Consider the following 125,740-nt stretch of genomic DNA (forward strand, 5'->3'; position numbering starts at 1 on the left):
TGCTGGGCTAAGAAAAGCTGCACATCCTGGTTGTGCATGTCTAAGTATGCCCACACATTAGTCCCTAAAAGAGTAGTAGTAAATACTATTGCACTGGAAAAGATGATGCATTGTCACTCCACCATGATCCAATTCAGCTGATATTACATAGGATAGCAGACCTGGTGGTGCAGTGATTAGAATGTAGTATTGCAGGCTAACTCTGCCCAGTCTGGAGTTCGATCCTGATAGATCCTCAAGACTGATTCAGCCTCCCAGCCTTCCAAGATCAGTAAAATGAGAATCCAGATTATTGCAGGCAACATGCTGACTTTGTAAACCACCCAGGGAGTGCTGTAAAGCAGGAGTCCCAAACCCATGGCCTGCTACCGGGCTGCAGCCCATTCAAAATTGGGCCACAGAAGCAGTGGGTGAGTGTATACTCATGTGCAACTCCACTTGCACAAGAGGCGGGCATGTGTGTGCATGCCAAAACTCCATTTGTGCAAGCGGCATGCGTGCACAGCCACTGCTTGCACAATTGGAGCTGCAGCCATGTGCATGTGATTGGCCACTGCTCATGCAGAACTATCCCCTCTCCTCCCACCTCCACTATCAGTGCTGCCAGTCAGTAAAGCTGGAAAGATTGGGAACTGCTGCTGTAAAACCCTAGGAGCGATATATAAATCTAAGTGCTATTGCTATATTGTAATAGGACACATCTTGGTTAAGTATAAATATTATCTGTTTGGAAATTCTTACCAGGTTCCATCTTCATTATGCTCAAGTGATCAGGAAAAGAAACATGGGTCCAAGCTGGATTTTGATAAAAGGAGTTAAAAAGGCTGCCATTGTTCGCTGAAAGAGCCAAAAGTTCTCCCCCTAGAAAAGTAAATGAAATACACTTGCAGTAAATGGTGAACATGGAGCACTATTTCAGGTTGCAGATTTATTTGGTGCAGAACTCAGACATGCATCTTGTCCGCTAGCAGTTACCTATTCATGCATATGACTCCTTTCTTCCAGCTATTCTCTTGACTAACCAATAGGACAGGTTTTATCCAACCTCGTGCTCTCTTGATATATTAGATAAAAATCTTATTTATGCACAGTAATCAGCAGTGTCAGTAGAAATTATAATCCAAGAGTTGCTTCTTTATATAGACAAATTCTACTCATGATAGAAAAGCTTTTTATGTTTATTCTGTATTGCTCTGTGTGAGTAAGAGTGTATGCATATGTACACATATTGTATATACCAATTTCTTCTATTCAAATAACTTACAAGTGTTTTAAAAGAGCAGGGTTTATTTATTTATTTATTTATTTATTTATTTATTTATTTATTTATTTATTTATTTATTTATTTATTAGTTCGATTTATATGCCACCTTTTTCCGGAGACTCAGGGCAGCTTACAATGCGTTAAGCAATAGCCTTCATACTTTTGTATATACCTACTTAGTAGGGCTTTTGCCCCGCCCCTCAAGCAGTGTTCTTTTTTATACAAAGTCAGCTTATTGCCCCCACAAACTGGGTCCTCATTTTACCTACCTCAAAAGGATGGAAGGCTGAGTCAACCTTGAGCCTGGTGAGATTTGAACTTTCAGTAATTGCAGGCAGCTGGTGTTACTTAACAGTGCATTAGTCTGCTGTGCCACCAAGGCTCTTCCATAAACTTGCTTAAGTTTGTCTTCAACATGAGTTTCACACAGTAACTTTCGTTTGCAGCTATTTTTAAAAAGAGAAAACAAAAACTCCATCCTTTTTAAATTTAGAAAATAAATTGGGGTATTTATTCTGAAGAACATGAGAAAGCAAACTAAGGCAAGTCTTAGTCCGAAGTTTGTGGTTTGACAGCGAAATGAATTGTCTGCGGGAGTCCTAGAATTGCTTTAGCCGAAGATGCTAATAAGAGGTTGTGTAAGCATTAGTTCCAGATGTTTTAGGTTAAAAGAATGCTTGCCACACTGGGAAAGGCCTGGAATGCATTACCTTTGATAAAAGCAGGGCTTTGGGGCATTCTGATACTTTCTCTTAGATTCTCAGCTGTAACCTCATTCCCCTTGGGTTTTCTAGCTGAGTCCTGTGCTTCTTATTACTTTAGATGATTACAAGAAATTGCTGCAGTTGTTAGACAAACACTGAAAAAAAAGAAAGAGGCCAAAGTAACTTTCTGACCAAAGTTACAAAACAGCTGAGGAGATTCCACAGGAAACTATATACTTGAGTTAAAAAAAGACATTTGACAATGTCCTTAACCAAAACCTCCTGGGCCACAATAATAGAAATAGGACAAGAAGATGGAGCTTCTAATAGGTCAATAATAGGTTAAGGGACAAGAAACAAACTGTAGTAATGAATTATCAATGACCACATGACCAGAAGGAAGTAAGAACTAGGGTTTCTCTAAGATTTGCAGTGATGGCTGGTTATTAACAGTTCATAAAGCTCAAGTTAGAAGAGAATGCTGAGATTTGCAGATGATACTCGATTAAACACTATTGGTGAAAAGAATAACGTAAGAGATATACATTATTGAAAGAGATATTTTCAAAGTAGATCAATTAGAACAGTAGAAGTCAAGTCAAACTCTATTTCATTGAGGGCCACATCAGAGTTGTATTTGACCTTGAAGGGGGGTGGGGGGGCATGGCCAGGGTGGGTGTGGCCAGCTCAGCGTTGGGGGCGCCTGTGGTGGCCTGCGTGCTCTACCAGCAAAAATAGGCTCCTGAGCACCGTTTCCGGCTGCGACGGCCTCCTGCAACCCTCTTCCAGCGAAAACGGAGCTTGGGAGCACTGCCCGCAGCCCTCACGAGCTCTGTTTTTGGCTGCAGTGGCCTCCTGCAATCATCTGCCAGTGAAAATGGACCTCGGGAGGGCCGCATGCAGCCCTCCAAAGCTCTGTTTTTACTGGCAGAGGCACCGCCGGCCGGTCTTTCGCTGTTTCCAGGGTGGCCCTGCAGGCCAGATCTAAGGACCCCGTGGAAGGAATCCGGGCCCTGGACCTTGAGTTTGACACCCCTGAGTTAGAATGAAAAAGACACTGTAAGGTGATGCACTCTGAAGCACCATATGCCAATATGCCAATTTTGACCCTGAGTAACCAAGAAACCAATTCTCGGCTTGTCGTTCGTTCAGAACTCCTTCGTCTCCCACACCCACCATCGATGGCGAGCTCCAGTAGGACTCGACACCAATCTTGGAATTATGGCAGACAGTGCAATGAAAGTATCAATCCACTGTAAGGCAGTTGTTACAAAGTCAAAGTCTGTTTCAGGGTTTTTAAGAAAATATATCAATAATAAAATGTCTATTCATATGAATGCAGCCACCCTTAATATACAGTGCATAATGCTGGATTCTACACTTCAAAAGGGATATTATCAATCAGGAAGAGTATCGAAAAGGACATTAAAATGACTGGAGAAGGGGTAGAACAAGTTGAATAAAGTTACAACTTTTAGAGGTTTACAATGTAAATAAAAGATGAGAAAGAAGAGATATGCTAGAGATGTATAAAATTAGCCTGGGGTAGAGAACAAGATAACAGTACAAGAATAGGTGGCTCAGGACAAACCAAGGAATTGCATATTTCACTGAGCTTTATAATTAAACTAGAGGATTTGTTGTCATTAGATATAGTGATTCCTAGTTATCCAGCAATAAGGGCGCATTTAAAGAAAATCAGGTCAGTTTATGGGAATCTGTATGTAATATAAAGTGTTGTTTCTCATGTCTTCTCCCTCACATTAAGTCTGAAACGGTAAAGAATTAACATAATTAAAACTGGTTGCACATGCCAGGTGAATTGCTAGACCATGAATTCCAGCAAAAATAAATGAGATTCCCATACCCAACATTCGAGGGTTACTAGCTAGCATCTAACTAGCAGCCTTGTGCCAAAACATTTGTGCATTTAGCCAGATTTGTCTGCAGGAAATCTACACAATCTCCTTTCTTTTCTCCTTACATGTGACAATGTAATGATTCCATAGATGCCAAAGGCTAAGAATGGGATCTCTTATTGTTAAGAGTATTTTTTTTTTTTTTACAAATGAGTTAGTACTTGTCAGAGTTAGTAAGTGTTAGTAGATACAAGGGTCACTATGGTGAGCTATGTAAATAGAAAATAGGCTCATTTACTAATACAAGGCCATTACAATTAATATTTACAGGGCTTCCGTGGGATTTTAAAACCTCAAAATATCAAGCCCATGACTGATTTGAAGAAAAAGCCAATATCACTATCATGCCACAGTGGATATCTACTACTATGTTGCACAAATAGAAAAGAATTAAACACAAAACCACATGTAACTTGCTGAGATGTGCAACATCCTGGACAAAGCATACTTAATATCCCGACAAAGAACATTTTTTATCACAAATATTTCTTTTAACCTCCCGCACATGAATCTTTAAATCATGTAGTTGAAGAGCAAATAAATTGGAAGATCCAGGCTTTTGACAGATATAGCTTGAATAAGGCTAGGAGTTCCTGGCTGTAAGCAGAGATTGCGTGTTCTACAATCCATCTCTTCTTGCCAACATCATAATCAATTTAATTTCATGGTCTCAACTTCGCTGAGTTGTCAGTCCACCTGCTGTTAAGTGATGGTGCATGACCCATAACTATAAGTCAGCATTGCAAACCCACATTTCTTATTCTTGCTAACCACAGGAAGTACCTTGTTCAGTTTTTTTTTTTCCCATGAATCAATAATGTGTTTTCCTGCAATGAGTAATTATCTCTGTGGGTGAGTGAAGTTTGTAAAGAGGATTATGATGGCTTCGGACATCACACTACTAGGAGAGGGAACTGTGTTGGAAGTAGTCATTAGAAACCCAAAATGGAGAAATTGCTTATTGTTTATAAACAAATATGTTCCAGTTGTTGCACAATGGGGAAAGAAAGAAGACAGAGAGATGGGGGGAGAAAGAATGAACAAACCAACTCTGGATAAAAAATGAAAACTGTTTTAGAAGTGTATGTCTAATTAAGAACATAAAGGATATCCAGCTGAAATAGTTAACCCTGCACTTTCTTTCAGAGGAAAATGATTATATTTGTCAATTACTCTCACAGCATATTGTTGTCCATACCTGTACACAAGTTTGCACTGAAGAAATATAGCTCAGGAATCATATGCTTATTGATAAAAATTAGCAAGAGATTACTGTAAGAGAGATAAGTGAGAAACGTGACCAAGATGGATCATTGTAAAAATGTGTATAATGAATTTTAGTGTCATAATATCACTGGATATTTCTGCAGTAAATCACTGTCATTTTAGACTTGGTTCCAAGTTACACTCACATCCTGCTATACTTACACTTAAAGAGCATCCATGAGCAGGGGTGGGTTCTACTTACCTTTACTACTGGTTTGCAACAGGATCACACACACATGCTCGCTTCGCTCATGCACGGGCCAAGCTTCTGCGCATGCGCAGATTACCTATGACGACCTCCGGGGCAGTGGGCGGAGCCTCCCGCCGGTTTTACTACTGGTTCTTACAAACCAGTCCAAACCGGGGGCAACCCACCACTGTCCATGAGGAAACAGAGAAGAGGACAAATAGGCACAGATTATGCAAATGATGTGATTTATGTCCTTGCATCAGGCATTGTCATATTATTACATTATCATATGATTACATCACAATGTCCATGTTATCATTTCAGTGTCGTCATGGTTTGTTACAGACTGCTATGTACACTCATTAATTTCCTTTTCACTGCTAGTGAGGGAAGAAAGATTGCTCATCTTCACCGCCACTATCTTCTTGGGCCATTTCATTATTCTAAGTCCTTTTGAAGCCGAAGAACTGAGTAAGAGATTTTGTTACCTGAGCCATAAAAAAGACGCTACCTCCCTACTACCATCTCCACTGCAAATTCCATATCCAGAGATTGATTATGACTAAATATATTAGTCTTGAGTGCATTGGAAAACAGTATAGTCCTCAAACAGGGAACTGTTGGCCCTAATATGTAAATCACCTGAATAATTGGTTCAGTCTATAGCTGTTGAAACACAGGAATGGATCCATTGTCAAATTTTAAGAGGTGTCATCACTGGACATAAACTTTATATTCAGATCATCTCATAACAATGCTATGAAAATTAGAGGAGTAAATGAGAGAGTGAAAAATCCTTGAATTCTTCATGACGTCTGTCCTCACTCCCTACACATTGGAGTTTTTGGATTGTAGTGTTCTTTGTTATTGTAATGTAATGATTCCATTAAAGAAAATCAGCATACTGTTCTTTTAGTAGAGGAAAGCAATATTTTCACTCGAAAAGAAAACAAATGTATCTGGAGATGTATAACTATTCCATTTGGAATTTTCTCACTCATTCTCTCACTATAAATTTCTTGGGAATAGGATCCTGCCTTATTTTCTTCTTTTTTCTTTTCTTCTTTTTTTTATTTTGATTTATATGCCGCCCTTCTCCGGAGACTCAGGGCGGCTTACAATGCGTTAAGCAATAGCCTTCATACTTTTGTATATTTATACAAAGTCAGCTTATTGCCCCCACAAACTGGGTCCTCATTTTACCTACCTTAGAAAGGATGGAAGGCTGAGTCAACCTTGAGCTTGGTGAGATTTGAAATTGCAGTAATTGCAGGCAGCTGGTGCACTGTAACAGTGCTTAATCAGCTACGCCACCAGGCTCCTTATGATTCTCTATAGAACATAATCCATACTGATTATATTGTAGTCAGTGGTGGGTTTCAAATTGTTTTACTACTGGTTCTGTGGGTGTGGCTTGGTGGGCGTGGCATGGCTTGTTGGGCTTGGCTTGGTGGGTATGGCAGGGGAAAGATACTGTAAAATCTCCATTCCCACCCCACTCCAAGGGAAGGATACTGTAAAATCTCCATTCCCTTCCCAATCCAGGGGAAGGTTACTGCAAAATTCCCATTTTCTCCCAATCAGCTGGGACTTGGGAGGCAGAGAATAGATGGGGGTGGGGCCAGTCAGAATTTTTACTACTGGTTCTCCGAACTACTCAAAATTTCCACCACCGGTTCTCCAGAACTGGTCAGAACCTGCTGAAACCCACCTCTGGTTGTAGTACCAAGGTTTTACATAATTTGCAGGACAGTGTAAACAAAAGAAGGAAGGCTGTAGTAGAATAAAGCTAAGTGAATGAACTCTGTCAGAGGTTTTCATGTAGTGGGCAGTCTGTCAGAGTCATTAAATGGACCCTTGCATTGGCAAGTACCCCCTATATTGGAAAGATTGGGCACTGAATTTAAGCAAGAGATGAAAAGGAACTGAGTGGTCTACTGAATGGAACTCAATTAGGTTGCTGACAACTTGATTTTTTTAAAAAAAATCTTCAGTATTGTATTAACGGCGGTTGTATATAAGGTTGCTGCTGGTGTGCAGTTCTTCTTTTGGGATTGAGTGCTTTCAATCTTCCTGGTCTCAGCCTGGTTCCAATAGGTAATTATGAGTTTATTCTTTTTTTTTTAATTCATATTTCTATGCCGCCCACTCTCCGAGGACTCTGGGCGGCTTACACCATAGACAGTATACTAAATAGCATAGTCATAGTCCAGGTGGTCTTGGTCCCAACACATTTAAGTGGGGCCTTATTAGACTTCCCTTTTGTCTGTTCAAAACAGAAAGGCAGTAATCTAAAGAGGGCAGGTAGGAATTTTCAATATTCTTCCCACTTCCTACTCTGGAGAAATTTGTACAGGCAAGCAAATAGACCTGACCCTTGTGAATCTGGACAATCTCCAGCAGGTATTTGGGGGGTTTCCCAGTGAACTTGCAGGCAATTTGGCACTCAGTGGTGACATGGGAACTTGATGTCATTGTTCCTAAGCAGCTTTCCTGTTGACAAGCCTCTGACAGTTCTTTGGTTACTGGAGAACCTCTGAGAAAACAAGGAGCAAAGAGATAAATGCAGTCTTGGAAGCTCAGGTTTGAGCACCCTCTTTAGCAATTTGGGAAGCAAAATATATTTAGCTCTCCTCCTAATTCCTTTGACAAACTGTTTGTCATGCTACTTGTAGATTACCTGTAGATCTGCCTGATGTGAGCATTTCACACAGCATTTTGCAGACAAAATCAGTCAAATTTGCATAAGTTTCAACTATTCATGGCCAGAGTCCATTGGGGTGACTGGGACAAGGCCTAGCTTTGTTATCTGGGCCCAGTCCTGGCCTATGAACTCAGATGAATTGGATATGGTGTTCACTTGCTTGTTCCTGGCCACTTGTTCCTGGCGCTTGATCCTTGGCTCCTGGCTTCTGAAGTTAGAGGAGTGATGATAGATTGGTTCCAACAGGTGGTCAGTGACTGTCTATGGGAAGAAGTGTTGCCAGCGCATTTGAAAGAAGCAGTAGTCTACCCACTTTCTCCCTGAACTCATCCACATTCTCTGCATTTAACCTTGCTTTTTTGAGGATGATTGTTGAGACCACGGAGACTACCCAGCTTCAAGACATACTAGAGGAAATAGATGAACTGAAACTTTTTAATTTAGCATTCAGACATTAGGCCTGAGATGGAGATGGCATTGTTTTTCTGATTTGATCATTTTTACTGTAACCTTTGTTGTTAACTGCATCCCCTCTTGTAATTCTGGGTGACCCAGCAGCTTTTGATACCTTTGATCATGGAATTCTTCTTGATCAAACGCAGTGGCTAAAGATTGGGAAAACTGTTTTGCAATGCTTCCACTCCTTTTCAATGACGGGTTTCACTCAGTAATAATGGAGGAGAAAAGATCAGTCAGGTGGCTGCCTTTCTTTGCAGTGTGACACAAAGCTTGGGTCTCTTTCTCCTACTTTTTAACAGCTACATTATATAAAGCTACTGGAAGAGGTCATTTGACAGTTTGGAATTTGGTATGAACAGTATGTCGATGATTCTCAACTGTACATCACTACAATGGGTCATAGCATAGATCAGGGATGTCAAACTCACGGCCCACAGGCCAGGTGAGTCATGCACTGGCCATGCCCACCCCCATTTTAGCGAAGGGGGGGAAGTCATGATACATCACGTGACAACAACATGACATCACAAGTTTGACACCCCTGGCATAGATAATCTTGACCCAAAGTCTGGAGGGCCTAGGTGGTGAGGAAACAGGATGAAAGTGAACTCTAACTTAGCTGTCTGTCTATTGTGGGTCGCTGATGTCTACAGATGTATCTTGATAGATGGCACTGCCCATGAAGAAGCAAGTTTATGACTTGAGTGTCGTCCTGGAATCATGGATGGATGATTGCAATATTCTTGTCCAACTTCCACATACAACCTTCCTGAATGGAAGAATTTCTCAGCAGTGACACTGGTATAGATAACTGCAACGTACTCTATGTAGGGCTGTTTTAAAACTACCTAGAAGCTTCAAATAGTCCAGAATTCGTCTCCTGTTTATTGGTGTATATGATATGCTGACATGCACACATGACTGAACACTCCAGGTTCTGCACTGGCTGGGTATTAGCATCTTGGTGTAAGTCAAAAGGTTGATTTTGACCTTTCAAACCCTATTTAGCTTTACTGTATCAATAAAGCTGATAATGGAAAATCTAATCCATAGAAATGCATGCTATTTCCCAACCCGACTCCCTTCACCTGTGCTGGATTACAACCCATATATATGTGAACCTCTCTCTCTATGTGTGTGTGTGTGTGTGTGTGTGTGTGTGAACCTATAATCCACAGACCCTATAGTACAATCTTTGCTAGTATAATCTGGGGATTATAAAGATACAGTTTTTCATTCTTACAGGTCCTTAGCTTGATGAAGATGGACCCACTTCATAATGCATTTGTCAATTTTTAAGACACAATGAAGCCCCTACCATTATTGTCATGCTGTTTCCCTCAGGCGTCTTATTATTTCCCATCAGAAATGATAACATGGGCAGCAGCTTTGAAACAACTACACCAAAGGTCATACACGCCTACTGTAATTTTCTACTCCTCTTCGCTTTGTGGTTTTTGCACCTATTATGAGGCTATTTCAACTTCAACATGGCCGATACCCCCTTTCTTGAGCTATTGTGGTGAGAAAAACTGTGGGCTGTTTTTCATCTTTCCAGGAAAATCCCCTACCCTAACAATTGCCAGAAGAAGAGGCATAAATGCTGCAAGTCTTAAAGGAGGTGGGTTAAGTAGATCACTGGGGCTGTGCCTTCAGTGCTGTTCTCCTCCCTGTCTGCTGTTTGGAAAAGTCATAGTACGTCCTGCCCAGAAGAGCACTGGGCAGGTGTCAGCAAGGGGCAGGGTCTATAAAGGGAAATGGCTCCATCTACTGTACCTAATTTGTACTGACTTTGTAAGCGGTAGTGCTGGCTTGAAGCTGTAAAGCTTTTTTTTTCCAGTTTTAAAATATAGATTTAAGATTTCTACTATCAAATCTTCTCTCCACATTCTCTTTCTCTTGCAGGCACTCTTGTATGTATGGTTTAAATTTATGCTGTGCCAAGATCCGCTTTGTAACATTCTTTAAAGTTTTCTACTATTTAGGACTTTGAACTATGCTGGAGAAGACTCCTACGAGTCCCTTGGACTGCAAAGCAATCAAACCGGTCAGTCCTAGAGGAGATCAACCCTGACTGCTCTTTAGAAGGCCAGATCCTGAAGATAAAACTCAAATACTTTGGCCACCTAATGAGAAGGAAGGACTCACTGGAGAAGAACCTAATGCTGGGAAAGATGGAGGGCAAAAGAAGAAGGGGATGACAGAGAACGAGATAGCTGGATGGAGTCACTGAAACAGTAGGCATGAGCTTAAATGGACTCCAGAGGATGGTGGAGGACAGGAAGGCCTAGAGGAATGTTGTCCATGGGGTCATGATGGATCGGACATGACTTCGCAACTAACAACAATGACAACTATTTAGGAAATGAACTTTTTCTCAAGGGACCTGAGAAATTGGAAGGGGCAGAGAATTCTCTTGTTGGTATTACTGTGTTTTGTCACAAAGGCCTCTGAAATGTCTTAGGTTGTCCTAAGCCCCATGACATATTTCCACTTGGGATTTAACTGGAGCATGGGAAGCCAAAGCAGGGAGGGTTTCTGAACAGATAAATGGTTGTACAATGAAAGACATCTGCACCCATCCTATTTTATAGCTAAGACCAAGAATACCACGCTCAGGAGAATTTCACTTACGTTTTCTTCTCCTTTGAAAGAAACTTAGGAAGCAAATTCCTTGTTATCAAACTGAAAGAGAACTAAATGGGAAACAATGCAACTTGTTTTGCTGCACTGCATTAGCTGAAAAGGCCTAATGAAGAAAGTTATGTTTCCATCATTCACAGAGTTGTAGAAGACCTAAAGACTTGCTGAGAAAAAGCATTTTGATAAATTTACTCTACTTGCTAGAAATATTTCAACATATTTTCATTATGTTGAAATATTTCATTATTCATTATTCAATTCAATAAATTCACTATTCAATTCAAATAATAATAATAATAATAGTAATAACAACATTTTGATTATTTCAGCATAATACAAGAATCTATAAACTCAACATAATTCAGCTCACCTATAGCTTGTATAAATTATTCCTCCATGCACTGGCTGCCATTCTTTACATCTATACTTGAGAAAGTAGTATTCCCAGTTTTTTCTTAGCAATGGCTTTTGTATAAGAACAGTGCCTTTTCCTCCATAGCAAAGCTGGATTTACTGATGGCCTCTTAAAGGGACAAATACTGCTTTCAAGGACACCAAATTGGTGGCACTAATAGCAAGAGATAAGCTTTGCCAATGCACAGCTGCTTGCAAAACTTTCTGATAATCACACTGTTACTGGTTTCAGCAGAATCCTGAGTAGAGATAGCATTTGATATACAGCTGTTCAGGTGAATGATTTTTTTAATCATTCCATCTACGTTTTCCTTAAATCATAAAATGGCTACATCTATAATCCTGAAAACCAAGTCTAGGATTCTTCCTAACAAAATATTTGTCTGGGAAAAAAACCTCAAACCCTGGAAGCTGCTTTAATCCCACTGAGTTATACCCTCAATTTTTTATCTATACTTATGATAAACTTTTCATTTTTATGTTCTTTTTAAATGAAATGCTATATTAATTAATGTGGTTTCTGGTACAATCTCAAAAGGACTGGGTTTTTTCCCCCTGCTGCTTCTGGTCTAAATGTGAGATGTGAGATAGGGTGGTGATTGCATTACACTTAGGACAAAAGCTTAAATTTAAGAGACCTTTAGAAAGAGGGGCATGATGGCTTAGCAGTTGAAGACACTGAGCTTGTCAGCTGGCAAGCTGATAGCCCAGGTTTGAGACCCGAGCGCCATGGGATGAGGTCAGCTCCCTTACTTGCACCAGCTTCTGCCCACCTAGCAATTTGAAAGCATGCAAATGCAAATAGATAAATAGGGCTTCGAGGAAGTAGGTTGAGGGGGAAAGAAAATGGAAATAATAGTGGCAAATAAGAAATATATTTTCCATGAATGGGTTGGAAATGTACACCAGAGGGAGAGAATGAAGAGCAATATAACATATCCGTCTTCATTTCCATAAAAGAGCATTTATTTATTAAATTTCTATACCACCCAAGCTCACTTTTACAATGACTCTGGGCAACTTACAATGTAATAAAAAGTTTTTAAAAAAGAATTAGAAAACAATTAAAATTAGAAAAATTGAATAGACAAGCTAAAAACCAAGATTTTGGATGGCCTGGGGTGGGGCTCTTCTCTATCTACTCCCAATATAGCAGGCTCCTGTCAGGCTCTTCTTGAAGGCCAGGAGTGTAGGAGAAGATCTCACCTCCAACAGAATATTCCAGAGGGCAGGGGCCACAGCAGAAAAGGTTCTTCTCCCGGAGTCTGCAAGCCAAAATTCTTTGGCCAACAGGATCCAAAGTAGGCCCTTTTCACTGGAACAAGTGGGGTGAGCTAGTCCCATCAGGATGAGATGGTTCTTCAGATACACTGGATCCATGCCAAAAAGGGCTTTAAAGCTGATGACCAAAATATGGTACTTTAAGGCATGCTTGTAGAAAAAAACAAGACAAAAAGTCTTACAATTTTCAGAATGAGAGCTTCAAAACAATAAGGTGAGCAAGTAATTTAACTTTCCCAAGTTCTTTCTAGCACTTCTTCTTTTAACTCCCCAACAGATATTTTAAAATGCCAGGAAGCACCATAACATTTTATTTTAAGGGTATCAGCATAAAAATAGAGCAATTGCACTCTAAGTTCCTAAACAGTTATCACTTTAGGGAAGAACTCTGAATCTGGAATAGAGCAAGTCAATGGCAGGCATCCTGCTTCTGAGTAAACCTAAACAAATATCTAGCCAAAATCATTCAGATTCTCTCTAAATTCAAGATTTGTTCCAGGACTGGGCAGAGACTAATTAAAGATATAGGACAAGTTATTTGGCATCTACTTAAAACTGAAAGTAAATCCTTCTCAAAGAAGATTTATCCACAGTACACAGTTGCCATGTCACCAGAATTGGTAGGCAACTATTTCTGGAGGAGAGACAGACCTTGTCCCTTTCTATTAATCACTCCCATGCTGTCAAAGCAACTCCAGGGCATGTTTTTCTGCTCTATTTCCAAAGTATACTTTTTGATGTGCAAACTTCACAATAAAGAATTCTGTATAATGTGAAGGTTCATGAATATCAATGAAACCCAGTTCACACAGTAGCAGTTCACCCATATGTCATCCCAAATTGCCCACAGCAACACTGCCTACACTGAAAGTCACACTTACTGAACTGTATAAGGTGTTCAGAGTGATGCTTACTGGGCCATGAATTAAAATACTTTACCTACTCTTACATTTATTTGTCTTGATTGTTGTCCTTTTTCATGCCATTATTATTTTTGTTTTCCATCTTCATTCACAATATCCTAAAGATAGAAATCTTTAAGAATTTAAGAATTAAAATAAGGTAAAACTAAGATTTTGTTGTTCAACATTGTTCATACAGGAGTGTCTTGCTACTGCAAATTTTGTTAACTGAGCACTGTAGCATGGTGGCTGAACATAAATTGCTACTAGATTCTGTAAAAAGAAGAAAAGTTTGGCAGTAATATAAAAATCTAAAAATCCTTTTTTGGAGTAATTTTTTCCATCTGACAATTCCTATGATTAATATATTTAGAAAATGTTTCCAAATGACATGAAAACATGAGACAAAAATAAAGTTCCTTAGAATTATTATGTTGGAAATGACCTGAAATGTCATCTACTCCAACTTTCTGCTCAGAGCCAGATTTCTTAAATAATTTCATATAGAAGGGTATCCAGCTTCCGTCTGAAGAGAACATAATACTTTATAACTCAGCCTATTCCACTGATAGATATCTCTTATTGTCAGGAGATTCCTTTTAATATCTAACCTGAATCCACTTCTGTGTAGTGTCAACTCAATGCTGGTCTTGTCCTCTGGAGTGATAGAGAGTAGGTTTACTATCTCCTCTATATAGTGTTATCTCTCTCCCCTCAGTCTTCTCTTCTATAGGCTAAAGATACCCAATTCTTTAGTTATTCTTACTGTGCTTGATTTCCAATTATCTTGCTCATCTTGGTTAACCCTTGTCAGGCCCCAAGAATAAAGAACTATACATGGAGTTACTTTATAGTAGTTTTCTTAATTGTTCTTCATCTATAGACAGAATCTTGCCAGACTAGAATATCTATCTGCATAAGAATAGATATACTCTATGAACTGCTAGAGAGGCACTGTCTTGACCCTCTTCCTGGGTACCAAACTTTTCAACCTTCACTGCCACATTGTCCTCTAGAAAGTAGCCCCGCTCCCTGGGAATCCAGATTACATTCCACCACAGCCTTCCTCTGAATTTGTTTCAGTTTGTTGATATCCCTCCAAACTGCTGGAGCAGCTGTTGGACAATTTCATTTTTATTTCCCATCCCCCAATCTCATCTCCTTTCAGGGCAGCTTCCAGAACTAACAGCTAGGCAGGCATGCCAAAAGGCAATCCCAGCTGCCTGCAGATCAACAGAGATCCTTCAAAGTGATTTTGTTTGGATGCATCACCAGCTGCAGGGCTTAGGCCAATAACATATGTATTCCTTGGCATGGCTGTGTTTCCATTGCCTGGATCTCTCACTGCCACACTTCTGTCTGTCTACGGAACCTTGGTCTACATTTTTGGAATATGAAACTATTGTACAGTAATCTGTTTGGTGAGTTGTCTCTTGCTCATCCGGTTGGCACATCTTTCATCCTGGACCATTTTTGCTCTGGTTTGTATATATTTCCTGTTGGATCATTTCTAGTTTTCTATTTATTTGAATGCTGTAATTGAAATTTGGAAATATCAGTCTTATCTGAACAGGTGTTTTGACTCCGACCCCCGAGCCTGTCCTCATGGAGGAAGAGGACTCAGAAGGTGAGGGGGAGGAACTGACAAGGCCTCCCTCTCCAGGACCCTCCTCTCTGGCAATGCCTCAGGCTCCATCCGAAGGCCAGGAGGAACAGCCTGGGATGGGCCAGGAGGAAGGCATTTCCGAGCACCCATTGATAGAGAGTGATAATGATGAATCCTGGCTTGATCCCAGGCAGCGTCGGAGGGAGAAGCGTGGCAGCAAAGGAAGAGGCGTGGGAGGGCCAGGGATTGAGCTGAGTCACTGAACCACGCCCCACAAGGGATAAAAGGGTTGCTCGGCAGGCTTTGTGATGGACAAAAGTTTAAACTCTAAAGAGTCACATCGTGAATCCTGCACTTTGGCTCAGATATATTTTGGATTAAACTCTTGTGGATAATTTGTCGCTCTGGAAACGGACTGCAGATAAGGCGTCTCCTGCTTTTTGGGAATACTAATTGGACTTTTCAGGCATTTTACAGTTAACTGCCAGAACTCTCATCTGTTTATACAATAAATTATTGGCAGGCGTGTTTGATATTGCATTTGTCTGTGTGAGGACGGGGGACAGAACAACAGGTTGGATGGAAAATCAAATCATACTAGGAAACAATCAGTATAAATCATAAGGATACAGCAACAAAGTTACAGTCATACAGTCATAAGGGGGAGGAGATGGGTGATAGGAACAATGAGAAGATTAATAGTAATAGTAATGCAGACTTAGTGAATAGTTGATAGTGTTGAGAGAATTATTTGTTTAGCAGAGTGATGGTGTTCGGGGAAAAACTGTTCTTGTGTGTAGTTATTCTGGTGTGCAGTGCTCTATAGCATAGTTTTGAGGGTACGAGTTGAAACAATTTATGTCCAGGATGCGAGGGGTCTGTAAATATTTTCACAGCCCTCTTTTTGACTCATGCAGTATACAGGTCCTCAATGGAAGGCAAGTTGGTAGTAATTGTTTTTTCTGCATTTCTAATTATCCTCTGAAGTCTGTGTCTGTCTTGTTGGGTTGCAGAACCAAACCAGACAGTTATAGAGCTGTGGTGGGTTTCAAAATTTTTTACTACCGGTTCTGCGGCGTGGCTTGGTGGGCATGGCAGGAGAAGGATACTATAAAATCTACATTCCCACCTCACTCCAGGGGAAGGATACTGCAAAATCCCCATTTCCTCCCAATCAAATGGGACTTGGGAGGCAGAGAATAGATGGGGGCAGGGCCAGTCAGAGGTGGTATTTACCGGTTCTCCGAAGTACTCAGAATTTCCGCTACTGGTTCTCCAGAACTGGTCAGAACATGCTGAAACCCACCTCTGTTATAGAGGTGCTGTACAGTACTGTACAGTAAACAAGTTAGTGAAACTACAGATACAGATAATTGCAGAATTAGTCTGCAATTATCTGAATAAGCACTAAGTGACAGCAATGAGAGAAAATTATTTTTTGCCATCTGGTGGTCAGGAATATTTTTGTGTGCCCAATCTGGTAGCACTAGTGAAAGCCCATTGGCAAATAGCTTTAGCTTCAGACAATTTCTTTTTCCCTGACGAGAGCTATTAACTTTAATTCCTAAATGATAAGCAGAAATTCAACAGGTTTAGTGCATTAGTGATGCAAACCTATTCCTTTCATGAAACTGGTGTATGCTCTCTGCAGTTTTCCTTTTATATTTTAACTATTTGGGACAAGTTCATATAGTGTTTTTTCTCAGCAGTTGACAATTTCTGCCTGGGTTTGGAAGCTAAACATGGTCACATTTGAATGGAGGGGCACCAGGGAATTCCAGGGCCATAGATTAAACTAGAAAGTAAAAAAAAAAAAAAAAGAATAAAATGATGCCAAATCATTTTCCATACTATCATCAGGAACCAAGTTCAACTTGAAGTAAATTTTACTTTCTAACTAGAAGTATCATGCCCTAGTGTGTTTTTAAGGGTAGATATAATGATTATGGAAAAATCTTTGGAACAAATAAGGAGGGTTGAGAAATTTACAGCTGTTTTCTTAACACTCTAGGTCCCTTCAAATCCTTACAAGTGATAAATATAAGCTGACAAGCAAGCCAACCATAACTCTTTTCTGCCTTAAATTCTGGGAGTCTAGTTCACTTTATTGGCCTTGTGTCGATCAAGATGTGTCATAATGACCTGAAGCCATTCAGAATAAGAACAGGGGACGTCTGTGGGGTGACCACACTGTTCCATCTTCTGCTGTGATAAGATTGACTAAAACCACTCAGTTTTTATAGACACAGGACAAAAATAATGTGGTAACATCCAAAGAAAAGAGAAAACAGTACTAAAATTTAATCAACTCCCTTTTTCATCATTTCCTCAAAATATATACTGTGACTTTTTGTCCCTGACAAAATGGATACCTTGTTGCACTGCTCTAAGGTAGCTGTACGTCTCTTTGTCCAATTTATTTAACCTCATGCCATCATTTGTGTTGTCTATTTCAGGGGTCTTCAGTCTTTAAGACTTGTGGACTTCAACTCCCAGTATTCCTCAGCCAGCAAAGCTGGTCTATTTTATTCATCACTTGTTTTCTGATTGAGTTGTAGAGTTGTTGTTGTTGTTCGTTGTGAAGTCATGTCCGATCCATCGTGACCCCATGGACAACATTCCTCCAGACCTTCCTGTCCTCTACCATCCTCTGGAGTCCATTTAAGCTCACGCCGACTGCTTCGGTGACTCCATCCAGCCACCTCATTCTCTGTCATCCCCTTCTTCTTTTGCCCTCAATCTTTCCCAACATTAGGTTCATCTCCAGTAAGTCCTTTCTTCTCATTATGTGGCCAAAGTATTTTTGAGTTGTAGAGTACTTTGTCTCAATATGAGCAACTTTAAGATGTGTGGGTTTCAACTCCCATAATTCCCCAGCCAGCATGCTTCTGGGAGTTGAAGTCCACACATTTTAAAGTTGGTTGAGAAACACTGCTGTAGAGCATTCAGAATTCCCCAAAAGGGGATATTTTAATTCACAACCTGAAATGCCACTGATTTTGTGTGCAGGGCATTTTCCCACACTTACTGTTAGCTGCCCTAGCAGAATTTTATGCCAACATGATATTTTCAACACAGGCTATTAAAAAGGCAATGAGGGAACAGTAGTGTTGACACTGCATCTCCTCTAACCCTAACCCAATCCCTTACCCACCCAAAATGGAATAAAGAAATGGATGGAATACCAGGACACTGACAAGAATGTTGTTCTTTGTGCAATTAAAAGGAAGAATTGTACCATGTTGTTCTATATGCATTTTGAGAGTGGTAACTATGAAAATAATTTATCTCCAAACTGCTTTTGAAAAATCAGGGAGCAGAAACAGTGGCAGAGTCAGGTGTCCTAAATGTACTCCTATGAAATCTTCACTGTAATCACTTTTCTTCTGTCATAATTGCATTTGGGATCATTCCTTGCTGCTGTTTATTCTTAATACACCCTGGAAATATGGATCCAGTATTCCCTTGTGATTTGTCTGTAAAGAGTTGTACTAGATAGTTACAGGTAATAATGATGTGCATCTTAGAACTTTTAATTTGGCGTAAGTATCATGTGCCATTTGATACTGTGTAAAAAAACCCAACCCCATTCTTAAAATGAGAAAAATCAGACACAGGACCCCAATCTGGAATATGCTACCAATATAGAGTGGGAGTAGCACAAGGTAATTTCCTGTTGCAAATTTGCTACATGCCCACAAAGTATAAAATGGAAGTATTTACCATAAGTACTAGCAAAAGATGGGATGGGGGAAAGAAAAATAGAAAATGTAAGATACAAAAATAATAGAATGGCTTCCTGCAAGTCTTCATCTGAGGAATACAAATTGTTTCAGCTACAGCTATTGTTTATTGTTCTACTCCTCTACTGTTCTTACACCAGCTTGTTGCAAAGTTTAATAAATGAATTAGTTCTCCTTCAATTAGCCCCAGCTTCACTGACCTCTATTTCTATATATCATAGAGCTGGTAATGTTGTATAAAGTAGAACAGTTATTTAAAAAACAGTGGTCCCCTTACTTACACTGTTCAGAATGTATATCCCATCATTTCTAGTGAGCATTTGTGATGACAGAATTTGTTAGTTAGTTAGTTTATTATATTTGTATACAACCCTTCTCCTGAGGGACTCAGGGCGGTGAACAGCCATGGTAAAAACAATGTACAACAAAAATTAAAAGCTTATTAAAATAATTCAATCATTTGGCCAAATTTAAAACATCCAACTAAGATCATTTTAAAACCCCTATCAAAACCCAATTTAAAAAACCTTTATCCTGTCAGTCCAGCTTGCTGGAATAATAGGGTCTTCAGAGCGCGACGGAAGGCACGGAGGTCGGGGATCCTTTGTATGTCCGGGGGCCCCCACAGAGAAGGCTCTCCCCAATTTGTAATGGTCTCTCTGGAAAAAGTCTTCATCTGAGAGGAAGGCTGGACTAAGCCCATCAAATCTGATAACAGCAGGACATGCCCCTGAAGCCTTGATAAACTCATCCTTCCATACAGTCCTAACTCTCAAGGCCTGACTGTAGCAGAGAGGGTGTCCAAGCCCTGAGAATGACAAAGGGCGGGGAGGTAAAGTAATACCAGATTGCTCTGAGGAATACCTTGTAAATAATGGCCTCTTGGGGAATAAAGGTCAACTCTGGCCCACCACAAAGCTAGACTAATTATTTTATGTGGATTTTGGCTATGGAGGAACTTGGTGGGAAATGCTGACAGGGACAGAATGGGAAACAGGAAGCTGTCAAGGTTAGTGGTGGGAAATACACTGGCTTAACTGCTGCCATACCACAAATAACAAACCATCAAGTTCATGTCCTTGGTTCCCACAGTTTAGCGGCAATGCATTCCTGTGCAAAATTACACGGATTGGAAAGCACCGATGGAAGTGAAGTAATAATCCTATCTTCCACCTGACTGAAAGAAAATATCACCTATCAGAGAAGACCGGCACAAGCCTATAGATTTTCTTTTATCTCATTTTCTGCCTTGATTTACAGTCATTCTAGCTGGGCATTACTGAAGTTGAAGTTCAACAAAAATGAAGGTTATCAGATTTTCTGGGCTTAGTCCTGCCTTCCTCTCAGATGAAGACTTTCATTACTCCTTTTAAAAATGTACAAAGCGGCCTTCTGCTCTCTTTTTACTATATGAAAAGGATGGAGAACATCTAGCTGGGGAGGGCTAAACATCCAACTGATAAATACGGAAATAACCCTCCCAAACAGTAACAGGAGAACATTTTTTTTTATTTTATTTTTTGGTAAATATTTCTATTCAAATGACTGCAAGAAGTTCTACTTCACTTATTTTCTGTTTCAATTCTTCATCAAGTAATAGTGGCAATGAGCAAAACAGCCCCACATTTTCAATTTTGCAGTTATATCAAGTTTGGTTTGGTTGTCTTTTTAATATTTGGAATTACATTTTCAGTACTTTTTAACTTTGGACCAAAGATTTTTTGCACTAGACTAGTACATTTTTGCTTATAATTTTGCCTACTTGTTACATTTCCTTCTATTTTCATGCATTTGAGCATTTTGTACAGGCAACTCTACTCTGCAAAATTGCAATGCAAAATTCAAAGAACATTTGTACATTTCTAATAATAGCTAGATTTTGATTCAGATGTATTGGTTTGAAAATGCAAAATGAAGCAAGTTCAAATTTAGACCTAAACTAAACAAATTTTTCATCCCCACCTAACAGCATATCTCAAGAAGGAACTACTCAAAAAGGGTTACTAATCTAGTGATGGGACTAGAGGATCCAGTAATTTGAATTTCTGCCCTTTTCCTAATAACACTACCAGTTTTGTAAGGGTGGACCGGTGAAAGGAAACCCCGCCTGAAGCCATGTTCTTCTCCAATCTTTGCTTTAGGACTCCAGTACATATTCCTTTTCTCCTAGAATTCATCTACAATATGTGTGTGTGTATATATGTATATATATATATATATATATATATATATATATATATATATATATATATATATATATATATATATATATATATATATTTGTTTTCTCAGGTTTTCGCGGGTGTTTGTATGTAGGTCTTTGGTTATTCGGGTCTTCTCCCACGTAAAATTGGAAGTGTCTTGGCGACGTTTCGACGAAGTCTCATTCGTCATCTTCAGGCTGGTGTTCTCGGCTTCATGCTTCCAGGAGCAATGTGAGATCGCCGCTGTCTCTTCCTTTTAACTGCTAGTGGAGGTGTGAGCTGATTGGGTGGGAACTTGGCTGTGTTCTGATTGGGTGGAGGTGTGTTCTGATTGGTTAGGGGCTTGGCTGTGCTCTGATTGGCTGGGGTTGTGTTCTGTTTGGGTGGGGGCTTGGTTGTGCTCAGCTTAGTCTGAGTTGCAGGGGGATTTGAGCTGGTGAGCTGCGTTGTTGTTGTTTGGCTTCGTGTTTGTGGCCGTGCGAGCTCTTCATGGTGGGTGTCAGTCTGCTTCATGTATGGATTGGAGGGGTTTAAACAGAACACAACCCCAGCCAATCAGAGCACAGCCAAGCCCCTAACCAATCAGAACACACCTCCACCCAATCAGAACACAGCCAAGTTCCCACCCAATCAGCTCACACCTCCACTAGCAGTTAAAAGGAAGAGACAGCTGCGATCTCACATTGCTCCTGGAAGCACGAAGCCGAGAACACCAGCCTGAAGATGACGAATGAGACTTCGTCAAAACGTCGCCAAGACACTTCCAATTTTACGTGGGAGAAGACCCGAATAACCAAAGACCTACATATATATATATATATATATATACACACACACACACACACACACACACACACACACACACACACACACACACATATATATATATATATATATATATATATATATATATATATATATATGTAGGTCTTTGGTTATTCGGGTCTTCTCCCACGTAAAATTGGAAGTGTCTTGGCGACGTATTTTACGTGGGAGAATTTTACATGGGAGAAGACCCAATTCTTCCAAGACTTCCAATTTTACGTGGGAGAAGACCCGAATAACCAAAGACCTACATACAAACACCCGCGAAAACCTGAGAAAACATATATAAGGACTCAGGGCGGTGAACAGCCACAGATTAAAACACATAAATACAAAAATTTAAAATAGAATAAAAACTAATTAAATAATTTGGCTGAGACAAATTTAAAATACCCAATAATTTAAAACAAATTAAAATTTACATTTAAAAGGGGAGAAGATTTAGGCTAGGCCAGCTTGATGAAATAAGAAAGTCTTGAGCACGCGACGGAAGATGCGCAGATCCGGGATCCTCTGTATCTCCGGGGGGAGCTCGTTCCACATTGTAGGTGCCCCCACAGAGAAGGCTCTCCCCCTAGGGGCTGCCAGTCAACATTGTTTGGCCGACGGCACCCAGAGGAGCCCCTCTCTATGGGAGCATACTGGCCAGTGGGAGGCTATTGGTGGTAGCAGGCGGTCCTGTAGATAACCAGGTCCTAAGCCATGGAGTGCTTTAAAGGTGATAACCAAAACCTTGAAGCGCACCCAGAAGACCACCGGGAGCCAGTGCAGCTCACGCAGAAGAGGTGTTACATGGGAACTCCATGTCGCTCCCACCCGCGCGGCCACACTCTGCGCCAGTTGGAGCCTCCGAGTGCACCTCAAGGGGAGCCCCATGTAGAGAGCGTTACAATAGTCCAGACGAGAGGTGACGAGGGCATGAGTGACTGTGCGTAGGTAGGTATTAAATGAACAAGCCTGATCCTTTTGTTAAATAGTGGCCTTTTGGCTCAGAATGAAACTTGTAAGAGAGTACAATGAAAATATTCCCCTGGAAGGTACTGGCAGCAGTTACAGCAAGGCTGGGGGTTGTTTGCCCAGAAGAGAGTTTGACCACTGATTGACCCTCTGAACTCAGACAGAATGGCCAAAAATATTCAATTGCATACTATCAATGGAAGAGAACATTTGTGGCTCACGGTTAAATGTGGAGTCCTTGGTGTTGTCTGACCTTGGTTGTTGGGCTTGCAAACTTCCGTTTTCTAACTAGATAACATAATCAGGTGCTAGTGAATGTGGAGTTTGTTCCCAGTTTATATACATTTGCCCTACCAGGATTGTAGCTGTCATCTTGGTGGTTCTTTGATTAGAGTTTTGTTTTCTTGTTTGATTGATGTCTGATGTTAATCTAGGGGAAACAATATGAGATTAAGAGGAGGAATTTGCTTGCTGCATTAGAGAGAAGTGGAATGGAAGGGTATTCTGGATAATAAAGGAATATGGCAGGGAGAAACACTGAGGAGGAATTCTCCAAATCCAAGTCAGTTCAGCTATTAGCTGAAAACCTTTATTTGTATTCAAACGTTCTATTGGACTGTAAAGCCTCATTTTCGCCTAATTCATTATAGGTAGCCCTCAAGTTACAACCACAATTGAGCCTAAAATTTAGGTTGCTAAGTGAAACATTTGTTAACTGAGTTTTGCCCCCATTTTACGACCTTCCTTACCAAAGTTGTTAAGTGAATCACTGCAGCTGTTAAGTTAGTAACATGGTTGTTAAGTGAATCTGGCTTCCCCATTGACTTTGCTTGTCAGAAGGTCACAAACGCTGATCACACGACCCCAGGACAATTGCAACCGTCATAAATATGAATCAGTTGCCAAGCATCTGAATTTTGATCATGTCACCATGAGGATGCTGCAACAGTCACAAGTGCGAAAAACAGTCACAACTCACTTTTTTTTAGCACCGTGGTAACTTTGAATGGTCACTAAATGAACTGTTATAAGTTGAGGACTACCTGTATGTGAACACCACCTATATGGTTAGATTCAGCATGTTATAAAAGTTTGGGATATCATGGGAATCCAGAAAACCGTTTGATGGTAAGTGTATATGCTATGTATATAAAAGTCCTACGAAATAGTATTTCATGTATTTTGAGGTTTTCTAAGAACTGGAAAGAGACCCTGCAACAAAGACGATAATTACTCTCGATAGCGTTGTATATCTGTGTTATAAATTTTAATGTTAAAATAACTGAGGAAACAAAAGCGTCCCAATTTTGTCCCCCACTCAAGAACAGCGAAAATCTTAATTCAGAATTTATTTAGGCACTTTCCTCCCTTAATTCCCAAATAGAAAAATTATGAAACTGGCTGCTGCTGTTGAAACACCACTCACCCATTTCCTAGAAACTGAAAAAGTTCTGCTAAACTCTCTGAATCTGCAGATCTGGGACAATGGAATAAACTGAATAGAACAAAAATTGGGTGTTTTGCTTTCACTTTTGCAACTACTATTGAGCCCGTTCCAACAGAATGGCAGTACTGTTTATGCCCTCCAAATGTTCCAGAGGCCAATTGTTTGTGGCTGCAGAAAAGCTCTTCTGACTGCATTTTCCCAGCCCACATTTTGGCTTAGAGGGACAAAGAGAGTGGAAGTGTGTGTGTGTGTTCTGATGACTGATACTTGTATAATATTCTTCATGGCCGGTTGAAACTGTACAGAAATTTTGTTTGATTAAAATGATAGACTGTGTCATCAATTTCCTGATGGGCCCTCAAAAACCACTAGTCCAAAACAGATGGCTTGGAATAGTTTGCATGATAAGTGACTTGATAAGGTCTACTTTTTCCATGCCATCAAAGAAACAACCCACATTAGCTCAGTGGAACTATATCCTGAACTGGGGATTTCCAGCCAAACAAAGTTATTAGAAACATATGTGTGTGTGCCAAGATGCAGATGTGTTCTTGCAAAAGAGTACAATTGAAATGTTGCTCTCCCATAAAGAAATCACCTTGGTCTCTGATATCTGCCTATACCATCTCCTTGCATAGCATTCATATGATTTGGAAGGTTTTATCATGACTTCTTGGATTATGATTATAATTAAACGCCTTAAGCACCCAAGGGCCACCTTCTTTTTTTTTTTTAATTTGATTTATATGCCGCCCTTCTCCGGAGACTCAGGGTGGCTTACAATGTGCTCAGCAATAGCCTTCATCCTTTTGTATATTTATACAAAGTCAGCTTATTGCCCCCACAACTGGTTCCTCAATTTACCTACCTTAGAAAGGATGGAAGGCTGAGTCAACCTTGAGCCTTGGCAAGATTCGAACCTGCAGTAATTGCAGGCAGCTGGTCTTAATAACCAGCTTTATAACAGGGTGCCTTAGACCACTGTACTACCAAGGCTCTTCTTCATGGCTCAGTTAAAATGCTCTCCCTCTATCTAAGCCATCAGAAAACTAAACTGGCATAGATTTTGCTTTTCCCAGCCAGTCCAGATTGCTTCTCTTCTAGCTTGCAGCTGGAAGATGGAATCCTAAACAGTTAGACTGTTTAAAAATATGAGCTTAGCACTCTTTTCAAATGAGGAAGATCATTTTCAAACAGTTGGATTAGTATAGCAATAGCAATAGCACTTAGACTTATGTACTGCTCCATAGTGCTTTACAGCCCCCTTGAAGCGGTTTACACAGACAGCATATTGCCCCCAACAATCTGGGTCCTCATTTTACCCACCTCGGAAGGATGGAAGGCTGAGTCAACCTTGAGCCTGGTAAGATTCGATCTGCCAAACTGCTGGCAGCCAGCAGTCAGCAGAAGTAACCTGTAGTACTGCACTCTAACCACTGTGCCACCACGGCTCATGTGGCACGTATTGGGGCCGTGTTGTGCCACTGAGTAGCAGAGAAAGTTCTTTTTCTTCAGCTTCATGGTGCAGTTCATGTCTCCTTCCATTACTGGTCAGCTGCTGCAGGGGTGAAACCCAGCAGGTTCTAACAGGTTCTGGAGAACCAGTAGCAGAAATTTTGAGTAGTTCAGAGAACCGGCAAATACCACCTCTGGCTGGCCCCAGAGTGGGGTGGGAACGGAGATTTTGCAACATCCTTCCCCAGTCACGCCCACCAAGCCACGCTCATATAACCGATAGGGAAAAATTTTGAATTTCACCCCTGAGCTGCTGCTTGGGTGATTCTACTCTCCAAACTAATGTGGATATAGAAGGAAAGATCAATTTGAAAAGTAAGCAGAAGGGTTCCGGAGGTTAACTATATCACAGAAGGGAGGGGAGTGGGCATGGTTGCACCAGGGGTGGGTTCTACTTACCTTTACTATCGGTTTGCAGTGGGGCTGCGTGCGTGCGCTCGCTTTGCTTGCGCGCACTTCTGCGCATGCACAGAAACGTTTTGGTGACGTCGGGGTCGGTGAGCAGGGCCTCCCTCCGGTTTTACTACCGGTTCTATAGAACCAGTGCAAACCGGGGGCAACCCACCACTGGGTTGCACTAGCAATAACATTAGCACTTAGACATATATATTGCTTCATAGTTCTTTACAGCCCTCTCTAAGCTGTTTAGAGAGTCAGCATATTGCCCCCAACAATCTGGGTCCTCATTTTACCAACCCTGAAAGGATGGAAAGCTGAGTCAACCTTGAGCTGGTGAGAATCAAACTCCTGGCAATCAGCAGAATTAGCCTGCAATACTGCATTCTAACCACTGTGCCATCACTAGTCTAAGGCGGTCAAAAGTTGCTGGAAAATGCCATATCCTACGAGTCACTTGACCATGCCAGTGGTCAGTGAAGTGTATCAAATTGTATCTACAGTAAAATTATAGTGGCTTGTTCTTTGCTTGTGGGGGAAATGCTACTTTAACACCTGAATAGTTAAGGATGACTTCAGGTATGGAGAGAAGAGAGAAAGGGTGACTGAAAAGATTACGAGTAGATATAATTCATATTCTAAAAATCAATTATTGCAAAAGCAAAGTTTTTTTAAAAAAAAAATACTAGAATGTTTCATAGGATTCGGAATAGTACTTTCTAGATGCAGAGGATTCCAATATTTAGAAAGGCTTTTATTCAAAACAGACACATTATGAATATGGTAGTTAATTATGGACTGGAGCAGGGGTCCCCAATCCCCAAAATGTGGCCCACTACTGGGCCTTGACCCATTTGGAACTGGCCTGCAGAAGCAGCGTGTGTGCAGCTCCATTTACACGAGCAGTGGGCACGCTCGTGTGCAGCTCCATTTGTGTGAGTGGGCAGGCATGTGTGCCCGCCACGTGCACAAATGGAGCTGCGCCAGTGGTGGGATTCAGCCAGTTCGCACCACTTCGGGAGAACCAGTTGTTAACTTTCTGAGCAGTTTGGTGAACTGGTTGTTGGAAGAAATCATTAGGGCAGAGAACCGGTTGTTAAATTATTTGAATCCTACCACTGAGCTGCGCATGCATGCTTATCCAGTGCTCACACTTAATCATTACCTCTTCCTCCCCCTCCCCCACACCAGTCTACAAAGCCGGAAAGATTGGGGATTGCTGGACTGGAGAATAACTGATCACAATTGGAAGATGTTATGTAAATGGGTTTGTTTGGCGGGCAGTTTGAATTAACTGACCCTCAACTGATTGGCTGACCACCACAGCTGCAAGGTATATAAAGGGAGCTGTTTCCCTAGATCAGTTGCTGGGTTCTCACCCTAATAAACAGAGCTGTTGTCACTCACTGCCTGGCTTGCTGCGTCCTCATTCACCCAACTTAACAGAAGACATACTAAACAATGGATACCAATGGCCTGCAACAAGAAGCAATGCAGACCACTGGAAACCAACCTGGCTTCTTCTGGCTTCAGATACAACTCTGTTCACTTCAGTGATTAAAACCTGACAGATAGGCAAAAACTCTGTATGCAGACACTGGGCTTTTAGAGTTTGTGGCTTTGTCTAGTTTCCTTTAGCAAAAAAAAAAAAGAATGGTTGTAGAAACAACAGTGAAGACAATAACTGGACTTGTATATATAATTGTTCAGATAGAGGGCAACACTGGTTAATGATTGTACCATCCTGTTATTAGTAGAGTGGAAGGAAGGAATTTGGAAGAAGTATCATAGCCAAGGACGCAATTATTTGCATTCAGCAGATCCTCAACCAACCCACCCTGCTATGCTTCCTTTGTCACTTTTCTGAGGTCAATCTCAGAATAAACTGACCTTGGAGGAAGCAAAGTTTCCTCCTGATGTCAACAGTCTTTGTCCAGCTACATATGGACAAAGAGAAATATCTTATGCCACTTGAGTCCCTGTCATGTAAGTTCCTGACTTAGATTTTTAGTGTAGAAGCAGCAACCACATCCATGTTCAGCTGAGCTTGAAAATTTTGGGTTTATTTTCCAAGTTTGGCAATCATCCATTTCGGATAAATAAGAGGGAAAAATATTTCTGTTACAATTAGATGCAAGTGGGGTAAAAGGTTTGCCTATTTCTCTCACGTGCAGAATTTAAGACAGTAGGTTAAATACATCTTTCTAAGAATGAGAAAAGGCCATTTCCAGAGTAAACAAATGTTCCACCCAAAAAATAAAAGCTCCGTTTTCAAGCAATAGCCTGAGAAAACTTTCCCTCTTCTTTTAGATTTTGCTTCTCTGCCAGTAAGGAAGTTTACACAAGGAATAAAGAATGGTTAAAAGCAAAGCAAAACTTGAACAACTGGTTTTATGAGATGAAAAGGGTGGAGAATGGTGTCATTCATCACAAATTGGATGACAAAGGTGCTTGTTTGGAGCATGTAATTTTTTTTAATGAAGGAGAGAAGGCATTATCTAGAAGAAATACAACTTTTCTACCTCATCTAAAAAAGGAGTGTGCTTTGACTGCTTTAAAAGAGCCTTGGTGGTGCAGCGGACTAAGTGCTGTTATGTAGCGCTTAGCTGCCAGCTGCCTGCAATTAGTGCGAGTTCAAATCTTACCAGGCTCAAGGTTGACTCAGCCTTCCATCCTTCCGAGGTAGGTAAATTGAGGACCCGGATTGTGGGGGCAATAAGCTGATTTTGTAGAAACACCGCTTATGGGGGGCCAAAAGCCCTAATAAGTAGGTATATACAAAAGAATGAAGGCGATTGCTATAAGTGCATTGTAAACCGCCCTGAGTCTTTGGAGGAGGGCAGCATATAAATTGAACTAATAAATAATAAATAATAAATAAATAAAAATGTGGTCTTTGCCAAGTTACAACAGAAGTCCTACCTTGCTCACTTCTAGTAGCAGTGGAGCTGCAACCATGCATTTATTTTGGAGCCCTGCACTCACACTTGGAGGTACGTTTGTTCTCTTACTCAAGCTAACAGTGTCTGGTTGCATAGTGGTGAGCTTGTCCCTACGTTTCATATCAGGGAGTCTGCTGGGGCTATTTATACTGATTAAAATTTAGATTAATAGCAATAGCACTTAGACTTATATACTGCTTCACAGTTCTTTACAGCCCTCTAAGTGGTTTACAGAGTCATCTTATTGCCCCCAACAAACTGGGTCTTCATTTTACCCACCTCGGAAGGATGGAAGGCTGAGTCAACCTTGAGCTTGGTGAGATTTGATCTGCCAAACTGCTGGCAGCCAGTGATCAGCAGAAGTAGCCTGCAGTACTGCACTCTAACCACTGCGCCACCGCAGCTAATCATAATAAATGTTCAAAAGAACCAAATGAACAGAGCACTAGTTCCATAGCTTTGTAAAGATGATTTGCCAAACCCCATATAAGAAATTATTGTAGCTTAGGTTCAAGGGAAACTAGGGGTGGTACTGTGATCTTCTGAATTTCAATTCTAATAACCTTAACTGTCAGCCACACACAAGCTCCCCATCCATTTTCACTGCAATCTTGATGGTCCTTAAAATTAGGTGTCCCCCTCCGACAAGGGTAATTAGATTCCTTCATTATGCTACTTATTTGATATTCCTCCCTTTTAATCTCTATTCAGTTTTTATTTATTTCCCTGTCTTGTTCATAATATTTGCCCAGAGGTGTCTTCAGGGAGGAGCAAAAAAACAAGATGGAGGCTGCAACCATTTCACTGAAGGGCTTCCTCTACCTTGTATGTAACCAGCATTTTGACTTTTTGACACTCCATCTCCCTCAAAATGTCCCTATTAACAGTATTGAAGCTATAGAATAGAACAAATGAATGTGAACAAGATTGTAATATTATTAAGGTGACCAATTGTTCTCCTTTAGGGAGAACAGTCCTTCTTTTGTAAATTCTGTCCTCTCTCGAAAAGTGTCCTCCTACATCAGTGGTGAAATCCAATTTTTTTTACTACTGGTTCTGTGGGCGTGGCTTGCTGGGCGTGGCAGGGAAGAATACTGCAAAATCTCCATTCCCTCCCCACTCCGGGGGAAAGGATATTGCAAAATCTTCATTCCCATCCCACTCTGGGGCCAGCCAGAGGTGGTATTTGCCAGTTCTCTGAACTACTCAAAATTTCTGCTACCAGTTCTCCAAACTGCTCAAAATTTCCACTACCGGTTCTCCAGAACCTGTCAGAACCTGCTGGATTTCACCCCTGTCCTACATGTCCTCCTTTTCGATATCTGAAGACTAATGTGTAAATCTCCATATTCAATCGATGCTGAGATGATCCATTGCGTGTGATGTGACGTATTTGTATTTGACACGATGATTCATCAAGGCTTGGTACAGTGCGGCGAGACACAATTATGAGACGCATGCGCTCCGCACAGGAGAATTGTTTTGAGAGAGTGCGCCGTGCGCAAGTGGCTTTGTTTACTTCTTACCGAAACACGACATGGCACATACGCACACATTAGACTCACTTCTTTCTCAGTGAATATTCAATCATACACAGGTGAGCACAATAATTCACGTTTTATTAATTCATTATCTATATAATAATTTCCAAATATGTATAATTTTATTTACAAGTTTATTTGCTTATGTTATTGTTTTCAGTTTTAATAATTAATTTTATTTATTCATAATGAATGTGCCTGCATCGTTCGTGTAGCTCTATATTTTATTTTTAATTTTAAATTTCATTTAGGGATGGCAAAATCAAAAAAGAGGAAATGCCAGTTCAACGATAAATTGAATAAGGAAAATTTTTTTTCTTCAATTTATTTGTGTCCTCCTTCTCATTGTAAAAAAGTTGGTCACCTTAATATTATGAAAGTTCTTATGTTATGAATGCTGAGATATATTGATGGAGAAAATGACTCAGATGACCTTGTTTTTAAATGAAATGTTTACTGAGGCTGCAGACCTAATCAGAACAGAACCTCTCTCTGATTATTATCTTTTACGGGAGACCAAAAAAACCGAACAAACCAGGAAAGTCAATCACTTTATCATTTGTACTACTGAAGCTCTGATTCTTGATGCAGCTACATAAAATTGCTGGTAACATTCCTTCTTTTACCCTGACTCCCTAATTAACATTTGCTGAAGGAAAGAGAATTAGTGATTTAGAGCATATAAGGAAATAAACAGCATTTGGATTTTATCCAAAGTAAAAATAAATAAATAAATAAAAACCAGATCTAATTTCATGCATTTTGAAAGCAAGAGAAAGCCTTGGTGCTTGTAAGTAAGTTTTCCTCCTCACATGACATTTAAAACAAATGATCCAAGAAGCGTTCTTCAATGGTCACTTTTGTAATGACTGTTTCAAAACACAACCCAGCATAGCAAACACCACTGAATCTCTTGGTCATTTCACTGAATACTTGAAAGCAGGAAATGTGTTCAGAGTAAGAGATCCCAGAACAGAAGCAGGGATTGAAGAAATGTACTGAGGGAGCTCTGGAGGAGCAAAAAGCGTGAAAGGGAGGTCAAGATATGACTCATAGGTTAAGGGTAACAATTAAATTCCTCAAGACAAAAAAACTCTAAGTTCCCAGTCTGGACTTCCCCCAGAAACAGGAGAGGAGGGACCCTTTCAGGGCATCAACATTGCTAATCAATCTTAGTAATCAACCTAAAACATTTATTGATACAATCTGCATTTTTTATTGCTATACCCAACTGTGAATGAAGAAGCTAAATACTATTATGCTTATTAACTTTGCTATTTGAATCCATAATTAAGATTGATAACATGTCTTCTATCAAATATCCTATGGCTTAAATTAGTTAACGCATGGGTTCTCCCTTGGTTTGGATCCAATACACATGCCATTGTAGCTAAGTGCAAAGGTCAAACCTCTGCCTTTTTCTTAGTCACAGACTCTTATTATACAAGGGTGTTCAAGAGCTACCAGACAGAGATCCTAAAGGATGGGAGAAGAAGAGAAAGACAAAGAAAGTAGACATGCAGGATCCAATATGAGTCAGTCACCGAGACCAAAGATTTGTTCTTCCAAGCTTTGGGGCTCATGCTGGAACTCATCGTCAGAATATGACACATTCTGGAAAGAGAGAAGTTCCCTAATGATAAGCTCCAGCACTTAGAAAAGAAAGAACTTTTATTCTCAGAATGGATCCTGCAACATTATCCCGGGACAAGCATATTTACCATCGTTCACAAAAGTAGACATATATGATTAGATCTTGAAATCTGAGTAGGAGAAAAATAAATAGGTCTCCCTCCCTACAATCTACTGCATCCCTTTTTCTTGGTTTTGTTTCTTTATGTAAACAGTAACGGTAGGCTTGAATTTCACAGGAGACGGTTGCAGAGAGGTATCTGGTTTATAAAAATATGCCCCCCTACCCGGTCTCCCCCCTCCATTCCTGATTGTGAAACGGTGAATTGTCAGAAATGAGCCATCTCACAGTCCTTAGGAGTCACTGTTTTCACTGGAGGTTTCCAGACCTTAGCAATTAGACTGCAGGTTTGGGTAACCACAGCCTCACACTTCACCTCATTGACGTGAGGGCGGATATTGGCTTTGCTGACAGAGAGTCTGCGGGACACTATGGGACATGCCAGTGGTTAAGCTTAACTGGATGTGGCCCAGCTACTTCCTTAATGCAAAGGTCTGGGATGTGGCGACAGCATCTGTTTCTGATCAAATGTCACCTCTTCAGCATTGCCTGGGCTCCTCAGGTGGAGAAATCCCTGTGAAGTGGTATCCAGAACCAGTTTTTACGAGCACAGCAACACAGGGAAGGCTACTGGTCATCTAAAAAGCTATTCTGGATGCTGTAAATGAGATGAATTTGCATAAAAGAGCCTCAATGCCTGTGGTTAAGAGTCAACAATGGCAGTATGTATGACTAGAGATGAGATTATATAATACACACCAGTGTTTGATGTAATTTACAGGGACAGACAGTGAGAGTGTCCTTTACATCGAAAACAAACCTGTCCATAGTTTGCTGTTAAAGAAGCTTTCCCACCTGATCCAGATAATGCTGAAAAGATATGTATTTTTTTTTGTTTTTTGGGGGGGGGGTTTGCTTTAAATTATATGCCGCCCTTCTCCGGAGACTCGGGGCGGCTTACAATGCGTTAAGCAATAGCCTTCATACTTTTGTATATTTATACAAAGTCATCTTATTGCCCCCATAATCTGGGTCCTCATTTCACCTACCTTTGAAAGGATGGAAGGCTGAGTCAACCTTGAGCCTGGAGCCTGGTGAGATTTGAACTTGCAGTAATTGCAAGCAGCAGATGTTAATAACAGTGCTTAATCCACTGTACTACAGGCTCTTAATTTTCTATTTTTTATCCTGCCTTTATTATTTTTGATAACTCAAGGCAGCAGACATACCTAATATGCTTTCATCCTCCTATATTCCCAGCATCAACGACCCTGTGACTGGCCCCCAAGGTCACTCTGCTGGCTTTTATCAAAAGCCTGACAAACTTCCCAGTTAAAAGAAAGATCCTGTAGTGGGTCTGAGAAAATGCACCAGTTTCTGCAAGTTCCTAAATATTTCTGTTGAAACTATTGTTCCCCAAGGAAAAGGCAATGGGTGGAATGAGAGACAAAATCTCATACTAAAATTCAAAAATCATATTCTTGAATGTATGCAAAATTAGACTGACAGCAATACTTTTAAAAAAATATAGTGCAGCAATTCTGTAACTGGAATAATTTGTCTTGAAAAATGAAAAAAAAGAAAGAAATGGATTTGAAATACTGAGGTGGTAGAAGAACTGATCTTCGAATCTTCCTTCTCAATGGCATTGTTGGAAAAGGTATGCGGTACAGAAAGTCTGAGTCAGTGCATAAGATGGAAGCTAAGTGTGCAGGTTCAAACACATTCAGGATCTACATTTTGATCTGACAGCCAATGGATTATTTTAGATTTGTTTTTCACTCTCTTCCACATCTATAAGTAAATGTTTTTAACAGAGGGTAAACCACAGAAGAAAATCATGTTTATTTTTGCATCTATGTTCCAATCACTGCAAATTTATAATGTGAGCTAATGCAAGCAACGCAAAGGGAAGAAAAAAAACAAACGAAGCACCAACAAATTAATATAATTCTCACGAGGATTCTGATTTTTTGGATTTGCCAGATGCCTCATTTATGGCCAAGGACGTGTTCAAACAGCTGTTCTCTTTCTTATAAATTGCCACCAAGAATGTGAGAAGGATTCTGGAAGCTTTTGTTCGGGGTGGGGGGGGGAGTACATTTCCCCATCCTGAAACATCCCTGCCTTAAAAATTACAAGTATGGATGATCCACTAATGTTTCATTTCCATTTGAATTGCATGGGCTCAAACATTTGTGTTTCAATGCATTGGCACATTTGACACAAAAGTGGGCAGTCAGAGAGAACCTAAGGTTGGCCTTGTCAATTTTAAGCTTATGGAAGCAGGCCTGGAGACCCAGGGGCCGTTGAACTAGTGAGGTGGTTCCACTATTTTTAAATCCCTTCATCTGTTTCTCTTTGTTTTGGTTTTTATATTTCTTAATGTATTTATTAACTGTTTTAAGTTCTGTTCTACATTGCCCAGAGTCGCTTGTTTGTGTGATGGGGAGGGATGGGAGGCTATATAAATTGGTTAAATAAATAAATAAATAAATAAATAAATAAATAAATAAATAAATAAATAAACCAAACTATTGTTCCAGTCATACCTTACACTTTATTATAGATAATGCAAATGCAGTTAGGCCTGTAATAATCTAGCTTTCTTTTCTGTATCCCCAGTGCCAGCAAAACTTGGCGAGTATATCTGTGGTTTGTAGAACTCAAGTATATGTAAAAGATTTCACTGTGATGGAATGGAAAAACGATCTTGGTTGCATGTCAGTGGGGACCACTTCAGAAACATTTCATTGCTGTATTACTTACCTTATGTGGTCAAATCTTGACAACAATTTTTCTTTAAGAGATTTATTGATTTGAAGATGGAGCGAGAATGCATTATCCATTAATAGCTCTTATGTGTGCACGCACAATACTGTAGACTTATTTATACAGCAAACTCTTACTGAATTGGTATTTGCTGTGTCTGTTTTTGTTTTATTGTTTTCAGTTAACAGTGTTATGACTTTGATTAATTGCCTTGAATTATGAAAATTCATTGGAAGGGTAGAATATGAATCTCATCAGAAATGTTTATCTGTCTGTCTGTCTATCTATCTTTCCACCAGAAATCTTTCCGTGGGCCTGAGCAATAATTTTTCTATTTTTTTGGAAACTGGCCAATATCCTCTATAAATTAGGATATGATTAACTGTTCATAAATTCTAGTTTATGATGTGTACGTTTATATACTATTGTGAATATAAAGCCAATTATTGCTCCATTCAGAGTTCTTTTCCTGATATGTCACCCAACTGTTAACTAGTGGCAGGCGTATGTATGTATGTATGTATGTATGTATGTATGTATGTATGTATGCATGTATATATATATATATATATATATATATATGTAGGTCTTTGGTTATTCGGGTCTTCTCCCACGTAAAATTGGAAGTGTCTTGGCGACGTTTCGACGAAGTCTCATTCGTCATCTTCAGGCTGGTGTTCTCGGCTTTGTGCTTCCAGGAGCATACAAACACCTGCGAAAACCTGAGAAAACAAATACACACACACACACACACACACACACACACACACACACACATAAGTGTGTTCTTGATCACGAAAACACACATGACTCAACTCTTTCTAAGTTAGGAATAGTTTAGGGAGTTTACTGTGACTTGTTAATGGTACTAATATTGTATATATGGATATGGATATGGATCTGATATGGGTATGTATATATTTATAGAATCATAGAGTTAGAAGGGTTTGCAGAAATTCAAATAAACATGTCTCCATATTTAATTGTAACTGAATATATCATTACTGAATGTTGGCCTTTTTACAGGGAAGAGATAAAAAGATACAGAGAAAATTAGTAATAAACTTCTATATAACATACAACTCATCTTCCATTTAATTTTTCTTTGATCTTTACCAATTTGATCACCAAGTGGAGCTGTCCAGCACAAGATCCCCAGTTTTATAAACATTCTATATTTCGTTTGTAAGTATCATACACCTCAGTAGTGTGGGATGTAAAATGGTGACAATCAGGCTAATATTTTACAAATTGCTTAAAGGACTGGGTAGATTATGTATGGCTGTAAAAGTTACTGTTTTGCAAAAACTTCCTATAAGTTTTGGTTCATAAGACCTGTTTCGTCTTTGGCTACTAGTTCTTGGATTTGAATGGCAAAGGAGCTTTTTTTTATTTGCCTCTGGAATTGACTAACATACAAACTGGCAGAAGCATAATATGACAAAAGTAGGCCTGACTCATTAAGAGAAAAACAATTGCATTCTGTACCAGTTGAAGTTTCCAGATGGTCTGCATGAACAACTCCATGTAGAGAGGATTATAGTACTCCAATTGAGGGCTGAAAAGAGCATCAGTGAATATTACCGTATTTTTTGGAGTATACGAAGCACCTGTTTCCCCCCTAAAAGAGAGTGAAAATTTAGGTATGTCTTATACACCGAATGTAGCCCCGCTCACCCACTGCCCCCCACCCTTTGGCTTCTGCCTCCCACCAGTTTACCTCCTTGCAGCAAGCAGCAAGAAGAAACAGCTGGTTTCAGCTTCAGCACAGCCTAATTAGCACAAGTTGATTGGATCAGCTTCCCGACTCTCAGCTGTTTTGCATGGGCCTCTGCTGCTTGCTGCAAGGAGGTAAATTGCTGGGAGCAGGGTTTTTTTTCTTGTGCTAATCAAGCTATGCTGAAAACGAAAATGAAAGTAAAGCAGGCTGTTTGCTGTTTGCTGCAACGAGGTAAAATTGCTGGGAGACAGAGGCAGATTTCTTTTTCTTGTTTTCTTCACCAAAAAAGGTAGGTGCATCTGATAATCTGGAGCATTTTATATGCCGAAAAATACAGTATACTGATAGAAATGGCAAAGATGTTCTTAGTTATAGCCTCTTTCAACAAGAGCTGTGAGTCCAATAAATGCCTTTCAGAGAAAGTACAACCCCATCCAGAATCAAACTAAGTTTTATCCTAGAATCACTCGGGTTGTGAATTCTCAGCCATTCTGTCTTGCTCAGATTGAATCTGAGCCTGTTTCTCCCTATCCAATCTTTCATAGTGTCCAAAGAACAGATCAGGAATTCCACTGCATCTACCCTCTACCTCAGCATGGAGATTAGTGGTGGGTTGCCCCCGGTTCGGACCAGTTCGCAAGAACTGGTAGTAAAACCGGTGGGAGGCTCCGCCCACTGACCCGAACATCATCAAAGTTGATCTGCGCGGGCATGATGCAAATCGGTAGTAAAGGTAAGTAGAACCCACCCCTGATGGAGATACATAGTTGGATATCGTCTACATATTGATGATAATTTCAAGTAGCCGTGAGGGACAGGATTGATCACCCCAAACGGAATACCTGGTGGTCTGACCTCTTCTTCCACATAATTACTATCTGGAATCACCTGCTCAGGAAAGAGTGGAACCGTTCAACATGGTGCCCCTGACTCCCATCTCTCACAAATGACCTTGAAGGACAGTGTGAGTGATGGCATCGAAGTCCCCTGAAAATGCAGTAGGACAAGAACGGTAGTCTTCCTCTCATCCAGATCTCACCACATCTATCAATGCTGTTTCTCTCCCATGTTTTAAAAGAAAAAATATTATTGCTAGCTCTAATTGTGTGTGTGTGTGTGTTGTGTGTGTAGAATAAAAATATGGTTATATAAAGGCATGTGCACAATTATCCCCAACATTAAGAAATAAATGCATAATCTGGATTAAATAGCTTCAGTAAGGAAGCCTACAATTCTATCATAGTCTCAAGTGATTGAATCACTGACTATCTTTTAAAGGGGTTAGAGAAAACTTCAGCAGCCTGGGATTCATTAAGAAAAGCCAAATCTTCAAATAGGATGAGTGTCTAGAAACTAAAGTAGTGCAAATACTCAGAGTTAGCCTGTAAGTGTCCTCACATGAGTCATTATAAAGCATCTCAACCAGGCAGAGTTTCTAATTGCAGCATACCAAAGAGTTCTACAATGATAATTGTTCATATTTACTAAACATATGTGTGACTTGTGGACAGGCAAAGGGCCAAACCTTAGAATTTGGAATACTTTGGAGAAATGATGTGACTCACATAAACTGTGACTCACATAAATTGACTATGAGCAACTACTCAAAATTCACTACCTCTCTGTTCTGTTATAAGGGGGTTAAGATTACTGAAACCATGATTTTTCTAGAATGAAAATTAAAGTAGATTGTATAACTGATGATCAAGCATTGAGCGTGCTACATCTTAACACTGGTGTGTATAAGTGTTTTATGTGTATAAAACATCTCTCACAATTGAAATACTAAGATGTTCATGTAGCAGGGCTTTACATTTAATTTCAAGAGTAATGTATGTACCATGTATGAACAATGTATGTACCTATATAAAGACCTCCTCATCTGTTCTGAAAATCTCTACCTCCAGTTCCTGATGATTTAGAGCATGAGAAAGACTCTCCGTGTTTGAAGGTGGTGGCTCCATTTTTTTAATCCTGATATTCTCTTAGAATAATAGAATAATACTAACATTGAAATGTAATTTTGAATCTAAGCCTGTCTTAAAACCTATCCTGGTTATCCTGGTATTTTTGCTTATTTTGGCTTTTAAAAGTCCTTATTCCAGCTATAAGAAATAGCCACCTGCCTCGGGATAAAATGAGTAGGACCTCATTTTTTTCTAAGTTAGTTGAGATGATCTAAATAGGGTAGGATGAACAGTCTATCTGTCATCTACAGTATAGCACCTGTATAGATAATAATCATACTACTAAAAGCTAAACAAAAAAGTCTGACTCATATCAATAATTACTTATTCTCAGACCTTGACTGCAATCTCATAATCAGGTCTTGTAATCAAAGATCTAGAAACCTCCAGTTTCTTTTCCCGAACTAGAAGTATTTATCTCTCAATTTTTGGTTATTTCTCTTCATCCTCTCCTAAGAATGAGGTTTCCATTCCATGAATGCTCAGTGATACGGTCTCTAATAAAATATGCTCCCTCTCTGCTTCCCTGATTTGATTGCATTGTGGGGACCAGCAATCGCCACATGTCTAAAAGTCAACAGATGAGGAAGCCTGGTCTCAGATGCAAGTGATCAGATCCACACGTGTAAAGTTCAAGGCTAATTCCCCGCTTGATCCCTCCTCCCTATCTGCCTGGATCTTTCTCAAAACCTGAGTTAAAATATCAAGGTGAAATTTCACTCTTTTATCAGTATACGTATTAATGTCCACAGAACGAGCAAGCCATTCCTTTGACCCAATATTCTACTCAAGAATATACATATAACTTTTTGTGTTGACCATAGCGTTTTCCCCATAGAAAAGGAGTTCCCCATAGGAGTTTTCCCCACTCCTAGAAAAATATAATGATAGAACCTTCATGTAATGGCCAAGAGCACATACATGCACACCTTGGCTGGGTGATATGCATTGCTCCTGTTGATCTCAGAACACCAAAAACCAGCGGGGAGTACCACAAGCAAAATAAAAAAGCTGTTATTCAGCCATCACTTCGGAGCTTTTCCCAAAAATCGTAGCCAGAGTGGTAGGTTGCACTATAGCCTCTCTTGACACATAAAAAAAGAAAGAATATACATGGAAAATCCAGCTGGGAGGCTTTTATGAGGATTGTAAACTAACCAGTAGTACTAAAAGTAGATTAATAGATACATTTGTCTGTCAGCTCCAGCAGAAAGCTCCAAAGATATCAGCTGCTAAATGGAGCACAATGGGATGGAACTGACAACAGATTGGCACAAATGCCATATATGCCCTAAAATGCCCAAAAGCTCATAAGTGTTTCATATTTTTTATAGCCCCCATGGAACCTCAGCCACATTTTTATACAGTAACCACTCTGAATACTCAACCCATAGGCTCATAACATTAGAAGGAGTCCAGTTAATCACATAACTCAGCCTAGTGACTTCTGGTAAAACTTTGTGTACTAGGCACCATGCCTGTTGCAATACTCGGCTTACTGAAAACTTTCTCAAAAGGATATTTCACAACTTTTCAGTGTGCCATGGGGTGCAAGTGGTAAACTGAAGTCAACACTGATACTGAATATTATAGATTTTACAGTTTGAAGTAATATTGCAGGATGCTGTTTCTTCATACTTCATACCTTTCTTGTTTTATACTTTAGTGGCAACCTTATAATCTTCTTGCCATTTCCTGCTGGGTCAGAGCAAGATATTTCCCAAACCCATAACCCACTGTGGTTGTGATTCTTGGCAGCTGGCCTGAGCCCAGTCAGCATTCAAAGAGGAAGGTAGTCAAATCCAGATGGGGTAGAAGTGTTGACGTCCTCCACCTTTCCCTGACAGATATCTAGTCAGGCTTTAGTGTAACAATCATCCATGTCTCAATTTTGTGACCGACATAATCAGAAAAGTCTTTTTTGAGGCAATACAGTCATTCCACTAGTAAGGCAGATCTTTCGTTGGGTTCACTCACCATAGTAAGCAATGTTTTGTTTAATTATGGTTTATGTTTTACATACCACAATAGCTGCATTTACACAAATTGGAACCAAACTATACCTAAGTGAATAGTACAAATTTAGTTTTGATCTCAAAAAAGGGAAAGTGACAGTATGATTTAACAATAATAAAATTGGATTAAGTATTAACATAGATCAGATGTATAATTCAGAACCAAATTAGGTATATACTAACACTTAGTAATGGAACTGACTCGCAAGAGAAGGTAAGTTCAGAAAAGATATAAAATCCTATTTTTTCCCCTGGGCCAGGAAAACCTAGGAAATTATTCCTGGTAAATAGCTAGCTAGCTAGCCACACAGTATGTTTCTAATCAGCAACAGAAATTGCAGGCTTATTCAGTTTCTCAAATTGAAAATTTAGAAAATAATTGCAATACTTTGCAGTACAAAATTTAGAAGAGGAGAAGAGGAAAGAAAGAGAGAATGCAACTGTTATTCACACCAAGAGACAAACAAATGATTTATCTTGTGTTTCCTTCCTCCAAAATGATTAGGCTAGGAAAGGCTGAAGGACCTTTTGTAGCGGGAGCGGGAGGAGGGAAAAATAAAGTGTGGGGGGAGATATATTAGAGTAATCATATATTATCAGGTCAGTATTGCATTGTGACGATCAGTCTGATGAACTTCTCTTCTGTGAATTTTTTTTTAATTCTTTCTATTTTTGGAAGTAAAATCAGTAGCTGGATGCTGCTGAGCAGTGATCATGAGCTTATTCGATACCCATTCATTAGCCTTTGACTGGTTCCTCACAGTATCCCAACTGTCAGTCAAGTTAAAGTAAAAGATTACATGCTCTATTGTTTCTGCAGTTGTAAAACCACAGTCATCCCAAATATTTATGAAGGCGTCAGATACATGATTAAGGCAAAGTAATTTCATGAATCAAAAGTAACCATTAAATTTAAAAAATGTAAATGAGGGCCAAATTAAACATCTTTTTTGGAATTCATGATCAGAATGAATGATTTTTTGTAGTCAAACACAATAATGCAGGGGAAGAGATGGGTTAGTTGAGAGTGCCAGAAAATCTTCCCTTCTCCTCTTTCTCTAATTAAATGTATTTTCTTGCAAGTTGGCACTAACCATTGAGAGGAACCTCCTTGAGACTTGGCTTATTTCCAACTGTATTATTTCCAAATCAAATTGACTAAGAATACAGATTACCAAATATCCATTTTATCAATGCTTTCACAGGCTGATTTCTGTACTGTTTGTTGATTATTTGTCTAGTTTGTTGGTTATTTGTCGGCCTCTACTCTCAGAATATCAGCACTAGAGTTGGTCTACTCCACAGCTGAATACTGTGCCCCTGTTTGATTTAATAGCTGCCACACTAGCAAGATCGATGCTAGACTAAATGATACAATGAGGATCATAAGCAGCTGCATAAAATCTACTCCTACTTGCTGGCTCCCACTCTTGAGTCACATTGCACCATCAGGTATACGAAGGCAGGAAGTCTTAGTGAAGGAATACAACAAAATTATGAGACATCCACTTCTTCCTATGCACACTGAACTTCCTCATCTATCAATTGGCAGGCTTAAATCCAGGAAGCCCTCTCTGGCACTCGCTCAACATCTGTCTTAACAACTTGACATCAACACACAGTGGAAAGCCAAATGGGCTGCTGAACGTCCAGATACAAGCAGTTACATAGATGATCCTACACAAAAGGTGCCAGGTTTTGACCTTCCTTGCCAGCATTGGTCAACTCTGAACAGGATCCGTACCCAACATGGTGTCTGCCAGGTCTCATTGTTTAAGTGGGGTCTTGTCTCTATCCCTCAGTGTGACTGTGGTGCTCTTCAACAAAATATCCATCACATTGTGTCCAAATGTCCATCAAGAGCTTACACCGGCCCAATGTCTGATTTTTTCAACATAGACAACCCTGTCCTTGAATGGCTGGGTGGACTGGACATTAACATTTGAACCATTATAAGTCCATGTATTTGCCATACACTAAATAAATAAAATAAATTTGCCTAGTTATTATTGTTATTGTATTATTGTAACTAATTAATAGTTACATGTGCAGTACATATAACAGAATTCACAAAATACTGATTTTTATTTCGTTTTAAATGTGGATTCCAACCGACACTGATGCAAGCCAGTTTTATAGGGTTGGCATTCCTTTAAGCTATTTGCCAGTTAAGATCAAACTAAAGAGCTGAAAACCCCTAATTTTTGTTCCTTCAGTCTTCTGCTGGTTTTAACCTGGTGTATAAATTAGTTAGAAATAAAGGCTGCTTTTAAAACATCTCTTTTCTGATTTTCATCTCTCTTGTTTTGCTTTGATCACAGCAATGGATTGATCATTTATTTGGGTTGTAAACATTGTAGGAAGACAATGTCTTTGGCAGCCAAAAATCTGGAGTCTGATAGCACCTTTTCAGACTAACAAGTTTTATTAGGAGCTATAAGCTTTTGTAAGATACAGCTCACTTCATCAGATATGATGGACTGCCTTTAATAGAATGAGTTGTTCTGTAGCTCACAAAAGCTTATGCCTTTGAATAAAACTTGTTAATCTGAAAAGATGCTATCAGACGTCTGATTATTGTTTAGTTGTGTTTAACCATGGCTCCTGCTAGATGGATTTTCCTCTCCAGCACAAATTTTAATATTTTTTTAAAAAAATAGCTTTACCATTTTTTTCCCTGTCGTTTGGGCAAGAAGGAGAAAAGAGGCAAAATTCTGGTCAACTTCAAATGTTTTTGTTATGTCCTTATAAGGACATCCATCCGGATTGGCTGCCAGCCATCGGGCGGGAAAGTTTGAATCTCTGTCAGGGGCGGTGCGACTGCCGGAGCGAATATAAGGAGAGCTCCGGCAGCGCGCAGGCAGTCTTGTCTTGTCTTGTCACTGTAGCTAATAAAGTTACTAAATGTATCGAGCTGGTCACGTCTTCATTTCCTGCGCCTGATCTAACAGTTTTAAAAAAACAAACCACATAGAGGCCCACCAATTTATTCTTCTATCAATGAACTTAATAGTAGCTCAATAGTAGTAACTGAGAGGGATCTTGGAGTCCTAGTGGACAACCATTTAGATATGAGCCAGCAGTGTGCAGCAGCTGCCAAAAACGCCTGCACAGTTCTGGAGTGCATAAACAGAGGGATAGAATCAAGATTACGTGAAGTATTAATACCACTTGGTAAGGCCACACTTGGAATATTGCATTCAGTTTTGGTCGCCACGATGTAAAAAAGATGTTGAGACTCTAGAAAGAGTGCAGAGAAGAGCAACAAAGATGATTAGGGGACTGGAAGCTAAAACATATGAGGAATGGTTGCAGGAATTGGGTATGTCTAGTTTGATGAGAAGGACTAGGGGAGACATGATAGCAGTGTGCCAATATCTCAGGGGTTGCCACAAAGAAGGGAGAGTCAAACTATTCTTCAAAGCACCTGAGGATAGAACAAGAAGCATTGGGTGGAAACTAATCAAGGAGAGAAGCAATTTAGAACTAAGGAGAAATTTCCTGACAGTTAGAACAATTAATAAGTGGAACAACTTGCCTGCAGAAGTTGTGAATGCTCCAACACTGGAAATTTTTAGGAAGATGTTGGATAACCATTTGTCTGAAGTGGTGTAGGGTTTCCTGCCTGGGCAGGGGGTTGGACTAGAAGACCTCCAAGGTCCCTTCCAACTCTGTTATTCTATTCTATTCTATTCTATTCTATTCTATTCTATTCTATTCTATTCTATTCTATTCTATTCTATTCTATTCTATTCTATTCTATTCTAATTTATTTTGGGAAGAGGGGTGTCCAGATTTTCACTGTACTTCCAATGAACTTGTACAACAGCTAAATATTTACTGTGACCAAATTTCAGCATAAAACAAAACAGTATAAAAAGATCACTGAAGAATAAAACTACAATTTGAAATGCAAAGGATTATACAGTGAGGGAGAAACACACAAGACCCAACACAAGGAATTCAGGTCTAAGCAAGAATAAGTATTAAAATATACATTTTAATAATATGTAAAACATTATTAAAATGTATATTTTACAAAAACAATCCCTATATATACACTGTATAAATGAATAAGAAAAGAAATAATAAGGAAAGCAAATATAAATTCCAGTGGCCGAAGGGAGGAGGAAATAAACATATAAGGAAATGAAGAACAAAAACAGAGCAGAGAAATTATGTTATTATCTCGTTTTGGCCAAGGTGAACTTGTAATAAAAGCAGGAGAGCAGACTTCCTGGCCAGAGGGGAATACCCAGTGCACAGCACCCAGCTGGAGTGGAGATGTTTGCCTCCCATGAAGTGAAGTGCAGCAAATGAACTCGACAGCCTCTGACTTGAGGCAGCACAAGTCAGAAAACAGCACTTTCGATGTGCAGCAGGAAAGGGCGAGTGGAGGTGACCTTCCCAGTGAAATGGTAATTAGATGATGATGATATGGTGCCTTCTATCTTCAAGAAAGAGTTAATGCCCTGTACTGTGCTGGAGCAACCTGATTTTGCAGCTTTCTCCTTAAACACACAAATGTGTGATTAGTTTTTTGTTAATCTGAGTAGAGGATTCAGACAGTGGAATGGGACAACTCACTATGGAGCAATTCAATAATTCAATTTAATTATTTAAAATGATTTTTAAAATGATTTTAATTTTTGTCATTCACATTTCATTTTGTCCCTCCTTTGGCATCCTTTCTTTAATGATTCTATTCCACCATTTCTTCAATATTAGTGTAACTCTTGTCCTGCAATCAATTGTCCTGTGGCAAGTTGGCCATAACAAGTTGGCCTTGGTGAGTTGGCTGTGGTGAGTTGGCTATAGTGAGTTGTCCTATCTAAACCCTTCAGGGAGAAGTCCATAGTATGGTAACCCCATGACAATTAGTAAATGATGCTTGAACCCAGTAGAACATGTTTAAATCTGGCTTAAGTGGGACTGAACATCTCATGATAGTATCAGGAGTTAGGTATGGCCATCATTCATTGACTCCAAGGAGGTATTATTAAAGCATCATGTCATTGCTATTTTATTCCAATCATTTTGAAGTAATACACTGTTGTATTATGTGCCATCTGATTATGTGCCATCAAGTCATTTTTGACCACATGCGTAGATTTTACCCATGATGATCTATCTCTATTTCAGCATAAAAGAGCTCAAAGAATTATTTCAGAATAATACCTCTTCCAATGATTTTGGAAAGGCTTTATTTTGCACCAGTGGTGAAATGTAAAATTTGTTACTACCGGTTCTGTGGGCGTGGCTTGGTAGTGGGGGTAATGTGACTGGGTGGGTGTGGCCAACTTTTTTTTTTAATTTTTAAAAGCATTTTTTTACAACCTATTTGGGTGAATAGGTTGTAAAAAATGCTTTTAAAAGGTTAAAAAAAAGGCTCTGACGATCACAGCTGTGGCGCACGATCGTCAGCGCCTTCTTTTAACCTTTTAAAAGCAGGAAGTAACAACATCCGGGTGGGTGGGCGGAGCCTCATGCTGCCATCGCTACCGGTTCTCTGAACCACCTGCCAAAATCGCTACTGGATCACCTGATCCGGTCTGAACCGGGAGTATTTCACCCCTGTTTTGCACCATTCGTGCACAATATTTGATCTAATCTTATGAAGGACAAAGCAAATAGCTTTAACCTTCCCTGAAAAATATTTCCGCATTCCTTTTAGCCTAGATTTACCAGTTATCCCAGCCTTGCCTAGATGTGATCAGCAAAAGTACTTAGCTAAAGAGGAAGCCCAGAATATTTTTGGCATCTAAATAAGTGCCTAAATGATATATATTTAGACAGGACCATCAGATTGGCTCCTTAAAGCCAGCCTTGACATTTGACAAAAACTGGAAGCCCTTTCTGAAAGGGAAGGGAAGCCCAGGAGCAGCAGATACTTCTCCTTACTCTGATGGAGCCATGGAAGGCAGTGCCTATGTCTGGTCAGGAAACATGGGAAATAATTTGTATAGTGCTCATCGAGAAAAATAGGGGAAGAAAGATAGGAGAAAAGATAAGAAGAGACAAGAGACCTGATTGTATTGTATGAGATCAGAAGAGCTGCTCAATCATTCTTGCAACCTTTCAGCTGGATGTGAAACATCCTGTCTAACTATGGTCATAGTGTGCTCAGTCCATCTCACAAGCTTGTTGTGATGGGAAAAAAGAGGAGGAGGAGGAGGAGGAGTGGGAGTGGGAGGACGTGATGGAGGAGATCTAAAAAGTTAGAAATGAGCTGAGTTTTGCGTAACTAAATTACTTCCAGTCATCTATTCCATTACTATTTTTAAGATGTTGATTGGAAGTACCAGAACGAGACTTTTAGGAAAGTGGAGCATTTTAGATTTGTTCCTTTCTCTTTAAATCATCAAAGTCTTTTTTTACTCCCACATATAGTGCTACTTTATAACTAAAGAGAGTTTTGGTAGCTGGTACTTAATTTTGTCTACTGCTAGATATAATCCATTCCATTTAGTAGCCTTAAAAGCTAAGCTAAAGAAGACACAATTCAAACAACTAGAGATGTAATGAAATCTCTAGTTGTATATGTGTGTGTGGGGGAGATTGTGTATATATTTACGTAAATAGAAGTACTGTGAGGAGAGCAATCTGGCTTTAATCCATTGTCTCCCACTAAGGTCACAATATAACCAGGAATTTGGTACAGAAAATACATTTGATATTTTCTTTTTAAAAAAATATTTACATTAATAAAAGCATTTTTCTTGTGCAACTAGCAAGTGCAGGATCTTCAGTCTGAAACAGGACCACAATTAAGAGCTGGTGGTTAAGTCCTCCATACCACAATCCCCCATTCCTCAGATTTTGACTCACACTAAGTGGTGTTCATCAGTTTTTTCACATTTGGGGAAATGTTTCCAGCCAGGCCATTCTATTGCTGGCACTAAAGCAGCTAGTTGGGGCAAAAAACACCAAGGCGGAATCCAATCTGAAAGTGTTGGATAATTTTCATTTCATTTTTCATTTCATTTCATTTATTTAAATTTATATACCGCCATTCTCCCAAAGGACTCAGGGCGGTGTACAGCCAAAGATAAGAACATAAAAATATAAAATTTAAAACAATTTAAAAGTAAATTAAACAGATTTGGCCTATATTTAATTTTAAAAACCCTTTTTTAAAAGATGAATTAAAAACAATTAAAAGAGCTACACCAGCCCGGCTTGCTGGAATAGAAAAGTTTTGAGGGCACGGCGGAAGGTGCGTAGATCCGGGATCCTTCGTATCTCTGGGGGCAGTTCGTTCCAAAGGGCAGGTGCCCCCACAGAGAAGGCTCTCCCCCTGGGGGCTGCCAGACGACATTGTCGTGCTGGCCTGGATACTTGGAAATGAGGCACACAATTAACAGCATACTGATAGCAGCATTAATGCAGTATGCTTCATTTCTATGCATTTTTCTAGTAATCTGTCACAAAGAATTTGCCCAGATGTCTTCCTGATAACAATGTCTTCCACAACACTGTCAAACTATTTACTAAGACTGTATTACTATTATTCTTCTCATCCTTCCTATTACCTATTATTTCCTTTTCTATTTATGACTACAATATAACTTTATTGCTTGTATCTTTACGATTTATATTGTTTATTAGTTCCTGGTATGATTTATGTTAATTGCTTATTAGTATCCTATGACTATCATTAAGTGTTGTATCTTATGATTCATGATGAATGTATTTATGATGACTATGATCATGATTTATCACTTATATCTTTTATGTACACTGAGACTTATGCACCGAAGACAAATTCCTTGTGTGTCCAATCACACTTGGCCAATAAAGAATTCTATGTATTCTTTTCTATGTGAATTGTGTATACCTACAGTATAGCAGCTGTTCCTAGACTCCAAGGAAGGACAGCCTAGTACAGTAAGTGGAATTTGTTAGTAATTCATTTGAGTGCAAACTGGCAAATAGGGCCCCCTGCTGGCTGTTTGTAGAAAAGACGGGTTCTCCTGCTTTTCCTTTTGAGCAGAGACTTGGTTTGACTTTACTTTTGACCTTAAATCTCATCTTTCATTCATCATGGAAGCTATTAAATTAACATTCGGTGGGTTTAGACAGTGTGCTAAGAAAGACATAAGGTACCTTGGTTGGGAGTTGGCATGTTATCCAAATAAATCCTGATCCAGTATGGTATGAGGATTCTATGGCTGCTGGTTTAGTATTTAAAAAGTTATTTCTGATCCCTTTTGAAAAATCCCTTTGCAAAGTATAGTGCTTTGCAAGCATGTTTACATGGAGCTACATTATTGAACAATCCCAACCTTGACAAAATAAACTGTACAGGGATTAAGATGTCAGAGTTTCTAAATCCTAATTACTGTATAGTAGAAGCAGGAATAAATAGTGTTTGTATGCCAGGTCTGACTTGAGGAAATAATTAAATTCCATTAGTAAATAAATGTCCAGAATAAACCAGAATCCAAGTAACAAAATTCTATGTGTCTCGTACCCTAAGGCAGTGATGGCTAACCTTTTCAGGAGCGAATGCCCAAAGCGTGTGCATGCGTGCGCACCCAACCCCCCAAAATGCAATGTGTACACGGCGCCCGTGCATGCGCCCTGCCACCCCATGCATGTCTGCACGCCCCCTGCATGCCCCACGCCCCCGCACATGTGCGTGTGACCCCCGCATGCACCCCACCCCCACGCATTCACACACGCACCCCTCACATCCCCCAATCACCCCCACGCATGCGCGCATGGGGCCCCGCGCATGCATGGCAGAGACCTGAAGATCAGCTGGCCGGCGGGAGGCATGCGCACATGCTGAACTGGGGCAACGGCTCACGTGCCATCAGAGAGGGCGCTGCGTGCCACCTCTGGAACCCATGCCATAGGATCGCCATCACGGCCCTAAGGTATTGTTGTTATCAATAACTTTGAGTACTTTTTAAGTAGAAAAGAGAATAAATAAAATAAATATACAACAACACCCCAAGGTGTTAAACAGTGGATTACTTCTATCAAACAAATTATAATTTATTCATATACCTTATTTTTAGACTGTAAGGAGAAATGAAACAACTAGTGGGATAAGCATTTTTCTAGCAAAAGAGCTTGCAGGTAGGGAAGACGAAAGGCTCTATTTTATATCCTTGCCAAATTTAAGAATATCTCTGAGTCAGTTTTGCAGTTTACTAAAATTATATTGTAAACTCTAACTCTAATACTCTGTTGTGGAACAGCAAGGATAGTGTTTCAGGGTCATTGCATTATGCATGTTCACCACGTCATATCTGTAAACTTTTTATATTGTAAATAACCTATTATAGATCCAATACCATAAACTAGGCTTTCACATCTCTGGCATACAGAGTTACATGAAAAGACTATATTCAAAGTTCAAGATTAAGTCATATATGCCTTGTTATATATAAATATATAAATAATCGCTTGCTCTTGATGTTGCTGGGATATGCTTCAGGGGTGGGTTGCTCCCGGTTCTGTCCGGTTCTTGCGAACTGGTAGTAAAAGTGGTAGGAGGCTCCGCCCACCCACCTGGACGTCATGAGGCACGATCTGCCCATGCGCAGAAGCTTTTGCACATGAGCAAAAGCAGGCACGTGCTTGTGCTTCACTCGCACAAGCGCACACTCCCATTGCAAACTGGTAGTAAAGGTAAATAGAATCTACCCCTGATCTGCTTCTGTAAGGAATGTATCTCTCAGCAGTCAGGAGCCCATGACAAAAGCTGTGAGAATGTCAAAATGATGGCATGTGTTTCATGACCACATCATGCAAAGGATGCATCTTGACTCCAAGTATGTCAGTCAGGTATAGGTTTGTCCCGTAATGTCATATTGTATTTGCATAAAATCTTTATTTGCCTCCTCACCAGTCCTGTATATAGGATTTAGATGTTAATTGGTGGCTTTCATGCACAGCTAATCTGATGGCAACTTCTTGTGATTTTGATGAACATGGCAACATACTTGGCAAAGCATAATGGGATTACATGGTTTGTGGCCGAGGATACTGTGTGAGGATAACGTCAAATCTTTGTGCATTTTTGTGCATTACATAATTTGTGAATACAGGGAATATGTTTTGTTATCCTTCCCACTGAATATCTGTCAGGATTGCTGTGTTATCTTTTAACTTCTACAGACTGGCTGGAGTCAGGCAACTTCCAGAATGAATAAAATATGGACAGCAAGATGCACAGCACATAAATATAAAGAAATAAATAAATACAGTAGTACAGTGGTCCCCAACCTTTTTATCGCCGCGGACCAATCAGCCTTTGATAATTTTACCGTGGCCCGCTGAGCGCGCGCAGGGGTGGGGGCTTTGGGCCACACGTGCGTACCTGCGCGGGGCTCTCTTCCCTGGAGCCTTTGTGCACGGCCCAGGAGCTTTTGCGCACGGCCCAGGAGCTTTTGCGCACGGCCCAGGAGCCTTTGCGCTGCAGCGTTCATGTCCCCCGGCCGCTGCGCGGCCCAGTGCCAGGTACTCCACGGCCCGGCACCGGTCCGCGGACCGGGGGTTGGGGACCACTGCAGTAGTATATACTGCATAGCTCTTGTTTCTTGTGCTTTTTGCTGCCTTACTAGGAAATTCAGAGTATTCTGGAAGGAAGAATTAGGTGTGAAAATAGTGTAAAATTGATTAAAATTGCATTCACTCCTGGAAAAATCAAGGGGCTAAAATGCACTGATTCTAATCATACTGGTTTCTTGTAAAAAAAAAAAAAAAGTCTATTCAGTATTTCCAGGATACCCCTTTAAGTTGCTCATTAATTTTATGTGTCAGCGTTCCAGAAAAAAAAATCCCAACTCCAAGTAAAGACGTGGAAGCCAGCATTGTCCAAAGTTCTCTTTACTAGAATAGGCAAACTGGCACATCTGGGGAAACCTGAATCTGAAAAGCCCGGGTTTTCCTTCAGCAAGTCAAAGCTCCCAAAACCGTCCTCTTTTCCACCCAGTCGGTCACATGCTCCAATCAACATCTGCTCCATCTTGATCCAGCCCCCTGACCACTCCTTCTCCAGATGCTGGATCGCCCTGACCTTGACCGACAGGAAGAATGCTATTATGTCTACTAACCCCCTCTCCTAAATCCCCCCTCCTACTTTCCCACACATAGAGAAGGTGGCAGCATTGGAGCTTCCGGCCAAATATGGCTTCCAAATGGCTGACATTATGCTTTGTAAACAGTACCAAACATTCTTCCTACCATAATAAGGCATCTTGAAACAGGCCAATTAAAATGAAATATTGTAACTGGAACCAAATAACAAAACCTTTGTTGATCTCTAAAGCATCAAGAGAAAAGATTTTTCAGGGCAATACATTATCTGACTTTTGAAATGAAAGATGATAAGAGGATCTATGACAAATCTTTATAGAGTAAATGAGAATTAGCAAGATTCTGCACACTAACCAATCCTAGCACAGGGCAATTGTAACTGAAGCGTTATAATGGAAAGGGTGTAACAAATAGGGGAAAACCCTATTAATTTATTTAATTTATACTTTATCCTTCCTCCAGAAAGGTGACTACTCAGAAGAAAAGCGAAGCAACAAAAAAACCCACCACCTATCCAAGGCTATAATTGAATTAAACATAAGTCCATTAAGTCAAGCAGAAAATTAGCTCCAAAGAGTGAAATTGGGAATTGAATAGTCTTTACTGATGTTTTTGGGTGGAAACAGAAGCTAAGACCTGTTACTTGTCCAAATGTTGCAAAATAAATGCAATAATTATTATTTTTAAGAATCACTAGTTATGATGGTCTGTGTCTTGATTAAAGCATCCAAAGGGATTGTAGGAATGAGTATCCATAGTTACTGTGCAGGCATACTTCTCTTCCTAGAAGGCACCATGGCAACACTACACTCTCAGCCACAAAAATGGTTGTACCATCAAACAAGGAGTAATAATAAGAGCTATTTCCAGAAATTAATCTATTATTATTTTCAGTGAAGATGAACTGTTCCAGCTGATTTCCAACTTTTCCTTTTTCAGGGAAGGTTGCTGAGAAGGTAGTTGGAGTGCCATTATAGACAATCCAGGAGGCCAGTTCCATTTGTTATTGGTGGGTGAGGAGAGATCAAGATTTGCCCACTGCAAGATTTAGTCTTGTGTTCTGTTAGAATATTCATGACTGGGAAGACATGGTAACAAGCTCAGCCAATGAATAGACATAGCAACTAAATCAGCCAATTGGGAGCTGAGGCAGACTGGAGTCAGGGCGTGTCTTAGTCTGCAGCTTCTGATTCTGTGCAGAGAACAGAAACTGAAACCAAGCAGTCTGTGCATGCTATCTGCTCTGCTGAAATGAAACTGTGAATCTGCTATTGGTATTTAAACTTACTTCATATATTATTGTGTATATAAAGAAGTTAATGAATCCAGCTGAATCAGTTATCTGTGTGTGCTTCTGAATTTGATTTTTGCAAGAAACTCTGACATCTTCCTTATTGTTTAATTGCTCCATGAAGTGGAGAGGTTATTCATCAGCACAAGAAGATAATATGCAAATGATATATTTCTCTACTCTGCGTCAGACGAGAAATGGAGTGGAGGTCATGACACAGTTTTTGGAGGCTCTGAGGGTCAGAAGGAGGAAAACAGCTATAAATTGAATGCTACACAGAGAATGTGTATTTGGATTCTGTGGCAATTGAGACCAAGATAGACTATATTTGACTCTAAATGGAATATCTCTTTTCCAGACAAAACTGGACTGCAGTTTGCTGGTCTCACTGCTCCTGGAGATTCTGGTAATGAAAGCCTTTGCACAACTACTTGTGCACAAGCTGTTGCTTTTCCTGGAGTGGGAAACTTTACTCACAGTCATTATTGCCCTTGTCAACTTCTACCCGTCTATAAAATCTAAAGGAGAAAATTTGCTGAATTTTTTGCACTACAGGAATTGTCCTCCAGGTGGATCTACATAAAAGGAAATGTATATCAATTCCATCCTATCCTGATAGGCAGGCTGTCCAAGCAGAGACATGTTTTTCCCCCTTAGGCTTTCTCTTCTTGGAAAGCATCTGACTTTCTGCTTAGAGGGATAGTAAAGAGGGTTTTGTTTTTTTAACTTCAGGAGCTGCCAAGCATTTTTTTTATGTTTTACATTCTCATATTGGTCAACAGGAGCACTGATTGCCTCATTGTATTCCTTTCTTCTTCTCAGCATTCTGAGATCAGAAAGAGTGAAAGTAGTAAATTTCCAGATGTGTTGCTAGAGTTGAGAAATGAAAACGGATACTGTGTGAAAGCGTTCTACAGGTAATTCTCAACGTACGACCACAATTGAGCCCGAAATTTCTGTTGTTAAGTGAGACATTTATTAAGTGAGTTTTGCCTCATTTTATGATCTTTCTTGCCACAGTTTATTAAGTGAATCACTGCAGTTGATAAGTCACTAAACGAACTGTTGTAAGTCAAAGTCTACCTGTGTTTGTAGATAGCTATAGCTACTAAGACTTCTTTCTCACAATTGAGTCTAAAGGCCTCCCAGTCTTTCATCCTACAATCAATTCTATCAGCATAATATTTGCTGAGTTCTGATGATCCTTATCCTGCCAGAAGCTTGATGCCAGCAAATGGCGCCATCCTTATTTACTGTGCACAGCTGGGGTGTTAAACTCGATTTCATTGAGGGCCATATCAGGAATGTGTTCAGGGGTGAAATCCAGCAGGTTCTGACAGGTTCTGGAGAACGGGATTTTGAGCAGTTCGGAGAACCAGCAAATATCACTTCTGGCTGGCCTCAGAGTGGGGAGAGAATGGAGATTTTGCAGTATCTTTCCCCTGGAGTAGGGTGGGAATGGAGATTTTGCAGTATCCTTCCCCTGGAATGGGGTGGGAATGGAGATTTTGCAGTATCCTTCCCCTGGAGTAGGATGGGAATGGAGATTTTGCAGTATCGTTCCCCTGGAGTGGGGTGGGAATGGAGATTTTGCAGTATCCTTCCCCAGAATAGGTTGGGAATGGAGATTTTGCAGTATCCTACCCCTGGAGTAGGGTGGGAATGGAGATTTTGCAGTTTCCTTCCCCTGCCACGCCCACCAAGCCATACCACCCCCACCAAGCCACGCCCACAGAACCGGTAGTAAAAAAAATTGGATTTCACTACTGGTTGTGTTTGACCTCAGGGGCCGGGTGGGTGTGGTCAGGGTGGGCATGGCCAACTCAATATCACTCGGGTTGGGGGCACCAGCATAATCTGAGCTCGGGAGGGCCATAGAGCTCCATTTTCGCTGGCAGAGGGTTGCAGGAGGCCATCACAGACGAAAATGGAACTTGAGAGGGCCGCATACAGCCCTCCCAAGATGTGTTTTTGCTGGCAGAGGGACTGCAGGCAAGTTCTTCACTGTTTCCCAGGGTAGCCCCACTGGCCAGATCTAAGCACCCCACAGGCCAGATCCAGCCCACAGGCCTTGAGTTTGACACCCCTGGTGTACAGGATACATTAAAAATGAGGATTGAGGATACTCCCAAACTTATTTTTCTCTCTCCATGTATCATCAGATTATAGGAAAACTCCAGCTGGGGCCCAAAGGGATGGGTGTACCAGCAGGTTTAGGCATCTGTCAAAAGTTTTTCTGGTTTTGCACAAGTGTCACACATATCTGCATTTAACGATAAAACACTTCCACAAAACCAGAGCAAATTTTAACAGTTGGTTAAATCCATCACTCTAGCCCAGGGGTAGAGTTTAAGATTGCAGGGGTCTGCAATCTTAAAACACTCAAAGAGCCATTTGGACCAGTTTCCCACAGAAAAGAAAACACCAGGAGCCACAAAATCATTCCTGTGCCTGACTATTTCTTGAGCAGCCACAAAACTAGCATATGTAGTTCAGTTAAATGTTCTGTTTTCTTCTGAAACTTTTCTTTTTTGGGATTTATCCATGGTTGGCCTACCAGGGGTTGAAAAGCTCAATATATCGCATCCTGGCAGGTGTTGCACATTGGCGGTTGTGATGCATATTTGAGTGACAGGGAGCCGCAGCAGAGGGGTGAAAGAGCCACACGCAGCTCCAGAGCCACAGATTGCTGATCTCTGCTCTAGCCATTTATTAAATCAGCCACTGCTCCTTGGAGCTGATTGTCAGATTCTTGTTAGAAACAGGCTAAGCTGTGCTTAGTAGCTGCTCAAGTAACAGCTGAGTTGCACCATGCAGTCCCCCTCTCAAAACAGCCCATTACCATTACCAGTCAATTTCTGTTTGGACTGATCCAGGACATCTTGGAGTCATACAGAATTAGGACCTTCTTGCTACCTAATCCTGTGCATCTCCAGTAACCTTGACTCACACATATATTTTACTTTGTCCTACATAGTCTCTGGTGGGAAACCTGTGTAAGTAGGATGATCTTTCTCATCTTCAATCCCAATTAACCTCGAGAAACAGATGCTCCTCAACTTTGAGGTGGCCCATTGCCACCGGTAATCAACTGAGATTAAACCATTAAAAAGCAACTGGGCTTAATAAAATAATCAGAAATCCCCCTGGGATTAGATGTAGACCTAACTGAATGAGTGCTGCACATTTGCTGCCTTTGAAAGAATCCACCTGCCGTCACCTCTTTAGGGTCCCCTGTCTGTCAGAAAGGATATAAAGTCTTCTTGACTTACTGTATTTTAAAATATGCTTAATTGGTATCTTGTTTTAATATTCTTTAATTGCTGTCTCATGTTATATGGTTATTTTTTTTACCACTTTAGAATAAAAGCTTAAGTACTTCTACTGTTGTGGAATACAGTATGACCCAGTCATCACTGAAAAATATAAAGCTTATCCTCACACCTGTTATTTTTCACATAACAAGGCAGGGGTGAAATGCTCCCGGTTCAGACCAGATCACTTGATCCGGTAGCGATGGCAGTGGGTGGTTCAGAGCAAAAATCCCTGCGCCCCCACCCCCCATGTCCAGCTGAGCCGTGCGATCATTGGAGGCTTTTTTTAAATTATTTTTAAAAGCATTTTTTCTACAACCTCTTCGGCTGAAAAAATGCTTTTAAAAGTAAAAAAAAAAAGTCTTTGATGATCGCGCGGGTCAGCTGGGATCCTCAGAGCCTTTTAAAAGCATTTTTTTACAACCTCTTTGGCCAAAGAGGTTGTAGAAAAAATGCTTTTAAAAGGTTAAAAAAAGCCTCTAACGATCCCAGCTGAGCAGCATCAGAAGCTTTTTTTTTACTTTTAAAAGCAATGCTTTTAAAAGTAAAAAAAAAATATTGTGCGCCACAGCTGATCACCCCCCCTCGCATGCTGTTCTATTTACCGCATGCCTCCTTTTGGCGTGCACTGCGCATACGCAGCCAGCAAACCAGTAGTAAACCGGTTCAGATTTCACCACTATAACAAGGATTGGCTAATTCTGGGAAAAATTATTGGCTCATATTTGAATCCTCTTTTAACTGCAGCACAAACATGCAGTGATAAGTTTTTATTTGACACATCCCAATGACATTGCCTACATCTCATATTCAGCCCGCAGTTAAAAAAGCTTAAAGCTGTGCTTAACTGTTCCAGTTTCCTGGAACAGTTCTCCTTCAGGTGACACAATTTTTGCCATAAGTTTATCATGACATGGCATGCTTAATTGACAATGTACTCGTAAGAAGTAGCTAGAGGCCAAGCCATATGGTGCTTTATAACTTAGGCTAATAGTTTGAGCCCAACAGCAATCAATAAAGGATCTGCAAGACAGGTGCAATATGCTCACAGTGATTTATGGTTGTCAGCCAATAAGCCATTGCAGGTGTAATGGTTAACCACAAATCAGGATACTCCCACACCAGTCCAAGGATCAGATCAAAGGAGTTCAGGGAGAAATTCATTTGAACGGCATCTTAACCCCACAACTCAGCTTAACATGAGGACTCAAACCCCACTGCCTCAAGAAAAGTGCCCATCGTAGCAAGATGGTTTTATGCACAAAAAGGGGGAAATTCAACATTACCCACAATGGAAGAATGGTTGATGAAAAGGATGGAACTTGCTAAAATGGCTAAATTGACCTCTTTGACGAGAGACAAAAGAATATTTATGTTTATTGCTGACAGGAAACCCCTTATAGATATTGTGCATGAATTAGAAAAATATGAATTTATGATTTATGGTTTTGGTGATTAAACAGGATGGATTATAGAAAGACAAGAGTATATGGTAATCATAGAGTAAAAGGGAAATTTATAATTGCACGTATAACTGCTGTAAAAAAGATAGGAAGCTACTTCTTTGTATCGTTCTTCTTTTCTATTTTTCTTCTACTTTTCCCTTTCTTGTGCTTTTGGCTGTCTCTTTGACTTTTTTTCTTTTCTTTTTCTTACTTTTGTCAGTTTGTATACATTTTTACCTCCTTTTTAAGCCATGCTGCTCTCCAGTAGCTCTGGTAGGTTCAGCACACAAGGAGATGGATGATTTATCTGTGCAGAGAAGAGACCAAAGGGCAGGGTGTGACTCCTGCGTCATGCAGCACTGAAACTTCAATGCCTATTATTTGCCCTCTCGCTCTCTGAATACTTCTCTTTATTCTGTGTATTAATCTTCCTTTGAGCAGAGGGGCAAAGTCTGAACTTGAAACCATATTCCAGGCACAGATACAACTCTTTCTGTGGTCTTTTTCCTGATTCTGTGCTTAGCAGAGGGAAATCCTGTGTTTGTTCTATCAAACCACCTGTTACCACAACAATTCAGAAGGTAAGCTGCTTTATTAAATCCTACTCCCCTCCCCTCTTGATGGAATAAGAGCACTGATTTCTCAAGTTCACTTCTTCGTAAGTAGAGCCAAACCCAACCTCAAAGAATGTTGGTCTTTTCAATAACCTTTAATGGATCTTGGCTAATCTTGGTTAAGGCAGGTTGCTTAGATTAATAATTGGAAGGAGAGACCACCTGGGAATTCCAGGTCTATTGACCAGATTAGGAATTTTTTAAAGCATTTTAAAAGTCCTACAAGAAGGCTCTACAGAACACAGAGAAGAAAGCCAACTACTCAACTGGAGGGTGTCTTTATCTTACACTAATTTTATTCTTTACAGTAATTTAAGAAGGGTGAAAGATCTCAGGTAGAAAGGAAAAATGTAATAACATTGATGGCCATGGAAAGAGATGCACCAGTACTAAAGTACGTACAAGGAAAAAGGCTTTAAAATTATTTGCAGGTAAAACAAATTATGTGATGGGTTTTTCCCCCCCTATTAAAGGGAATGACTATCTTGTGTTTTTTAGTTTGGTAGGAATAACAGGTTTCGCACACAGGAAGTTCTGGAATCAGTCTCTGGCATCTCCAATTAAAATTCAGGCTGTATGCCCGAAAGTTTGGTAACATGAATCCTGCTACCAGTCAGATTAATGATCAAGACTAGGTCAGATGAATTGACCGTGCTACCAAATTTCCTGAAAAAGTACTATTTTTTTAGAGTTAGAATTAAATTTAGATTAAGGTCTGGCTATTTAGAATGTTGAGAAGAAATATAATGCTTCAGTCACAATAGCAGAAATGATTTCTAAAATGCAGGTCTTGAATATTTACTTATTAATCCAATTTATATGGCTATCCATCTCTGCTAGAAACTTTGGCTGGTGAACAAGACTGTAAAATCTGAATTCAAAATGGAAGATCGCTTCAGCTATAGGAATGGTGCTAACTACGAGTAAGTCTATATATTTAAATCTTTCTTTTAACATGTTTATTAGTTTATAATATAGCATACAAAGAAAATACAAAAGTAAATAGTTGGGGAAATAGGGAAGGGAAAAGGGAAAGAGCAAGAAAAAGGGGAAATAGAGCCTTGGTGGTGCAGCAGACTAAAGTGCTGTTAAGTAGCACTTAGCTGCCAGCTGCCTGCAATTACTGCAAGTTCAAATCTCACTAGGCTCAAGGTTGACTCAGCCTTCCATCCTTCTGAGGTAGGTAAAATGAGGACTCGGATTGTGGGGGCAATAAGCTGACTTTGTATAAAAAAAGAACACCGCTGGGGGGGGGTGGGGGGGGCGAAAGCCCTACTAAGCAGGTATATACAAAAGTATGAAGGCTATTGCTTAAAATGCATTGTAAGCCACCCTGAGTCTCCGGAGAAGGGTGGCATATAAATCGAACCAATAAAATAGATAGATAGATAGATAGATAGATAGATAGATAGATAGATAGATAGATAGATAGATAGAAAAAAAAGTATTGACTTCAGGCTCTCTTTGGTGCAGTAGAACAAGGCATTAACATCAAACCTCAACTTTTTACTTTTACATAATTGTATTAACTAGCCATTTCTATAACAACAAATCTATCTAATCGGTAAAACCTAAAATCAAAGTTTCATTTTTTCTCCACCTCAAGCACAAAGTCCAGAAATGGTTTCCAAGTAGAAATAAAAATGTACTTTTTTTCTTGATCAAAACAATCAATGTAGCCACCTCTGCTATCTCCATCCGTTTTTGCAGCCATCCATCCATTGTGGGGATCGAGGTGACCTTCCATTTCTGTGCATAAAGAAACCTTGCTTCCATCAACATATATAACATCAAAGTTCCGAATTTTTTCCCTGGGTCTTTTTTCATTAAAGCAGAAAAAAAAGTTTCTGGTTTTCTCTTTATATTCCCTTTAAGAATTTTCTGTATTAAAATATGAATCCTACTCCAATATTTCTTTGCTTTATCACACGAAAACCATAAATGATAAAAAGTCCCTTCTTTACATTTACATTTCCAACATTCATTTGAAATGTCTTTATACATTCTTGGCAACTTATCTGGAGTTAAATACCAGCGATATATCATTTTATAGAAATTTTCTTTTAAGTTATAGACCAGTGATGGCTAACCTTTTTGCCGTCGCATGCCAAAAGAGGGGGGAATGTGGGGGGGGGGTCACGTGCGTGCGTGCGTGCCCACACACGATTCAATGCGCCCCACCCACCCCGCTTATGAACACAGGACCCCCCACGCTCCCCCAGCTTTTGGCCCAGTGGGCCCAGTAGACCCGTTTTTTCACCCTCCCCAGGCTCTAGAGCCATTCTAGGAGCCTGGGGAGGGTGAAAATGGCCTTCCCCCCCCAGGAGGCCCTCCGGAGAGACTGAAAAAAGCCAGTTTCCCGACTTCCAGTGGGCCCAGAAGGCCTGAAAATCAGCTGGCGAGCATGCGCATGCTGCCAGAGCTGAGCTAGGGCAATGCTTGCGTGCCTACCGATATGGCTCCGCGTGCTACCTGTGGCATGTGTGCCATAGGTTCGCCATCACGGTTATAGACTAATGTAAATTTTAAACCTTTATTCCTATATATTTCAATTTTATTGAGAATTTGCCACAACAAAATAGTCTCTAATCTAGACACAGATTCTAGAAAGTCTTTGTCAAAAGTCTTTATCAAAAAGATTTGGATTCTGAACATTTTAAGTGAAATTTAGCTCACACTGCATCTCAAAGAGCAGATCATTTCATTTTGTCCAGAATCATGAATTTTTATTATTGGAACTTACTAAAATTCCTGATTCAGTAGTAACAGACGGGGTGGGGAAGAATAACTGAGATATAAGGGAATAGAAGTGAATAGAAGACCTTTAAAAAAAAATTAAATCCATGTGCCTTGTTTTCTTTTCTCCACAGTGACACTGGGATGGATTTCAGCAGAGCCAACAGCATGTCCAGGCCAAGTGGCAAAGCCATTTACCGTAAGGATAGCCTGCTCTCCTCTTTCCAGATCATTCAAATGGAATCCTATCCCAGGGGCCTAAAATAACTTTTTTTTATCAGAGGAGCAAAAATGCAGTTGTAGCTACCATCTACACATTGTTTACTTTCTTATGTAGGAGTGTATTTCTTTTATGCCAAGAAATAGCCTAGAGCAGTGATGGCAAACCTTTTCGGCACTGAGTGCCCAAACTGGAACATGGGTGCATGTGTGTATACATGCGCCCGCCAGAGTACCAGAAACACAAAGACTAGTTGGCTGGCTCGTGCATGCCTTTTGGGGGGCTGTTTTTCAGGCCGTTTTCAAGCCATTTTTCAGCCTGTTTTCAGGCTGTTTTTCAGTGTGAAAAACGACCTGAAAATGGCCCAAAATCTGGCCCGAAACCAGCTGAAAACTGGCCCCAAAACAGCTTGGAAACAGCCCAAAAAATGGCCTGGAAATGGCCTGGAAAAAGGCATGAAAACGGCCCAAAAACTGGCCCCAAAATGGCTGAAAACAGCCCCAAAACAGCCTGAAAATGGCCCAGAAAAAGGCCTGAAAACAGCCCAAAAAACGCCCTGTTTTTTGGCCGTTTTCCGGCGCTCCAGCACTCGCGAAGACCATCTGGCCAGCGGCCATGTGTGCACCAGAAACCAGAAAAGCAGCTGGCGATGGCCCGCGTGCCCACAGAGAGGGCTGTGCATGCCACCTCTGGCACGCGTGCCACAGGTTCGCCATCACGGACCTAGAGGGAACCAGATGATGATGATGATTGATTGATGATGATGATGATGATTATCACACTGTCAAGCAGTTGTTTAGATGGGATCTGGTATTTTTATCCACCTATCAAATCCTTCCCTAGGACCTGGGATAGGCAGATATTGCTTGATTATTAAAGGTATTGTCACAGGATGTAAGCTGTTCCAAGGAAAGCTGCCTTTTGAAATTGACTAAGGATGATTTGTCAATGCTGATGGTGTTCATGTCTTGCCCCAGATTGCACCCAATGCTTCTATTACTATTTTTGCTATATTTTGCCACTGTTGTTCCACTTCTATTTGCATATCTTTGTATGTCATGATTTTCTCCAGTTCTTTCTCTTCTCTTCTACTGTCTCCAGGTACTGCAACATTCACTATCCAGATGGGTTCCCCTCCCCCTTTTTTTTATGAACCATTGTTAAGTTTGGGTATTATGTGGCAGGTACTTGTCTGCTTGAATTCTAAAGTCACATTTTGTACTACTTTATCTATTTTGTGGTCCCACCAGTTCTTGCTTGCAGGCAAATGGTATTTCTTGCAGATATTCCACTGTTTCATTGTTGCTACTCGATCATGGCATTGTTTGTAGTCAGTCTATGTGATCTTCTTGCAGCAGCTAACTAGGTGGCTCACTATTTCTTCAGCTTCTTTACAGAGGCAGCATTTGCTGCCTGTTGCTGTCTTCACTATTCTGCCTTTATATGTTTATCTTCTTAAGGCCTGGTCTTGTGCAGCCAGAATTAGTCCCTCTGTCTCTTTCTTCAACTTTCTTGCTCTTAGCCATTGTCAGGTCTTGTTGTTATCTGCTTTGTCTGCTATTTTTAATAATACTTTGCCTTGCCATGTCTCTTTTCTATTCTTTATTTGGTATTTCTTGTAGGCCAGTTTTATCTATCCAGTACTCGGTAACCCTCTATTGTATGCTAACTTCGGTGCATCATCTTCACTGTCCATCAGATATTCTTCCAATGTCCTTTTTATTTCTTCAATCCTCTGATACCATCTGGACAATATTCCATGCCCACTTATGCTCCTTGGTAAATAAAGTCTGTCAACATTGCTTCATGGATGAAGGGCATGATTCATTGTCATTATTTTTCTGGTGTGGCTATCCCAGACTTTTAGTTCTGCTTGAGTCTAGTCTACTATTCCAGCTGTGTATCTAATGACTTGCTCAGGTGTTTTTTTTAATTATTATTGATATGCTGCCCAACTACAAAATCTGATTTTGGATGGTTTGCAAATTGTTGAAAACATTTAAAAATAAGGAAAGATCACAAAAATAACACAACACAAAAAGGAAGAAATGTGGCAGAGAAAGCAAACCCAAATAGGGACAAAGAAATGAAAAAAAAGAGATGCCAGTCTTCGTCAAAGGTGTGGGAAAATAGGTCTTTGAAACACCACTATTGAGGGTGGGTGGGAACATTTGAATCTCTCAGGGCAACCTCCCTCCACAGAGCAGGTGCTGCATCAGAGAAGCTGTGCTTCTGAGTTCCCAATAGATGGCATTGTTTAATCAAAGGTACCCAAAGCATGCCAACCTAGTCAAATCAGAGCTGCCAGGAAAATAATATGGGAGATAGGTGATCCGTCAAGTATAAGGCCCTATGCCATGTGCTTTCTCACTCTGTATCAGAGAGAGGAATATCAGCTGACCCTTAGGCATAAAATAGTTTAGAGAAGTGTAGGCTTCCCTTCCTTCTGTTATCTTCTCTGATATAAAGAGAAACAACCCCCTCCCCTTATTAATTCCCTCTAATTGGCACATAAAGCAGTCCTGGACAATCCAAGATCAGTGGAGCCAACTCCTGCCTTCCCCTGCCCTCCAGGACATAAACTTTCTCTGAGGTTTTGGGTTATCATTTGTGCGGTACTAAGGTGATCAACTTTTTTACAATGAGAAGGAGGACACATGGGTGTGTGCCGTGTCGTGTTTTGGTAAGAAGTAAACAAAGCCACTTGCGCATGGGGCACTCTCTCAAAACAATTCTCCTGTGTGGAGCACATGTATCTCATAATCGTGTCTCAACACACTGCCTTGATGAATCATCATGTCAAATACAAATACGTCACATCACATGCAACGGATCGGATTGGCATTGATCGAATACGATGTAGGAGGACACTTTTAGAGAGAGGACAGAACTTACAAAAGAAGGACTGTCCTCCCTAAAGGAGGACGATTGGTCACCTTAGTGGTACCCACTACAAACTGCGATCTGATTGCCATCCTAATGAATACTTAAAGCAAAAACTGGAGTCGAATTCTGCCTTTTTTTCCCCTCACAGATCAAAGGAAGGAGTACAGTAGCACTATAATGAAGGCTGAGTGTGACTTCCGGCATCGGGTGGAGGTAGGAAAAATCTTTGGAAGCCCAGAAAGGTCCCTGCCATTCTTCTCAGTTGCAGAAGATGGGTGCACTTATCAGTTTTGCTCTACGTCAGGGGTGTCAAACTTAAGGCCCGGGGGCCAGATCCGGCCCGTAGGGTGCTTAGATCTGGCCCACGAGGCTGCCCTGGAAACAGCAAAGAACCGGCCTGTGGTGCCTGTATCAAGGAAAACGGAACTTGGGAGGGCTGCACGCAGGTCCTCCTGAGCTCTGTTTTCACTGGCAGAGGTTTACAGGAGGCCGTCGCAGCCAAAAACAGAGCTCAAGAGCCCGTTTTCTCTGGCAGAGTGCTTGGACCACCACAGGTGGCCTTGACACAAGTGACGTTGAGCTGGCCACGTCCATCCCGGCCACACCCACTCTTCCCCTGATCTGGCCCTCAATGAAATCAAGTTTGACACCCCTGCTCTACGTAAACCTCATCCATTGCTCAATGAAAGAATTTTGGGTCCTTTTGTATTGATCTTCCTGAAGAGGAGATTACCTGGCCATTGGTTCAAAATGCTCTGATTCTAGACTTCCTGCATTGCACATAGAGTTAAATATGATGCTTGACAAGATTTTGTCTTATTCCATAATCCTGTGCTTCTCATGCAGGATGACTTTATCTTTACCAGTTCTTTGGTCCTAACCTCTTAAAGGCGTTCAAATGGTTTTACAAAGTGGGGAAGAACAGAAACTCAGCATTAAATAACATCCTTAATTTTTACATTTTTAATTTACCATTCATTCATAAATTAGTAAGTTTACAACCTTCATTATATAGGTAGTCGTCAACTTACAACCCCAATTGAGACAGAAACTTCTGTTGCAAACGTTAAGTGAGTTGGGCCCTATTTTATGACCTTTTAGGCCACAGTCATTAAGCAAATCTCAATGGTTGTTAAGTAAATCATGTGGTTGTTAAGTGAATCCATCTTTTCCCATTGACTTTGCCTGTTGGAAGTCCCTGGGAATGTTGTGAATGGTGATCACATGATCCCAGGACACTGCAACTTTTGTAAATACATGGTGATCACCAAGCAGCCAAATTCTGATCATGTGACTGCAGGGACACTGCGATGATCATAAGTGTGAAAACTGACTGTATGTCACTTTTTTGAGTCCTATCGTAACTTCAGTTACTAAACAAATAGTTAGAAGTGAAGGACTCAGTGGTGGGTTCCTCCCAGTTCGGTCCGGTTCGGCCGACCCAGTAGCGGTGACGATATGACATCACCGAACCGGTTCTCCCCCCCCGCCCTCCCCCCCCACCCACCCACGTTATTCTTACCTTTTATTTGGTCCCACCCCCAATCTATTGCTGCCTCCTGAGTCCCAGCTGATGACTAGAGGGAAAAAAACTGTTTAAACTCTTGCCATGGGGCTTCAAAGGGCTGTCCTAGAGCTGTTCAGTGTTAAAAGCAAACAAATGAGTCGGGTCGTAAGTGTGAGGACTGGTCGTAAATGCGAGGACCTTCCAGAAATGACTCTGTCCAGCTAGCCACGCCCACCTAGTCACATGACCTCTAAGCCACACCCACAAAATAAGCCACGCCCACAGAACCAGTAGTAAAAAAATTTAGAACCCACCCCTGGAAGGACTGTATACTCAGAGGTTGCCTTCTAACATCCAGATGAAAATAAATTAGAGCAAAGCCTATTATTGGCTGTATTCACACAACAAGCTTAATTTGATGACTGAACTATTCTATTTTCTTTGAATAATGTACTGAATCCCAAACTAACCAAACAGTCTTGGTTTTCACACCATGCTATTCAATCCCACCCACCCCCATTTGAGCTTCATGTTGGATGAATGCAGCTACATGTAATTAGCCTGACTAAGCATGTTGCATGCATACAGCCACAGGTGGGAACTCATTTCTCCTTGCACACATTTGTCTGAATATCTGCAAGAGACTGGGGTCTATTCTTCTGACAGAAAGTTATTCCGAATTTCAGCATTAGAAGCCTATATCAGTTAATATTTAACTGATTGATCACCTGAATTTTAATCAGATAAATTTAGAAGTGTTTTTCTGTAGATGACATATTAATTTCCCTACCTTTAATGTTTAATCTTTTGTCATTCTTTCTTACAGTAATATAACATTACTGTATTACTTGTAAATATTAAATGATTATGTAATCAATGATTGTCTACCTAGTTTAATGAGTTATACATTGCCTCTGTTGAACAAAATTCCCACCATAAATTAATCATTTGAAAAATGTTGCTGTTTATTATACTGAACCAACTGAAGTTAATAGCATATGCTCTACATGCAGCACTTCCTAGTACTGTAGGCCCTTCCCTACAGTACTTCCTAGTGCAGTGATGGCCTTACCTTTTTGCCGTCACATACCAAAACTAGGGGGGAGCATGGGGCTTGCACCCAAACGTGCATAATTAATTCAATGCCCCCCACCCCCTGTGCATGCGTGCACGACCCCTCTTTTGGCACGCAATGGCAAAAAGGTTACCAGTAGGCCTGTTTTTTGCCCTCCCCAGGCTCCAGAGGCTTTCTTGGAGCCTGGAGAAGGCAAAAATGGCCTTCCCCACACACCCCGGAGGCCCTCCAGAGGCTGAAAACGGCCCATTTCCTGAATTCTGATGGGCCCAAAAGGCCCAAAAATCAGCTGCGCAGCATACGCTGGAGCTAAGCTAGGGCAACGCTCGCGTGCCCACAGATATGGCTCCGTGTGCCACCTGTGGCATATGTGCCATAGGTTCACCATCACGGTCCTAGTTTCTCTTATACACTGATCTTTTCACAACAGTTATATGTACGCTCAGATTATGCACTAAAGAACCAAAGTCCATATTTTATCCACAGCACCTTTTGACTTGTACTATTGATGGCAAAGAAATCAACAATGTAGAGAATTGTATTGAGCGACTCAAAATGATGGATGCCCAAAGCCAAGTGTGGGGCCAAGACATGCTTTTGCAGATCAAGGAGAACAAATTGTTGCTGACGGACATAGAGGCTGAGGTAAATGGAGCTTCTGTATACTTTATTTCACACCCAATTTGCATTGCCATATTTTCTTACAAGCTGGGATGGGTACCTGGGACAACTGAGACTAAATATCTGAACAGTAGCCATGATACTGCTATTAAATAAGACATTTAAAATGCCAAGGAATGGCAAAGAACTACTGTATACTTATGTTCCTCATGGATTGTTGGCATAGAAAGTTGTGTCCTTTTCTTTGGACCTGGAAGGCGGCAACATGGTCTTTTCTGCTACATCCTGTGTGTTTGGTTTTTCTGCCTACAGGAAGAGCTGGACTGCTATCCCTTGGAAGATATCCAGGATTGGGTCTCCATCCTTAACTGTTGTATTTACAACTCCATCTTGGCTATTTCTGTGAAAGAACTGAACCAGCAGAAAACTAGTATCTTGCTCTTTCAATGCGAGCAGATTGGGGTAAATACAGCATCTTTTTAATTTGGAGGGGACAGATTTGAAGATGGCCTAGAGACAAACTGCAGGTTCCTCTGAAATCCATAATCACATGTAATATATCTGAAATTGACATCTTTGCTTAAAATATAGGAGTCCTAACAAATCTCATTTGGACCTATGGCACTAGGAGAGTTAGGAAATTGTTCTCGTCTGGCAGCAAGACACTGATTGTCAGATTTTAATAAACATGTGGGTAACCTTCCATAGTCCAAATCCTACTGCATACTCTCTTCCTAGTGTTTAACATAAGGTGAATAGCAAAAAGATATTAGTTCCTTATTATCTTATAGGAGTGGGAAATAATTTGCTCCAGTATGAGTCCTACTTCCCACATAATTATCAAAAGGTTAGCCAAAGGAAACATTCTGCAGTGCTTCTATTGTCATAGGATAGTACAGAATAACAGAATAATAGAGTTGGAAGAGACCTTGGAGGTTTTCTAGTACAACCCTCTGCTCATTTCTGTGAAAGAAATGGTATAGGAAAACATTCAGACAAATGGTTGTCCAATCTCTTCTTAAAAACTTCCAGTGTTGGAGTATCCACAACTTCTGAAGGCAAGTTGTTCCACTGGTTAATTGTTCTCTCAGGAAATTTCTCCTTAGTTCTAGGTTGCTTTTCTCCTTGATTAGCTTCCATCCATTGCTTCTTGTCCTGCTTTCAGGTGCTTTGGGGAATAGGTTGACTACTCCCTCTTCTTTGTGGCAACCCCTTTAGTTATTGGAACACTTAGTCCTTTCTTTCATTAAACTAGACATACCCAATTCTAGCAAACCTTTCTTTATATGTTTTAGCCTTCCGTCCCCTAATCATCTTTTTTGCTCTTCTCTTTATGTTTTCTAGAGTCTCAGCATCTTTTTTGCACTCATAGTGGCGGACAACAATTTGTAACAGACAATAACAGTAGCCATTCCAGTTTAAAGCTGGAAGGTCTGAATCCAGAGAAACCTGAAAACTGCTTCTTCTTTCTTTTAGGCTGACTTGTTGAAAACCAAAATACAGAAAGCTATTGAGGAGTGGAGAACCGAATGTCAGAATCATGATATGCTCAGGTAACAGAAAAGTTGGACATCTGCAATATTATATTTCGATTGCAGATGCTTTATTGGTTACCTCAAGACATGATGATGGTGATGTAGGTTTATTATTATAATTTAGAGTGAACTTGGAGAACATGTTGAATCGGCAAAACAGAGCACCTCACATTGGCAACACCAAACTAATTCCTCATGATTCTCCTTGGGACATGGAGCCACGCTACACGGAATTCAATGGTAATTCCTTTTTGCTGGAATGTTGGCTACTAATGGAAGACATGCATGCTAAATAAAATAAAAAGATGGAGGGAGGGAGTGTTTATTGCCATAATATACAGCACATGGAAATGACCAAAGGAGAGAATTAGATTATTTACATGGGATAGGTGTATAATAGGCTTGAATTATTCTTGGTCTGTTTCCAATTTTGGATGCTCTGAGTGGTGAACACAGTAGAACTGTAGTCTATTGCTTCAAGTTTCGGAATTCTTGCTCAACAACTATTTGCTTGTAGTTTTCCTCAATATTCTATCTTATCTCCCACTGCTTTTCAATATATGCATGGAAATATTGGGATAACTGTTCTGGAAAGATCAGATTTAGTGTCACCAGTAAACTGATAGCTTCCGGTAATGTATTTCCTTTAAAAAAAAAAAAAAAAAACACCAGGGAAGCTGTTGAAACCCATTGTCAGTTATGGGTAAGATAAGGACAATTAGATTCAAGCTTAATGCAGAAAAAGATGCTTCTATTCAGTCAAAAAGCAAGTCAGGGAATGGAAATTTAGATAAAAAAACATTCAAGAGTGCAATCTGGGTATGTTTCTAGATTGAGCCTAGGATCTAGAAGCCAAAATTTAGTAGCAGTGGCTAGGAATGGATTTTCACAGCTTCTATTATAAGACAGCCAGGGTTAAGTGATATACATTCATTATATGATAACAGCTGTCTCTTTTACCCCTTGGTATCCTTTTTAGAAGCAACTGGAGTACACACATTTGGGGCAGTGATGAAATCCAAATTTTTTTACTACTGGTTCTGTGGGTGTGGCTTGGTGGGCGTGGCGTGGCTTGGTGGGCGTGGCAGGGGAAGGATACTGAAAAATCTCCATTCCCACCCCACTCCAGGGGAAGGATACTGCAAAATCCCCATTCCCTCCCTATTCCTGGGGGAAGGATATTGCAAAATCTCCATTCCCACCCCACTCTGGGGCCAGCCAGAGGTGGTATTTGCTGGTTCTCCGAACTGCTCAAAGTTTCCGCTACCGGTTCTCCAGAACCTGTCAGAACCTGCTGGATTTCACCCCTGATTTGGGGCAAGGAGTTGAAATAGAAAGTTAGCTAGCCGGGGCATTATTGACACATTGTAGACACATTGATTATTGAACATTATAGAAGCTGAACAGCAATTTGACCAGCAGCAGAAGTATGAAACACATCAAGAGGATCCTAGACTCTCCCCGATGTCGCAGGATAAATCTATAGAAATTGTAAGTACTCCATTCTTTCCTGGATACCTTATCTCTGTTGGCCCCACACTAAAAGATATTTCCCTGTCGTGTCTCTAGAGGGTAGGAACTGGACAGCAGGATATTGTTATCTAAACAGGTAGGGCAAGAAAACTGCATACCCTAGTTTGTACAGTGTATAAGAGAAGATATTTTCCAATTTATTTGGGATTAGAAATACCCAACTCCTTAGGTTAACCATATTGTCTGGAGAGTATGTGAATTTTAGTTCAACCCCAATTAGAAATCGCCTGTTTGAGTATAAGAACTATTGTTGTTGGTACAAAGTCTGAGTTTAAATAATTTTATGAACAGAGATTGTAATCATGAAGCACCACTTCTATGAAAGTGTGCCAAGAGATTCTAGAAATTGTCTGGAAGGATAGAAAAGAACAGTGGTGGGTTCCTCCCGGTTCCGCCCGGTTCCACCGAGCCAGTAGTGGTTATGATATGATGTCATAACCGGTTCTGCCCCCCCGCCCCCCTGCGTTATTCTTACCTTTTATTTGGCCCCACCCCCAATCTATTGCTGCCTCCTGAGTCCCAGCTGATTGGCTAGAAGAAAAAAAACTGTTTAAACTCTTGCCGCGGGGCTTCAAAGGGCCGCCCTACAGCTCATCAGTGTTAAAAGGCAGTGTGGTGGTAGACTGGTGCCTCCAAAAACAAATGAATAGACTGGTACAGCTCTGCAACCAGTTAAAAGCCTAGTAGACCAGTACCGCTGCTAAATCCTAAAGAATTGTCACATGACCATCAAGCCATGACCACAAAATAAGCCACGCCCACAGAACCGGTAGTAAAAAAATGTAGAACCCACCCCTGATAAAGAACTATAGTAAAGGAAGATATTTAGCTAGAAGCTAGGATTATAAACCAGAATAAGAGATACCTTATTGATCTGGAGGTCAATAACATGTAAATGAGAGAAGATGTCTTTGTACAGCTAATTAATTTCACTTCTTAATTAGTGTTTTTTCCCAGATCTAGACCAGGAACCAAGTGAAGTAAATTAAACCATTATCAAATTGAAAGCATGACCTAACTGCTAAATCTCTGAATCAGGGCTGGGTTTCAAAATCCGTCGCTACCAGTTCACTCGTGGGCACACGCGTGCTTGCCCATGCACATGACACTTCTGCACATGTGCAACACTTCTGTGCATGCGCAAAAGCATCAGGGCGGGTGGGCGGAGCCTCCCGCCACCGCCACTACCGGTTTGCCCAATTCGGAGTGAACCGCTAGCAACCCACCACTGCTCTGAATGGCAGGAAAAATGTACACTGTTAGTGGTTTTCCCCAAAAAGCTTTCAATAATACAGTATTGGATTTGGATTCTTGTTCCTCTGTTGCGAGCAGGAGATCCTGAACCATGTTCTGGATGATATAGAATCATTTGCAGGAAAAGTACAAAAGAACGGCACCCTGAGTGACAAGAAGAAAAAGAAAAAGAAAAAAGGAAAGGAAAGTGATAACGATCAAGGTAACACCGCCAAAGCAGCAGAGCAAGTAGGCAATTGTAAACTTCTAAATTTCCATGGTCTCATGGAAAATAGAGGCGGGGGGGGAACATAAACTGATTCTAATTCAAACTTTCTTTGACTCAAGTCTCTGAACTGAACTGCCTTAACAAACAGTCTCTTTTCAGAGTATTCTGAACAAGAGAAAAACGATACAAAGGAACAAGCAATATGAGACATGCTAAAAACTCTCTACTCTGAAGTTCACAATGGGCGTTGAACATTTGAATAGGATATACATTTAGTCAGGAACAATTCTACTGCCAATCATTTTTACTGAATTACCTAACTCCTAGGACAATGATAGCTAACCTTTTCCGGACTGAGTGCCCAAAGCGCACCTGCACGCCCGAACCCCCAAAATGCAATGCGCATGTAGCCCCGCGCATGCACGCTGCCCCCCCACATATGCACGTGCCCCCCGTATGCACCGCCCTGTGCATGTGTGCATGGCCCCGCGCACACACCCCGCCCCCTGTGCATGCGCGGCAGAGACCCAAAGACCAGCTGGCCAGCGGGAGAGCTGAACTGGGGTGATGGCTCGCATGCCATCCGAGAGGGCACTCCGTGCCGCCTCTGGCACATGTGCCATAGGTTCGCCATCACAGTCCTAAGACATTACAATCCTAGAAATTCAGTTCCTTCCTTAATCATAGATTTTGCCTCATTCATTCATCCATTCATTCCAAAGGTGCTTTTTCAGGAGGCAACTGGACTTTCTTGTTTTTTCTTTTGAAGATGTTTTGCTTCTTTCTTCTTTCTTTTCTTTCTTTCTTTATTCAAATTTCTATACCGCCCTTCTCCTTTCGGACTCAGGGCGGTGAACAGCCAAAAAGTAAAACATTTTATATACAAAAGTTAAAATAACTTTAAAATAAATTTGGCCCATTAATTTAAAACATTCCAATTAAAAGCCATATCAAAATTATTAAAACCAATAATAAAATCAGGACAGCCTGGCTGACTGAAAAAAATAGGTTTTGAGAGCCCCACAAAAAGTCCGGAGGTCTGGGATCACTCGTATCTCTGGGGGTAGATTGTTCCAGAGGGTGGGTGCTACCACAGAGAAGGCTCTCCCCCTGGGGGTCGCCAGCCGACATTGCCTGGCCGATGGCACCCTGAGGAGGCCCTCTCTGTGGGAGCGAACTGGCCGGTGGGAGGCAATTGGTGGCAGAAGGCGGTCCCGTAGATACCCCGGCCCTAAGCCATGGAGCGCTTTAAAGGTGATCACCAACACCTTGAAGCGCACCCGGAAGTCCACTGGGAGCCAATGTAGCTCACGGAGAGGAGTCACATGGGAGCGCCCAGTCGCTCCCATAATCCCCCGCGCGGCCGCATTCTGCACCAGTTGGAGCCTCCGGGTGCACCCCAAAAGGAGCCCCATGTAGAGAGCGTTACAATAGTCCAGATGAGAGGTGACGAGTGCCTGAGTGACCGTGCGTAGGGAGTCCCGATCCAGAAAGGAGCGCAACTGGCGTATCAGGCGAACCTGATAAAAGGCCCCCCTGGCCACGGCCATTGTATGCCCTTCTAAAGACAGCCGTGCATCCAGGAGGACACCCAAGTTGCGGGCCCTTTCCGTGGGGGCCAATGATTCGCCCCCAATAACCAGCGATGGCGCCAGCTGGCTATACCGGGACGCCGGCAGCCACAGCCACTCGGTCTTGGAAGGGTTGAGTCGGAGCCTGTTTCTCCCCATCCAGACCCGCACGGCTTCCAAGCACTGGGACATCACTTCCAAGGCATCGTTGGGATGGTCTGGGGTGGAGATGTACAGCTGAGCTTCTCATCTAAGAAGCTTCTTCAGCTCTGACAGGATAGTGGGGCATGGAAGGATTTATATTCCTTGCAGACAGCTAGTCATTTGCACCCTTTTAGAGGGTCGTTGAAGCACTTGGATAAAAAGGATGCAAATGACCAGCTGTCTGCAAGGAATATAAATCCTTCCATTCCCCACCATTCAGTTAGAGCTGAAGAAGCTTCTTGGATGAGAAGTGAAACATCTTCAAAGAAAAGACAAGAAAATCCAGTTGCCTCCTGAAAACCTGGATGATTGAGAACCTCTACAGATATACATTCATTCATTCACTCAGTCATGGTTTTGATTTTCTACCACAATCTCAAACTGTTTTGCCTGGTAAATCCTAGTCATCTCACATTAGAGAAGGTTTAACTTAAGAGCCAACTAAGATGTGTGTTTGCCTACAGTGAAATTCATGTCCCCTATTATCACCAGTTCTCTCTATTTATATCCTTTTGGAGCTATATACAGCCTGTTTGGTTTTTCAATTTCTTGAATATTATTATATAATCCATGATCACTTTTTTTGTGTAGCCCATCATCATTTAAGATTTCCTAGTTCACTTATAAGACATTGGTGTTCCATTGACTGTTCACCAATCCTCTGTTATGGAGACACATTTTAATGATAAGTTCTATTTTTGTTAGATCATCAGTTTCACATTTGAATAGATTGTGTTCTAGATCCATACAATCTATTATATGATTTTATTGAAAATTTTAAACACAAGAATAAGACGAATACAAACTGAAATAAAGCAAAAGAGAAAGAGAAAAAAAAATGAAAGAAAAAACTAAAATATAAAGAGGCTTGCATGTTTGTATAACACTTATAAGTACAATTATAAACAGATCTCTCTCTCTCTCTCATTATATCCTGACTCTTAGTAAATAATGTATCATATCTAATTTTCAAAACCATAAACATAAATTCATTTTTTTTTATCAAAAGGTCCACAAAGAATATCCAGATTATAACATACTGTCTAGATCCATACAATTTAAATCCTATGACTTCATGTCTCTCAATGCTGGAATGGCATATCTTAGGTTTTCATATAGTTTTCTTGCGTATAAAAAAGTATGCTTTATATATTTCACTGATCTCATCCTATATCAAATCTTCAAATTTAGACTGCCTTTTAACTAAGCAAAAAAGTTGGAATTAAATTAGTTTATTTAACGTTATGTTCTGATTATTTTGACATAACTGGGTGCAAATGTTCTCCCTCTCTCCCTCCCTCCCTCCCTCTCTCTCTCTCTCTCTCTCTCTCTCTCTCTCTCTCTCTCTGTGTAAATCTTGAATCTCCTGCATGTGGAGATACCTGTCTATAATCTTATTTTCTTTTATCTTCTGCATCGGTTTACTAATGTTTCTCTCTGGTTTGGCAGCATTACCCTCGGAATCTGAGTTTGGAGACTGCTTCCAGAAGATCAAGTACAGTTTCAATTTGCTGGTAGGTTTGCAACTGGTTTGACCTTGGCAGAAATTTCTCTATTGCCAATACAGTTGGCTACATTTCTTATGAAAAGAACTCTTCATGAATTCCGCAACACAAAATATTTAGGGCAGCAGCACAAAGAGCTCCATTCTGTTTAGTTGTAGCTGTTTATTGCCACTGTGGGATTATTAATGTAGGAATATTTTAAGCAGCTGAAAAATTATGGTAGTCAGATAAGACATTAGGAAACTAGAGGAGGATTGTAAATGTACCTATATATTCACCAGATGTAATTGTATAGAGTATCGAACTGAACTGTATGTGCTTGTTGGTATTTAATCCAGCTTTTCAGATGAGAATTGTTTCCCAAAGAAAGCCTCAATTAAATCGCAATTAAAATTCTATGCACATTTATGCTTTCAAGCATGATGCACAAATGATACAGATCTGACTTTATCGGAGAGCCAAATAAAGGCTATGCTTTATCGGAAAGTTATGCTTGCAAACTTGAATAGACCTGATAAACAGGATGAGGAAAGTAGTCCAGACTGGTACCCTGCGTAATTTGGAACAGAAGCTTTCCCTATCTCCCAACGTGCATCGCTGGAATTATTTCCCAGTGAAAACAACTGGAACAATCTAGATTGGGATCATTTTGGGAAAAGAGTAAAGGCTCCTAAACGTTATCTTTCAACCTTTCCTATGATCCATAAACAGATCAATCCCCCTGTCTCTTATCTGTTGTAAAAAGCTACCCACTAAATTAATTTTCTGATGATTTTTTTAAACCTTCTTTAGTTTGATCTTAAGACCCTAAATGTGATCTGATCTTTATCTCCTGTCATTTTCTTCTATTTCTTTATTTCATAACTATCACAGTTGTGTTCTTCCGCAAAGTTGGGGCATCAATATTCTTTCCTGTTTTGATTGTTCACCTCTGAATTATCCCATTCTACCTGTTCCGTTTTTTTCTCATAGACAGCTAAAATGGCTGAATGCAAGAATCTGGTCCCGAGAAATGAGCAGAAGGGATAAGAATAAGATTTCCCCCTTTCTTTGTTAATCCGTATAGTATTATGTTTCTACTGCTAAAAAAATGGAAGGAGAAAAAAAATTACTGGTAACAATACTATGGTTAGATCTGTGTCATATACTAGACTAACCTGAAATTGTTTTAGTTTGTTGTCCAAATCTAGCTGGTATGTTTTATTAACGGTTCAGTATGTTGAGCAAGAAATAAAATTAATTTGATAGTCATTGTGCAGTTAATTATGGGTTAATATGTTGTATAAGCCTAATCTTCATGTTAACTGAGCTTTCGGAACAGTTCCCATAAAGAAAGGGGAGTGGAGGAAAAAGAGCTGAAAAATGAACTAAGAAGAACAGCACTTGAAAACAGCATTTTCTTCTAGTGAAGGAAGGGGAAGTTCATTTTTTTTTCCTGATGGCCTTGCTAGAAAGAGAGGAAAGAAGCAGTCCCCATTGGCTCTTGGTTCCCTGGACCAATATCCGGCATCCCTTCCCAACTAATAATTGAAATTGTGTTATTGATGATGGGGAAAGGTGACCAAGTTCCCAGTAATTACTAGCTGCACATATATCACCCATTTTGTTTTGCTTACTGATGTAAATGTAAATGTTAAATGTATCATAATTGGTTGTGTTTACACAAGTACACAACAGACCCTGATTTATAACCTATGTTCATACTGTTTGTTAAACCACAGTTCTCAACCGAGGATCGTGGGATTCCCATGGGCACCCTAGTATATTTTAAGGAGGCCACGGATAAAAAACGTGTAATGGGGTGGTGGCTGGTGGGGCCATAGAAAAGTAAAGTATGTTTACTGCAGTTCTGTCTTATACAGTATATGCCAGAAAATACATCGGTAACTGTCCCTTATCTGTATCCAGTAATGGGACCTGGTTTGGGGGGGGGGGCGGGGAGGTGTTGATAGGATGAAAACAAGGCTGGGAGAGGGCTACAGATGGGAGGAAAACTGTTGAGAACTCCAGTGTTAAACCAAAATATGTGATGGCATAGCACAATATGTAACTAAGTCGCTCTCCAGCCAAGAACCAGGATAAGGCCTGCCTTCTTCTTTTTACAAGAATCACTGGCCAGAGCCAAGTATCAGTCGAAAATGTGCTTCCCACGCCCAGTTTAATTTTTAATCCACCCTACTTGTTTTTCTTTGAGAAAGGAACTAAGCATTAACTGAATAAGCAAGTTCAATAGGATTATTAGAGGGTCAAACTCTTTACCAACACCAGGGCAAGTCATTGTAGGTTCCTTGCCCAGATTCTAATCAAACCTAGCCCACCTTTCTTCTCCATTCTTGCACCCTCCTAATGGGTGGCATCAAGGTTCCCAGAATTCCCAGCCTTTATAGCCACTTGGAAAGCATCAAGTTTTGGAAAGTTGATTTAGTGCCATCCTTTACTTAAATTTACCTAATAAGAACATTAGGTGTTGTAGTGATTAAGGCATTAAAAGTAGAAACTGGGAGACCATGAATTCTAGTCCTGCCTTAGAATTCATAAATAAATTAATCATCAGTTCACCCATCATCTTGGACCTCTCTCCCTCCCCCCCTTTCTCTTTCTCTCCCCTCCACACCCTCAAGGTAGAAGGTGATGGCAAACTACTTCCAAACTTTTGCCAAGAAAATTGCAGGAAGTAATCTAGGCAGTCGCTGGAGTCAACACTATCTTGAAGTACAAAAATAACCCCATAACCTGATGTGGTCTAGTTAATGGTTTACTTCCCTCCTTCTTCAATCTGTGAATTGGATTTTCAAAAGAGAAATAATAATTATGGGACTGTACTTGTTTTTTTGCAGGGGAATCTTGACCAAACCATACAACAGCCAAGTGCTCCTGAATTGGTCACCCTCATCTTCTCCACTCTAAGAACTGTGAGTATAGCAGTCAGGCAAGAAATTCCAGAGGTTTCTGATGACTGTCTTTTTTTAAAAGATTCATTTGTAAATAGAGAGCATTTTTTTCTTATATAGTTTTATTGAAAGTTTTTACTTCATTAAAAGATAAACAAGAAAAATATATAGAAGAAAAGTAGAAGAAATAAAATAAAGTGCTAGGAACAGTACAGATAAAGAAAAGAAGGAAAAAAGGGAAAATTTAAGAAGCAGCTTCCAATCTTCTTCACAGCAATTGCAAACAATTTTTTACTACTTCCCCCCTTTAGTATTGCATAATATAGATCCTTTCATAAAAGGAACTACAAAGTCCATTACAAGTTTTCAATCTTTTGTAAACATAGTTATTGCCTATGTTATTAATCAAACAATTCAATTTTGTCATTTCTGCAAGTTGTACCATCTTCACAGTCGACTCCTTCATTGTGGGTATTTCTGTGTTTTTCCATCTTTGTGCACATAGTATCGGACTGTAGTTACCATGAGAGAGATATATTTTTTCCCTAAATCAATTAGGCATTCCAGAATTCTGATAGGTGTTTTCTATGCTCTAGCAATCACATTTTTTAATATTCAGGATCAAAATGCAAGTGTCCTGCATGTTTCCCAGCATTGTTTATACCTCATTTTCTACAGATGACAAAATGGGAAGCAGCTGTTATCGAAGGCCAGATGAGAATAAATTTCCTGACACATTAGAAATCTCTAAAGAAGGGGTGTCAAACTCCCTCCCAAACTCAGGGCTGAGTTTCAGGGCTGCATCAGAGTTGTGTTTGACCTCAGGGGGCAGGTGGGCATGGGCATCATTCATGTCAGGGGTGCCTCTAGCAGGGCTGGGGGGACCCATTGTCTCCAGCGGAGGAAGGTGAGACCAGGGAGAGGGCCAAACCCTTGTCCTCCAGAGGAGCCTCGCCGTCCCTCTCAGGCCACCCCCCAGACAGTGGCACAGGCTGTCCAGAGCCCTAGGTAGCAAAGGGCAAGTGCCCAGCCTGACCCTCAAGGTCCCAGGGCACCAGGACCCCACAGCCCAGCTCCGTTTTCATTGGTAGAGGCACCATGGGCCACTCCTTCGCTGTATCCAGGGCGGCCCCGTGGGCCAGATCTAAGCATCCTATGGGCTGGATCCGGCCCGTGGACCTTGAGTTTGATACCCCTGCTCTAAAGACAAAAAAGGACACAAGTGGAAATCACTTTAACATGTCTATGTAGATGGTTCCAGGGAGGGTGTGGATTAAGCAATTGCTCTGCCTCGTTCATGGAATACAGGAAATAATCCAGATAACTTCATGCTCCATTTCTAACCATACTGCATTTCTTACCCTTTTTTTCACCCTTTCCTAAACACAATTCCAATATACAGAAAAAAAACATAGCTATACTTTGCCTTCTGAACGTTAAGCAATAAGAACTTTAGCTCTATTTGGAAGCATTCAATGAATCAAAACCTGGGTCATAAGAAAGTGTAACAATAAACCTGTGACTTCCACTTGCAAGTATTTCTGTTCCTCGAAGGCTTGATTAATTGTCGTGCTGTATTCCCTGAATAACATGTATTCTCACTCCTCAGATTTTATCCAGGTGTCCCTGGATGAACTTGGCCTCTACAGTAGTCTTACCGTTGCTGACACCTGCAGCTATTAACTTGCTCAGGCGCTCCTTGAAATATGATGACCAGACTATTTGGAGGAATTTGGGAACTGCTTGGAATAAGACTAGGTAAGAGTTGTCAAGCCTTGTGCAATACGTTTGCTTCTACAGTATAATGTGGTAAGAAACTAGGTCAAACGAGAATACCAGCCATTGCATAATGTACTATAGCCAGAGCCATTGCATCATGCAAAGCCACTGCCAAAGATAGCAACATGGACTTTAAGTCAAATCTAGCAGGATTCTTCTTCATTGAAATCCCTGTTAATCCCTGCTAAGACTTCATTTTCTTCACTGTATAATTTTCAGTAACCCTGTCATTCAAGTGGATTTGTAACACAAATTCTGAAGGAAACACCTTGATGATCTGGATCTATTGTAGCTTGATCCCAATTTTTATTACTCAATAAGTTGTCTTCTTACTCACAGGGAAGAATTTCCAAAGGGACAATCCTTCCCTCCCTATATACCCACATTTTCAGATGGATGGATGCCTCCCAGGTCTACTTGGAGATCCAACAATATGGCTCAGGTGAGTCACTCCTGAATGGCAGGCAACCACAGGCAGAGCAGAAGTAATAGAGAGCCACATTATGGAGAGCAGGTGCCTGGCCATGAGCTTCTAAAGCAAAAGCAGTATCTTGCCTGCTCTATACAAGGTCAGCACAAATTCATCACAAATAGTCAGATTTTTTACAGTTTCATATATTGTTCAAGGGCAATGTTAATTCTCATGGCAATACTCATGTATCAAATGATCATTATATTTCTGCCCATCTGTACAGCTCAGCTGTTCTGTACTTTGTGCCTACAGATAAGGAGAACTGCAACTCCCAGTATCTTGGGATGGATACTCATGGATGCAGCACAAGTATTGCTGCCTAGGCCTTATGGGAGCTGAACTCCAACATATTTGGAGAGAACCAGGCTGCCATAATTTGCAAAGCAGTAGGTCAATTAGCAATTGCAAAGAAAAAGCTTACTATACCATCAAAATTCAAAGTCTGCTATCACATACAATGCATTACTAAGATGCAATCCTCTAGCAGATAAAATTTTATTGCTACTAACAATATAGTGGATTCCTATGTAGTTCAATTATGTAAGCAAATATCACAACTATTGTCGTTACATACGTTTGAAGCCATTCATTTATTAAAACATTGTTTAATGTGTACCTATGATTAATTTCACTTAAAGTAAACTGTATTATTTTCTTGTAGGCAAATGGAACCCAGAATAATTCCTCAGATGGGTATGTTTTCTTACCAGACTTTTTAGTGGATATACAGGAAATATTCCTGGGGAATGAAACTTACGTATGTGACCACATAGAAATTATTTTGACTCTAATAGAAAATGGCAGACACATAGAATTTCCCTGCATCAAATTCACTCTAGAAATTACATCCCATGCAAATTCACTCTAGAAATTACATCCTACTCAAGTTACACTGGCAGAAATACAATTAAGAATTAAAGAGTAGCTAAAATTCTGACAAAAGTATTCTGGGAGGAGCAAGAGGAGAAGATTGTGTGACCAATAATAATAAATTAAGTGTGTGTGTGTGTGTGTGTGTGTGTATGTTACTCAGCTCCCAGCAACTCTGGGTGGTTTACAGTTGTTTAAAATATTTAAGGACAAAAATACCACAAAAACAGAACAAGATACAATACTTTTGAATTTTATTGAAATTATCTTTCAATTTTTTTTAACGTATTTATCAGCATGTTCATCTTTAACGTGCCATGTTGTGGCTTTTGCTACAACAAATTAACATGATTACTTCTTTGAAACTGGCATAAATCAGAACAAAAGGAAGAAATAGGATCCTAAGTATCAGAACCCTATTGCTAGAGCTGCTTTAGTGCATAAGAGATCCATAATATTCTCAGCTGCCAGATGTGTTGACTTTGGGAAGTGGGAGTCACGTTACTCAAATCCTGTAAAGGCCAACCCCAGCTGAGGGGTTTTGCCCACATTTGACAGAATCTAGTAGACACTGCATCACAAGGGATGTGGCCATGTAGAGACAAGGAGGCAAACTCTTTTCAAGTGAGTCTTTTACAGAAACAAGGAAGAAGGAAGAACAGGCTGCTCATCTCCCAGACTTTTGTTCTCAAGAGCAGATTCATTTCCTTTTCAGGGCTTCCAATCCTCCACAACTCATGCAAGCCGTATCTGATTTCCATGCACGGAATTCCCAAGAGCTCACTGTAAGAAAAGGAGACCTATTAGAGGTAAGACTGAAAATCTGTTCCTTTAGTAGATAGGCAAGTACAGTGGTTGTCTCTTGGCAAGTACAGTGCTCTTCACCACCAAAGCTCCTGTATGGGATCAAAAGCTATCTTGCTTCTTTGCATAAACACCATCAAAGCAATTGCAGCCCAATCATGACTAGGAAAGGGAGCAAATTATACCAAAATATTTTCTTCTAAGCTGTATAAAAGACCACCAAAAAAAAAAAATCCAAAAAGGAGAAGATAGTTCTAATAATAATAATTCTTAATAGAAAATAGTGCATCTAGCTAGTTCACATCATTACATAAAATCAAGACTGAAGGCTGAAATAGCCATCTTTGTCTAGAAGTCATCAATGCTGCAAATGATTATCATAGGCTCTTGAGCTAGAACATGAAGGGAACAGTGTAGATTTTCAAATCTGTAACTTTAAGTTATGTGGATTTCTGTAGACCTTAGGATACCTTTTACCCAAATTCTTTTCTTCGTAACCTTTTCCCAACAGTTTCCCTAAAACATTTTTTTAACGTTTATTGCCATGCATCATGAAACTTGGTGGTCACACTAGTTATTCTGAACTTGTATTAATGGCACAGGAATCATCTTTATTTATGTATTTATTTGAAAAACATATCCGGCCACCCACCCCACAGCAAGAACAGTACAATAGTACAACAACAGTACAATAAAAACATGTAATTTAAAAAAAAAAAAAACAAGAAATGGGGTCTGGCATTCTTAAACAACACTTTCCAACAATAATAATAACAATACTGGGCTCATTTTTTCTACATTCCACAAGGCTAGACCTTGAACACTTCTTTTTAATAAGATTCAGTATTGGGTTCCTTAAACTATCAAGAGTTATCTCAAATATTTTTCATCAATGATACATTGATGAAGAACATGCGTTATATCCATACGTTTAAGGAGCTTGGTGGAGCAGTGGACTAAAGCATTGTTAAATAGCACTTAGCTGCCAGCTGCCTGCAATTACTGCGAGTTCAAATCTCACCAGGCTCAAGGTTGACTCAGCCTTCCATTCTTCCGAGGTAGGTAAAATGAGGACCCGGATTGTGGGGGCAATAAGCTGACTTTGTATAAAAAAAGAACACCACTTTGGGGGGGCGAAAGCCCTACTAAGCAGGTATATACAAAAGTATGAAGGCTATTGCTTAATGCATTGTAAGCCGCCCTGAGTCTCCGGAGAACGCGGCATATAAATAAATATATTCTTTTATCTCTCATGTCTTCTTCATCAATTCCTCATATCTTCTTCATCAATGATGTAGATGAAGGAATAGATGGGGAACTCATCAAATTTGCAGACAACACCAAACTGGCAGGAATAGCTAATACTCCGGAAGATAGGCTTAAGATATAGAAGGATCTTGACAGACTTGAACATTGGACCCTAGCTAACAAAATGAAATTTAATGGTGAAAAAACTAATGTTCTGCATTTAGGCAAGAAAAACCAAATGCATAGCTATAGTATAGGTGGATCAATAGTAGTAATTGTGAGAGGAGTCCTAGTGGACAATTACTTAAATATGAGCCATCAGTGTGTGGCAGCTGCCCAAAAAGCCAACACAGTACTAGGCTGCATTATCAGAAGGATAGAATCAAGATTACGTGACATATCAATACTACTCTATAATGCCTTGGTAAGATCACACTTGGTATACTGGTCCAGTTTTGGTTGCCATGATAGAAAAAAGAGACTGTAGATAGAGTATGGAGAAGAACAATAAAGTTGATGAGGGGACTGGAGGCTAAAACATATAAAGAACAGTTGCTGGAATTGAGTATGTCTAGTTTAATGAAAAGAAGGACTAGGAGTGACATGATAGCAGTGTTCCAATATCTAAGGGGTTGCCATAAAGAAGAGGGAGTCAAGCTATTCTGCAAAGCATCTGAAGGCAGGACAAGAAGCAATGGGTGGAAACTAATCAAGGAGAGAAGCAACCTAGAATTAAGGAGAATTTTTCTGACAGAACAATTAATCAGTGGAACAACTTGCTTCCAGAAGTTGTGAATGCTCCAACACTGGAGGTTTGTAAGAAGAGATTGGACAACCATTTGTCTGAAGTGGTATAGGGTTTCCTGCCTGAACAGGGGGTTGAACTTAGAAGACCTCCAAGATCCCTTCCAACTCTGTTATTCTGTTAAATTGAACTCTACTATTTTTTAGATTTTGGACCAAAGAAAAAGATGGTGGCTTGCCAGAAATGCCACGGGGGAGAAAGGTTATATTCCTAATAATATTCTGGAATCTAAGAATCAGACATCTAATGAACACAATCCAGAGCAAGTGGGTACCATTTTCTTTTGTGTCATGTGGCATTGCAGAGACAGATGCTTTATGCTAGGTGTTATTTCACATAATCACTTCTCCCCTGCTGTGTAAAATTGAGGCATATCTAGGGAGCAGGTCTCTACTGACAATGTGATACAAAATCAGAAAAAGGATATGTTCTCTGGGAAAGTGGGCATCTCTGCATACTCTGTTGGAACCAGCTGTTTTCTTCAGACAGAATAGCTCTCGTTGGCTATATCTCATTGGAAGCCCATATACTGAACACTTCTTAATATCAAGCTTATGAATTATCCTGAATTCTGATTGTGTCATAAAGTTAGCTGCAAATTCATGGAGGAGGAATAGCAAGAAGTCTCATCCCAACTGTATAGGGTTTTTGGAATTAAAACTGAGAAATTAAATTGGTAATTTAGTACAAGCAGACATTCTCAATCTGCTGTACCAATGTGTAAGTATAGAACTGACTTATGCTAAATATAGACAACACACTTGAAGCTTCTAGCAGCAGCACTTAGGTATTTGAGATTACTGTAAATTTATATTAGTTATATTTTCACATACACCACCCACTGAGAACTACTGTAGAACTGAAAGGACAATTAACCAGTGGAACAGCTTGCTGTCAGAAGTTGTAGGTGCTTCATCACTGGAGGTTTTTAAGAAAGGACTGGACAGTCACTTGTCTGAAATGGTATAGGGTCTCCTGCTTGAGCAGGGGGTTGGACTAGATGACCTCCAAGGTCCCTTCCACCTCTATTCTGATTGACTGATAGAAGGGAAAGTTCAGTTCCTCAAATTTGCAAATTTGCAATCTTAGAAAATAAGATTGAGATCAAGCCCAGTTGTTGTGACTTATTTGCTGTAATTACACTTATTTCTAAATAGGTAGGCCTTTAGAAGTTTGAGCAATGAATATCCTTTTTTCCTCTGAATCATCTTGTTCCTGTTATCTCTGTATATATATAGGTTTCAACAGGTTTCACTGATGTCCAGCCAAGTTCCTCACCAGCAGAAGTCACAGTTTGGCTCAGGACAAAAGGTTTTTCCAAGATGTAGGTGTCACTTTAATAACTAATCCAATAAATCTGATTCTGGTCATGACTGGTTTGGTTGTTCTAATACTTGATGTCCGTGAGATGAAGAGTTGTGTGGAGTAGTAAACTCCTTCTTCACTTTCAACTCTGTTTAGTCCCTTGACACTTAACTTTCATGCAGGTGTACTGCAGCTATTAATCTCAGCAATCATGCTATCATTATGACCCAAAGATGTCAAGTTAGAGATATAATTCTAGGTGCTGATAGTTTAACAGAAACTAAATAGAATACAATAATGCTAACTTATACAGGAAAGACCAGATTCCACATTTACAGTCAAGCACAACAAGCTCACAGATTAAGTGTCAGAACTAGAAGGGCCATGTTCCAGTTCTCAGTCATGCAGCAGTTTTCAACTCTACCTACACAGAATGGTTAAGAAACCCAGATTGTTCATTTTCAACAACAATAAAAAGGATGCACTGTAACATGGCCCAATAAACAAAATACAGTCTATAGAATCAGGTCCAACCCTGCTTTCTTCTTCAGTCTTCCTCAAGAGTGACTCATTTCACTATGTATGTACCTTTTGGTTGTTTCAACAGCACAGTTAAATCCCTTGGCATCTTAAATGGTAGACAGCTACTGTCGATGAGCCAAGAAGAACTGAAAATGGTCTGCCCGGAAGAGGGAAGAAAAGTATTTTCAATGCTTAGAGGAGTTAAATCCCCACTGTAGGTAAGACAATGTCTAAAACTTGATCATCGAATCAATCTCAGCATATCTGCTGAAAGATACAGTATGCTACCCAGTAGTGGGATTCAAATCACGGCACTACTGGTTCGCTATTGGTAGCGTGCAGGTGCACACATGCGCTTTGTGAGTGCGTGGCACTTCTGCACATGCACAGAGCGTTTTTGATGACGTCTGGGCGGGTGGGCAAACCAGGAGCAACCCACTACCGATGCTACCATATTGTCAATGTAGCTTCGTACTGGAATTTAGTCTCCCACTCTTTTTCAATAACACCACTGAATGAAGGAACAACTAAAACATTAGTTGTCAGGACTGTTTTGGATTTTTATCTGATCGATATTGTGGGCAGGAGATGTCCATTCAAAAAGGAATTGGCCTCTGAAGCCCACCAGGGATTTGGCAGATTTGACCTTCTGCCAATGGACTCTTTCTGGGAGGGGGGAATTGAAAGAGAGGTGTGCCTTAACAATAAGTACTTTGCCAACACCTATGATAAAAACTAAACAAGCAGCAATTAAAATAACCATATTAACAACAATCAAGAGCCTGTGCCCAGGAATGCAAGCACATCTTCAGGACTTGCAAATGGCCAGTAGGGAATGGTGCTGCAGAAAGCTGATAGGTTTTTTATTTTTGTTTTTACTTAAAACATCATAAACAGAAACAGGGTAAAGAAGTTTGGTTTAACCATTCAAAGATGGCTACAAAGATGATTTGGAATCACTCTACCTATAGGTTACTCCTTACTCCTTGTTTTTTCTTATTTAGCTAAGGAAGATATGATCAATTAGCAATTTATTTCGTCTATAAGGAAATCTGGTTGTGTAATTTAAAAGAACAAGGCTCAGTTGTTATAAATGTATTCCTACATGCAAATCATGAGATAGTCACACCAAATGCATAATTTAACACTGGGTCATTTTTACCACTCATTTCCTGGCATCTTACTCTTAATATCATAAACTCATGTGATAGTATTGTGAAGGAAAATTGCCCAATAAGCACAAGGGAACAAAGAGTAATATTCTGCTGGCAATGTTTTATGAGCAGATTGTTGCAAGAGAATGACTATTAAAAAGAAGAGAAGTGAGGCAGCTTGAATCTAATCTTAAGTATTTTCTAACGGTTGCTATTGTACTTCCTGTCAAGGATACTTCTATCTAAATAATTGTAGCACAAAAATGTGCTCTACGATCTTAATGTTTCTTCGAAGGTAACACTTTCATTGTTCTGATGAAGCAGCATATATAGTATTCTTCCAGGTCAACTATTTATCTTGGGAAAAAAGTGATACTAAATGGCCTTACATTAGCCTCTATTATTATGCACACCCACTACAATATTGCTATGAGGATAAAAGTATATTTACTTCCATACAGTACATGATCCTGAGCTCTTCAAGGGATATGACTTAAGCCAGAATTCCCCACAGGTTGGGGAATTGCAGAATAGTGAATTCTGAACTCACATAATACCAAGATGAAATTAAACATACCCCATCATAATTTTCCATGAAGTCTGTGTAATTTTTTTAAAATTGCTAGTTTAAATTAGAGTTTAATCTCTGTGCTTCTTTTCACAGTAATGGTCCTCAGCATTAGCTTTTGCAGATCTCCCAACCCATTCCATCATCTATTTTGAAGAGATCATCACTGCATCAATGGCACAACTCACTGAAAATGTTATTAGTTGCATGGTAATCTTCAGTCCACTAATTTTCCAGTTAGTTTGTAATTGCTGTGTTTAAGAATAGCCTTCAAGAGGGCTTTAAGATGCTTCTGTAAATGCTGTAGCAAGTAACATGCTTACCATTTTTGAATGATCTCAGGAACATCTGTAAATGACTGTTTTTACAGTGGTGACACACTCTTCTATTATTGGGCTACGGCTTTCAGAATAGGGACATTTAGAGGGGTCATTGATTCTTGCAGCCCTGCCTTATCATCGACCACCTCATCAATTTTTGACTGTGAAAAGATACTAAATCAAGGAAATATTTGTGAAGGATAGAACCTTAAATGGATCCTTTAGGTTTTAGAACTTTGAAAAGATAACTTTGAGGTAGCCAGGATGTTCTGAATAATGAATCTGATTTGGAAATACTGTTGTCTTCTCCAAGTGAGGATAATTGGAGCAGGGGACAAAAGATTAAAAGTGTAAAAAGACTATATTATACTGTATTAATAGGTATTCCATCCCCAGATTTGTAGTTAAGACACAGATTAATACATTCTTAAAACAATAATTGATCTTTTCCCAAGGATTGGCAGATTATCCACTTAATGAAAACGCTCCAGCAAGCCAGACCATTATTTTCATCCTCACCCCAACCATTTGAGTGCTACACACAGATAAGCAGATTCTTTTTGGATAATAGCAATAGCACCTCCACTTAGACTTATATACCGCTTTGCAGTGCTTTACTCTTTCCAAGCGGTTTACGGTCAGCATATTGCTCCCAACAATCTGGGTCATTTTACTGACCTCGGAAGGAGGGAAGGCTGAGTCAACCTTGAGCCTGGTGAGAATCGAACTGCCAAACCGCAGGCAGCCAGCCGTCAGCAGGAGTACTGCATTCTAATCACTGTGCCTCCTCATGTCTTAAGAGTATTGACCTACTTTCCAACTTTCATCATTATGTACAAACATAGTTTAGGACAAGAACATTTTGCTTGGAAATAGAGGAGTCAGATTGTTCATTCCTTCTGATGCTCTTTCACACTTCTGGATTAGAAATGAAGAAAATGATTCAATGTATTTACTGGTTGAAATATACCATTTTATGAGTGTATTATGAATATGAGTATATCAGGTTTACTTTAATTTCTCCATTTGTCAGTTTAGAAATACTTTCACTGATTCATGCTAGAACACGTTAGAGAGAAGTTGGGCAGAAAAATGAAGTGATTGTTTAAAAAATAATCAATGAACTTCCCTTCTATGAAAGTAATTATGTTTCGATTAATTCCAAATTGTGCATGTGTATTCATGTGAGATTATTCCCAGGATTTGACAGCTTGTAAATTTTGGGTTTGCAAATGATTCAATTTTCAGGAACACACTTTAAGTAAATCAGAATACAGTTTTCAGAGGCTGCTAGTGTTCTTCTAACTTATTATTTTGTTTAATCCATCTTATTTAAATATTTCTCATATGTAATGGAAAATAAAATTAGTAGCCTTTCATATTTCTTCTCTGCTGTTCTCATTTTAGCCAAAGGTCAACAGCCAATCAGCTTTGAGCACACATGAAAGCAGTTCTTCATAGATAAAGGCACATTCATGTGAATTACATTAAAACACAGGGATAAAACAGGAGGTGTGAGAGACTACAAGTCAAAAGTATGTGATAGTGTAACAAACAGGACAACATTACAAAGTAATTCCAAGATACTTTATTGAGCACTGCTGCCTTCCAAATACCTAAACATCACAATTCTACAGAAACACCATTCTTTTTCTTATCAACTCCACCTAAGACAAGAATGGAGAAAAAGGGGAAAATATCTCATCCAGCAACAAAGATTTTTTTTCTTTATGCTTTCTTGTTACACCATTTGGCCATCTTATTGTTAATTGGAGTTTTCATAAAGCGGCTGGAACTCATGTAAGCAGCAATTTTCTCAAGGGCCTGAGGATGCAGACAAAAGAAATATTTAGGAGACTGAGAGAAGTTGTTGGTAAGCCAAAAGCTCAAGGAGGCATACTCCTACCAACCACCCAATAAACCCACCATCAGGGCAACCACACACATTTCTTCTACACTAAAAAATACATTCTAGATCGGGGTCTCCAACCTTGGCAACTTTAAGACTTGTGGACTTCAAATACTAGAGTTGCTCAGCCAGCTTTGCTTGGTAGCAAACTTTAAAATCCTTGCACTGTTGGTAGTAGACTTTAAAATCCTTGCACTGTTAGCAACCAGTTCATCATAGGAAAATGTATGTCAAATAAAAGTATGGAAGGGAATTTACCACCAAGCCTTCTGGTGCTTGTTTCATATACTAAAGGGACAGTAGTCCATACCATAAGGATAGTATTTTCCATATATTTCTGCCCATGCCAATTTGGGCCTCAATCTAGCAAACAGATAAATACTGTGGGTTAATCTGTCAGTTCCTGCCAAAACCCAGTAAACTAAGTCACAAGATCCACAAAGCCAGCAAATTTCATGAAGCCAAAGCTAACCTCAAAACGGGTCAGAAAATCTTGAAGATTCTTGAATTGATCAAGGCACTTGGGTTCAAGCATGCGGTTTTGATCAAGTACATCATACATGAGAAAGTCTACAAATGTGATCTGGGGGGAAAAAAATCAATAGTGAGTCACCAAAAAGATCAGACCTGCCCAAAGAAACCCAGGTATGGCTATGCATGTACCTTATCCCCGGCAAACCACTTTCTATCTCCCAAAAACTGGGAGAAAAGTTTCAGTTTCCCTGGTAACTGCTCCAAATATCCAGGCTTGAGTTTCTCCTGCAAAACAAGCAAGTAGACAAAACGGAATTGAGAACGCTGCTTGTTTCTACCCAACAGTTATGGAATTTGACATGCTCCATCCAAGAGCCATCAGAGGAAGCCAAAGTTACTCCTTATGTTCTGATGGCATTACAGCAGTACCGAACTATTTGACAGTACCTTTGGATCACATAAAATGTATTCCTTCCAGTCCAACCACTATAGCAATATGTGCAATGTGAGCAGCAAGTATGACCAGCAAACATAACTCATATCTCTACAGCAATTCTACTGAAAAGTGAACGAAAATTCCTTTGCATTTTAACTTTGAGAGAGCTAGTTGACATGTTTATTATTTGGAGCATTATGCAAACACACAACACAATTCCCCATTGCAGATATTCACATATTGATTTCAAATATCAGCAGATATCTAAATTTAACATGGAAGTGTGTGCAGAGATCAACATCATGAACTGGGAGGTTCATATCTGGAGGTTTCACATGTAGACTTTTCCAAATTTGTTAATGCCTGAATACAGGCAATAGCCCTTAAAAAAACCCTCTCCATCTTGATTCCCAGAAAATTGACAGAGATATTGGCAGATGCTTACACATCACTTTTATACACTTGCCACAGGAAACCTTCAAAGACACACCGAGTAAATACGTTTTCTGTGTTATAATTGGATCCAGTCTTTAGTTCGTACACCATTACACGGCAATATTTCTTTATTCCGGTTTACTAGAAAATGGAAATGAAGGTGATTCAACTCACAAAGTCAGGATTGTAGCAAATCATCACCAAGCCCATACGGAAATCCATCACTTGATTCTCCAGCATGTCCACTCTGGTAAGTTCTTCCTCAGTTTTGCCGCCTGCAGATAGTATAGAGAGATGAGAAATATTGGGCATCAGAAACATGTCTTAATCAGCCAGTTCAGCTTCCAAAAGAGCTCAGGTATACTTACAAAGATGGTGCTTGCGTGCGATGTACCTGAGAATAGCATTACTCTGTGTCAATTTGGTCTTGCCATCAATTAAGTATGGAAGCTGGAAAGTAGACAGAATGAACTGCTTAAGAACAAATCTTTGCCATGTTAGGCTTTCACATGATCGTTCTCTATCTAATTGTCCTTCAGCTATCCTCTTTATCCAAGTCCTCATATGTAAATACCATAGAAAACAGCATATTGAGAAGATATTCTTCCCAACCATTATGCATACAGTTACTTACATTAGGAAAGTCCAGCCCCAATTTTTCTTTTTCATTGATCCATTGACTTTTATCATAATCTGGAGCTGTAGAAAATGGGAGATAGAAAGTTCAGACAGCCAGAAAATTTAAATAAGATATAAACTGCTTACCTTTCATTAGACAAAGCAATCAATTTTAGGAAATGCCAAAAAGTGCATGCTTTTCCTGACCCAGTTTTAGCAAGTACCATACCAAATGCTGACAAGTTTACCTCTGCCATTTAATGACTGGTTGCATGATAAGCATAGCTTGGCTACCGAATTAATCCAAGTTTTGGAGTTTGTCCATTGCACTGAACCATAAAGTAACTAAATGGGCTAGGTTTATATAACACATCAAATCACAAAACAAAGATTAACAGAGGTAAGCAAGCCAAGCTTAGCATGCTGTTAACAGCCATTAAGCCTTCAGTTGACCTGGTTAAATATACTGCTCAAAAAAATAAAGGGAACACAAGCAGAAGACATCCGAGATCTGAATGAATGAAATAGCCTTATTAAATACTTTGTTCTTTACAAACTAAGTAGTTTATACACTGCTCAAACAACTAAAGGGAACACAAAACTACTGTATGTAAAGAACAAAGTATTTAATAAGGCTATTTCATTTATTCAGATCTCGGATGTCTTCTGCTTGTGTTCCCTTTATTTTTTTGAGCAGTGTATATTGTGAGACTTCTGTGGGTCATCTGAATTCTTGGTTTCATATCAAGAATATTCCCCAGAACATCATGTAACATTCTACAAGTTGTTTCAAGGAAACAATTTGGCAAGATCAAGCCACATGAAGAAATCATCCTCCCCAGGTGGATAAATGGAAAACCCCATAAATATTTGGCACAATAAATAATTAGAGTGGTTTATTTCTTAGATTTAGAGGCCCTATTTGAAGAAGAGAATTTGGTGCCAATATAATGAGGTGGCTACCAGCATGCTCAGAACTGCTGCTGTGGTCATATGACCCCCATCGACCCCCTTTCTCCCTACAAGCTTCCCAGGCTTCCCTATTAACTTGTGGGAAGGTGTCAGAAGAACACTGTAAATGAGGACTGGGGAGGGAGCACCTCAAGCTATCACAGAATTAACACCAAAATTTCCACCCACATCTTTAATACCTATTTTACTAAAGTTGACCTGAAAGTAACTTGCAAATAAAACGAAGAAATCTTACAGAGCAGTGCATGGGCATAAATATAAAAGAGCAAGGTTAGAGAGAAGGAATGGGAAACAGGTAAGGCCTTCGAGTGCCTTAGTATCCAGGTAGAGAGACCAAGAATCAACAGAGATAAATGAAAATATTCTACTGGATTAGAAACCTGCAATTGTAGTGATAAAAATTATGTAACATCCTTGACTTGAACTTTCATTAGAAGAACACTATTATACTCCATAAGACTTGCCTAAAGCCAACTCAAGAGCACTGAAATGTGCAATGCTGAACAAAATTATTATGTAATAATTTCTGTGATTTTTGGCAACAAATAGCTAAAACGATAGGTATATTAGAATCATTTACCGATAGGCACCCAAACATCATTATGAGCCAGAGGTCTCCCTAATGAGATGATAGTCTGGATGAACCTAGTTCTAAGGGCAACGTATGCCAAAATAAGTGAGCGGCCTGAGATGATGAATGGATATAAGGAGCCTGTTGTTATATAAAGGAACAATATCTTAAGATAATGGCTTTGGAAAGAGGCCCATAATATTGCACTAAGACCGTGATGGTGAACCTATGGTACGCGTGCCACAGGTGGCACGCGTAGCCATATCATTGGGCATGCCAGTTGAGCTCTGGTGCGCATGCGCATGCTGGCCAACTGATTTTCGGGCCTTCTGGGCCCACCAGAAGTAGGGAAACAGGCGGTTTCCTGCCTCCGGAGGGGCTGGGGGAGGCCCATTTTTCTTTCTTACGTGGCTCCAGATCCTCTCTATGCATCTGCGGAAGGCGAAAACAGCCTTTCCCACTCCCTCGGAGGCCCTCAAAGGCCTAAAACGGCCCATTTCCCAATTCCCGGTGGGACAGGAAGTGACTTTTTTGCTGTCCCCAGCCTCCAGAGACTCCTAGAGCCTTTGGAGGGCCTCCGAGGGAACGAGAAAGGCTGTTTTCGCTCTTCCCAGATAAATAGAGAGGATCTGGAACCAGGTAAGAAAAAAAAATGGGCCTACCAGGCCATCACGTGCCAGGAGCAGGGAGGGTGAGAGCGGGGGTTGCGCGCAGGGCAGGGCGCATAGAATTATCGGTGTAGGCACGTGTGCGCGCAACCCTCCTCCACCCCCCCTCTCCTGGCACGCGATGGCAAAAAGGTTATCCATCACTGCACTAAGAGATCATCTGGAAAAGTTCCAATACAACAGTTAAATAACAGCCCAGCCTTCAATGAACAGCTCCATCTAATTATTGTGCGCGCACCACTCTACCTTAGGTAACTTAAGGAATGTTTATATAATTTACTCTGCTTTTCTTCTACTCTAACCATTTATACATTCGTGTAGAGCAAGAACAATTTCTCACATTCTTGGGAATACTCAAAACCTAGAAACGAAGAGTGTTTCTTTTGAATGAAGAGCTGAGCTAATATTTACAGTCAACAAGTTATATTCACAGAAGAAAACAAGGGGGAGGAGAGGACTTCAGTACAAATGAAACTTGGCAAGTCACACAAACCTTCTCCACAGCTGTAAAACTTATCTTCATAAGGTGTTCCTGTGTATTCAAGCATCAATCGAATGCTATGGGCAAGCTGTAAAGAAAAGAAGCAAACCAGCCATCAGACAGGTGGGGTAATTTTTCACAAGATGCGAAGAGATCTGATGAGAGCCCGTTGAGGTAAACAGGGCCAAGAAATGGACACAGTAGATATTTCAGGAATGCTCTTTATTCTTACTGCGTAGAATGACAGGCACTTTGAAAGCCTCTATCAAGAGTTCCTCACTACTCCATCTCATACCAAGGAAAATCAAGGCAGGGTTATTTCGAGTTTCTTCTCAATTTTTCTTCCTCCTTGAGACTGAACTCCTGACCCCCATTTAGGCTGGATAAGCAAGAGCCACTTGAACAGGAAACTCTGCTACTTAAATCCTGTTCATGGTTCTTTGAGCTCCGTCAATATTTTCCAATGCTTCCAACAAAACTTATTTTTCTTTATCAATATAAAAATTATAGGGGGAACCAAGGGGAGCAATGGTTCAGACAGAGGGTTTATATATCCTCCAATCTCATCAGTACAAATAAGTGAGATTTCTGTTCCAAACATTTTAAAACACATAGTAGTCACCGTTTTTCCAATTCCATTGTATTCACACATAGATGGGGCATGCAACTCTTTTGGACCAGGAGCCACACTAAATGTCCTTCTTGGGTGGCGGATTTTCTTTTGTGAATAACAGAACAAACAAAAAAGGATTTCCTTCTGGACTTTAAGCTGCAATCTTGGAAGGCAGGAGGTAATAGGCAATCTGGAAGGTTGTTTATTCAATTTATTGAACTTACTTATTGAAAATCCTCTCACCCATCTCCTCCCACTTATGACTGTATGACTGTAACCTTGTTGCTGGTATCCTTAAGATTTATATTGACTGTTTCCTAATATGATTCGATTGCTTATTTGTTCTCTATGACTATCATTAAGTGTTGTACCTTATGATTCTTGACAAATGTATCTTTTCTTTTATGTACACCGAGATCGTATGCACCTTGTGTGTCTAATCACACTTGGCCAATAAAGAATTCTATTCTATTCTAACGTTCCCACACCTTTATCTATGGGACAGGAAAAAGAGGGATTCCTCCGGGAATGACCACCTGATTTCATTGTGAAAACCAAGTGGGCAGGAGGAAATGTAAAAAAGCCACCTTGAAAATGTTAAATCCGCTTTAACCAGGGGTGAAATCCAGCAGGTTCTGACAGGTTGTGGAGAACCGGTAGTGGAAATTTTGAGTAGTTCGGAGAACCGACAAATACCACCTCTGGCTGGCCCCAGAGTGGGGTGGGAATGGAGATTTTGCAATATCCTTCCCCCAGGAGAGGAGGGAATGGTGATTTTGAAGTATCCTTCCCCTGGAGTGGGGTGGGAATGGAGACTTTGCAATATCCTTCCCCTTGCCATGACCACCAAGCCGCGGCCACAGAACCGGTAGGGAGGAAATTTGGATTTCACCCCTGGCTTTAACCGTGAACCATCGCTTCCCCTCCGCACCGCAATTCCGGCAACGTTTATTTAGATCCAACTGCCAATTTTATTCAATAGGTCGGGTACACCCCCTCTCCTCTCCCCGAGACAAAGAAGGGGCCCCGCTGGAAGAAAAAAAAACTCGTTTCGGGCAGCGGGCTCACTCGGTCTGCAGGCGCAGGAGACCGAAGCAGGCCTCCCCCCTCCCCCAATGAAACAAACGCCCGCCTGTAAGACAAACCCAGCTGGTCTTGCAAAGCAGCCAGGCTTTCAATGCCCCCGCCGGGAACCGGAGAAAGGTCAGGAGAAGCCCGCGGAAACGCCGCCTCTCCTTCCATTCGCCCGCAGGCAGAGAAAGGCCTTACTGGGGCGCGGGAATCTCACCGTCTTTTCAAACGGCGCCCTGCAGGAGAGGCGGCCGCTTTCCCTGCACGCCTCGGCTCCAACCTGGAGCCCCGCCGGTGGCAGCAGCGAGAGAAGAGAGCAGCAGGTCCTGCACGGCAACCGGGGAAAGCAAAGCCAGCTCGGTTTTTGTTTTTTGCCCGAGCAACTCACCCCTCTAATGTCCCAGTAGCCCAGAATCATCGGCATGGCGCTGGCGGCTCCTCGGCTCCGTTGCTAACGCTGCGGACTCTTCGCTTCGCGGGAAACGGGGCTCTGCAACCTAAAGAGGTAGACTCCGTCTGGGAGGGGCTTCATAAATGAATCAAGCGCCGCCTCGATTGCCAAACCAGGCAGCGGGGGTTGGTGGGTGTGTGGGTGGGTGGGTGAGGTGTGCCGGCAGCCCAATACCAGAAGCGTCCATTGCAACATGCAGCTGCTCTTTCGGCCCCTTCGGAAGGGCGCCTTTTTGCTGAGTTTGGGATTTGAGTTTGGCTGGGATTGGAACGGCTCTTCTGAAAAGTTGCCCTCTTAAGTCCACTTAGATCCGCCATCGGTAGAGGCGCCTTTTTTGCAGGCCTGCTGGTTGTGCCGTAGAGATGAATGAGAAATAGCGCCAACCGCTTCTAACATTCCCGAAGCTGTTAATGATTGCTTAACGCCACGTCCAAGTGCGTGGACCGAGAAGAACTTTGAGCGGGGGTGAATTCGGTACGAAATTCAGAGCAAGCGATTGGCGGGCGCGCTTTGGGTCTTAGCGGCAAGCCTTCCCGAGTCAAAGGTGAGACCGAGATCCGCAGAAGTGGCCGTCCAATCTTCCCTCTCCCTAAACCAGGGGTGAATTCCAGCAGGTTCTGACAGCTTCTGGAGAACCGGTAGCGGAAATTTTGAGCAGTTGGGAGAACTGGTAGCAGAAATTTTGAGTAGTTCAGAGAACCGGCAAATATCACCTCTGGCTGGCCCCAGAGTGGGGTGGGAATGGAGATTTTGCAGTATCCTTTCCCTGCCAAGCCCGCAGAACCGGTACTAAAAAAAAATTGGATTTCACCACTCCCCTAAACAGATTTGCTTTATGTTATTTTAACCGTGATTTGTGACTGAAAATAGCAAAGGCTGAAAGCAGAAAAGTGTGGTCCAAAGCCTAGCTGAATCACAGGTTTTGAAATTTGTCTGCAGTGACCACGATAGTGTGACTGTGATCTAGTACAAAGTAGAATATTTGTAGCTCTGGGTTGACATAAAGGGTCCTTGGTGCTCTCTGAGCTTGCTTGTTTTCTTGCAGGCATTTCATTACCCTGAAGGGAAACAATAATAAGGATATAATAAATAATGCTAGGATATGATATACTGGTATACTAGATTCTGTAACCATTAGGTTCTTGTAATACACATATGCCTTTGTATTTGTATCACATATATTATGCCTTTATATTTGTATCTCCTGTAACAAACATATTCTGTTATTAGGCCTGTAATGTATCTGGTATTTGTCAAACATATGTCCCTGCCATTTGACCTGAACCCATATTAATCTTCTCCCTGTTTCTTTCTTGTGCCATCTAAGAGCATGGTAGTATCTCAGTCTTAATTTATGTTGATCTGGATAGACTCCTACCTTCCAGGGGCAGGGGGCCTAAGTGGCCAATTGAGTAAACAAAGAAATGCTCAAGAAGACTAATTGGGAAGTTTCTATTCCCCCTTGCAGGGCAACAAGGAATGCACGGGCCTGGATTGGGAGGCCAGAGTTGGGTACTAAGCTGACGTCTCTGAGGGTATAAAAGGACGCCATACCTTCCCCAAGGTGTGGCTATCTCCTCACATGCATTGTATCTGTATGTTCTGGATATAGTTCCACCCAGTATTTTGTTTTTGGCCATAAATAAAATCTGTTTTTTTGCAAGCCTCGTCTTGAGTCTCTCTCTTTGGCATTCTGGTGACTCAAGTGTATTTTGGGACCTTACAACCACAAACTAGGTAATATCATCAGTGCTACCTAGTTTGGGTAATGAAACCTCTGCAAGAAAACAAGCAAATTCAGAGAGCACCAAGCACCCCTCATGGTCTGATTTAAATATCATCCATGTTTACAATTATGTATATTTGGTGTCATGGCAGTCTAGTGGTGAAGATGCTCGACTCCCACTTGAGAGTTCTATCAGTTGAGAGTTCAATCCTAGGTAGCAGCAGATGTTTGTCTACTTGGGTGCTAAGAAAAAATGATACGCTGTGAAGGCCACATAGGATCAGGAAAGGCATCCAGCCAGGAAATGCTTACCTCCGTCCACTTGCCCTGACTCTACCCCGAATTTAATAGACTACAGAGTTATAAAAAGGGAGTATATCCTTAATGCAACATTAAAAATAAAGAAGCAGAACTTCAATTGCACCATTGAGAAAAGAAAAGAAAAAAAAGGAAAGGAAAGGAAAAAAGAAAGGAAAGAAAGAAAGAATACCAAAAATGATTTTAACTGTGACAATTCTAGAAGACAACATAGGAAAAAATACCTTAAATTAGAAGAAATAATTGTTTGGGGTTGGGAGGAGGGGGAAGTGGGGGAGATACTTTCTGCTATATTAAATCTTAAACTGCTGGTAAACTCTATAAATCATATTCAACTATGCATCTAATTTACCATGGTAGTCCCAGCATCAGAAGCAGATGCTGTATCCCAAACAGCTTTATAACATGCACTCCCCAAAAAGTGTGTGTGTAGTTCATCTTTTCACAGTAATGGTCCTCAGCATTAGCTTTTGCAGATCTCCCAACCCATTCCATCATCTATTTTGAAGAGATCATCACTGCATCAATGGCACAACTCACTGAAAATGTTATTAGTTGCATGGTAATCTTCAATCCACTAATTTTCCAGTTAGTTTGTAATTGCTGTGTTTAAGAATAGCCTTCAAGAGGGCTTTAAGATGCTTCTGTAAATGCTGTAGCAAGTAACATGCTTACCATTTTTGAATGATCTCAGGAACATCTGTAAATGACTGTTTTTACAGTGGTGACACACTCTTCTATTATTGGGCTATGGCTTTCAGAATAGCGACATTTAGAGGGGTCATTGATTCTTGCAGCCCGGCCTTATCACAGACCACCTCATCAATTTTTGACTGTGAAAAGATACTGTATCAAGGAAATATTTGTGAAGGATAGAATCTTAAATGGATCCTTTAGATTTTAGAACTTTGAAAAGATAACTTTGAGGTAGCCAGGATGTTCTGAATAATGAATCTGATTTGGAAATACTCTTAATCTTCTCCAAGTGAGGATAATTGGAGCAGGGGACAAAAGATTAAAAGTGTAAAAAGACTATATTATACTGTATTAATAGGTATTCCATTCCCAGATTTGTAGTTAAGACACAGATTAATATATTCTGAAAACAATAATTGATCTTTTCCCAAGGATTGGCAGATTATCCACTTAATGAAAAGGCTCCAGCAGACCTTGGAAGGAGGGAAGGCTGAATCAACCTTGAGCCTGTTGAGAATCAAACTGCCAAACTGCAGGCAGCCAGCCGTCAGAAGTAGTACTGCATTCTAACCACTGTGCCATTGTGCCTCCTCATAATGTCTTAAGACTATTCACCTACTTTCCAACTTTCATCATTATGTACAAACATAGTTTAGGACAAGAACATTTTGCTTGGAAATAGAGGAGTCAGATTGTTCATTCCTTCTGATGCTCTTTCACACTTCTGGATTAGAAATGAAGAAAATGATTCAATGTATTTACTGGTTGAAATATACCATTTTATGAGTGTATTATGAATATGAGTATATCAGGTTTACTTTAATTTCTCCATTTGTCAGTTTAGAAATATTTTCACTGATTCATGCTAGAACACGTTAGAGAGAAGTTGGGCAGAAAAATGAAGTGATTGTTTAAAAAATAATCAATGAACTTCCCTTCTATGAAAGTAATTATGTTTCGATTAATTCCAAATTGTGCATGTGTATTCATGTGAGATTATTCCCAGGATTTGACAGCTTGTAAATTTTGGGTTTGCAAATGATTCAATTTTCAGGAACACACTTTAAGTAAATCAGAATACAGTTTTCAGAGGCTGCTAGTGTTCTTCTAACTTATTATTTTGTTTAATCCATCTTATTTAAATATTTCTCATATGTAATGGAAAATAAAATTAGTAGCCTTTTATATTTCTTCTCTGCTGTTCTCATTTTAGCCAAAGGTCAACAGCCAATCAGCTTTGAGCACAGCATGAAGCACTTCTTCACAAAGGCACATTCATGTGAATTACATTAAAACACAGGGATAAAACAGGAGGTGTGAGAGACTACCAGACACTATTCATGTGATAGTGTAACAAACAGGACAACATTACAAAGTAATTCCAAGATACTTTATTGAGCACTGCTGCCTTCCAAATACCTAAACATCACAATTCTACAGAAACACCATTCTTTTTCTTATCAACTCCACCTAAGACAAGAATGGAGAAAAAGGGGGAAATATCTCATCCAGCAACAAAGATTTTTTTTCTTTATGCTTTCTTGTTACACCATTTGGCCATCTTATTGTTAATTGGAGTTTTCATAAAGCGGCTGGAACTCATGTAAGCAGCAATTTTCTCCAGGGCCTGAGGATGCAGACAAAAGAAATATTTAGGAGACTGAGAGAAGTTGTTGGTAAGCCAAAAGCTCAAGGAGGCATACTCCTACCAACCACCCAATAAACCCACCATCAGGGCAACCACACATTTCTTCTACACTAAAAAATACATTCTAGATCGGGGTCTCCAACCTTGGCAACTTTAAGACTTGTGGACTTCAACTCTCAGAGTTCCTCAGCCAACAAAGCCACAAGTCTTAAAGTTGCCAAGCTTGGAGATCCCTGTTCTAGATGAAACCACATTAATGGAGTACCCTCCACATACCTTTTCCCTTCAAACTCTGCTGCCATGCCTAGTTGGGAAAGATGATGGGGATGAAGTCTAAAACCCAGTTAGGGCAGGGGTCCCCAACCCCCGGGGCCACAGAAGTGGAGGATGAGCACGAGCGCATCCCCACTTGTGCGAGCAGAGGTTGAGCATGCACACATGCATGCCAAATGGAGCTGCACACATCCCTTCTCCCCTGCCCCCACAAAGCCAGAAAGCTTGGGGAACTCTGAGTTAGCAAATGGCTGCTAGATTTAGTGCCAACTATATTTTGCTTTCCACTCAGAATTGGAGGGGAAACTTTCAGGTTTTTATAGTTACTCATTATTTTAAATCCAGTCTTGGGGAGGGGCTTGGGGGCAGCTAAAAAAAAGCTGCATTTACACAGTCAGTAGATTTCCCACCTGCACCTTCTGAAATCATTCAATTAATGGTAGTCTGTTTTACTTTACATGTATACCAATTACAAGTTTACCACTTGGTAGTAGACTTTAAAATCCTTGCACTCGTAGCAACCAGTTCATAGGAAAATGTATGTCAAATAAAAGTATGGAAGGGAATTTACCACCAAGCCTTCTGGTGCTTGTTTCATATACTAAAGGGACAGTAGTCCATACCATAAGGATAGTATTTTCCATATATTTCTGCCCATGCCAATTTGGGCCTCAATCTAGCCAACAGATAAATACTGTGGGTTAATCTGTCAGTTCCTGCCAAAACCCAGTAAACTAAGTCACAAGATCCACAAAGCCAGCAAATTTCATGAAGCCAAAGCTAACCTCAAAACGGGTCAGAAAATCTTGAAGATTCTTGAATTGATCAAGGCACTTGGGTTCAAGCATGCGGTTTTGATCAAGTACATCATACATGAGAAAGTCTACAAATGTGATCTGGGGGGAAAAATAAAAAGTGAGTCACCAAAAAGATCAGACCTGCCCAAAGAAACCCAGGTATGGCTATGCATGTACCTTATCCCCGGCAAACCACTTTCTATCTCCCAAAAACTGGGAGAAAAGTTTCAGTTTCCCTGGTAACTGCTCCAAATATCCAGGCTTGAGTTTCTCCTGCAAAACAAGCAAGTAGACAAAACGGAATTGAGAACGCTGCTTGTTTCTACCCAACAGTTATGGAATTTGACATGCTCCATCCAAGAGCCATCAGAGGAAGCCAAAGTTACTCCTTATGTTCTGATGGCATTACAGCAGTACCGAACTATTTGACAGTACCTTTGGATCACATAAAATGTATTCCTTCCAGTCCAACCACTATAGCAATATGTGCAATGTGAGCAGCAAGTATGACCAGCAAACATAACTCATATCTCTACAGCAATTCTACTGAAAAGTGAACGAAAATTCCTTTGCATTTTAACTTTGAGAGCTAGTTGACATGTTTATTATTTGGAGCATTATGCAAACACACAACACAATTCCCCATTGCAGATATTCACATGTTGATTTCAAATATCAGCAGATATCTAAGTTTAACATGGAAGTGTGTGCAGAGATCAACATCATGAACTGGGAGGTTCATATCTGGAGGTTTCACATGTAGACTTTTCCAAATTTGTTAATGCCTGAATACAGGCAATAGCCCTTAAAAAAACCCTCTCCATCTTGATTTCCAGAAAACTGACAGAGATATTGGCAGATGCTTACACATCACTTTTATACACTTGCCACAGGAAACCTTCAAAGACACACCGAGTAAATATGTTTTCTGTGTTATAATTGGATCGTCTTTAGTTCGTACAGCATTACACGGCAACATTTCTTTACTCCGGTTTACTAGAAAATGGAAATGAAGGTGACTCAACTCACAAAGTCAGGATTGTAGCAAATCATCCCCAAGCCCATACGGAAATCCATCGCTTGATTCTCCAGCATGTCCACTCTGGTAAGTTCTTCCTCAGTTTTGCCGCCTGCAGATAGTACAGAGAGGTGAGAAATACTGGGCACCAGAAACATGTCTTAATCAGCCAGTTCAGCTTCCAAAAGAGCTCAGGTATACTTACAAAGATGGTGCTTGCGTGCGATGTACCTGAGAATAGCATTACTCTGTGTCAATTTGGTCTTGCCATCAATTAAGTATGGAAGCTGGAAAGTAGACAGAATGAACTGCTAAAGAACAAATCTTTGCCATGTTAGGCTTTCACATGATCGCTCTCTATCTAATAGTCCTTCAGCTATCCTCTTTATCCAAGTCCTCATATGTGAATACCATTGAAAGCAGCATATTGATAAGATATTCTTCCCAACCATTATACATACAGTTACTTACATTAGGAAAGTCCAGCCCCAATTTTTCTTTTTCATTGATCCATTGACTTTTATCATAATCTGGAGCTGGTAGAATATGGGAGATAGAAAGTTCAGACAGCCAGAAAATTTAAATAAGATATAAACTGCTTACCTTTCATTAGACAAAGCAATCAATTTTAGGAAATGCCAAAAAGGGCATGCTTTTCCTGACCCAGTTATAGCAAGTACCATACCAAATGCTGACAAGTTTACCTCTGCCATTTAATGACTGGTTGCATGATAAGCATAGCTTGGCTACTGAATTAATTCAAGTTTTGGAGTTTGTCCATTGCACTGAACCATAAAGTAACTAAATGGGCTAGGTTTATATAACACATCAAATCACAAAACAAAGATTAACACAGGTATTGCTTAGTGTATTGCTTAGCCCATTGTAAGCCGCCCTGAGTCTCCGGAGAAGGACGGCATATAAATCAAATTAAAAGAAAAGAAAAGAAAAGAAAAGAAAAGAAAAGAAAAGAAAAGAAAAGAAAAGAAAAGAAAAGAAAAGAAAAGAAAAGAAAAGAAAAGAAAAGAAAGGTAAGCAAGCCAAGCTTAGCATGCTGTTAACAGCCATTAAGCCTTCAGTTGACCTGGTTAAATATATTAGGAGACTTCTGTGGGTCATCTGAATTCTTGGTTTCATATCAAGAATATTCCCCAGAACAACATGTAACATTCTACAAGTTGTTTCAAGGAAACAATTTGGCAAGATCAAGCCACATGAAGAAATCATCCTCCCCAGGTGGATAAATGGAAAACCCCATAAATATTTGGCACAATAAATAATTAGAGTGGTTTATTTCTTAGATTTAGAGGCCCTATTTGAAGAAGAGAATTTGGTGCCAATATAATATGAGGTGGCTACCAGCATGCTCAGAACTGCTGCTGTGGTCATATGACCCCCATCGACCCCCTTTCTCCCTACAAGCTTCACAGGCTTCCCTATTAACTTGTGGGAAGGTGTCAGAAGAACACTGTAAATGAGGACTGGGGAGGGAGCACCTCAAGCTATCGCAGAATTAACACCAAAATCTCTCCCACATCTTTAATACCTATTTTACTAAAGTTGACCTGAAAGTAACTTGCAAATAAAACGAAGAAATCTTACAGAGCAGTGCATGGGCATAAATATAAAAGAGCAAGGTTAGAGAGAAGGAATGGGAAACAGGTAAGGACTTGAGTGCCTTAGTATCCAGGTAGAGAGACCAAGAATCAACAGAGATAAATGAAAATATTCTACTGGATTAGAAACCTGCAATTGTAGTGATAAAAATTATGTAACATCCTTGACTTGAACTTTCATTAGAAGAACACTATTATACTCCATAGGACTTGCCTAAAGCCAACTCAAGAGCACTGAAATGTGCAATGCTGAACAAAATTATTATGTAATAATTTCTGTGATTTTTGGCAGCAAATAGCTAAAACTATAGGTATATTAGAATCATTTACCGATAGGCACCCAAACATCATTATGAGCCAGAGGTCTCCCTACTGAGATGATAGTCTGGATGAACCTAGTTCTAATGGCAACATATGCCAAAATAAGGGAGCGGCTTGAAATGACGAATGGATATAAGGAGCCTGTTGTTATATAAAGGAAAAATATCTTAAGTTAATGGCTTTGGAAAGAGGTCCATAATATTGCACTAAGACTGTGATGGTGAACCTATGGCACGCGTGCCACAGGTGGCACGTGTAGCCATATCATTGGGCATGCCAGTTGAGCTCTGGTGCGCATGCGCATGCTGGCCAGCTGATTTTCGGGCCTTCTGGGCCCACCAGAAGTAGGGAAACAGGCGGTTTCCTGCCTCCGGAGGGGCTGGGTGTGGGGGAGGCCCGTTTTTCTTTCTTACGTGGCTCCAGATCCTCTCTATGCATCTGCGGAGGGCGAAAACAGCCTTTCCCACTCCCTCGGAGGCCCTCAAAGGCCTAAAACAGCCCATTTCCCAATTCCCGGTGGGACAGGAAGTGACTTTTTTGCTGTCCCCAGCCTCCAGAGACTCCTAGAGCCTTTGGAGGGCCTCCGAGGGAACGAGAAAGGCTGTTTTCGCTCTTCCCAGATAAATAGAGAGGATCTGGAACCAGGTAAGAAAGAAAAATGGGCCTACCAGGCCATCACGTGCCAGGAGCAGGGAGGATGAGAGCGGGGGTTGCGCGCAGGGCAGGGCGCATAGAATTATCGGTGTAGGCACGTGTGCGCGCGACCCACCGCCGCCCCCCCCTCTCCTGGCACGCGATGGCAAAAAGGTTATCCATCATTGCACTAAGAGATCATCTGGAAAAGTTCCAATACAACAGTTATATAACAGCCCAGCCTTCAATGAACAGCTCCATCTAATTATTGTGCGCGCACCACTCTACCTTAGGTAACTTAAGGAATGTTTATATAATTTACTCTGCTTTTCTTCTACTCTAACCATTTATACATTCGTGTAGAGCAAGAACAATTTCTCACATTCTTGGGAATACTCAAAAGCTAGAAACGAAGAGTGTTTCTTTTGAATGAAGAGCTGAGCTAATATTTACATTCAACAAGTTATATTCACAGAAGAAAACAAGGGGGAGGAGAGGACTTCAGTACAAATGAAACTTGGCAAGTCACACAAACCTTCTCCACAGCTGTAAAACTTATCTTCATAAGGTGTTCCTGTGTATTCAAGCATCAATCGAATGCTATGGGCAAGCTGTAAAGAAAAGAAGCAAACCAGCCATCAGACAGGTGGGGTAATTTTTCACAAGATGCGAAGAGATCTGATGAGAGCCCGTTGAGGTAAACAGGGCCAAGAAATGGACACAGTAGATATTTCAGGAATGCTCTTTATTCTTACTGCGTAGAATGACAGGCACTTTGAAAGCCTCTATCAAGAGTTCCTCACTACTCCATCTCATACCAAGCAAAATCAAGGCAGGGTTATTTCGAGTTTCTTCTCAATTTTTCTTCCTCCTTGGGACTGAACTCCTGACCCCCATTTAGGCTGGATAAGCAAGAGCCACTTGAACAGGAAACTCTGCTACTTAAATCCTGTTCATGGTTCTTTGAGCTCCGTCAATATTTTCCAATGCTTCCAACAAAACTTATTTTTCTTTATCAATATAAAAATTATAGGGGGAACCAAGGGGAGCAATGGTTCAGACAGAGGGCTTATATATCCTCCAATCTCATCAGTACAAATAAGTGAGATTTCTGTTCCAAACATTTTAAAACACATAGTAGTCACCGTTTTTCCAATTCCATTGTATTCACACATAGATGGGGCATGCAACTCTTTTGGATAAGAAGCCACACTAAATGTCCTTCTTGGGTGGCGGATTTTCTTTTGTGAATAACGGAACAAAAAAAAAAGGATTTCCTACTGGACTTTTAGCTGTGATCTTGAAAGGCAGCAGGTAATACGCAGTATAGAAGGTTCTTTATTCAATTTATTGAACTTACTTATTGTAAGTTCACCCATTTCCTTCCACTTATGACTGTAACCTTGTTGCCTGTATCCTTAAGATTTATATTGACTGTTTCCTAATATGATTTGATTGCTTATTTGTTCCCTATGACTATCATTAAGTATTGTACCTTATGATTCTTGACGAACATATCTTTTCTTTTGTGTGTGCACCTTGTGTGTCTAATCACACTTGGCCAATAAAGAATTCTATTCTAACGTTCCCACCCCTTTATCTACGGACAGGAAAAAGAAGAGGGATTCCTCCGGGAATGACCACCTGATTTCATTATGAGAACCAAGTGGGCAGGAGGAAATGTAAAAAAGCCACCTTGAAAATGTTAAATCCGCTTTAACCAGGGGTGAAATCCAGCAGGTTCTGACAGGTTGTGGAGAACCGGTAGTGGAAATTTTGAGTAGTTCGGAGAACCGACAAATACCACCTCTGGCTGGCCCCAGAGTGGGGTGGGAATGGAGATTTTGCAATATCCTTCCCCCAGGAGAGGAGGGAATGGTGATTTTGAAGTATCCTTCCCCTGGAGTCGGGTGGGAATGGAGACTTTGCAATATCCTTCCCCTTGCCATGACCACCAAGCCGCGGCCACAGAACCGGTAGGGAGGAAATTTGGATTTCACCCCTGGCTTTAACCGTGAACCATCGCTTCCCCTCCGCACCGCAATTCCGGCAACGTTTATTTAGATCCAACTGCCAATTTTATTCAATAGGTCGGGTACACCCCCTCTCCTCTCCCCGAGACAAAGAAGGGGCCCCGCTGGAAGAAAAAAAAACTCGTTTCGGGCAGCGGGCTCACTCGGTCTGCAGGCGCAGGAGACCGAAGCAGGCCTCCCCCCTCCCCCAATGAAACAAACGCCCGCCTGTAAGACAAACCCAGCTGGTCTTGCAAAGCAGCCAGGCTTTCAATGCCCCCGCCGGGAACCGGAGAAAGGTCAGGAGAAGCCCGCGGAAACGCCGCCTCTCCTTCCATTCGCCCGCAGGCAGAGAAAGGCCTTACTGGGGCGCGGGAATCTCACCGTCTTTTCAAACGGCGCCCTGCAGGAGAGGCGGCCGCTTTCCCTGCACGCCTCGGCTCCAACCTGGAGCCCCGCCGGTGGCAGCAGCGAGAGAAGAGAGCAGCAGGTCCTGCACGGCAACCGGGGAAAGCAAAGCCAGCTCGGTTTTTGTTTTTTGCCCGAGCAACTCACCCCTCTAATGTCCCAGTAGCCCAGAATCATCGGCATGGCGCTGGCGGCTCCTCGGCTCCGTTGCTAACGCTGCGGACTCTTCGCTTCGCGGGAAACGGGGCTCTGCAACCTAAAGAGGTAGACTCCGTCTGGGAGGGGCTTCATAAATGAATCAAGCGCCGCCTCGATTGCCAAACCAGGCAGCGGGGGTTGGTGGGTGTGTGGGTGTGTGGGTGAGGTGTGCCGGCAGCCCAATACCAGAAGCGTCCATTGCAACATGCAACTGCTCTTTCGGCCCCTTCGGAAGGGCGCCTTTTTGCTGAGTTTGGGATTTGAGTTTGGCTGGGATTGGAACGGCTCTTCTGAAAAGTTGCCCTCTTAAGTCCACTTAGATCCGCCATCGGTAGAGGCGCCTTTTTTGCAGGCCTGCTGGTTGTGCCGTAGAGATGAATGAGAAATAGCGCCAACGGCTTCTAACATTCCCGAAGCTGTTAATGATTGCTTAACGCCACGTCCAAGTGCGTGGACCGAGAAGAACTTTGAGCGGGGGTGAATTCGGTACGAAATTCAGAGCAAGCGATTGGCGGGCGCGCTTTGGGTCTTAGCGGCAAACCTTCCCGAGTCAAAGGTGAGACCGAGATCCGCAGAAGTGGCCGTCCAATCTTCCCTCTCCCTAAACCAGGGGTGAATTCCAGCAGGTTCTGACAGCTTCTGGAGAACCGGTAGCGGAAATTTTGAGCAGTTGGGAGAACTGGTAGCAGAAATTTTGAGTAGTTCAGAGAACCGGCAAATATCACCTCTGGCTGGCCCCAGAGTGGGGTGGGAATGGAGATTTTGCAGTATCCTTTCCCTGCCAAGCCCGCAGAACCGGTACTAAAAAAAAATTGGATTTCACCACTCCCCTAAACAGATTTGCTTTATGTTATTTTAACCGTGATTTGTGACTGAAAATAGCAAAGGCTGAAAGCAGAAAAGTGTGGTCCAAAGCCTAGCTGAATCACAGGTTTTGAAATTTGTCTGCAGTGACCACGATAGTGTGACTGTGATCTAGTACAAAGTAGAATATTTGTAGCTCTGGGTTGACATAAAGGGTCCTTGGTGCTCTCTGAGCTTGCTTGTTTTCTTGCAGGCATTTCATTACCCTGAAGGGAAACAATAATAAGGATATAATAAATAATGCTAGGATATGATATACTGGTATACTAGATTCTGTAACCATTAGGTTCTTGTAATACACATATGCCTTTGTATTTGTATCACATATATTATGCCTTTATATTTGTATCTCCTGTAACAAACATATTCTGTTATTAGGCCTGTAATGTATCTGGTATTTGTCAAACATATGTCCCTGCCATTTGACCTGAACCCATATTAATCTTCTCCCTGTTTCTTTCTTGTGCCATCTAAGAGCATGGTAGTATCTCAGTCTTAATTTATGTTGATCTGGATAGACTCCTACCTTCCAGGGGCAGGGGGCCTAAGTGGCCAATTGAGTAAACAAAGAAATGCTCAAGAAGACTAATTGGGAAGTTTCTATTCCCCCTTGCAGGGCAACAAGGAATGCACGGGCCTGGATTGGGAGGCCAGAGTTGGGTACTAAGCTGACGTCTCTGAGGGTATAAAAGGACGCCATACCTTCCCCAAGGTGTGGCTATCTCCTCACATGCATTGTATCTGTATGTTCTGGATATAGTTCCACCCAGTATTTTGTTTTTGGCCATAAATAAAATCTGTTTTTTTGCAAGCCTCGTCTTGAGTCTCTCTCTTTGGCATTCTGGTGACTCAAGTGTATTTTGGGACCTTACAACCACAAACTAGGTAATATCATCAGTGCTACCTAGTTTGGGTAATGAAACCTCTGCAAGAAAACAAGCAAATTCAGAGAGCACCAAGCACCCCTCATGGTCTGATTTAAATATCATCCATGTTTACAATTATGTATATTTGGTGTCATGGCAGTCTAGTGGTGAAGATGCTCGACTCCCACTTGAGAGTTCTATCAGTTGAGAGTTCAATCCTAGGTAGCAGCAGATGTTTGTCTACTTGGGTGCTAAGAAAAAATGATACGCTGTGAAGGCCACATAGGATCAGGAAAGGCATCCAGCCAGGAAATGCTTACCTCCGTCCACTTGCCCTGACTCTACCCCGAATTTAATAGACTACAGAGTTATAAAAAGGGAGTATATCCTTAATGCAACATTAAAAATAAAGAAGCAGAACTTCAATTGCACCATTGAGAAAAGAAAAGAAAAAAAAGGAAAGGAAAGGAAAAAAGAAAGGAAAGAAAGAAAGAATACCAAAAATGATTTTAACTGTGACAATTCTAGAAGACAACATAGGAAAAAATACCTTAAATTAGAAGAAATAATTGTTTGGGGTTGGGAGGAGGGGGAAGTGGGGGAGATACTTTCTGCTATATTAAATCTTAAACTGCTGGTAAACTCTATAAATCATATTCAACTATGCATCTAATTTACCATGGTAGTCCCAGCATCAGAAGCAGATGCTGTATCCCAAACAGCTTTATAACATGCACTCCCCAAAAAGTGTGTGTGTAGTTCATCTTTTCACAGTAATGGTCCTCAGCATTAGCTTTTGCAGATCTCCCAACCCATTCCATCATCTATTTTGAAGAGATCATCACTGCATCAATGGCACAACTCACTGAAAATGTTATTAGTTGCATGGTAATCTTCAATCCACTAATTTTCCAGTTAGTTTGTAATTGCTGTGTTTAAGAATAGCCTTCAAGAGGGCTTTAAGATGCTTCTGTAAATGCTGTAGCAAGTAACATGCTTACCATTTTTGAATGATCTCAGGAACATCTGTAAATGACTGTTTTTACAGTGGTGACACACTCTTCTATTATTGGGCTATGGCTTTCAGAATAGCGACATTTAGAGGGGTCATTGATTCTTGCAGCCCGGCCTTATCACAGACCACCTCATCAATTTTTGACTGTGAAAAGATACTGTATCAAGGAAATATTTGTGAAGGATAGAATCTTAAATGGATCCTTTAGATTTTAGAACTTTGAAAAGATAACTTTGAGGTAGCCAGGATGTTCTGAATAATGAATCTGATTTGGAAATACTCTTAAATCTTCTCCAAGTGAGGATAATTGGAGCAGGGGACAAAAGATTAAAAGTGTAAAAAGACTATATTATACTGTATTAATAGGTATTCCATTCCCAGATTTGTAGTTAAGACACAGATTAATATATTCTGAAAACAATAATTGATCTTTTCCCAAGGATTGGCAGATTATCCACTTAATGAAAAGGCTCCAGCAGACCTTGGAAGGAGGGAAGGCTGAATCAACCTTGAGCCTGTTGAGAATCAAACTGCCAAACTGCAGGCAGCCAGCCGTCAGAAGTAGTACTGCATTCTAACCACTGTGCCATTGTGCCTCCTCATAATGTCTTAAGACTATTCACCTACTTTCCAACTTTCATCATTATGTACAAACATAGTTTAGGACAAGAACATTTTGCTTGGAAATAGAGGAGTCAGATTGTTCATTCCTTCTGATGCTCTTTCACACTTCTGGATTAGAAATGAAGAAAATGATTCAATGTATTTACTGGTTGAAATATACCATTTTATGAGTGTATTATGAATATGAGTATATCAGGTTTACTTTAATTTCTCCATTTGTCAGTTTAGAAATATTTTCACTGATTCATGCTAGAACACGTTAGAGAGAAGTTGGGCAGAAAAATGAAGTGATTGTTTAAAAAATAATCAATGAACTTCCCTTCTATGAAAGTAATTATGTTTCGATTAATTCCAAATTGTGCATGTGTATTCATGTGAGATTATTCCCAGGATTTGACAGCTTGTAAATTTTGGGTTTGCAAATGATTCAATTTTCAGGAACACACTTTAAGTAAATCAGAATACAGTTTTCAGAGGCTGCTAGTGTTCTTCTAACTTATTATTTTGTTTAATCCATCTTATTTAAATATTTCTCATATGTAATGGAAAATAAAATTAGTAGCCTTTTATATTTCTTCTCTGCTGTTCTCATTTTAGCCAAAGGTCAACAGCCAATCAGCTTTGAGCACAGCATGAAGCACTTCTTCACAAAGGCACATTCATGTGAATTACACAGGGATAAAACAGGAGGTGTGAGAGACTACCAGACACTATTCATGTGATAGTGTAACAAACAGGACAACATTACAAAGTAATTCCAAGATACTTTATTGAGCACTGCTGCCTTCCAAATACCTAAACATCACAATTCTACAGAAACACCATTCTTTTTCTTATCAACTCCACCTAAGACAAGAATGGAGAAAAAGGGGGAAATATCTCATCCAGCAACAAAGATTTTTTTTCTTTATGCTTTCTTGTTACACCATTTGGCCATCTTATTGTTAATTGGAGTTTTCATAAAGCGGCTGGAACTCATGTAAGCAGCAATTTTCTCCAGGGCCTGAGGATGCAGACAAAAGAAATATTTAGGAGACTGAGAGAAGTTGTTGGTAAGCCAAAAGCTCAAGGAGGCATACTCCTACCAACCACCCAATAAACCCACCATCAGGGCAACCACACATTTCTTCTACACTAAAAAATACATTCTAGATCGGGGTCTCCAACCTTGGCAACTTTAAGACTTGTGGACTTCAACTCTCAGAGTTCCTCAGCCAACAAAGCCACAAGTCTTAAAGTTGCCAAGCTTGGAGATCCCTGTTCTAGATGAAACCACATTAATGGAGTACCCTCCACATACCTTTTCCCTTCAAACTCTGCTGCCATGCCTAGTTGGGAAAGATGATGGGGATGAAGTCTAAAACCCAGTTAGGGCAGGGGTCCCCAACCCCCGGGGCCACAGAAGTGGAGGATGAGCACGAGCGCATCCCCACTTGTGCGAGCAGAGGTTGAGCATGCACACATGCATGCCAAATGGAGCTGCACACATCCCTTCTCCCCTGCCCCCACAAAGCCAGAAAGCTTGGGGAACTCTGAGTTAGCAAATGGCTGCTAGATTTAGTGCCAACTATATTTTGCTTTCCACTCAGAATTGGAGGGGAAACTTTCAGGTTTTTATAGTTACTCATTATTTTAAATCCAGTCTTGGGGAGGGGCTTGGGGGCAGCTAAAAAAAAGCTGCATTTACACAGTCAGTAGATTTCCCACCTGCACCTTCTGAAATCATTCAATTAATGGTAGTCTGTTTTACTTTACATGTATACCAATTACAAGTTTACCACTTGGTAGTAGACTTTAAAATCCTTGCACTCGTAGCAACCAGTTCATAGGAAAATGTATGTCAAATAAAAGTATGGAAGGGAATTTACCACCAAGCCTTCTGGTGCTTGTTTCATATACTAAAGGGACAGTAGTCCATACCATAAGGATAGTATTTTCCATATATTTCTGCCCATGCCAATTTGGGCCTCAATCTAGCCAACAGATAAATACTGTGGGTTAATCTGTCAGTTCCTGCCAAAACCCAGTAAACTAAGTCACAAGATCCACAAAGCCAGCAAATTTCATGAAGCCAAAGCTAACCTCAAAACGGGTCAGAAAATCTTGAAGATTCTTGAATTGATCAAGGCACTTGGGTTCAAGCATGCGGTTTTGATCAAGTACATCATACATGAGAAAGTCTACAAATGTGATCTGGGGGGAAAAATAAAAAGTGAGTCACCAAAAAGATCAGACCTGCCCAAAGAAACCCAGGTATGGCTATGCATGTACCTTATCCCCGGCAAACCACTTTCTATCTCCCAAAAACTGGGAGAAAAGTTTCAGTTTCCCTGGTAACTGCTCCAAATATCCAGGCTTGAGTTTCTCCTGCAAAACAAGCAAGTAGACAAAACGGAATTGAGAACGCTGCTTGTTTCTACCCAACAGTTATGGAATTTGACATGCTCCATCCAAGAGCCATCAGAGGAAGCCAAAGTTACTCCTTATGTTCTGATGGCATTACAGCAGTACCGAACTATTTGACAGTACCTTTGGATCACATAAAATGTATTCCTTCCAGTCCAACCACTATAGCAATATGTGCAATGTGAGCAGCAAGTATGACCAGCAAACATAACTCATATCTCTACAGCAATTCTACTGAAAAGTGAACGAAAATTCCTTTGCATTTTAACTTTGAGAGCTAGTTGACATGTTTATTATTTGGAGCATTATGCAAACACACAACACAATTCCCCATTGCAGATATTCACATGTTGATTTCAAATATCAGCAGATATCTAAGTTTAACATGGAAGTGTGTGCAGAGATCAACATCATGAACTGGGAGGTTCATATCTGGAGGTTTCACATGTAGACTTTTCCAAATTTGTTAATGCCTGAATACAGGCAATAGCCCTTAAAAAAACCCTCTCCATCTTGATTTCCAGAAAACTGACAGAGATATTGGCAGATGCTTACACATCACTTTTATACACTTGCCACAGGAAACCTTCAAAGACACACCGAGTAAATATGTTTTCTGTGTTATAATTGGATCGTCTTTAGTTCGTACAGCATTACACGGCAACATTTCTTTACTCCGGTTTACTAGAAAATGGAAATGAAGGTGACTCAACTCACAAAGTCAGGATTGTAGCAAATCATCCCCAAGCCCATACGGAAATCCATCGCTTGATTCTCCAGCATGTCCACTCTGGTAAGTTCTTCCTCAGTTTTGCCGCCTGCAGATAGTACAGAGAGGTGAGAAATACTGGGCACCAGAAACATGTCTTAATCAGCCAGTTCAGCTTCCAAAAGAGCTCAGGTATACTTACAAAGATGGTGCTTGCGTGCGATGTACCTGAGAATAGCATTACTCTGTGTCAATTTGGTCTTGCCATCAATTAAGTATGGAAGCTGGAAAGTAGACAGAATGAACTGCTAAAGAACAAATCTTTGCCATGTTAGGCTTTCACATGATCGCTCTCTATCTAATAGTCCTTCAGCTATCCTCTTTATCCAAGTCCTCATATGTGAATACCATTGAAAGCAGCATATTGATAAGATATTCTTCCCAACCATTATACATACAGTTACTTACATTAGGAAAGTCCAGCCCCAATTTTTCTTTTTCATTGATCCATTGACTTTTATCATAATCTGGAGCTGGTAGAATATGGGAGATAGAAAGTTCAGACAGCCAGAAAATTTAAATAAGATATAAACTGCTTACCTTTCATTAGACAAAGCAATCAATTTTAGGAAATGCCAAAAAGGGCATGCTTTTCCTGACCCAGTTATAGCAAGTACCATACCAAATGCTGACAAGTTTACCTCTGCCATTTAATGACTGGTTGCATGATAAGCATAGCTTGGCTACTGAATTAATTCAAGTTTTGGAGTTTGTCCATTGCACTGAACCATAAAGTAACTAAATGGGCTAGGTTTATATAACACATCAAATCACAAAACAAAGATTAACACAGGTATTGCTTAGTGTATTGCTTAGCCCATTGTAAGCCGCCCTGAGTCTCCGGAGAAGGACGGCATATAAATCAAATTAAAAGAAAAGAAAAGAAAAGAAAAGAAAAGAAAAGAAAAGAAAAGAAAAGAAAAGAAAGGTAAGCAAGCCAAGCTTAGCATGCTGTTAACAGCCATTAAGCCTTCAGTTGACCTGGTTAAATATATTAGGAGACTTCTGTGGGTCATCTGAATTCTTGGTTTCATATCAAGAATATTCCCCAGAACAACATGTAACATTCTACAAGTTGTTTCAAGGAAACAATTTGGCAAGATCAAGCCACATGAAGAAATCATCCTCCCCAGGTGGATAAATGGAAAACCCCATAAATATTTGGCACAATAAATAATTAGAGTGGTTTATTTCTTAGATTTAGAGGCCCTATTTGAAGAAGAGAATTTGGTGCCAATATAATATGAGGTGGCTACCAGCATGCTCAGAACTGCTGCTGTGGTCATATGACCCCCATCGACCCCCTTTCTCTCTACAAGCTTCACAGGCTTCCCTATTAACTTGTGGGAAGGTGTCAGAAGAACACTGTAAATGAGGACTGGGGAGGGAGCACCTCAAGCTATCGCAGAATTAACACCAAAATCTCTCCCACATCTTTAATACCTATTTTACTAAAGTTGACCTGAAAGTAACTTGCAAATAAAACGAAGAAATCTTACAGAGCAGTGCATGGGCATAAATATAAAAGAGCAAGGTTAGAGAGAAGGAATGGGAAACAGGTAAGGACTTGAGTGCCTTAGTATCCAGGTAGAGAGACCAAGAATCAACAGAGATAAATGAAAATATTCTACTGGATTAGAAACCTGCAATTGTAGTGATAAAAATTATGTAACATCCTTGACTTGAACTTTCATTAGAAGAACACTATTATACTCCATAGGACTTGCCTAAAGCCAACTCAAGAGCACTGAAATGTGCAATGCTGAACAAAATTATTATGTAATAATTTCTGTGATTTTTGGCAGCAAATAGCTAAAACTATAGGTATATTAGAATCATTTACCGATAGGCACCCAAACATCATTATGAGCCAGAGGTCTCCCTACTGAGATGATAGTCTGGATGAACCTAGTTCTAATGGCAACATATGCCAAAATAAGGGAGCGGCTTGAAATGACGAATGGATATAAGGAGCCTGTTGTTATATAAAGGAAAAATATCTTAAGTTAATGGCTTTGGAAAGAGGTCCATAATATTGCACTAAGACTGTGATGGTGAACCTATGGCACGCGTGCCACAGGTGGCACGTGTAGCCATATCATTGGGCATGCCAGTTGAGCTCTGGTGCGCATGCGCATGCTGGCCAGCTGATTTTCGGGCCTTCTGGGCCCACCAGAAGTAGGGAAACAGGCGGTTTCCTGCCTCCGGAGGGGCTGGGTGTGGGGGAGGCCCGTTTTTCTTTCTTACGTGGCTCCAGATCCTCTCTATGCATCTGCGGAGGGCGAAAACAGCCTTTCCCACTCCCTCGGAGGCCCTCAAAGGCCTAAAACAGCCCATTTCCCAATTCCCGGTGGGACAGGAAGTGACTTTTTTGCTGTCCCCAGCCTCCAGAGACTCCTAGAGCCTTTGGAGGGCCTCCGAGGGAACGAGAAAGGCTGTTTTCGCTCTTCCCAGATAAATAGAGAGGATCTGGAACCAGGTAAGAAAGAAAAATGGGCCTACCAGGCCATCACGTGCCAGGAGCAGGGAGGATGAGAGCGGGGGTTGCGCGCAGGGCAGGGCGCATAGAATTATCGGTGTAGGCACGTGTGCGCGCGACCCACCGCCGCCCCCCCTCTCCTGGCACGCGATGGCAAAAAGGTTATCCATCATTGCACTAAGAGATCATCTGGAAAAGTTCCAATACAACAGTTATATAACAGCCCAGGCTTCAATGAACAGCTCCATCTAATTATTGTGCACGCACCACTCTACCTTAGGTAACTTAAGGAATGTTTATATAATTTACTCTGCTTTTCTTCTACTCTAACCATTTATACATTCGTGTAGAGCAAGAACAATTTCTCACATTCTTGGGAATACTCAAAAGCTAGAAACGAAGAGTGTTTCTTTTGAATGAAGAGCTGAGCTAATATTTACATTCAACAAGTTATATTCACAGAAGAAAACAAGGGGGAGGAGAGGACTTCAGTACAAATGAAACTTGGCAAGTCACACAAACCTTCTCCACAGCTGTAAAACTTATCTTCATAAGGTGTTCCTGTGTATTCAAGCATCAATCGAATGCTATGGGCAAGCTGTAAAGAAAAGAAGCAAACCAGCCATCAGACAGGTGGGGTAATTTTTCACAAGATGCGAAGAGATCTGATGAGAGCCCGTTGAGGTAAACAGGGCCAAGAAATGGACACAGTAGATATTTCAGGAATGCTCTTTATTCTTACTGCGTAGAATGACAGGCACTTTGAAAGCCTCTATCAAGAGTTCCTCACTACTCCATCTCATACCAAGGAAAATCAAGGCAGGGTTATTTCGAGTTTCTTCTCAATTTTTCTTCCTCCTTGAGACTGAACTCCTGACCCCCATTTAGGCTGGATAAGCAAGAGCCACTTGAACAGGAAACTCTGCTACTTAAATCCTGTTCATGGTTCTTTGAGCTCCGTCAATATTTTCCAATGCTTCCAACAAAACTTATTTTTCTTTATCAATATAAAAATTATAGGGGGAACCAAGGGGAGCAATGGTTCAGACAGAGGGCTTATATATCCTCCAATCTCATCAGTACAAATAAGTGAGATTTCTGTTCCAAACATTTTAAAACACATAGTAGTCACCGTTTTTCCAATTCCATTGTATTCACACATAGATGGGGCATGCAACTCTTTTGGATAAGAAGCCACACTAAATGTCCTTCTTGGGTGGCGGATTTTCTTTTGTGAATAACGGAACAAAAAAAAAAAGGATTTCCTACTGGACTTTTAGCTGTGATCTTGAAAGGCAGCAGGTAATACGCAGTATAGAAGGTTCTTTATTCAATTTATTGAACTTACTTATTGTAAGTTCACCCATTTCCTTCCACTTATGACTGTAACCTTGTTGCCTGTATCCTTAAGATTTATATTGACTGTTTCCTAATATGATTTGATTGCTTATTTGTTCCCTATGACTATCATTAAGTATTGTACCTTATGATTCTTGACGAACATATCTTTTCTTTTGTGTGTGCACCTTGTGTGTCTAATCACACTTGGCCAATAAAGAATTCTATTCTAACGTTCCCACCCCTTTATCTAGGGACAGGAAAAAGAAGAGGGATTCCTCCGGGAATGACCACCTGATTTCATTATGAGAACCAAGTGGGCAGGAGGAAATGTAAAAAAGCCACCTTGAAAATGTTAAATCCGCTTTAACCAGGGGTGAAATCCAGCAGGTTCTGACAGGTTGTGGAGAACCGGTAGTGGAAATTTTGAGTAGTTCGGAGAACCGACAAATACCACCTCTGGCTGGCCCCAGAGTGGGGTGGGAATGGAGATTTTGCAATATCCTTCCCCCAGGAGAGGAGGGAATGGTGATTTTGAAGTATCCTTCCCCTGGAGTCGCTTCCCCTCCGCACCGCAATTCCGGCAACGTTTATTTAGATCCAACTGCCAATTTTATTCAATAGGTCGGGTTCACCCCCTCTCCTCTCCCCGAGACAAAGAAGGGGCCCCGCTGGAAGAAAAAAAAAACTCGTTTCGGGCAGCGGGCTCACTCGGTCTGCAGGCGCAGGAGACCGAAGCAGGCCTCCCCCCTCCCCCAATGAAACAAACGCCCGCCTGTAAGACAAACCCAGCTGGTCTTGCAAAGCAGCCAGGCTTTCAATGCCCCCGCCGGGAACCGGAGAAAGGTCAGGAGAAGCCCGCGGAAACGCCGCCTCTCCTTCCATTCGCCCGCAGGCAGAGAAAGGCCTTACTGGGGCGCGGGAATCTCACCGTCTTTTCAAACGGCGCCCTGCAGGAGAGGCGGCCGCTTTCCCTGCACGCCTCGGCTCCAACCTGGAGCCCCGCCGGTGGCAGCAGCGAGAGAAGAGAGCAGCAGGTCCTGCACGGCAACCGGGGAAAGCAAAGCCAGCCGAGCAACTCACCCCTTTTTGCCCGAGCAACTCACCCCTCTAATGTCCCAGTAGCCCAGAATCATCGGCATGGCGCTGGCGGCTCCTCGGCTCCGTTGCTAACGCTGCGGACTCTTCGCTTCGCGGGAAACGGGGCTCTGCAACCTAAAGAGGTAGACTCCGTCTGGGAGGGGCTTCATAAATGAATAAAGCGCCGCCTCGATTGCCAAACCAGGCAGCGGGGGTTGGTGGGTGTGTGGGTGTGTGGGTGAGGTGTGCCGGCAGCCCAATACCAGAAGCGTTCATTGCAACATGCAACTGCTCTTTCGGCCCCTTCGGAAGGGCGCCTTTTTGCTGAGTTTGGGATTTGAGTTTGGCTGGGATTGGAACGGCTCTTCTGAAAAGTTGCCCTCTTAAGTCCACTTAGATCCGCCATCGGTAGAGGCGCCTTTTTTGCAGGCCTGCTGGTTGTGCCGTAGAGATGAATGAGAAATAGCGCCAACCGCTTCTAACATTCCCGAAGCTGTTAATGATTGCTTAACGCCACGTCCAAGTGCGTGGACCGAGAAGAACTTAGAGCGGGGGTGAATTCGGTACGAAATTCAGAGCAAGCGATTGGCGCCCGCGCTTTGGGTCTTAGCGGCAAACCTTCCCGAGTCAAAGGTGAGACCGAGATCCGCAGAAGTGGCCGTCCAATCTTCCCTCTCCCTAAACCAGGGGTGAATTCCAGCAGGTTCTGACAGCTTCTGGAGAACCGGTAGCGTACATTTGAGCAGTTGGGAGAACCGGTAGCAGAAATTTTGAGTAGTTCAGAGAACCGGCAAATATCACCTCTGGCTGGCCCCAGAGTGCGGTGGGAATGGAGATTTTGCAGTATCCTTTCCCTGCCAAGCCCGCAGAACCGGTAGTAAAAAAAATTGGATTTCACCACTCCCCTAAACAGATTTGCTTTATGTTATTTTAACCGTGATTTTGGATTGAAAATAGCAAAGGCTGAAAGCAGAAAAGTGTGGTCCAAAGCCTAACTGAATCATAGATTTTGAAATTTGTCTGCAGTTACCACGATAGTGTGACTGTGATCTAATACAAAGTACAAAGTAGAATATTTGTAGCTCGGGGTTGACATAAAGGGTCCTTGGTGCTCTCTGAGCTTGCTTGTTTTCTTGCAGGCATTTATTTCATTACCCCAAACTAGGTAACATCATCAGTGCTACCTAGCTTGGGTAATGAAACCTCTGCAAGAAAACAAGCAAATTCAGAGAGCACCAAGCACCCCTCATGGTCTGATTTAAATACCATCCATGTTTACAGTATGTATATTTAGTGCCAGGCAGTCTAGTGGTGAAGATGCTCGACTCCCACTTGAGAGTTCAATCAGTTGAGAGTTCAATCCTAGGTAGCAGCAGATGTTTCTCTGCTTGGGTGCTAAGAAAAAATGATACGCTGTGAAGGCCACATAGGATCAGGAAGGGCATCCAGCCAGGAAATGCTTACCTCTGCCCACTTGCCCTGACTCTACCCCAAATTTAATAGACTACAGGGTTATAAAAAGGGAGTATATCTTTAATGCAACATTAAAAATAAAGAAGCAGAACTTCAATTGCACCATTGTAGCCATTATCTTGACTTTTCTTTTGCATAGCCTGCAGACGTGCTCTAACCAGGCTTGACTGTTTAGCTGCATTTTCTAAATCAGAGTTGCTACGTGTTGTCCTTTAATGTGACACTTTAAATGAAGGGTATTTTCAAAATTGTTTTTACAGTATCTCATTTTTCCCACATCCGCATGATTCTACTTGCCTAATAGCAGCTGAAATGGAATCATTGGTCCTTTGTTCTATCTTTTCATTTTTAATCCAAAGTACAGTAGAACTCTGGCCTGCACAAGTCCTAACACTTCCAAGACTTCACATGATCTTGATTCTAACTGCTGACTCATATTGGAATTTCCACTAGGACTCCAAGATCCCTCTTGCAGTCACCAGTATTGAACCAGGTACCACCTATTTTATACCCGTGCGTTTGGTTAACTTTCTCACCACTGAATTTTATTTTGTTAGATAGGGCACAGTCTGTCAAGATCCTTCTGTATCTTGAGCCTACCTTCTGGAATGTTGGCTATTCCTGCCAGCTTGGTGTCATCTGCAAATTTGATGAGTACCCAATCTCTCCTCTCATCTAAATTGTTTATGAAGAAATTGAAGAGTACTGAGCCAAGACAGAGAGTTATTTGAACTGGTGTGGTGTTTAGTTCTCTATCAACCTTCCCCTTGTTCATTGACACAGTCTGCCAGCAGTGTTGGTGAACAGTATTAAAGTACTGCTCACCACTTTATACAATGTGGCACATGATTTCAGTGAGGTTAATTATTTCACCATGTTTTGGCACAGAGCCACAGATATGACATGGACTAAAGAGAACAAGCAAAATGCAAAAAAAAAAAAAAAGAGGGAGGGGGAGAGAGAGAGAGAAGAAAGGAAAGGAGAAAGGAAGGAAGGAAGGAAGGAAGGAACCAAAAATGATTTTAACTGTTTGTGACAATTCTAGAAGACATTAGGGGGAAAAATACCTTAAATTAGAAGAAATAATTGTTTGGGGTTGGGAGGAGGGGGAAGTGGGGGAGATACTTTCTGCTATATTAAATCTTAAACTGCTGGTAAACTCTATAAATCATATTCAACTATGCATCTAATTTACCATGGTAGTCCCAGCATCAGAAGCAGATGCTGTATCCCAAACAGCTTTATAACATGCACTCCCCAAAAAGTGTGTGGGGGGGGGCACATTTTATAGTCTTTGGGAGAGATTTCAGATTTCTCAATCCCTGGGGAAAAAATGTAAATTGCCTGCTCAGTTTTCTCATTGTGGAATCCAAGAACTATCTACCCACTGCTGTCATGAAATTAGCAATCCTACTGTGAATCCCAGTTTTCCAGTGTTGCAGGCTGTTATTAATCAGAAGAGACTGAGGGTATGAGTGGACCAACAGGTGAGGGGGTTAACTTTCTCCCCTGGCTCTGCTGCCATCACTGTCTTGCAGTTCATCAGTGTCATGGAGGAAATAAATCAATGTACCGTAAACCTTTATAAAGATCTACTTTAACAAATGAGCCTCTGAAGCAGTTAACAATAAATGTTTTTATTTACATAAAAATAAATATCCTGTCAGATGTGTGTGTGTGTGTGTGTGTGTGTGTGTGTAATATCGTACTAAGCGATGTTAGTTCTGGATATTCTTCCTCAGAAGAAAATCTTGTAAACCATCAGAACTGTCCTTCTAACTGACTTCCAAACTGCCCCCAGTTTTCTAACAGAAGAGCTGAACAGAACTCTCCTAACTGCCTTCTGAACTGCTTTCTGGACCGCCAACGGTTTTCAGTCAAAAATCTCCTTTTATACTGTCAATTGTGACAGTTAGGGGAGGGAACATAAAAGCCCTGGAGATTCAAACCCATCAGCTGCCTTCTGATTGGCTCACCCACTTGTCCATTCCAAAAGCCATTAATAGGCACAGCAATTGAGAAGTAACTTTTCTCTCACAACCAGCCAACAAGGTGAACACCGCCCCCCCCCTCATTAGAGTACTACAGCAAGAATGAGAAGTGTCTGGTTACAGAGCTTTTCTTGATCCATCTAGACTGGTTGGTTTGCCTCTCCTTCCACACTGGCACCTCCCAGCTTAAAATAATGAAAAATAAAAGAAGCATGCTGTGACGGAGGGGACCCGATTCGCTGCCTTAAAGAGGCAAATGGAGCCCCCCTTCCCTCTTGTTCTGACGCTTCAACCCGTCTAGCAAATCCAATTCTTTTCTTCTTATCTCTCAGTAGAACAAAGACAGGGTGGGATTGATGCTACTTTGTCAATATGCCCTTTCTCTTGTCCGACCTGCCTAGTTTTTTTGTTTCTTTTCTGCACAGAGAGAAGAGGATCTTTTTCCTTTGTTGCAAGAACTAGGGCAGCTGGGGGGTGGGGTGGGGAGTGAGGCTTGCTCCTTTTCTCAGTGCTTCTGATTTAATAAGTGAAGACAGATGGCTTTTATTAAACTGTAGAGGCTGGGAAATCAAAACTAGTAGTATGAAAGATTAGTCTAGAGAAAAGAAGGACTCCGGGGACTTGATAGCAGTATTCCAGTATTTGAGGGGCTGCCACAAAGAGGAGAGACTCAGCTTGTTTTCCAAAGCACCAGAGGGCAGGACAAGAGACAATGGATGGAAACTGACCAAGGAGAGAAGCAACCTAGAATTAAGGCAAAACTTCCTAGCAGTGAGAACAATTAACCAGTAAAACGGCTTGCCTCCAGAAGTTGTGAGCGCTCCAACACTGGAGGTTTTTAAGACTGGACAGTCACTTGTCTGAAATGGTATAGGGTCTCCTACTTGAGCAGGGGGTTGGACTAGATGACCTCCAAGGTCCCTTCCACCTCTATTCTGATTGAAAGTGCTCCTCATGAGCTTGATCTGCCTTTTCCCTATTACAGGAAGCCGAGTCTCAGGAAAAAGACATGGAGTAACATAGTTGGTTACCTAAGCACCATTTATTAAGGAACTTTTCTATTCATGTTATAAAAAGCAACCACCTTTGCTGCAACATTGGAGCCCAAATTTAAAGTGGGGAAACAGACCAAGGAGGGATTAAGAAACAGACTTATTTTTTTTTCCAGTTTCTTATATTCTTTATTAGATGAACACGTGCCTTAGAATCATAATCAAGTTTGGAAATATGGAGGACTAATGAAGATCCCTCATTCATATGGCAGTTCCAGTTGTTACCCTTCTAAAACCTGTGATCTCTTCTAGATTTTGTTGCCGTTCCACGTGGCACAACTCCAAAAGATGGGACTTCTGATGCAGCGACTTGATTCCAGGTAGGGAGCAATCATCTCCAAGGCCTACCGAGAAAGCCAAAAGAAGGATATTTGTCATTGCCTAGTGTTGTCATTACACAGCACAATAGCCTAAGCCAGAACAAAACCACACATTTCTGCTTAGTATCTGAAACACTATATTTCTCTTGCTTTCAATTGGCAACGTGTTTGCAACATGGGAGATATAACTTTAGAAAACACAAATTGATCAAGTCCTTTGCCACTATTTCATCCATTATGGAAGGTGTCTCCAATCTTGGCAACTTTTGTGACTTGTGGACTTCAACTCCCAGAATTCCTCAGCCAGCCATGGTATGTCAAATCTTTTTAAGAACTGAAACGTCTTCAAGGAAAAACCAGAAAGTCCAGTTGCCTCTTGAAAAAGCACCTTTGGGACAATCTCTAAAAGTAAAAGCAGGTGGTGGTTGTGGCCAGGAGGGTCTTTGCGCAACTGTGGGTTGTGCGCCAGTTACGCCCTTTCCCAGACCAAAAATCCCTACCCACAGTCACTCATGAGCTAGTCACTTCCAGTCTTGACTATCGCAACATGCTCTACATGAGGCTGCCCTTGAAGAGCATCCAGAAGCTCCAATTGCTGCAAAATGCAGCGGTCTGCATGCTTTTGTGCAGACCTCGGTGTACACATGTATCACCTCTCCTGCGGGAGCTGCATTGGCTGCCGATTTGCTTCCAGGTGCAATT

At 40.8% G+C, this 125,740-nt stretch overlaps 5 protein-coding genes across 5 annotated transcripts in view; 1 reads left to right on the forward strand and 4 right to left on the reverse strand.

Annotated features, from left to right (window-relative positions):
- The first annotated feature begins 58,634 nt into the window (after positions 1-58,634).
- Positions 58,635-88,257, forward strand: EPS8L3 (EPS8 signaling adaptor L3). Its single transcript, XM_070939655.1, has 20 exons — positions 58,635-58,772; positions 59,646-59,728; positions 61,676-61,740; positions 64,796-64,860; positions 67,716-67,874; positions 68,163-68,312; positions 69,327-69,403; positions 69,510-69,625; positions 70,782-70,876; positions 72,251-72,374; positions 75,605-75,669; positions 78,498-78,572; positions 80,161-80,309; positions 80,670-80,772; positions 81,464-81,495; positions 82,388-82,481; positions 84,676-84,795; positions 85,768-85,853; positions 86,442-86,574; positions 88,175-88,257. Exons 2-19 carry the CDS (start codon positions 59,688-59,690, stop codon positions 86,572-86,574), a joined length of 1,749 nt encoding a protein of 582 aa, XP_070795756.1. The 5' UTR covers positions 58,635-58,772; positions 59,646-59,687; the 3' UTR covers positions 88,175-88,257.
- Positions 88,258-89,971: 1,714 nt separating this feature from the next.
- LOC139314124 (glutathione S-transferase Mu 1-like) lies at positions 89,972-97,165 on the reverse strand. The gene is made up of 8 exons (XM_070939656.1): positions 97,035-97,165; positions 94,975-95,050; positions 92,287-92,351; positions 92,021-92,102; positions 91,827-91,927; positions 90,971-91,066; positions 90,780-90,890; positions 89,972-90,222 (listed from the first exon to the last, which is right to left on the reverse strand). Exons 1-8 carry the CDS (start codon positions 97,068-97,070, stop codon positions 90,127-90,129), a joined length of 663 nt encoding a protein of 220 aa, XP_070795757.1. The 5' UTR covers positions 97,071-97,165; the 3' UTR covers positions 89,972-90,126.
- Positions 97,166-101,213: 4,048 nt separating this feature from the next.
- Positions 101,214-108,832, reverse strand: LOC139314125 (glutathione S-transferase Mu 1-like). The gene is made up of 8 exons (XM_070939659.1): positions 108,711-108,832; positions 106,679-106,754; positions 104,045-104,109; positions 103,779-103,860; positions 103,585-103,685; positions 102,733-102,828; positions 102,544-102,654; positions 101,214-101,464 (listed from the first exon to the last, which is right to left on the reverse strand). Exons 1-8 carry the CDS (start codon positions 108,744-108,746, stop codon positions 101,369-101,371), a joined length of 663 nt encoding a protein of 220 aa, XP_070795760.1. The 5' UTR covers positions 108,747-108,832; the 3' UTR covers positions 101,214-101,368.
- Positions 108,833-112,882: 4,050 nt separating this feature from the next.
- On the reverse strand, positions 112,883-120,350 carry LOC139314126 (glutathione S-transferase Mu 1-like). The gene is made up of 8 exons (XM_070939660.1): positions 120,229-120,350; positions 118,307-118,382; positions 115,714-115,778; positions 115,448-115,529; positions 115,254-115,354; positions 114,402-114,497; positions 114,213-114,323; positions 112,883-113,133 (listed from the first exon to the last, which is right to left on the reverse strand). The coding sequence occupies exons 1-8, from the start codon at positions 120,262-120,264 to the stop codon at positions 113,038-113,040; spliced, it is 663 nt and encodes a 220-aa protein (XP_070795761.1). The 5' UTR covers positions 120,265-120,350; the 3' UTR covers positions 112,883-113,037.
- A 4,462-nt stretch (positions 120,351-124,812) lies between these two features.
- Positions 124,813-125,740, reverse strand: part of LOC139315284 (glutathione S-transferase 2-like) — an 8,008-nt gene continuing 7,080 nt past the window's right edge. Inside the window, exon 9 of the mRNA XM_070941434.1 lies at positions 124,813-125,062. Coding sequence (XP_070797535.1) covers positions 124,967-125,062 — 96 coding nt within the window. The 3' untranslated portion in view covers positions 124,813-124,966. The remainder of the gene's footprint in view (positions 125,063-125,740) is intronic.

This window comes from Pituophis catenifer, unplaced genomic scaffold, assembly GCF_029215685.1.
Source record: "Pituophis catenifer annectens isolate HBS135680 unplaced genomic scaffold, rPitCat1.0.hap2 SCAF_3, whole genome shotgun sequence".
In the NCBI taxonomy this organism is placed as follows: Eukaryota; Metazoa; Chordata; class Lepidosauria; order Squamata; family Colubridae; genus Pituophis; species Pituophis catenifer.

Excerpts from the sequence above, each read along its gene's own strand:
- LOC139314125 (XM_070939659.1), bottom strand. The coding sequence starts at position 108,746 with ATGCCGATGATTCTGGGCTACTGGGACATTAGAGGG. Across the intron at positions 106,755-108,710 it reads GCTACTGGGACATTAGAGGG|CTTGCCCATAGCATTCGATT; the intron begins GTGAGTTGCTCG and ends TTTTCTTTACAG. Across the intron at positions 103,861-104,044 it reads TGGGGCTGGACTTTCCTAAT|CTTCCATACTTAATTGATGG; the intron begins GTAAGTAACTGT and ends TCTACTTTCCAG.
- EPS8L3 (XM_070939655.1), top strand. The coding sequence starts at position 59,688 with ATGGAAGATCGCTTCAGCTATAGGAATGGTGCTAACTACGA. Across the intron at positions 69,626-70,781 it reads ACGCTACACGGAATTCAATG|AAGCTGAACAGCAATTTGAC; the intron begins GTAATTCCTTTT and ends TGAACATTATAG. Across the intron at positions 80,310-80,669 it reads ACTGCTTGGAATAAGACTAG|GGAAGAATTTCCAAAGGGAC; the intron begins GTAAGAGTTGTC and ends TCTTACTCACAG.
- LOC139314126 (XM_070939660.1), bottom strand. The coding sequence starts at position 120,264 with ATGCCGATGATTCTGGGCTACTGGGACATTAGAGGG. Across the intron at positions 115,530-115,713 it reads TGGGGCTGGACTTTCCTAAT|CTTCCATACTTAATTGATGG; the intron begins GTAAGTAACTGT and ends TCTACTTTCCAG. Across the intron at positions 115,355-115,447 it reads CGCACGCAAGCACCATCTTT|GCGGCAAAACTGAGGAAGAA; the intron begins GTAAGTATACCT and ends TACTATCTGCAG.
- LOC139314124 (XM_070939656.1), bottom strand. The coding sequence starts at position 97,070 with ATGCCGATGATTCTGGGCTACTGGGACATTAGAGGG. Across the intron at positions 91,928-92,020 it reads CGCACGCAAGCACCATCTTT|GCGGCAAAACTGAGGAAGAA; the intron begins GTAAGTATACCT and ends TACTATCTGCAG. Across the intron at positions 90,891-90,970 it reads AGTGGTTTGCCGGGGATAAG|ATCACATTTGTAGACTTTCT; the intron begins GTACATGCATAG and ends TTTTCCCCCCAG.